The following is a 144,179-nucleotide window of genomic DNA, read 5'->3' on the forward strand; positions in this document are numbered from 1 at the left end:
GCGTGTTTAGAAGCTTAATAGTACTGATTAGAGGAGAAACCTCAAAATGGAGTGAGGTAACCAGTGGTGTACCACAGGGATCAGTATTAGGTCCTCTGCTATTCCTAATCTACATTAATGATTTAGATTCTGGTATAGTAAGCAAACATGTTTAATTTGCAGATGATACAAAAACAGGAGGAGTGGCAAACACTGTTGCAGCAGCAAAGGTCATTCAAAATGATCTAGACAGCATTCAGAACTGGGCAGACACATGGCAAATGACATTTAATAGAGAAAAGTGTAAAGTTCTGCACGCAGACAATAAAAATGTGCATTATAAATATCATATGGGAGATACTGAAATTGAAGAAGGAATCTATGAAAAAGACCTAGGAGTTCATGTTGACTCTGAAATGTCTTCATCTAGACTATGTGGGGAAGCTATAAAAAAGGCCAACAAGATGCTCGGATATATTGTGAGAAGTGCTGAATTTAAATCAAGAGAAGTAATGTTACAACTTTACAATGCATTAGTAAGACCTCACCTAGAATATTGTGTTCAGTTCTGGTCACCTTGTTACAAAAAGGATATTGCTTCTCTAGAAAGAGTGCAAAGAAGAGCAACCAGAATTATCCCGAGTTTAAAAGGCATGTCGTATGAAGACAGGCTAAAAGAATTGAATCTATTCAGTCTCGAACAAAGAAGACTACGCGGTGATCTGATTCAAGTGTTCAAAATCCTAAAAGGTATAGACAATGTCGACCCAGGGGACTTTTTTTACCTGAAAAAAGAAACAAGGACCAGGGGTCACAAATGGAGATTAGATAAAGGGGCATTCAGAACAGAAAATAGGAGGCACTTTTTTACACAGAGAATTGTGAGGGTCTGGAACCAACTCCCCAGTAATGTTGTTGAAGCTGACACCCTGGGATACTTCAAGGATCAATAAGCTACTAACAACCAAACGAGCAAGATGGGCTGAATGGCCTCCTCTCATTTGTAAACTTTCTTATATTCTAATAGTCGGTATTAATAATAATTCATTTATTTGGCCGCCTTATGTTGGGAAAAAAAGCAATGTCAAATATATACTGTATGTAGCATCCCTGAGTGGTTTCAAGGTCTGTTTTGTGATATAAATTATTATACAGTACAAGTTCTCAAAAAGACATAGGAGAATGAATCCGGTTTACAGCTTTTATTTGTGTCCGTCAGTCAGACTATTTTTCAAACCCAACTCAATTAATGAAACTTAGTATTCAGACTCACTAGTCTAAAAAAGTAAGTAATAAAAAAAAAATAATGCAAGTCTTAAATTAATATATATATATATAATGGGTGTGTGTATCTTACTGTACATTGTTGGGTTCAATAAATGCAGGGGGGAAAGTGTGGAATAGTTTCTTCCTCTCATACTCCTCATCTACAGCAACCTCCCATGGCACTGTTAACTCTACCAGGTGAACAAGGCATGCTGATCCAGACCTCAAAACAATATCTGGTCGAAGGTTAGTGGCAATCTCAGGTGGAAAAATAAGCCGTTGACCAACATCTGCCAGCATTTTCCAGTCTCTAGCAGCTTCCAGTTGTCCTGGGTGAGGCTTGGTTTTAACACCTTTTTTCTTGGTGGTTGCTCTCCTGGGCGGAGGAATGTTCTTTTGTGTGTAATGTTTTGATGGAACAGGTGGCAACTTATTGGTCATGTTACGCTTGTCTTCCAATGCTAAGGCCAAACATCGCAGCACCTGATTATGGCGCCAAGTAAACCATCCTTGGCTAAGAGCCACCTTACATCCTGTCAAAATGTGCCTTAATGTTGCAGGTGATGAACACAAAGGACACGAGGGATCCTCTCCTTCCCAGAGGTTTAGGTTCTGTGATGATGGGAGAACATCATATGTTGACCTGTTGAGGAAACTGATCCTGCTCTGTTCCATTGACCATAGGTCTTGCCAGCCAATCTTGCGTTGTTCCACACTCTCCCATCTCATCCATTCTCCCTGCTTGGCCTCTCCTAGTGCTTTTGCACCTCGTTGACTACCAGCTTCCTCCTTTGAGCTGGGGCTGCCTTGTGCCATGTAGGAGGAGCTGAACTGAGACCAAGACCCCCTCTTCCATGCTGAACTTGCCCCATGATATCACCAATTCGAAGGGCAGCCTTTGCATCTTCCACAGCTTTCTTTGCCGCCCACTTTCTTCCAGTTTTCAACACAGGTGCTGCCTCCCTTATGCATTTGTCGCGTGACTCTGCTAATGTCATTTCCAGTCTGACCTTGGCGCACTTAAACTCCTCGGTTAGAGCGGAGACTGGTAGCTGCAGTATTCCTTTACCATAAAGTCCCACTCTGCTGAGGCAGCGTGGAACTCCCAACCATTTCCTGATGTATGAACTGATTAAAGCTTCCAGCTTCTCTACTGTTGTCAAAGAAACCTCGTAAACAGTCAGTGGCCACAGCAACCTCAGCAGTAGACCAAACTGAAAGCACAAGAGTTTTAGTTTGCCTGGTACAGCGCTGCTGTCTATGCTCTTCAACCCTTCCACTGCTTGTTGTCTAACTTCTCCCACACAAACTGTCCTTTAGATCCCCATCGTACCACCTCCCAAGACTCTTCACTGGCTTCTCAGACACTGTTGTATTACCTCTACTACTTTATCTTTAAACTGAATCAAATACAGTAGCACCATTGATTCCTGAGTGTTTGAACAAAGTTGGAGTAATGTTGTAATTAAGTAGAAAGTTGATAGGTATAATGCGAACATTAGAGACAGTACTGCTATTGCACATACAAGCATGTTAAAATGTGGAAATTAGATCATTAGCAAAGAAACATTTTGTTGTGAGGCAGAAATAACATCTACAATGATGAATATGTAACTGCATTCCATCATAAACAAACATGCTTTTAAATATGGGTCCCTTGGCTTCAGCAGCATTTATTGCTTGCAGCTCAATAAGTGAAGTTTTATAGTGACAGCAATCTGTAGTAATCTGCAATATGATTCCAAATGTTTTCACACTGTTACAATAAATTAATACCTTTAAAATGCAATATGTGTTGCATGTATTTACCATAATTGCAGAGTGCAAGTTGATAATTGGATCTTAACCATAGTATCTAGATTAGAATGTGAAGTTATATATTGCACTGGTGATCAAAATGAATGCAATAGTTGTAATACATTTTCACAGGAGGCCATCATTGCAAGCAAGTCCTAAGTCTCACTATGTCGAAAATGGTCTGTGTAGCGTGTGAATAAACAGGTGTTTGGTACCTAAAATACTGCTTAGAGGGGTTTGATACTTTAACACATTAAACTTTAGTTGTACATGTAGTCCTACAATTAAGATACTTGCTTACAGTATATATAGTACATAGACAACTCAAGATAACATATAACTGCAGTCATGACTTAACATGTTTTGAGGGTATAAACTACTGGGCAAATGTATTAACTGTTCTGTACTGTGCACTCTATTAATCACACATGCACATATGCACACCCACACACATTTGTTCTTACCAGCAGCTAAAGTTTGCCCAGAGGCAGGCAGATTTGTAGTGCAGCCAAGTTGAAAGCAGTGTGATGGTAAAGTTGTAGGTTCTATAAGTGTGATTATGCGATTTGGGTGGCGGTTGGCAGGGACAGGGTTAATTCCTGTTGTTGCCAAATACATATGAGAATGCGACTGTTCCCAAATTGGATAATTGGTGCTAACTGGGAACAACCACATTATATAAAAAGAGAACTTGAAGCTCCATTAAGGATAGACTATCAGGGAGCTGGAAACAGAGAGAATGTACAGTGTTTGGATATACTTGTAAAAGTTGATGTGTTTTGGAGACCAGTAAACAGCTTAGCTGTCTGGTTATAGATTAAAACTGAGAAAAGTTTAATTAGCACTCCTGGAAGGAGTTAGGTTTTTGTTTTGTTTATTTTGTTCTGTGTTTAAAAAAAACATATATATATATATACACACACAGTAAATATGGATGACTGGAGAGGAGGGTTATAGTGGAAAATGATTGACCTGAGGGAAGACTATTATTACCGGCAGGGGGCTTATAATGCCCTGAAGCTGCAGGCTGAGGGCATTGCACCCTGGAGGTAACAAAAGTCTTCCTGAGGGGCATTTCATTTTCCACTATGAGCTGAGTCTGCAGTACATATTTAATATAAGAGTCAGTCACAATAACAAGAGAGGCAAGGTTGGATACTAAATATGACTTTATATACTGTAACGCCATAAATATTTACAAGCCTTTTATTATGCGTTTTTCGCGTATGAAAACAACGTAAACCTTTTTGGTACAAATATTTTAGTGCCGTACATATAATGAAGTAATATACTACTACCAGTGCAACAGGTTGCCCACATTTCTGAAGCAAAATAGGTTTTATGGGTGTGATTCGCCAAACATTTTGGTTGCAAATATTTATGGCTTTACAGTACTTTGTTTAAATAGAGCTGATACAGAATAAATAAATAACTAGACAACATAAATAAATAACATAAAATGTTTTTGAAGCACTTTTTATTTTTATTTTTTTTAAACCTCTCATAGTTAGTTTTACATATACATTTTTATTTTAAATTTGTTTTTCTATTTTTTGAACTTGTTTCTTCTCAGGAGAGAAGGCAAAATGAATAGGTCTATTGCATGTGATGCTAAAAGATGGTGTTTGTGTACGTCTGTGTATTAGCTCATTTTTGTTTACTTTTTCTGGTCGATAAATTATTTATCTGTAGTCATTATTATTATTTAGCTATGCATTTATTATAATTTTTTTAACTTAATATTTTTTTATTCGATTTGTAAAAGAATGAGAAATAATTGTTTTTTTTATTATTGGTTTAGTTTTTATTTTTACTTTGTGTATGTAGCTTATGTAAAAACAGAGACATTATTTAGCTGTAGTTATTATTATTATTATTATTATTATTATTATTATTATTATTAATCCATGTATTTTATTATTAGTTTACTGTGTGTGTGTCTGTCTGTGTATGTGTGTAAAGAACAGTCATTATTATTATTATTATTATTAGTTTACTTTTTTATGTGTGAAAAAGGATGGAGAATCTGTATTATTATTATTATTATTATTAGTCAAAGTAGTAGTGTTATTATTATTATTATTATTATTATTAATAATAATAATTGGTATTTATTTTAATGTTTTATGTGGGTGTGTGTAAGCCAGAAAATGGATGGAGACAATCCGTTCTAGCATCTGGTTCAGTCACTGAAGAGGAGGAGGGCCCTGACTGAGGATAAGATTGAGGGCATGGACGCCATGGAGGCTGACCTCCTTGATGAAGAGCTGCTGCAGGAGGATGATGAGGAGGAGAGTGATATATATAATACTGGGAAAGAGGTTGAAATTGGTAGTTTTTAAAAATCTTATCTATTATTTTTTGTATTTCGATAATTTCTTGGGAGGTGTAGCTCATATATATATATATATATATATAAAAAAACATCCCACAACAAAATAAATTACATCACTGGAAAGATCTACTTAATGCCTTTCTGTAGGTGTATTGGGTTTTAATTTCTGATTTAAGGTTTCAAAACTACAAGCGTTTAAACACAAAGTGTTCATATTTATGACCAACTATGGTCATTACCCGTAGGCAGCATAGGGTTAATCAGCATCTAATTAAAAATATGGGGCACTGGACCTCAGCAGCAGTTGAATCATACATTCTTCCCCATCTGAGACACCTTCTGCACATCAGTCTATTGGTAGCATGTCCGGAGTGTGGACGACCCTTCCGCCTGGGCCACCAAAGGTTTTCACCCTAAAAAGAAAGGGTTTTTTTTCTTTTCCACTGAGCAGAGGGTCTTCACATAGTTAGCAGGGAGCCAGTTACTAACCTTCTTTGTTGTGTTAAATGTTTTCTTTCTTTTTTTGTTTTTATATGCATTGGCGGTTCTTTTGTTTGTTTGCACTTGTAGGAATCTTTATCGGGGAGCCGGGGGTCCATCCTTGTGGGGGGTTAGTGAGTCACACTTCCCTGACCTTTGTGCAAACTTCCTTTCAGACTCTCTTGGGGGGGGGGAGCTCTCCGAGAAGTCAGGCGCATCTCTACAGGTAGCCTGGCTCCCCCCCCGTGAAGTACCAAGAAAAGCATCTCTCAATTTGTGCATTCGACTCCAGAAAACCCTACAAAATCTTCACAGCTCTCCTGTGCATTGTTCACGTATTGTAGGTATAAGCTCAGTTTGTGAAACATCCGCTGTTTCATCAACCACAACAAAAAAAAATGCTTCTTTCACAAGAGCAACAATTGCTTGCAAATCATCGTGGGCCATCATGCACAAAATTGAATGTGACAACCATTTGTATTTATTTTCCCTTTGAAGCCACTGCTTCAATGTAATGTTATCCTGACTCCGGAAATTTAGTAGCTGAATTAAATTCCAATTCAAGTCACTATAGCCACGAACCGTTAAACCTTGTCGTGCTAGACAGGCAATGTTTGTAAAAATAGCAAAAAAAGCATCCTGGTCTTATGTCATCTGTTTCGCGTTGTGGTCGCAAATTTGAAAGCTGACATTAACACTGCTTTCCAATTACTTCATTTTTGATGTTGCTTCCCTGTGGCACATGGTTTTTTCGTGATTTCGAAATTGCTCAGTTGCCTTTCTCAAGTTATCTAAACCTATCGAGATGAAGGCTTGTTCTTTCTTCGTTGAAAATATAAACATATTCTGCTTCTCACACAAAGAACAGAATTTACAAATAACTTTATTTTTCCTTTCATTGAAGATGAGCCAGTTGTATTAATACATTTCTCTCCAAAATGTATTTTCCCAATGTAATGGAGTGCATCTGAGGTAGCGGCAGCAGCATTTTCAGTAATCCTCCAACGTTTCAGAAACATAAACGGACCTGGTTCATTTGAGTAATTAGCTTTTTGCCGAGATTCACAAGTTATCCACTAATCCATATCTTCTGGATGACATTTAAATTAAAATAAAACAAAGCTAAATAACTTAATTAAAGAAACTTTAACCTAACTTTTAAAAAAAATGAGATCGCTAAAGCTATGCTGTAGCCTACTCCCCGCGTATTGCTCTTCACAGGATGTTTTTCATTTGAAATAATCACATGATCACGCTACCCACGCTGTTGCATGCCTTTGTACGAGTTTATGGTATTGCAGTGTACAACTATTAGTACAGTAGCATATACTCCATTATTATTATTATTATTATTATTATTATTATTATTATTATTATTATTATTATTTATTTCTTAGCAGACGCCCTTATCCAGGACGACTTACAATTGTTACAAGATATCACATTATTTTTACATACAATTACCCATTTATACATTTGGGTTTTTACTGGAGCAATCTAGGTAAAGTACCTTGCTCAAGGGTACAGCAGCAGTGTTCCCCACTACGGATTGAACCCACGACCCTCCGGTCAAGAGTCCAGAGCCTTAACCACTACTCCCCACATGTCGACCTGTTCCTATCCAATTTTAAATAACTTTAGCATAACAGAGGCAGAAGTGTTAATGGGACTAGAAGCTCTTAAAATAAACAAATCCCCTGGGCCGGATGAGATCCTCCCAATAGTACTCAAAGAAATGAAAGAAGTTATTTACAAACCGCTAACCAAGATCATGCAACAGTTTACAAACGAGAGGAGGCCATTCAGCCCATCTTGCTCGTTTGGTGGTTAGTAGCTTATTGATCCCAGAATCTCATCAAGCAGCTTCTTGAAGGATCCCAGGGTGTCAGCTTCAACAACATTACTGGAGAGTTGGTTCCAGACCCTCACAATTCTCTGTGTAAAAAAGTGCCTCCTATTTTCTGTTCTGAATGCCCCTTTATCTAATCTCCATTTGTGACCTCTGGTCCTTGTTTCTTTTTTCAGGTCAAAAAAGTCCCCTGGGTCGACATTGTCTATACTTTTTAGGAGTTTGAATGCTTCAATCAGATCATCGCATAGTCTTCTTTGTTCAAAACTGAATAGATTCAATTCTTTTAGCCTGTCTGCATACGACATGCTTTTTAAACCCGGGATAATTCTGGTTGCTCTTCTTTGCACTCTTTCTAAAGCAGCAATATCCAAATTAATTATAATCCTGGTCTGGTGACCAAACAATGCCAGGCAATACACAAAAATGTGTAATGCACTGGATGTAAATAAACGGGTTGCAGTCCCAAATAATAAACACATGTATCTTTCCCACAATGTACAAACACGGTCACCAGTCCTGGGTGTGTGCTGTAGTGCTTGTGGTGGGTGATACAAGTTTATTCGTGACAAAAGTGAAGTGCTGTTCCGGGTTTTTGCTGGCCCTTTGCGACAGCTCCAGAATGTGTTAGCCGTCTAATAATAACAAACAAACAATTATAGACAAACAAAATAAAACACTCATCACTGGGTCTCTCACGGGTCCTTTGTTCAATAACAAAACCAAAGCGAAGGAACAGATTGCGTCTCTCCATCCCCTTTTATGCCGTCACACATGACCCCTTGGTAAACGAGTGCAGCCGCCCCTCCAATCTGCAACTGCCACATCATTTCCCTTCCGGGTCAACATGTTAATGCAATGGAGTTCCGCCCCCTTTCTAACTAGCCGACTTCCCTTGAATCCTGGGGAACTCGCTGCTTAGCGCCCTCACCCACCTATATTTACACTTTAAACAGTGCGTTCTAACAGATGATTTTTGAAAAACAAACAAAAAAAACCAACATGTAGCAAACTAATGAACAAAATAAATCTTAGAATCCACCAATACCAAACAGTGTAAAACATTAAACATTCAATTAACATGCATATCCCCAACAAGAATATAACCAATATACATACTGGTGTCAGACAATGAAAATGTGATTATTGTTAACCTATATCCACGGCATGTGCATTACAATCATAAAAGCCCAGATGGGTCAGTAACCTCAGATATGTGGTTTGTGTAACATTAGATACTGCATCTCAGTCTACATAGTGTGAATTACAAACTGTACATATGGGATTCTCAACGACAATGACGTGTTCAAGTGTTTAATATAGGCCACTGGTGGTGCAAACTGGTTAGAGGTCTGTTCCTCATGGATGTTGATACGGTATTCTGTAACCAGTCCTCTTGTGGCATTGTCACTAGGTTTGGCCCAGGTTATACTGAGAGATGATGAATTAATACAGTATATGGTTGGTGGTGGCATGCACACTGGAGCTACAAAAAAAAGAAAAACATCATTACTGATACACATCAGTTTTCAATGGTATTTGTTTAAATGAATTAGGCCACATAACTAGGAGTGCATGTTGACCTTCAACCATGTAAAAGAAGTGTTTCACTTGCTTGGAAACAATACCAATGCAACGGAACAATATTACCAGGGGCTATTAAACATTGGAAGCATAACCAAAATAAGCAATCTACATTACCTGTCACATTCACAACATATGACAATGGTACTGTGTTTTTTGACTGACCAGCTTTCAACTGGAAATTGCATTGTGAAATCTCTACATAAAAAATATGCTAATTATTCATCGTGAACACTAACCTATATATACAGAAAACAATAACACAACTGAAAAGCTAAGCAAAGCTGTAAAAATACACCACACAAATATATCTGTGTCTAAAATACAAACACAGACACACACATTATATATATATATATATATATATATATACACACACACACACACACACACACACACACACACACTTACATACATACATACATACATAAAGACAATGTGGTTGACAGAAACATTTAAACTTGTTTTCAACTGTCTTAGGATTCCCCTATTATTGTTCAATACTGTTTACTCTTGTGCAAAATGAGGCAAATGCCACTCCTGCAGCCTACCAAAAACAGCATGCAAATGTGATGTTTGCATTTCTAAAAAGCTGTCATACAATGTCTATAACATGAGGCGCTTCATTTCATATTGCTTAATAAGCCTGTATCGGAAATCAATTCTCCAGATAGAAGGAATTTTAAGTTCATGACTTTCATATTATATAGGCAAAACTAATACATTTATAAGAGTGAATGTATTGATTTCCCACATGCCATAAACCTCCACTTTACCATATTAAATGTAATTTGAGGTTATAACACACTAGTTTAAACACTGTTCAAATTGTGATTTTGTTTAATAAGGACTAGCATAAATTCTGAATTTAAATAGGGTTATTGTAATTGTTCAGCAGGACATCCAAGCACATCGTTATCTCGTTACAATTCAATTATATAAGAATAAGTTTGATATATACCATGTTTTACATATATATAGAGGGGGCTAATACTGAAGTGTGAACAAGAATGTTCTTTTCTGTTTTTAGGATATTCTTGAAAAATGCAACAAAGCTGAAATGTCAACTCTTTGCTGATATTATTTTACAGATCGTATTATTTTACAGATTGTTATCATGGAATAAACTTAACCTTGTGCATTTGGAAGACAGAATATTCCTTTTTTTCCAAATTGTCATAAGCATGATTACCAAATACAATTCTAAAAAAATGTTTTAAAACTTAAAAATACTTACTGCACAACCCCCTAAATTAAATATTTTTATTTTCTGTTTGTTAACTTTACTGGGAACTTTACGGGCAGCTTTTTTTTAATTGTTTGTTGCTATGTGCCTGTCATGCTGTATATCTCAAGTGGGTTTACAGTTCTGTTTAACCCTTACAAATGTACCATGAACTGTGTTCTGCACTTGTTCTAGTATTCAAGCAACTGTTTGAGAATACCCTTACTGTAAAAACGACACTAAAAAGTTAAATACAAAAAGCAAATGATCTGCTTAAATGTCTGCAAATGTCTGCCCTCCACTCACATTCACTGGAGCGAGGAGGAAACCCAAGCGCTGATAAATATAGTTGGTGAACTGTTTTGAGGCAAAAAAACGGCACAACAAACCAATATATCAACAAGTTGTTGATGCCCTCTCAGAATGGGTAATACATCGCACAGTCCCACAAGCTAGGGACAAATTAAAAAAAACTTAAGCATTCCTACCTGCAGGAACGAGCAAGGGGAGATGCCATTCGAGAGAAGCAGGACAGTCCCGGTTTCGGTTCTGGGAAGAGATGGACTGTTTATTGGGGCAGCGTTCAGTGACAGTTGCAGCTGGCAACTTAATTGACACCTCCCAGCATGCTGCATCTGAAGAGCCATCCTGCTGCCTTGATGAAGGTAACATCTTGTTGCATTTTACATGTACGTTCAAAAAACTTGCATTACTGCTACTTCAAAGTAATTGTGATACTTTTCATTTTATTACTGAACCCTCCACCAGTGCTACCACTTCAGCAGCCACAACCTCCTCAAGTAGAGCTACACAACCGCAAGCTGAACAGGTGAGCGAATGGATTCAGATGGCACAGATGTGGAGCAGCCAGAGGAGGATACCGAGGATGAGGAATCAGTGGATGAGACTGCACATTCACAATCTTTGCATTGCTCATCCATCACAACAACACTCTTCAGCAGCAGAATACAAGCGGTCGAGCCTTCTGGAGATACGACGGATGCGATGCCCGATACAACAGCAACACGTCCTGTTTCAGCAGGCAGAGCGTCACCGTCAGCGTGACTGGCTCGAGGTGCATGACACAGCAGCAGCAACATCAGGAAACCGTGGGGATGTTCTCTAGGTTCCTGCAGAGCATTGCTGAGGCTGCGACATCCAACACATTTACAGTTGACGTTGGCACTGACCCAGTTGTTGCCTCTCCTGGCAGAAGCTAAGATGCTCCCTCCATCAGGGTACAATCTATGCACCGTCCAGGTCACCCTCCAAAGAGAGGCGCCCATACCAGGGGAGGAGGATGTACCCTACGACAGTAACATGTATAAATAAATAATGTCATAATAAAATTGCAAATGAACATATTGTGTTTTTTTTTTGTTTACATCATTAATACTTAACACAACGGTAAATCCAACAAAACTTAAAATAAAGAAAGGAAAACTGATGGATTGAGGTAACCTTCCCTGATTCAGCCACTGATTCCTCAACACCTAATTTTGTTGACGACACAGGTTGTGCAGGATACAGCAGGCAGTGGAAATTTTGGGAATGAACTCATGCTGCACTTAAGTCTGTTTCAGCAGTATCCGCCACTTCCCTTACAAGTGCCCAAATGCCTGTTCAACCACTACCTGTATTTGCCCAAGTGTGGTGTTGAATGCTTCCTCAACAGCTGTCAGCCGTCCAGACGGGTAGGGTTTCATAAGCCAGGGAAGTAGGGGGTACGCAGCATCACCAACTAGATATAAGGGCACACCCTGATCCCCTATATGCTGTAATGCCTGAATGAAAGGGAAATATAGATTACTTTAGTAAAAAGGATGTGAAATGTATGCAGATGTCTAAATCTATTGTATTTTGAGCCATACTGACACCCCCCAAACATTTTAACCCTTTGCGGTCCTATGTCGGACCTGGTCCGACATTGCAATTATTCCTATCAGGTCCAATGTCGGACCCTGTCCGACATCATCAAAAAGACGCAAAAAACGTGTTTCTAGTCATTTTTTCTCCGGAAAAAGTCGACAAAACCATTCAATGGCCGAGTGGGAGTGAATGGTCATACTTGACCCTGGCATCAGATAACGGCGGCGATAAGGAAACAAGCTGGCTGTTGCTGCATCAGCGCTCAGAGAATATCACGGACATTTGCAGAGCTTTTTTCAGATGTTATAGTAATAAAATAATGACTTGGATCGCATTATTGAGGCATTTGGTGATAAAACGAGTGATCAGGAGATGATTGATCGGTATGTACGACTATTATTATTATTATTATTTATTTCTTAGCATATGTGAAAGCTATAGTGAACGAAAGGGTGGGGCGGGGCTGGAGATGCCTAGTGAGTGCTTTGTTGATATGCAGGGCCTTTTAAACCTATTTGACTGTGGAAAAAAATACTTTTAAACAGCGCGTCTAAAATTAACTGCGCGTGTGAAAATAAATTTTACCTGACGCGCCTGACACGCACTTAATAAATGGATTGCAAAAGGGTTAAAGTATGAAATATTGAGCACTTACTTTGAAACTACAGCATTAAAACACAAACACTGTTAAGTTAGGAATATGTGAGGAAAATGTAAAATCTTTATACTTTCAGTCTACACATAACAATAGATGAATCCCTTAGAAATACTAACCTGCGGAAGTGCGTGTTGACCCATGTACAATAGTGAAAACTGGAACGCCGCAGCATCATGCGCAGATCCTGGCATGCCACACAAGATGTCTCTAAGGCTTTGAAATAAAGTAACAAGACATGTCAAAATGATTTAAATAGCTGTGTTTTGACATATTATGGATGTGTGACTTTATAAGGTACTTTACCTGAAAAGTCATAATAATCCTGTATTCCTTACAGATATGTTGTCAAGACCTATGTAAACACAAGATATATACCTGTAATACACAAATAAAGTAATATTCATGAAATTTACCTGCCAGTGTCATCCACTACTGCTTGGAGAATGAAAGATGCCAAGTACTTCCTGTTGAGGTAATCTCACAGACAGTGCCGCGGTGCTTTGATGGGAATGTGGGTAGCATCAATCATCCCCATTACTTGGGGCAACCTGAACTTTTCAGCGACACGCAGAGCAATGCTTTTTGCTTCAGCTACATCTGGCATACATATGTACGTGTTGCAGTGCCTCTGAACAAGGGAGTTGACAAATTTATAAATACAGCGATGAACTGTGGTTTTATGCACCCCAAACACATTGCCAGCTACAGCCTATACAGAGCAATTGGCACTCTTTTTTCTACTGGCAAAGGAGGCTGTATGTCATTCCTTGCTGGCTTCATATCTTCCTTTACCAGTTCCACTATAATGCTGAATGTTGCCCTGGTGACGTGAAAGGACTCTTATCCACTGCAGATCTGTGAAAGAGTGATGCAGCACAACCTCTTCCCACCAGCAAGACGGACGACTATGTGTCCAAACCGTCCTTTCACTAGCCATTGGCATTAGATAACAAGGCGAAAGGACTTGCTGGTAGAGGATGTTTGGAGGTTCAAGCTCCTGAAACAAAGGGAAAACATCCACTGTTCCTAATCCAGACAGCCTTGGGAGCATACGTGGAAGGTGTCTGGCACAGTTTTGTCGGTTTTCAGCCATGGTGCTCTGCAATACCTGTGTTGATTAGTTTCATTTTATACCTCTGAGTTAATTTTTAATTCATGAGTTGTAAAATAAAGCAGTATTCACTACTAGGACTTGCCACCCAACAAATGACATTTGAAAAGCAATTTGGGCAAGACCAGTAAAACATATTATTAAACAATCATGCACAAGGTATTTAGAAATTGCAGCTTTATTACATCAGCCTACATTACCTCAAGTACTAGTTCTCTGTGCACATGGAAACAACATTTACACATGCCCTCTGCAAAAACAGCACAAGAACTTTACACACAGCTAATTTACATATCCCCCCCACCATTCCCCTTCATTTGCATAACGTCGGGTGAAAAGCTGGGTTTTCTAAAGTAAAATAAACTGAGCGAATGGAAACCCGAAAAAGCATTTTGCACGAGTCATTTTACTCGAGCAAATGTCTCGAGCTAAAAAAAAAAAAAACATGCATGCATGGTAATAGCATTTACTGGTGAAAGATGCACAAACACTGTTTTAGGTAAGCAATGGTACTTTATTTGCCTCATACTTGATATAAATGTGTTATTAATGCATTGGGGTACCAGAGAAACCAGTATGGATAATATTTGTGTATATAAATAATGTTTTATTAATATTTGAAACGAACAGAGTTGCAGACTTGCTGGTATATTTATGTGTTGCGGGCAAACCCCGAAACTGGGCAATTCACGGATTGCCCTGGTGACTTGCAATCCGGTTTCAGAAAATAGGCATATATATATATATAAAAAAAAAATGTATTTTTATTGACAACATGACTACATAAAATATTGAATGAGCTATATGACTAATTTATTTTAAACAAATTATTAAAATCTAGATATGTATTACGCACTTAACTTACATTCTGTCACTCTGCTGAGTACTCTCTTAGATCGCTTGTCATAAACACTGTCAAACGTGACTCAGCTAATCATTCATGTTCCACCCAGTAACTGCATCCATCTCTCTGAATGGACAGTTCAATACAACTTATTATTATTGGTTGTTATTACGTTATTAATAATACTGTCCTTTTTATCTGCAAGTGTCAAATGGGTTTCTCATGTTAATTTTTGTTCCGATGTTCCTTGTTCCGAAGGTCTGCCTGTAACTCAGAACAGGAATGAAAGAACAGAAGGAGTGATTCGGACTTTGATTGAGAAGCAGTGATCAGACCGCAGTTTGCTCGGGCAAAGCCTGAAAAGTTATTTTAATTTTGAGCTTTGCCCGTAACATGCATGTATGGCAAGGAGTACAGGGACACACGTGCTGACAGAAATGAAACTGTAAACTGTTGTTTAGTTACATTAAAACTATATCTGGTTTACTGTTTTCAGAATATTGACAAGAAATTGAATTAGTTATCAAGAGATGCAAGATAATACTGTTTTGGTATTACAGTCGGCTCCACCTAATCGGGATACTGATAATTGGGATTGCTGCTTAAATGGGATTCAACTCTGGGAGACGGTTCTTCCCAATGCTATTTATGTTGTTTATTTGGGACGTCATTTCATTTAATTGGGATACAGCATTTTCAAATGATGAACGGAGATCGCTTTTCAGAGCAAGACAGGTCGTGTAGCACAGGGCAGCGAGTACGTGATTACCCTGTGACTTGCATAAATTGCATAAACCACATTGAACTCTTGAAGAAGGAGCTGGAGTCTCTTGTGGTTTCTCAGGCTGCTGTTGCAAAAAAAGTTGGCATGTAAACATCGCAAGTGCGATTAATTTTGTTTAGGAATAATAAAAAAATAGAAAAAATGAATAAAACATTGACTTAAATTATGTATTTACCATTTAATCATAATGTGATGTGATTTTTCTTTTCATTAAGAATCAAAAAAGTATTGCTAAGGTTGTATCAACTGCCTCTCGTTTAATTGGGACAGACGCTTATTCGGGATCATTTTTCTTTTCCCAAGGAATCCTGATAAAGCTGCGCCGACTGTACTTGAAAAAGACGAGCACATACGAAAGTGAAAGTACAATACAGGCATCGACATTGCAATAGCATTCACTGGTGGAAGACGCAGAAACAAGAATGCTGTATTTACTCGTGTTTCTCTATGGTTTTTGAAATAAAAAGAATGTTTCAATACACACAAGTTTAATTATTTTAAGTGTGCAATATATAAATATTGACAATAGTTTATGGATACAGACTGACATCACAATTGACCTGGTCTCGTACTCAGGCTGATAGGCTAACATCTCCTTAACACAATAAATATTACTGAAATTACTGAATCGCAGTAATGGCTCCTTGGTTGAGCTTCTCCTTCCGGTGGGATTTGGGCAGTCACCTGTCATCAGCCTGTCTTCAGCACAGCCACCACTGGTACAAATCTTCAGGGAGAACTTGTATGTGGTAAAGGGTGCCATCAGCCAGTCACTGAGGTCTGATGTAGTGAACACAAGCTTCAGGGTCATCTAAAGTGGGAGGACAGCATATATTTCTCAATTGGTCCTGTTGTATTTCATGAAGATGTCCAGCTGAAGGAAACTATCCGTGATCCAGCATTTCAAGCAGTTCTTTATTAGTGTAAGCATGCAAGTACTGTCGAGTTACTACTATACATATTTTGACAGAAAAAAATGCTCAAGCATTTTGGAAAGTAACCGAAAACACTAATTTCATACAGTACATCAAAAATGAAAGCCCCCCAAAAAAAGATTTACATAAAACTCCAAAATAGTTAAAATCTAAGCACCAAAAAATACAATTAATAAAAACCGAAAAATAGAAGCCCTAAGTATATTTTAGTGGAAAACTTGAGTGGTACACTGCAGCTTTAACAAAGGAGCAAACAATTATATTACAATCAGTTAATCAAAAACAAAAAATAAATCAATTAAAATAAACTGAATGGTATGTAAAATATTCAATACAAATCTAGTATATAGTACTAACATACTAAATGGATACTGATCCTCAATAGCATAAATCTCTGCTGCAGCTTCTCTGTATAACCTATATATTAGTATATTCGTGTAGATGGCGCTAAATATATTTATATAAAAAATAATATTGTTCAAAGCAGTTACAAGTAAATTGTTCTAAAAGGAAACACTGCTACAAGGTTAATACATTCATAAACGTACCAAATGGATTAGTAATAAAGCTTGAAACAAATATGTTTTATGCATAAACATGCTAACTTAATAAAACAGATTTGTGGAGCAATAGCTGGAACCATTAGCGATCTTTTTTAAACCACAGGCATTAAATGCCATAACATTTTAAATGTCAAAATGCCACTGTTATCTTTGACATAGGTCTTATATTAAATGCAGTCTTCGTAAAAGAGGATGTTTGCTGCACATAAGCATATTTTACATGTTATCAGTGGGAAGACACTTAGCATACCAGAGAGCTATTATAATCCCAAAGGAGACTTTTACCTCCTGTGATAAATGCACTGAGACTACCGATGACACTCATGAAGAGAGGCAGGGTGCAGCTCCTGTTCCCTGACCCTCTAATTCCTGAACTAAGCTGAAAGGGGATTCATAGATTTTAGGTTCAAGGATGTAAAGTCCACAGTGGCATTTTAAGTAAAAGATGCACAGATTTATTTTCTTACCTTATGGGCAGTATAAATACATCTACAACAAAATATATACTGTAAGTTACTGGCACATAAAAGTGTGTATATAATAATTAAATTGGTCTGTTTTAGATGCAATAAAAAACAAATGCAATAAATAAAATGTGTGTAAGAATATGGTAAAAATTAAACGCACATGTATTGGTAATTCTCATTGTACCAGTGAACTCCAGTTAATAGATAATAAATAATTTAAAATGTCTGTACTTACTTTTACTGCACCCCAAAATGTTATTAGTAGTAAGGTGACTGGCTTCTGGCACACAACCATTACATTTTAAACCAGTTATGAACAGCCCAGTAGTCGGGTGACAGATACCGTTTAAGCTTCCCGCTGAGTCACAACCACATTCTCCACACCTGGGAAGGAAAAGGCAAACTCCAAGCTCAATGTCCTTGTGGCAGGGCAGCAGCCCTGCCCTTGTAGATAATGTGTGTAAAATACATGTGAGAATGTGGCTTGACCCTGAAGTAGGTAATTGATTAACTGATGATTAATTATGCTCCAGCCACATGGCATATAAGAAAGGAAAAATCCTTTGTCTGGTGGAGGGTTTTTGGGTGAGTTTGCACTGTGGTGCTGGTGATTTGTATGTGTAGAGATAGCAGTATAGTGAATGCCCTGCTGTTTTGTGTTTTGTTTAACCTTTTACTTTGGCCCTTGTGCCTTTTGATTTCTGTTTTTGATTATTGTTTTGTTAATTAAACATTTACATTAGTGTTTAAACCAAGTTTTCCCTGTGTCTGAGTCTTCTTTCCTGCTGGTAACACCTGGGCCCACAGCGCAATCCTGTCACACTTGGTGTCAGAGTGGGATAGTGCCCCCAGGAAGTGCAGGTTTAAAAAAATAAAATAAATAAATAAAAAATGGACAGAAAGAGACATAAAAAGGTGGGGCAACAGCAGTGTGGGGCCGGTCACAAGTCTCGCGATGTCTCTGCCACGCTGGATGTCTGCCTCACCTGCCTGGAAGGAAAAGAGAGGTGCTTCCATTGTGGCAAGGTCGGCACGTCTCATCCAACCAAGTCCCCGTGGCAGGAGGTGGAACTGGCGCCAGAAGCACAGCAGGAGGGCCACCTACTTCCACCTTGTCGAGGCCTCAAGTTGGTGCCCTTCCTTCGGGGAGGGGGGCCATCGTCACCAACTGACCCCACCCCCGGAGAGGAGGAGGAGGCATGACTGGAGGGTAGCTGGGAGGCCTATCTCAGCACTCTCGAGGCCTTCATGGTCAACTGCCCCTTCCTCCAAGATGAGGAAGAGAAAGAGCTCCAGTTCCCAGTGACCAAGGAAGAGCCACATCAGTTCCCAGAAGCTGATAGACAGAGTCCTGCATTGGGTCAGGTTTGGGTTGGAACGTCCACTTGTTTGACGGTTGCGGTGCGGGTGCGGTTCAGAAAATTAAATTTTTCGGGTCAGGCTCGGGTATGAATTTAAATCACCAGAAAATGACAGTGTACAGGACTTAGCCTTTTCTCACATAACGAATGTGCAAATTTGAAAATCCAAAGCAATTGCTGGAGGCAATAGGTCAGCTGAGCTGTGTAACGCCACTTCCATTTCCGTAAAATCAGTTTAGTGCTACACATGGCATGCACGCATGAGGATTAATGCACTACCATGATAAAAATATCTGTGAATGAGGTAAAACTAAACTTAGCGCAAGGTGTATACCATGTGGTAGATAATTAGTTCCAGAGTTAAATCAGAAGTGTGGAAATCTTTTGGAATTATATTGAGTGAAAATGACGAACAGGTGGCTGGATTCGTTGCTTGTAAGACCTGCAATTAAGTTTTTGTGTACGACAGTCACAAAACTGGAACATCATTTCTGCAGAAGCACAGGTACAGTTTCCTTTCGGCTGGTGGCACGAAACAAATTGACTGGTATTTTCAGCCCAAAAATGAGCTGAAGGCGCCCAAAAAGAAGACAAGGAGGCAATAACAAAATTGGCGGTAAAGTACGTTTGTAAAGATGTACGTTCTTTCGAATCTGTTTCTGGAGATGTTTTTTTTTACTTAGAACAAGGTCTGATTGACATGGTGCTCACATGGGCCGTGTTGATGCAACAAAACTGTTGCCCGATCCAACTACTGTATCTCGAAACATCGGCAAACACGCCAAACAAATTCGCAATAGTATTATTCCTGAACTGAAGGAAAACTTGGGTGAATCAGGTCATGGAGGGATCACACTTGATATGTGGACTGATGATTATCAGAACATTTCTTATCTTTGTGTGACTGTGCATTACATCAACTTCGATTGGATCCTGAAAAAAAGAGTGCTGTGTACTGCTGAATGGGACAGTACATTACGATAAACTGCAGAGAACATTAAACCAGCCATCATAGATGCACTAAGAAAGTTCGATTTGGACAGGCTTTTTTCTAAACTTGTCTATGTAACAAATCATGGTGTTAATATCGTATCAGCACTGCAAACTGTTACACGCCTGAACTGCAGTGCACACCTGCTCAATACATATTGCAAAATACTATCAGTCGAATGCAAATGAGGATGTTTTTTCCCCCCCCCAAGAAATAGCAAGCATTGTTGAAGCTGGTGACGTACTTTAAACAATCCAACCTACAGAATTGGCTACAGAAGACACTGAAGGCTTCTGTTGAAACGTGCTGGTCTTTATATTATGCTGGAATCAATATATTCCCAATATGAGGACATCCAAACAATACTGACCGAGAGGGGCGAAGAGCACTGCCTCAACGATTTGGATTCTGAGAATGTTGCAAGCCTAGTTTCATTCCTACAGTGTTTCAAAGAAGCGACAAATACGCTGGAAGCTTCAAAAAGCCCATCATTGCATCTCACTGTTGTCTGGCTCAAACAACTTAACACTAGAAGCCCCACAGCGGTCATTTTGGCGGTTTTTGGTTTTAAAATGTAATTTTCTCCAGTCGTGTAACACATATGGGGCTGACAGTCTATTTTTCAATCAGCCTTTTGAAAGTCTTTACTTCGGAGAAGAGAGACTGTGATGCAAGGATATAAATCAATCCTGGAGAATGATTTATGTCTCGATTGAAAAAATAAGAGTACCCTAGCCAAGGGATTAATCAATCACCAAATGTCAACCACACCTGTATCTAAGATGAGTTTTCTCAGTGCCAAAGAGGCTAAACGGTGCGAGGTCCCTTCTTGTGATGCAGATCTGTCCAAACAATATGTCACTGATGATAATCAAAGAGAAGTCAGACAATTCCAGCAAAAGATTGGTCAGAGAGTTAAAGAAACCTGCTTCAAATATGGTGGGAGCATATACTGATATAAAATCTTTTTTGTTGGCTGCGATAACAGATTTCAAGTATGCGATTCTCCCCATTTCATCTCCCCCTGTACCCATAACAGAATTAATGCGCATTTAGTTTTGTTTTTACCAGTCACCAGTATCCCCATCAACCACCGCCATACCCCCATGTCTCCCCCATCCCCACAAAACCCAAAACCCAGTACTATGGGATAAACATCACAGTCCCCCCCCCCCCCCCCCCATCTAAATTCCATGAGCCGGGCACAAAGAAAATCTAATTTCTTGCAGATCGCAGGATAGAGGAGGGAGGCCTGCACCCCCTGGGAAGGAGCCAGAGCGAGAGGCTAGGCAAATGCACGTCTGCGCGGGGCAGTATAATTACTAAAATCCGGGTAAAACCTGAGTCTTGTCGAAGTGGCAGGGGGGAGGCCTTTCTGGCTGACTGCAATATTAGCTGACGGTCTGAGTAACGCAGTAGGTTCAATATTAGCTTACGAGGCCTGTCATTCGTGCCAGATTTGTCAGGGTAAATACCATGTGCTCTCATGACTTCTATCTTCTTGTTTGCCAAAGATGGGAACCACAACGGAAGGTGCTTGTTTAAGAAAGTGGTGGTACTTTTGGCTTCCGATCCCTCAGGTAGGCCTATGAGACGAAGGTTATTTCGACGGTTCCTGTCCTCCAGATCAGCGACCTTGGCTTCCATGCGGTCTACTCTGGAGTTGCAGAGGTAGACCACTTTCTTGTTATCCTCAGCCGATGTTCGCAGGGTGATATCAGCCTTTATTTCTTTGAGAGTGAGAGAAGATAGTTCCTTATGTATCAAGCTGAGTTTGGAGTCTGACTTCATATACATACCCTCCAGTCGGAAAAATTGATGTTCATAGTGGTTGAAAGAGAGTCAAGGGCCACATTTCCAGCCTTAGACGGTGATGGTGCCTGTGACATCTATTCTGATATAATATTTTAAATCAGATATCCCCTACTAGTGGCAGGACAATACCTGACTTCCGTCACATATGTAACCTCCATGGGCCTTGCATTAGGTAATCTCCCTTCAAATGGCTGATAAAAACTAAAGCTGCATAATTATTTGAAAATGTGTTCTGTCAACTAAGGTTGTGTCAGAAACTGCTGTTACACTTGGAAAAAAATGCCTATGCCTCAAAAGTATAGCTTATGCCTCAAAAGTATAGAAAATGGCTATTATTCCTCACAAACTTTGCTTTTGTGACCAGGACAGTGATATTTTGAAATTTACCTATTTTCCAGAACATTTCAGATAGATTCAATGCTGAGTAAACTTGGATTAACTTCTAGAACTTTCTAGAACTTTCCAGTAATATAAATAGTAGTATAAATACAGGGGCCTTAAGCCCACCAGTTCAGTTTAGTTCCAGCTACCTAAGTGGATACATATCTGCATTTTTCTGAGATGGCATCAAGAGGCTGCAATGGTGGCATTCCTGATGGGTCTCCAAGACGGTTTTACCAAGTTTCCCTGCTATCTTTGCCTTTGGGACAGCAGGGACACCAAGGCGCACTACCACAGGCGGGACTGGCCACAGCGGACCGAGTTCTCTGTGGGGAGGAACAACGTCAAGTGGGAGCCACTGGTGGACCCCCGGAAGGTGCTGATGCCACCACTGCACATCAAACTGGGCCTTATGAAACAATTTGTCAGAGCTCTAGATAAGGAGTCGGCAGCCTTCAAGTACCTTCAAGACTTCTTCCCTAAGCTGTCTGAGGCAAAGGTCAAAGCCGGTGTCTTCGTCGGACCACAGATAAAGAAGATCCTGGAGTGCAATGAATTCCCCAAGAAGCTCACTAGTAAGGAGAAAGCGGCTTGGAACAGCTTTGTCGCAGTGGTTCGGGGCTTCCTGGGCAATCACAAGGCAGAAAACTATGTGGAGCTGGTTGAGACTCTGGTGAAGAACTACGGCACAATGGGCTGTAGGATGTCCCTCAAAGTCCATATTCTTGATGCTCATCTTGATAAATTCAAGGAGAACATGGGAGCGTACTCGGAGGAGCAAGGCGAGCACTTCCACCAGGATATACTGGAATTTGAACGCCGCTACCAAGGACAGTATAACGAGAACATGATGGGAGACTACATTTGGGGGCTGATTCGTGAAAGTGATTTACAGTATAATCGTAAATCTCGAAAAACTACTCGCTTCTAAATCTTTTGTAGTCATTTTTGTATTACTTTAGTATAAATACATGTTAATTTGGATTCATATGTTGTTTTTTTCTGACTTTATGTGAACGAAAAGACACAAATTCGCCCGTTTTCTCATTGGAAATAGGTAAAATTCAAAATATCACTGTCTGGTCACAAAGGCAAAGTTTGTGGGGAATAATAGCCATTTTCTATACTTTTGAGGCATAAGCAATTAGGAAATAACACTTACTACCCAGGAACAAAAATTGTGTTACATAGTGTTATGAGTATTGCATTACATAATCTCCCACCACTAATATATGCGTATACCCAGGCCTGCAATGTCCATCACAATGTGTTCAAAGGAGGTGGAAATAATTGGCAGTGGAACTAAAGGGGTGGGGCGAACTCGACCCAGCGCTACTCACTGGCAGTCTGGGCATGTGGCTACATATATGTGTTCCCTAGTTTTATAGACTCCGAGGTGTCCCGAAAAAGGGATGTCATGACCTCGGACCGATACGACTGGGGAATCATTAATTATGTTACAGGCTGTCCTGTGCCCGTGTCAGGGTTCACCCTATAACAATTGCCCTTTTATAATGAAGTGTGGATATACTAGCCGCCCAGCACCTTCAACATCCTTACCTTCAAGTGTGCACCAGTGTGGAATCGTTTTACTGGTCCCACACTAGGTCCGCGCTTGAGTCCCACATGTCCGGTATATTGAAAGGGGCTGGAGTAGCCTCTGCCCTGGACGTTTGTTACCATCAGAGCATTCTCCCACCAGACCCCAGCCTCGTCTCATTGATGCTCCCTCCCATTTTTTGATCCTTCTCTCTCTTTGTTTTTCTAGAACGAAAAGTGGGGGAAAACATATCTGTTATAAAAGGGAAAATCTCACCAATCAGTTCCCCTTTCTCTTTTTCTGTCACGTTTATGGGTGTGATCGGGGCTGCCATTAATTTCACCAATTCCTTATAGTTTGGCCAGTCCTGGCCCAGAATTACTGGGTGTGGTAGCCTTTCCACCACCCCTACTACCAGGTGACATTTAATCGATCCTACCGACAAATATACTTTTAGTACGGGGTATGTCGGCGTGTCTCCATGGATACAGGAGATAGACACTTTGCCTTGTGGCTGCCACAACACACCACCCAAGAGAGGCGTTCAAATTAAGGTCTGCTCACACCCTGTGTCCTCTAATGCTTGGGTTTTCACTTTCACTATAACTACATCAACAATACAAGGCCCCTCCTGACCATTTCCCCATCGCTTACCTGCTTCTGATGCCAAATAACATGCTGCCACCTCACATTCCATTGCCGATGGGCATGACTTGTTGAGGAGTCCTGGCTGTTGGCACCTGAAACAAATGGGGGAGCAGAGAGAGCCGAGGTTAAGTATCTGTCCCACTAATGATAAGGCAACAGGGCAGGGGCAGCAAATCTACCCCAGCTGAGGGCCAACCTTGGCCTCCATGATGGGGAGGTAAGGTGGCGCATTGGGGTCGTGATCTAGGAGTTCTCGGTCCGGGCCCTGGTAGTGGTGGAGCTGGGAGAGGAAGCGGTACTAGGCTGCTCCGTTGTAGGGTAGAGGCGAGTAGGCCAGTCTTGGCGGAGATCAGGGAGTCCTCAAAGTCTTTGGCCAGTTTCACAGCAGCTTCCAGGGTGTCGGGATTGTGCTGCCGTATCCATTGCCTCGCCTATCTGTAGTCTTCTGAGCAGGGCTGAACCAGTGCATCATGTGGTCACACAATCGCTGCACGACTACACTGGGGCGTGTCTCCGGCTATCTCTGGTACTCCCTGAATCGTATCCTGTGTTTCCCCCGTGATGTTCAGGTGGTGGAGAATGGCTTGTTTTACCAGGTCGTACTGGGCGGTTTCGGCATTCGTCATGGCCTGGTAGGCTGCCTGGGCCTCTCCGATCAGGCAGGGCTCTAGCTGGCTAATCCAGAACTCCCTTGTCCATGACATGGTGGTAGCCAGCCGCTCAAACGCGACCAGTATGCTTCTGGGTCAGCCTCCGCCATCATCTTTTGTGCCGGCGCCTTTAGGGCCGTCATCACGGGTCCTGTTGGTGCGTTGGGCATCATAGAAATACTGACCCTCTCAATTACAGCTGTGTACCTCTCCTCTCTCCTTCTCTCCTCGGCCTCCCATCTGCTATCCAGCACCTCCAACAGCGCTGCCAGTGTAGTGTGATCCATCCCATGTTCTGACACCACGTGTGGCAAAGTGCAGTGTGCAGGTGTAGAGGTGATGCAGTGTTCAAGAGAATGACAAACAACAGTTACTGGTGAAATTATTGTTTTAATTGTAATCCAAAGTCACCTGACAACAGTAAATGATAATGAGAACTGGTAATACACAACGATGTGTATTGCTCAGTTAAATCCATGGGGTTCAGTCCTGAAACAATAAACACAGTTTTAACCCTCTGCGGTCCTATGTCGGACCTGGTCCGACATTGCAATTATTCCTATCCGGTCCAGTGTCGGACCCTGTCCTACATCATCAAAAAGACGCAAAAAACAGGTTTCTAGTCGTTTTTTCTCCGGAAAAAGCCGAGAAAACCATTCAACGGCTGAGTGGGAGCGACAGGAGCCGAGACTAGCCGAAAAAAAAAGTCCGTATCTCATGAATAGTCATACTTGCCCCTGGCATCAGATAGGGGCGGCCATAAGGAAACAAGCTGGCTGTGACTGCATCAGCGCTCAGAGAATATCACGGACATTTGCAGAGCTTTTTTCAGATGTTATAGTAATAAAATAATGACTTGGATCGCATTATTGAGGCGTTTGGTGATAAAACGAGTGATCAGGAGATGATTGTTCGGTATGTACGACTATTATTATTATTTATTTCTTAGCATATGTGAAAGCTATAGCGAACAAAAGGGTGGGGCGGGGCTGGAGATGCCTAGTGAGTGCTTTGATGATATGCAGGGCCTTTCTAACCCGTTTGACTGTGGAAATAAAATACTTTTAAACAGCACTTCTAAAATTAACTGTGCGTGTTATATTTTGTGTTCGTGATTTTGTTTTGTTTAAACCTTTTATTTTCTGTTTGAAATTTTTATTTATTTTTATATTTAAATAAATCGGCGCCGCCTTTAACTGCAGTACTGTTGGTGTCAGTGTTTTCCCTTCCTGCATCTGTCCTGACATCACCGCCCAGCCACCCTATCACAAGGTCGCACTGGCGTAAAAGTCGCTCCCCCCTTTTAGAGACTTCAATTTTTGGAAAACACCTTTTTTTGTGTTTAAAATACTTTTTTTTATAATTTCTTTTCCTACATGCTCCAGAGTTTTATTTTTGAAATAACCCTTGTTTGCAACATTTTATTCCATTAATAATTTGACAGTGTTGTTTTTTGTTTTTAGTTAAACTGCTAGAAACTATTCATTTTTTAAAATTTAAAAAATAATAACTAACAGAGCGTAAAAGCAAAATATACATCGCACATCACATCTGTATTAAATTACCGGTATTTTATTTTAGCTCATCAAGTACCTAAACAAGTTCAAGAACATATCTTTGCTTTACTGAACATTTCTTTCCTAAACCATACTTAGACAATAGTCCATCTGCATTGGCTTTTACAAATTTGTTATATTAAACATCAGTCATCAATTAAAAAGCAAAACATGCAATAAACTAAACAGTGCACCATTTAATAACCAGTAAACAAACCATTTTAGTGTTTTACACAGTTCAGTACAATTGCATTCAATTTCCAGCTGTACAAATACATTAATTTTATTTTGTTAATCAGAACCACAACAATACACATACTTTACAAGTGTACCACTGCGTCACACTGATATGTAGAACAAGTTACAGTATGTATTAAAGTCATTCAAGGTTGTATTAAAGTCATTCAAAGTACTCCATTCAAACCCCAATCACATACTGTTTTTTCAGCATTGCAATTAACATGTATTTTGGCAAATTCAACAACGCGCAATTTCAAACCTGTTGAGTAGCATTTTATTTTTTTTCTTAATGTGCTACTTTAGCCAGTCTCAAAGTCACTTACATTATTATAGCATTGCAGTTACAACGAACAGAAGACTTGAAAAGTTTACTACTCAGCTTTCTAACCAATAGCTGCTTTGTACGGATCCCAGGGGTGGGTTCATTTTGAATGTTGACAAATCAATGGCTCGGGAGGGTGGGAATATGGACATCCATGGAGACTGACAGGTATTGTGTTAACACTAAATGAAGCAGTATAGCTGTGATGTTTTCGAGGTCAGTCAAGAGTCTGAAAGCTTGCATTTAACATTCAAAATGACTAAAGGTATTGAGAGTAAGAAATTAAAACTTTTAATTAGAACAGTGGTTTTATGTTTCTACCTAGCAACATGACCTGAATGCCGTAGATCCTGAACAAATAAATCGGGTTGTTGACAGTTAAGTTTGTGCGAGACCGTGGCTGTAGTAATCCCATTGTGGCACTGGTACAGTAGTTTAATATTGGACACTTATTCAACACTTATTATGGTATGTTTAATACAGTGTTAGTGTTATTGTTGTATATACAGTATATATAATGTATTGTTATTATGATAATTATTAAGCATACGTAAAAATCATAAGCATTGGAATTCCTGTCCTTTTACAGTTATTTTCAAGGTTAATGGGGTTTGAAAATGTGATTTTAACCACAGAACATTTACCGTAATTTATTAACATAATATAGCTTTTATGAGACAAACACAACATAAACTAAACCATTTTTACCTAAAATGTAAAGAAACAAACTAAGATCCATTACAACATTGATTTTGTGAGGATACATTGGTTTATAATATTCAGATAAAGAAATCTTTATTGTGTTGACTCTCTAGACACAGTTAAGGCTTCCCTCATAATCAATTTAACATTTTTTCATTCTTATGGGAAAGCCTTAGTTGGTAAATTGATTTTATAAATAGCAATCTGTCAAGTCTGGTATAGATGAACAATTTGTGATGTTCACCAGTCATGTTGTTGATGTAAACAAGGAGTCATTTAGTAAAGGAACCTTCGTAATGGATAGTAGTCGTACTATACTTCCTAATATATCTATACTACAAGCAGCCCATATCAAGGTGACTGACAGTTATGATGATCTGAGCTGCAGAAAATAATCAATTTAAACTCCACACCTACAACATATTTAGAGTTCATTATAAAAAATAGAATATATATCACAAAATCACAAAAGTAAGTAAATGGGACTGTGACAGGATGGACGTGTGGTGACATCAGGCCAGAGTACAGGAAGGAAAAAACACTGACAGGTACTGCAGGCAAAAAGACACTGCGCGCCGTTTATTTAAATAACAAAAATAAATAAGGTTCAAACAAAAACACTGTGCTCACAGAGCAAAAATAAAGGTTTTAAACAAAACAAATCTTGAACACAAATAATAATATGATCCCAGGTCAGGCTGGGCAGTTGCTGTCACTGTTCCTGGAATCTTTAAATAAATTTCTTGCTCTCGTTCTCGTTCCTCCTCTGAACACCCACCCTGAGTGCAGAGAGCTGCAGGCTTTTATTTACTGTGGCTGAGTGGTTAACTATCAATTCTCTTATTACCCCTCGGCCACAATCTGCACAAGGTTTTTAATTATTCCTGGCAACCTTGCCTCTGCCAGAACACATTTTTAATAAAAACAAAACAATAACAAACGGCGCTTATAACTAACTACAAAAACACGAACAAATACAACAATAATAATAAATACCACAAAACAAATACAAAACCCTGAAGGACAGCACCTCGCTCATCCCATATAATAAATACATAAATCATAAAACAAATACAAAATATCACAAATGATACACAGGAGCAGAGGGGGAGACCGCATTCTAAAAATAAATAAACAAATACTCCTCGCCCTGTTACAGGGACATTAAGGTTGTACGCAACCTTAACTCACCCCTAGTATGCCTATGCATCGCATGAGATATGACGTCATACATGACATCAATAATAACATCAGCAATGACTAATCACATGACAAATGCTCATCCAAGACTGAGTAAGTTATTTCATCTTTTTTTTATTACTGGAATGCCAAATTGCTTACAGTTTTTTTTATGCTATGTTGAAAATGAAGCCAGTACCTTATATTTGTGTTGTATGCATGTTTAATAAATGTTGTATGCATGTTTTTAGTGCGCATGCGGGGCAAAATGGTTACCAGAGCGTACAACTGCACAGGAGCAGCACTCGTTTTTAAAATTACTTTTTTACATTAAAATATACATTTTTAAACCTCCCCACCAACAAAAGGCACTAAAGACTACTTAGATGCAGTAACTTGCCAAATGGGAGTAGTAACTGTCCAGTAGTTTTTTACCTACAGGTGAATAACAAAAAAAATGGTTCTCCCAGCACCAAACTGAAAAACCAAAATGAAAAACCACCCGTTTTTTAAAAGTGCTGTAGCTCAAAAACTACTGGATGGAATAACACAAAACTTGTAGAAAAAAAAAACAGCCTACCAATCAGACCTGAACCTAACTTATACTGTGTATAATATATACTGTGCAATATATACTGTAAAGACTCTAGTATAAATAATGTTTTTTTTTTTCTTCCCATAACCTGAATGACACGCTCTGTTTGATTCACTGATAATCAGAGATTCACAAAACACAGTTAAGAGAAAATGTGCATAACAGGTGAAATAATTTGAACAGGTGAAACTAGCATTTCAAAATGGGGATTAAAGCAATTTAACTTGGCTCGCTTTTTGGTTTCAGTTTGATTTAAAAAAAGAGTTGCCTTAAATAAAAAAAAAAAAAACATTGTTAGCAGTGAAACGGAATGAGAGTTTTAGTCAAGTTACAGCGGGGAAAAAAACAGCCTAGTGCTGCAACCGTGCACGATACACAGAGACAATTGTCTTGCTAAGCCGTTTACAAAAATATTAAACTATATTTTCACAACGTTTAAAAAAAACTTCAAAATTCCTACCCCCGCCAAAAAAATATTATTTAAAATTATGACAACACAAGTCCTTTTTCTTGACACAGTGAAACTAATTTAAGCAAAATATAGGGTGACCATACGTCCCCGTTTTCCGGGGACAGTCCCCAGATAAGGTACTGTGTTTCTGGGCAAATAATGTCCCCGGAACGGTTCCCGGTTCACGAAGCTCGTCCCCAAATAAACTTACTATGAATTTCTCGCATTAGTCTAATGTAATGTAAATGCCTTAGAGATAAATATCAATGTTTCTTTCATTAAATTACATCCAACTGCATTCTTGATTCATCACTGACATTTATAGTAACCAATCAGGTTTTGAGTTTAGTTGATGATCCAACCTCCGTTTTAAAAAAAAAAAAAAAAAAAAAAAAAAAAACTTACTGGGGTTGATTGACAGAAATTCCTACCACTCAGTTTCTTTGTATAATCACTGACATTTTACTGTCTGTAGCCTAATGGTCTAGTTTGTTGAGCTGACCCGCTCGTTTCAACTGCCAGTAAATCCAGCTTCACTACACACTGGAGCGAGTGTGAAGTACTAGACTTAAGACGACATTATTTGGATTACTTTGTTTTTTAATAAATGCATTACCGTAGTTATGTATTTTTGTCTAAAAAAAAAAAAAAAGCTCTGTTTAGATAGTCTAACTGCATCTCATGAAAAGGAAAAAAACAGCTGCATGAGGATTATCCATGAATGGCGAGGGAGTAAGTACAAACCTTTATTATAATATATAGTACAGTATTTAAGTTTAATATCCAGTTTTTGGCTTGTCCCGTTTTTCATAAACACCAGTGTTTTGGGCATTAATAAGTGTTCTTGCTTGGTGCGTATGTAAATGTATTAAACAGTGTTGAAGAAAAAAACCATCAAAATACAAAGATTTTTTTAAAATACTTTTTTTTCCTTCTCTAAATTGACATGACATGAAAACCCATAACAGCATTCTGTACAGTAGGATGTCAGTAAAATTTGATTTTTTATTTTCAGGAATCTCCTGGTTATCCATATCCCAAAGTTCCCAGTATATCCGCGTGTAACCCTGGCTACTTAGCTTTGGCTTGAAGGCAGCAAAAGTTTGGGGAATTTTTTAAATGTCTGCCTTTTTTTAAAATGTAAAGTTTCTTGCAATTATTGTGGAGTGTGTGTTTGTTTCTGTAGGTTATATGTATATTTGTTTTCTATTTGTAATGAATGTGTGCAACTGTTAAAATATAAGCTGCTCGCGATACACTCTGCTACACACATTTCAGTCTTGCCTACTTTGTTGTGCTCCCATAACTGAGTGTCCCCAGATTTGGTTTACAAAATATGGTCACCCTAGCAAAATTCCATTTTACTTTTCCCTATACAGCCCTCTCGAATTGAATGAACTGAAGCACTGATTCTGTACCCTTCTTCCCCACACCGATTGGCTGCCAGTGTTGCAGAGGGAGGCGTGGTTGAAATGAGAGACCAATCCTCAATGATTTCAAACACTTTGTTTGCAAGGAATACTGCCTAATATTGAAAGACACTATTCGGCCATTACTAATATTAGGAAGAAGACCATTATTCGTGCATATCCAAATACAAATTTGTATGCAGGAACACCCCTAATATATTATATTTATATATATATATATATATATATATATATATATATATATATATATATATATATATATATATATATATATATATATATATATGTTGCATTTTTCTACTCTGATGCATTGTGAGCATCAGCAGTGTACTCAAAGCCTCCACAAGTGTTTTCTACTATTATAACAACCTTGACTTGCATAAAGAAGGAAAAACATTGAGTGAGATAGCTTGCATCACTCGATTTTCACGGTTGTCCATCAAATCAACAGTACGAAGGTCACTCTTGAAATCAGGATTTAACCCTTTGCGGTCATATGTCGGACCAGGTCCGGCATTACAATATTTCCTTTCCAGTCCGATGTCTTTTTGACGATGTCTTCAAGACCTTGTCTGACATCATCAAAAAGACGTCATAAACAGGTCCCTAGTCGTTTTTTCTCCAGAAAAAGCTGAGAAAAGCTTTCAATGGCTTTCAAAACGGAAGCGGATCTGAGCAATACACATAGTCCCTTCACCACAGACATAACACGGACATAAACAAAAAAGATAGCTGCTTCTGCATCCAGCGCTCAAAGAATATCGCTGACATTTGCCAAGCTTTTTGAGATGTTATAGTAATAAAATAATAACTTGGATTCATCAGTATGCACGACTATGAAAAGATATGTGATAAATACAGCGAACAAGGAGTGGGGCAGGGCTGTGGATGCAGTACTGAGTGTCCTTTTAAACACTCTTTACTGTGAATAAAATTACTTTTAAATGGTGAATGTTTGAATGCCACAGGATATCTGAACATCATTGCCAATCAGGTGCATCCCTTCATGGCAGCAGTGTATCCATCTGCTAATGGATTTTTTCAGCAGGATAATGCCCCATGCCACAAGGCTAGCATTGTCTTTTAAACATTTTACATTATCTCCACACTTTATTTACAATGTAGTTGGTTTATGTTGTCTTTTCACCCTTTATTACTTTTGTTTGTTTTATTTTAAACATCTCCTCAAAGATTCATACAAGCCTTTATCCAGATGGAGTGTGCATTCTTTACACCCACGGCCCAACAGCTGCCCAAGTTTGATCTGGCATCTACACTCCCTCACAATATATATATATATATTATATATATATATATATATATATATATATATATATATATATATATATATATATATATATATATATATATATATATATATATACACATATACACACACACACACACACACATTGTAGTCAAAAGTTTATATACCCCAATGGAAACTTATAATTTCTAGAAAACAAAGAGTTTTATGGGAAATTTTTTATAGCAAAAGTTTTGCTTTTGTTGATGAGGAAAAAAAAAGTTACAAGAAATAGATGTCTACAATTATTTATTTCAGCAATTTTTTTGCAAATCTCCAAAAATGCTAATTCAAAAGTATTCATATCCTTTAATGCTATGATAGTATTGTCTACAAGGTGCTAGAAATTTCAATATGATAATGCAGAACCTAATTCTAGAAAAGTCTAGAAAATGTTGGATTATAGGTGAACATTCTTAGAGAGTATAAAAGGGTTAGAAGATGCTTTCACCAATAACAAGTAGAAGAATTGTGAGGAAGGTTAATAACAATTCGAGATTGACTGCCAAAGATATTCAAAGTGAATTGGTGGCAAGTGGGACCGGGGTTTCCATTTCAACAATAGGTTGAGTATTGCATGGTGAAGGTCTCAATGGTCGCAGGCCAAGGAAAAATCAAGCTATTTGGTCATGCTGATAGTCGTTACGTTTGGAGAAAGTCTGGTAAAGCGTACAAATAAAAGAATACCATACCTACTGTCAAGCATGGAGGTGGTAATATCCTTATATGGCTGTTTTTTCTCTAATGTCACATGAAATTTACTTCCAATACATGGTAAAATGGATTCCATAGCATACCAAAAGATATTGGCCAATCATCTGAAACCCTCCACTACAAAACTTGGTTCAAAGCACAACTGGATGTTCCAACACAACAACGATCCAAAAATAAATAAAATCAAGGTTCTGGAATGGCTTAGTCAAAGTCCTGATCTAAATCTGATTGAGAATCTTTGGTATGAGTTGAAGAAGGCTGTGCACAAAGAGAAAGAACTGGAACAATTTTGTGTTGAAGAATGGTCAAAAATCACTAAAGAATCATGCCAAAAGCTCATTGACAAATATCCTAATAGTTTAAAAGAGGTTATTATTGCTAAAGTTGCCTCAACTAGCTATTAATTAAATTTTCCTTGTCAGGGTATGAATACTTTTGATTTAGCATTTTTTAGGTTTGCAAAAAATTGCTGAAATACATAATTGTAGACATCTATTTCTTGTAACTTTCTTTCCTCATCCACAAAAGCAAAACTTTTGCTATAAAAGATTTTTCCTAAAATTATTTGTTTTTGAGAAATTTCTAGAAATTGTAAATTTCCATTGGGGTATATAAATATTTGACTACAACTGTATATGGCTTGAATTTTTCACTTTTTTGTTTAGTTCAGGGGTGTTTTTTCATTTATTATTATTATTATTATTATTATTATTATTATTATTATTATTATTATTATTATTATTATTATTATTATTAATTGGCAAAATCAGTTATTTTAAGTTATTAAAAATAAAGTCAAGCGCATCCATTTTCAGTTTCTATAATACATTTCATGTATGTTTCACTAATAGACATACAAAGGTTAACTTACTGTGTTGAAGTGAGGGTGTCCACATTTAGGATTCTGGCAATGTAGAAATCTGGATGGATTCTGAATCTGTGAATTGTAAGAAGTAACAGATTTCATTTTATACCCCATTACCACCTGTGTATCTATCAGTATCACACACTTTTTCAGCCGACCCCAGCGTATGACTATAGTGTACTGTAGTAATTAATTTCAGCCATCATACAACAAGTTATTTACATTTTATCCTAAGATTAAACATTCATCATGGTGCTCTGATTAAGGTTTGATATTTATGCAGCTATACTACTATTACGACGACTACGACTGGTTATTTTCTTAATACGCATCTACAACATGTCTGGAAGAGGCAAGGGTGGTAAAGGACTCGGGGAAAGGAGGCGCCAAACATCATCGTAAAGTGCTGCGAGATAACATCCAGGGCGGCTATCCGCCGTCTGGCTCGCCGTGGAGGAGTGAAGCGAATTTCCAGGCTGATCTATGAAGAGACCTGAGGGGTACTGAAGGTTTTCCTGGAGAATGTGATCCGGGATGCCGTCACTTACACTGAACACGCCAAGAGAAAAACCGTCACTGCTATGAAAGTGTGTGGTTATGCACTGAAGCGCCAGGGTTGCACTCTGTATGGATTCAGAGGTTAAAGATTTGGACAAAAGAAAACACTATTACTACTACTACTACTACAATACTACTAATAATAATAATAATAATTAGGGATGCATATTGGACCACAAAAACCGGTCCGCTATCCGGTTCAGCCCGGTACCGCGGTATGTACCGAACCGCCATTAGTGAGTCAAAGAAATCGGATTGGACTTCAACAACAGCGGTCCATACCGGTTTTTCTCTACTAAAGTGGTCAGTGCGGCTGTAAATCCGATCAGGCTCCCAAAGCTGATTAATGGCTCAGGACTCTGTTTATCAGTCTAAAAAGACGCTTCAGGTGTCTGTGACACTGCCGGTGTTGTAACCAATTCTGTACCCCTTCAGAAACCTGTATCCCCTGGCACATTGTGCATGCGTAAAATGAGATCATCCCACAGGCACGTCTAATTTTACTTTTGCTCATGTCTGAGATAAAATACGAGTGATGTGCACGCGCAGCAGTTTTCGGCTGCATTTTGCAATCATTTACTAACTTTAAAAAGATAATTGCTTGAGGGGAAACACTGTCCCATGTCGCATGGGAAAGAGAATTGAGAATTGAGAAGATCACATGACATGTTCACAGGCTCTGGTTTATTACTTGACAATATATAAAATCCACATGTTGTTTGTGGTGTTGTATATGGTCATAACTTCTCACTAAAGCCTCTGTGGGATTTGGCTTTGTATGTATTGTGTTTTTTGGGGTTTTTTTTTTACTGTAAAGCTTTTTAAAAAGTTAATGCTATACATAATGCTATGTCTTAGGCGTATGCAGTGTTTTGTTGCAGTATGCAGCGTTTCCTTTATTGCACTAGTTCCAATCTTTTTAAAACCGAGAGAAAAAAGCTTGCTGGCCCAATGTTTGTGCGATGGACCGGCCACATACTGGTCCACTCTCTGTACCGGACTTCCTTAAGGTGTACCGGACCTGTACCGGACTTCCATAGATTTGGATCGGACCACCTCACAGAACATGGTCGGGTCGGCATACCTAATAATAATAATAATAATAATAATAATAATAATAATAATAATAATAAAAATAATAATTAGGCAGTCGTTGTACACAAGAACAACTTGAATATGCATTAGTAGAAGCACAACTGTACAGCAGTTTTATATTTACAATAACTTTTTCGGTTCATCACTGAATAAAACCTTAACACCATAAAAACTAACTTGTGGTGCCAGGGTGCCGGTCTGTTTACAACCAGGTTCGTGATTGTTAAGACGCTGCTAAGCAAATTACGCATTGACTTTCCTAGCGTATTACGTAGGTCTATGTTCCCTTATCAATGTTATTCTCTGCTGAGAGGATACCCCAGAGAACAAGAGATCTTGCATCTCAGGTAACCTGCTTTCATTTGTAATAAATTTACTTTGGTATGTACTTGCCTCCTAGTGCCAGGGTTGAACCGAAAGAAAAGCTCCTTGCACTGGTCGCAGCTCCGTCCCGTTACTGAAGCACCCTTACAAATGCACTGGCCAGAGCCACCACTGCAGATCTTGTGAATGGAGCACACAGAATGACAGTCACATGGTAAACAGCCAGTTTCATTTTGTGGCGCTAGATAAAACCCCTGTTGTGAAACAAATAGATGATAATATTATTATAAACCATGAGCAATTGTATAATAATTTCAAGTTTATACCAGACCAATGGCATCACAGCTAAATGGAATTCATAGACATCATGTGTTATTTGTATGCAATCCAAAAATAAAGTTATTAAAGATATCAAGGCAACTATACTTCACCTACAGTATATACTGTGTTTATTTGGCCATTCCTTTAATGGTTTCTTGGATACCCCCACAAACAAGGTACTGATTATTGGCCATTGCTATAAATTACAAACCCCACTTCATATTGACACAATTCAGGATGGATATATCTTTCAGTTGCCTAAATGCAAGAAAAAAGCAGCCTTTCAGTAATTATATTTATCTGATCTCCATTAACACAGACTACAAAGTTGCAGCTGTTGCTTTGGCTCAATATACTAGTTACGCTAGTGTATTATTGACCCAACACATCCGATGCCAGTTCACCCCTGGCTGGGTTAAGATCTGAACTTGACCTTATGGTAAGGTGAGTTCTTGGATTTCAAGCCTGCCAGGCAAGGGGGGTCACTCTCCTCAGTAATCAGGTGAGTGGTTGTCCCCTGGGTTCTTCCAAGCTTGCTTGGCATACTGGCGGACCAATACAGGAGTTGTCAGGCACCTGTCAAAAAACAGCCTGCAGCTGAACCAGCCTATCGTCATCAGTAGGATAAGCTGCCAAGAAATGATTATTTCAGACACTTCATAAGCAATATAAAAATGGAAACAAATGGAACAAAGCTAGAAAGGTAATGATCTGAAAATATTAGCAGTGTAATACAAATACATTAATCAGACTTTTTGTAAAATCAGAACCAGAGTAGGTGGGTATTCAAAGGTTCTATGCTACAGAGATAGTATAATATATTGGGGTTTATTTAATAGATGTAAATGGTGTCAGATCTAAATTCCGCCATTGTTTAAATCATTAAAACGGTAGTCCTATATGTACGGTCCTAATTTAATTTTTGAACACTATGCACACAATTACTTTCTATGTTATTTGGAGCCCAATTCAACAACATTTAATTATGTGCTTTGTTCCTTAGAAACACCAGGTACCAAGTTACCAGATTTACTAAAAACATTGGCCATCATGGAATACTTGGAGGAAATTGTTAGACATAATTATATGCTGGTTGAAGTAATTTTAAAGAACAGACTTATTATTTATTCATTGTATTTTGTTGTTTGTATTATAAGCTATGCTATTGTTATGATGTTATGCATGGTGTACTAATTGTATGCATGCTGTCCCCTGGGACCAACACTAAAACAAAATGTTACATCTCATGAGGCTATCCTGGTGAGGAAAATTTGTGAATAAATAAATAAATTCATGCAAATCAAACAATATGCTGCTTACTACCTTCTGCCACCACACAAAAGTAACTGGATTGACCTTTTTTAAAAAATAAACTAACCCACAAGAAATATCCCTATCTGATAACTCTGCTGACATCAGTGCTGAAATAATATTTTTCCAGTCTAGAATCTAGAAACCCTATCCAGAAGCCTAGACTTTGATATGTAAATATGATTTGTCCCATCTTCAATAATAATTGACTTGCGCAATATCCCTTCCAAAAACTAAATTAAGTAAAAAAAAAATCAGATTCTTTTGCATTTAGCTTTTTTTGGTTGTGTTGATGTAATTTTAGAAATACTGGCAGATCCACATTAACAGTGGTCAAACATTTACTCACAATGAAATCAAATTCACCTAAAACTTAATACAGTTATTTATTTAAAAATGTTATTTTCTCTTAAACATTATTTAATAGTAACTGAGGAAAGTACAGTACTAAATAATGATGATATACAGTACTGTGCAAAAGTTTTAGGCAGGTGTGAAAAAATGCTGTAAAGTAAGAATGTTTTCAAAAATAGACATGTTAATAGTTTATATTTATCAATTAACAAAATGCAAAGTGAGTGAACAGAAGAAAAATCTACATCAAATCCATATTTGGTGTGACCACCCTTTGCCTTCATCAACCTATACCCCACTGTGACAAGCCACCTGGACTTTTTTGAGCATTTTACATAAGAACATAAGAAGAACATAAGAAAGTTTACAAACGAGAGGAGGCCATTCAGCCCATCTTGCTTGTTTGGTTGTTAGTAGCTTATTGATCCCAGAATCTCATCAAGCAGCTTCTTGAAGGATCCCAGGGTGTCAGCTTCAACAACAGGGAGAAATCTCCCTGGATTACATCAACCACATATTCATGGTTATCCCATGATCCCAGGGTAATGGTTGATCAAACCAACCGCTCAGTGCTGAAAGAGTTGAGAGTGTGCAATTGCTTTATTTGTTGGTTCTCTGGTTATGTGCGTGTTCTTCGTGAAACTGTTTAATTGTCTCGGGTTTCATGTCAGAGTAAGATGTGAAACCTCAAGATTAAAGAAGGAATTCATATTGCTCTAAGGAAAGGCAATTCCCAAGCTATATCCCAGATTTCCATGAAGATAGCCCATCTGGGGTTTCATTGAAAGAGAGACACTAGTCTCAGTTTGACTACCCTGGTTAACAAATTTAATAAAGATAAAAAGATGTACAGCTCAAATACAAAAATATTGTATTTATTTATTTTAAAAAAAGAGTAAGAGTTGTCTTAAGAACATTTTATTTATTAAGTCACAAAAGGAATTTGTCAGTATAAAGTTACATTTGGATGATCCATTCATTGATTAAGGCCAGGTTAAGTCATAATTTAAATGCATAAGCATTGTTGACGATTCTTTTTACTAACTAAGAGTAGCACTATTCCCTGTTTCCTTTTTTTTCTTTGTTCTTTATCAAAAAACTATGGTCCACTGTGACAGAAATTGAATGATTCTTGGTTAGACCTTCCCCACGACCTGCAAGGGCGCTGTGTAAAGGGAACAGAATACCCTGGACTAAATGGCACGACAGTTTATTCCCAGGGTTAGGTGGAAGTCGGCCATCTAGAAAGAGGGCAGAGCTACAGTACACGAAACCAATAACCCGGGAGGGAAACATCGTGGCATCCGCAGATTGTAGGAGCGGATGTGCTCGTTGATCAAGGGTCATGGATGACATTATAAAAAGGGGACATAGTGATGTGATCTGTTCCTTTGTAAATGGTTACGTTGAATGACCAGAAGGGGAACCTGTGCTGTGAAATGTGAGTGTTTTGTTTGTCGTTAATAATACTGTTTGTAATTATTTAGATGGCTAACATGACACAGAGCTGTCGCCAAAGGCCTGCACTAAATCTGGATCAACAACACTGCACTTTTGTTGTCACTAAAGAACTGTATTCACCACAAGCACTAGAGCACGCACTGTGGACTGGTGTTTGTGTTTATGTATGTGTTATGCATGGGTGAGCTGAAATGGGACTTATTATTTCGGGGTAAACCCGTGGATTATAAATAAGCAACACACACTGCTGTATTGCTTCCTTAACATTGTTATTGTTTACTGCTCTTAGCCATCAGGCATTGAATTATACAATTAAACCTTCATTGCACCTGGATATCATTGTTTGTCTGATTATTGATCACCTGCACTTGCACATTGTTAACCACTTTGCCACATTGGCTTTTATTCTTATTATTTTATTTAAGGTGTGTTGCAGCTGCACCAGTGCTAGTGAAATTGGTGTATTCTTATTCTCCAAATGCTTACATTGAAAATTCAGTATATTACGGCTTACCTGGTTTGCAAAGATTGCAGTTCCTCCCTTGTCGAGTGGACAAGCAGATACACTGCCCACTAATCTGGTCACACACGTTCCCTGCCATCATGCCTGTGACACACAGCTGGCAGCCTTGATGGTTAGAGAAAGTGAGATTATAGGAATGAGGGGCACACTGGTTGCACTGTGGCTCCCTAGCACTGGTTTTACATGGACACTGACCAGTTGACTTGTGACACACTGTGAAGCCATTCACTGTTCCCACTCTGTCACAGCTACAATACAGACAGCCTAGGGTATCCAACCAAGCATGTATCACAGCGCTGTCCATAACCATTAGGTTTACAGAAACACTGGCCTGTCCAGGCATCGTACACAGTGCCAAGAACGGTCCCAGCAGGGTTGCAATCACATGGTCAGCTGTTGCCACTAGTGTTCAGTCCATAGATGTTTTCCCTGTAGATGTCACACTGAAGTCCACCAACTCTCTCTCAGTATTCACACTGGCCAGTGAAAGGGTGACAGAACTGGTGCAGGGAGCCGTTTCTGTTACATCTGCAAGGTTCACATCCATCCCGGTTGGTGCTGCTCGGGAATTTAAAGCCGAAATGCAACAGTCACAAGTAAGTCCTAAAAGGGAAGGGGGAAGTCAATGGCAGAGGTCATCTGAGTTTGTTTGATTTAAGTCATAGTAATGAGCCAGAAGGGTTCTACCTCTGGCGAACCATATTACTTAGACAATTTGACATAGCACATAAAATAAAAGAGATGTACAGTACCCATTCAACCTATTGCAATAAACTGATCTATTCAGTTAAGAGCCAGTAAATTAGGGATGCAGTTGTGGAGAAGTAAAGCACTGTGCTAACTTACTACAGTACAATGTACCTGGAAAATATTGGGACTAACCAAAACACAACAGATAACATCCCTGTTCATCTCCAATTGTCTTTAACTCTAAGTACAAAGCAACTTTAAAGAATGACCACACTAGAATAAGTTATTTTAAAAAAGTACAAAAAATATACAAATGGAAATAGATATACTCATATAGTATAGTAGATCAGTTTACTGGATTAGTGGATTTATCTTTTCTATAGGTCAATAGAGGTATGCAGTGGACAAGGTCTGCAGTTCTGAAATTGTTAATCTTAACACAGTAGACTGGACCTTACTTTAATATCTAAATCTGAAGAGAACCAAGTATTGACCAGGTCAAACCTTGCTTAGTTTCAGTTTAGGAGATAAGGTGCCAAGGTGACTACAATGTTTAAGATTTCTAATTGCAAATGTACCGTAAATGTTACTTTGCTATCTCACACAAAATATATGAATTAGTGAAGTACAACTTATGTCATGGCCAAATCAAACTCATGCATAATCAATATGGGAAATGACAATGGGGCACACTTTTTATTATTGGTATTGTTATTACTATCGTTGTGTGTAATGTTATTTTTTTAATTATTATTATATGCGTTAGTAGTTGTAGTCATAATAGTAGTTGTAGTTGAAGTAACTTAAACTGAACATTAAATATATCCCCAAATCCAGGGTGTCATAATTTCTGCAATTACTAAAATGTTCCCTTTGGGAGAAAAATCAACAAATACCAAGTCATTGACTTTTTCGATGGCAGCTACGTAGGCTTTATCATTACAAGAAACAATATTGCCTAAATAGACAATAACATTTGACATACACATATGATTGACCAAATCTGCATACACAAATTAAGCAAACAACAGGCCATTCATTAAAACTGTAGAAAATGTATATATATATATATATATATATATATATATATATATATATATATATATATATATATATATATATATATATATATATATATATATATATATATATATATAAAGCATGATTAAAAGACATTTCAATACAAGGCAAGTCATTTAACATTGATTGATGACTCACCTCAGGCATAACATTTAATTTCACTAAAGAAAAATAAATAAATAAAAAGTACAATAAAAGCAGCAAAATGTAAAAATAACTTTATGGTTGAAAAGAATTATGGCTCATTTTGAACTATTAAAACAGGTCTACATGGATTCATATCATATCAAGTTTTAAAAATATGCACAGCTCTTATTTGAATATTCCATACATATTCCTGACAGGTAATCTATTCCTAATGTTACTGAGCAATGCCTACAGGGCACCACATTTAGTGTTAACAAGTACAGGGAAGTTAGTACGTTTGGCATTTACTGCACATTCCACCTCCTTTTTATTGAATTTGAAATGCCTACTTCTATGAATTTATAGGCACTAGCATGTTTTTGGCATCATCGTTTTTAACGTCATTATAAAAACGTGTTAACGGTGTAAGATTAAATAATTTTTCTACAATTTGTCGGCATTTGGATGCATCTTTTTTTTACAGTCAACCTCTATGCATATATAAATATCTAGCTGAGGAAATGTATGTATTTATTTTTTAAATATAAAATTGCAGTGTAGCTTTCCAAACATTGATCATTTCAGTCAAGGACAGGGAAGCTAGTATTAGGAAAAAATGACATGCAGTACTTTATGTTTTTTGTATATTATTTATATAATCTCATATTTCAAGCTATAATGATAATTATTTTGTTTAACATTTTGCATAAAAAGTATAGGTCACAAATACTTTATATACCAGGAGGTACCTTGCTAACTAACTACCCAAATACATACCATTTAACAGAGCAAACGATTATTATTATTATTATAATAATAATAATAATAATAATAATAATAATAATAATTATTATTATTATTATTATTAACAATAATAAAATAAATCCAAGGTTGGTATTAATTAAATCGTGATTTCACCAATTCATGCAATAAGCAAACTTAAATACACCCTTAATTACAAAACACTGACTTATATTTGGGTATTAACCCTTTGCGGTCCATTGTCGGACCTGGTCCGACATTGCAATTATTCCTATCCGGTCCATTGTCGGACCCTGTCCGACATCATCAAAAAAACGCAAAAAACGGGTTTCTAGTCGTTTTTTCTCCGGAAAAAGCCGAGAAAACCATTCAATGGCTGAGTGGGAGCGACAGGAGCAGAGACAAGCCGATAAAAAAAAAAAAAAAAAAAATTCTCATGATTAGTCATACATGCCCCTGGCATTACATAGGGGCGATCATAAGGAAACAAGCTGAATGGTACTTTATCAGCGCACAGAGACTATCACAGACATTTGCAGAGCTTTTTTGAGATGTTATAGTAATAAAATAATGACTTGCATTATTGAGGAGTTTGGTGATAAAACGAGTGATCAGGAGATGATCGATCGGTATGTACGACTATTATTATTATTATTATTTATTTATTAGCATATGTGAAAGCGACAGCAAACGAAAGGGTGGGGCGGGGATGGAGATGCCTAGTGAGTGCTTTGTTGATATGTAGGGCCTTTTAAACCCGTTTGACTGTGAAATAAAAACACTTTTAAACAGCGCGTCTAAAATTAACTGCGCGTGTGAAAATAAATTGGACCTGACGCGCACTTAATTAATGGACTGCAAAGGGTTAAAATCTGTGTAACGTAATCTTTTTGCAATACTATGTACATCTCACAGACAATTAGATACAGCGTTCAGTGTTTACAATCTTCAAAATTCACAGGCCATCAAACTAGTTTCATGCAATCATTACAATCCTGTACTCGGGTAGCTTCCATTTGGTTATCTGGCAACACCATCATGATCAACATTGATTGATGAACATATAAGTTCTGGTTAACCTTTAAAACAGTGAGAACATTTTTACTTTTTACGACACAATTATTTTGTCTCTGAGTTGATTCATTCTAAGGCTGCATTCACACTCGGTCCGTTTCAAACGGGTCTGGTTTGTTTCGTTTTTGCTTGCTGTTCACACTTATCTGCAAGCAAAACGATCGGGTTTGTTTGGATGCAGGCTAAAGTTAGTATTTTGGTCCTTTCTGTTTTTAAATGTCCAATATGGGACTACTCCAGCAGTCAAAAAAATGGCTGGAGATGCTAGCAAGGACAGACATCTAACTGGTTTTAACAAAATCAAAATTGAAATGTTTAGTTGGAAAAACGAACTGAAGGGGATGGTGGAGCCATGAACAGGGTGCACAAAAATAGAGTGTGGGAGAAAAATGCAGCCAGAACTGCAGCAAGAGGTTCTTTAGGAGGAGGAAGAACGGCTGCAGTCTGGCGCAGGGAAAACTAAATATGGTACACCGACTTAGACTGACCGCAAAAAAAGGCAGGCCGCGTCTGAGTCGCTAACATAACGTAGGAGCTCCCCTGACACGTCGGCTCTGTGCAACACTCTCCATCCTAAGTCCCCAGCTCCTTGGAACTAGTGGGGAGTGCAGGACTTCCCACTGGAGACTGGAGGTTGGAAGGGATCCCGCCAAGTGGTGTCCTGGCAGGAGACGAGGGCGAGGAAATGAAGAGTGTGAAGCATCATCGCGTACAGGGATCTACTGGACACAGAGTGGAAAGGGGTTGAGGAGTGAGGCAGCCTTGGCTATGATTTTGTAGTATGTGCACAGTAGCAAGATCAGGCACTAGTTCTTTAAGCAGCACAGATCCCCCTTCTTGGGCAGCAAGGTGATAACTGCCCTTCTCACTGAAAGGGGCATCTATCCTGTCTCGTAGGCTTCCGCCAGGACCTTTGAAAACACAGGCCCCAGCACATCCCAAAACTTCTTATAGAACTCCACAGTCAGCCCATCGATGTCCGTCGATTTGTTGTCATGGCTGACCGTGAGAAGCCCTTCCCATAGAACCCTGCACGTCTTGGAATCAACGGGATCTAAACAGAAGAGAGTGGAGTAAAAGGCCCTGACCCTATGTGATAGAGAGAGAAAGGATCGATGCTGCAAATCTCCCTCCCGATTAGAAAGGGCGCTGTGTAAGGGGGAAGGTATGCTGCCTCCTAGATCTACCACCTCAGTGGTAGGTGGAAACCGGAAGGTGACCATATTAGGAGGGGCGCGTAGCTGCAAGTACTCAGGACGATTCCATTGCAGTCAGCTGCGGGGCAGCCCTCTATTGGAGAAATCATGTCGACGCGTTGGCTGCAGGGAGGAGTTTGCTGGGTACAAAAGGGAAGCAGCTATGTCAAAACCTCCCCTTGCGCTGAGAATGAAACGCAAACGGCCGGAGCCTGTATTGTTTTTATGATTTTGGATTACGTGTGTTTTGTGTTGCAGAGGAGGAGTGAGCCGCGGACCGGCGATTATAAAGAGCACGTCCTTGCACTGCACAGCACAGCACAGCACCACTCACGGCACCACGCTTCTCTGGAGCGAGAGCACTGCGCGCACCGAGAACGCGGGGACGGACAAAGTCCCGTTTTTGTTTATTTTTAAAAGAGCTGCCGTGTACCCCCCAATACCATCGCTGGTAAAGGGGTGGACTTATTTTGTGTTCTTTGTTATTATTTTTATTATTATTAAAGTCCACAGACTGTTTTGGGAGAAAAGGATTGTGTGGACTTGATTTATTTACTGCACCACTGCACCTGATCACACTTGGTGTCAAGAAGAGGGATTATAAATGGACCCAACCGCATTGGCAGCGCTGTTGGAGGCGCAGGAGCGGAGGCATCAGAAATTATTGACGGCCATGATGGAAAGGATGCATGGCTTGTTCCTGGAGGCCAATCGGAGGAGGGAACCGACGGTTCAACCAGCAGTACCCCTTACCAAGGGTAAGGGTAGTGAAGATGTCGCTGGAGGATGACCCTGAGGCTTACTTAGTTGCCTTTGAAAGGCAGGCAACAGCAGCTCAGTGGCCTCGGGAGTGGTGGGCTACCCAGTTGGGCCCCAATTTGATCGGAGAGGCCCAGGCAGCCTACCAAGCCCTGACACATGAGCAAGCCCTGGTGTACGACCAGGTGAAGCAGGCCATTCTCCAGCGGCTGGACATCACAGAGGAGACACACCGCCGCCGGTTCCGGGAGTACCAGCGCCCCCCAGGACTGCGACCCCGCGTGGTGGCCCAGCAACTCGTGGATCATGTGACCCGGTGGCTCTGCCCCGGCACCAACGATGCAGAAAAGATCACCGAGCTGATTGCCATAGAGCAGTTCGTGAAGGTGCTGGGGCCGGACACCCAGAACTGGGTCACCAGGCATCGACCCACCACGCTAGAGGCAGCAGTCAGATTGGCTGAGGGGTATGAGGATGCCTTGGCATCAGCTCCCGTGGTCGTTACCCCCGCTCCTCCCTCCAACCGACCCCGGACAGGACCGACTCCGAGGACAGGACCCCCACAGCACTTCACCCCCTCCCCCCACGGGGCTACTTCTCATCGGCACCCCACGGGCGGCCTTCCTCCACCCCAATGGAGGGCGAGGTCGACCCCCAGCGGGGTGGGAGCAGAGAAACCCTCCCCACTGCCGAACCGGCAGCGGGACATACAAGCTCCGTGGGCGCCCTTTCACCCCACGTGTTACCGGTGCCATGAGGTCGGCCACCTTGCGCGGAATTGTCCAGCGGCGATGGACTGTGGTGCGGCCTCCCATTACTTACCAACAGCACCAGGTAAGTCCAGGGGTAATGATTGGGAGGGGCCTTGCATTGTTGATGTACGGGTTGGTGATGTGAGTACCCACGCGTTAGTGGACTCAGGATGTGGGCAGACTTTAATTGAAGAAGCTCTGTTGATGGGGGTACCTTGGTGGTCACGCGGGGTCGTGGTCATTTCCTGTATTCACGGGGATAACAAGGACTACCCCCTCACTAAATTAGATGTGAAGATTGGATGTCATACCCGCCGCGTAATCGTGGCAGTGGCTGCAAAGTTGCCATATCCAGTTATTTTAGGTCGAGACTGGCCATATTTTGAAACAATGATTAATAAAACGGTAACGCCAGTCTCCGGTAAGACCATGGGAGCAGCGGGGGAAACTATTGGGAAAACATTCCCGCTGCAAGCTGATTTGTTCCATTCCCGATTTCGCCCGAAAAAAACAAAAGGGTCGAAAAATGGGAAGGAATGTCAATAAGACAAGGCTGGGGTTTGGTGGGGGAAACTTCAGAGTCTGTTAAATGTAAGGGAAAGGGGATTGGGACTCAGTGTGACCTGCGGGGGCAGGTTACTGGGGCCCCCAGTGCTGAAGCTACTGTAGCTCCGCTCGATATCCCGAAGTTCTGGGACCGAGATGTGGACCTAGCGTTGGAACAAAAAAATGATCCTTCGCTGGCACACATCTGGGGGCAGGTTCGGTCTATCGAGGGGAAGGATGTAGAGGATAACCGGCCGCTTACATATCCTCACCACATTATTGTCGGGCATTTGCTGTATAGGGTATCCCAAGCCACGAGCACAAGCCAGATTGTAACACAATTACTCGTTCCTCGGTCTTTTCGACGCGAGATCATGCGGTTGGCTCACGATGTCCCATGTTCGGGCCATTTAGGTAGCGATAAGACTCGGGAACGAATATTGGCTCGATTTTATTGGATGGGAGTCTATAGTGAGGTGACGCGATATGTAGCGGAGTGTCCGGAATGCCAGCAAGTAGCGCCGGGGCGGGTTCGCCCGGCCCCGCTGGTCCCACTGCCCCTGATCTCAGTTCCCTTTGAACGAATTGCTATGGACATAGTGGGTCCCTTGAGCCAGTCTGACTCTGGATACACGCACATTTTGGTAGTGGTGGACTACGCGACCAGATATCCAGAGGCAGTACCATTGAGATCCACTAGTGCCGCAGCAGTTGCTCGAGAGTTAGTACAGATTATAACGAGAGTAGGGATTCCAAAAGAAATCCTCACTGATCACGGAACGAACTTCATGTCACAGTGTTTGAAAGAATTGTATAAATTGTTGCAAATTAAGTCCATTCAAACCTCTGTTTATCACCCGCAGACGGACGGTTTGGTGGAACGTTTTAATCAGACTTTAAAACAGATGCTGAAGCGGTTTGTCACCCAAGAGCAGAAACATTGGGCTAAACTCCTCCCCTACCTGATGTTTGCAGTGAGAGATGTGCCTCAGAGTTCGACCGGGTTCTCTCCCTTTGAGCTGCTGTATGGGAGGCAACCACGGGGCATTCTGGATCTTGTGAAAGAAGGATGGGAGGAGCAAACAAAAACTTCCAAAAACATAGTCAAATACGTAATCCTGTTAAGAGACCGCCTGGAATTGGTTGGTTGTTTGGCACAAGAAAACCTAAAACTAGCTCAGCATCGCCAAGAGCAGCAGTACAACAAACAAGCAAGAATTCGGACTTTTCGGCCAGGTGATAAAGTACTGCTGCTACTTCCTTCATCAGAGTCTAAGTTGTATGCTAAATGGCAGGGGCCATATGAGGTGATACGGGGAATTGGTAATGTGAATTATGAAATTAGACAACCCAATCGCCGAAATAAGACAAAAATTTATCACATTAACTTGCTAAAACCCTGGAATGAAAGGGAGGCCCTGTTTATAGCTGGTGACAGTTTAGAAGAGGATTTTGGTCCCACTGTCAATCCATTAGCTACAACTAACATTCCGATGGGAGAACAGTTACTTCCGGATCAGAAACGTGAGCTCTTCCAGTTGGTGGAAAGGTTTAGTGATGTTTTTTCTGATTTGCCCGGCAGAACTAATGTTATTTCTCATGCTATTATTACTCCGCCAGGTTTCAGGGTCCGAGAGAGACCGTACCGGATCCCGGAGAGTCGCAGGGGTCCCGTTCGCAAGGAGGTGGAGGATATGCTCGAGCTTGGAGTCATTGAGCCTTCCCGGAGCGAGTGGTGCAGTCCTATCGTGATGGTGGGCAAAAAGGACGGCTCCACTCGGTTCTGTGTGGATTTCCGGAAGGTCAATGCCATCTCCAAGTTTGATGAGTATCCAATGCCCCGAGTGGACGAGCTCCTCGACCGACTGGGTAAGGCGCGGTTAATTTCGACTTTGGATCTGACGAAGGGGCACTGGCAGATTCCACTCACTCAGAGCTCAAAAGAGAAAACTGCTTTCTCTACCCCAGATGGCTTGTTCCATTTCCGGACCATGCCCTTCGGGTTGCATGGAGCTCCCGCCACCTTTCAGAGACTGATGGACCAGGTCTTAGCTCCTCATCATCAGTACGCAGCCGCATACATCGATGATGTAGTGATTTTTAGCTCCACCTTGAAGGAGCATATTATTAGGCTTTCAGCCGTCCTACAGTCTCTAAGGGGGGCTGGGCTAACAGCCAAGCTGGGCAAGTGTGCATTTGGCAAACAGGAGACCCAGTATCTTGGCTACATTATGGGTAATGGCCGGGTAAAGCCTATCGCCTCCAAAGTCCAGGCGCTGGTGGAGACGGCGATCCCGAGAACCAAGTCACAGGTGAGATCACTACTGGGGTTAGCCGGCTATTATCGCCGTTTTATCCCCGAGTATGCCACCATAGTCAACCCCCTGGTCGATCTCACCCGAAAGGCTGCTCCAAAATTAGTTAAATGGACAGGGCAGTGTCAGGAAGCATTTGATATGATTAAGAAGCGACTCTGTCAAGCCCCCGCTCTGATTTCACCAGATTTCAGCAAAGAGTTCATCCTTCAGACTGATGCCTCCCACATTGGTCTGGGGGCGGTCCTGTCCCAACAAGTTGACAGAGTGGAACACCCTATCATTTATTTGAGCAAAAAAATGGCTCCTAGGGAAATTAACGACTCCGTCATTGAGAAGGAGTGTTTAGCCATCAAATGGGCTACTCATGCTCTTCGCTATTACTTGTTGGGGCGTTCTTTCTCGCTTGTCACTGATCATGCTCCTTTAAGGTGGTTACACACGATGAAGGACAATAACGCTCGGATAACTCGGTGGTATCTAGCGCTGCAACCCTTCCACTATACAGTGAAACATCGTGCGGGTAAGGAACATCAAAATGCAGATTTTTTTTCAAGGGAGGGGGGACCATTGGGGAATGTAGAGTTGGCCGAGTGTTCCTTCGGCATCACTCTGAGGGGTGAGATATGTGATAGAGAGAGAAAGGATCGATGCTGCAAATCTCCCTCCCGATTAGAAAGGGCGCTGTGTAAGGGGGAAGGTATGCTGCCTCCTAGATCTACTACCTCGGTGGTAGGTGGAAACCGGAAGGTGACCATATTAGGAGGGGCGCGTAGCTGCAAGTACTCAGGACGATTCCATTGCAGTCAGCTGCGGGGCAGCCCTCTATTGGAGAAATCATGGCGACGCGTTGGCTGCAGGGAGGAGTTTGCTGGGTACAAAGGGGAAGCAGCTATGTCAAAACCTCCCCTTGCGCTGAGAATGAAACGCAAACGGCCGGAGCCTGTATTGTTTTTATGATTTTGGATTACGTGTGTTTTGTGTTGCAGAGGAGGAGTGAGCCACGGACCGGCGATTATAAAGAGCACGTCCTTGCACTGCACAGCACAGCACAGCACCACGCTTCTCTGGAGCGAGAGCACTGCGCGCACCGAGAACGCGGGGACGGACAAAGTCCCGTTTTTGCCGTGTACCCCCCAATACCATCGCTGGTAAAGGGGTGGACTTATTTTGTGTTCTTTGTTATTATTTTTATTATTATTAAAGTCCACAGACTGTTTTGGGAGAAAAGGATTGTGTGGACTTGATTTATTTACTGCACCACTGCACCTGATCACACCCTCTTATTCACGCTCTCCGGTTTCCATCAGGAGTCATCCTTCTAGTCTCCTTTTTTCTTCTCCAACATGTAGAAGTAGTATGTGCCACGGTCCATCTCCCAAAAGAACTGGACCCGTGAATGCACCTCCCCACAGTAGGCAGCAGCGTGCATAGCTGACGTGAGGGTAACCGTTACAGCCACCCAGTTGTGGTCTGAGAACCGTGATGTCAGAAGATCAAATGAAATGCTCATAGCTCCGCGAGACATACAACTTGTCAATCCGGAACAAAGACACCCGGATTGTATGATAATTTGGAAATCTCTCCATCTCTACCTTCTTCCTGCAGTGAATTGTGGCCTACAACAACTCCATAAGCTCCACTGCAGGAATGTCTGGAGAAGAAGAGGAAAACTTCTCTTCTACACTACAAATGGACTCTGCATCATCCCCCCTCTCCTCCAGCTCTCCATCCCTCATCCCTTGATCGATCAGCACAATGCACTTCAGCTAACGTTCTCTTTCAAGTACAAAATATAAACATTACTGATTGGGTCAGTATACCCAAGCCGTCATAGGGGCAATATTGCTGCACGACCGGAATGCTACAGGGCTAAGCCGAGGCTGCCCTGTGCGCTACCATTCGAGACCCCAGTAACAAGTAGCTAGGGCTAAAAAATTAAGGGAGAAACTCACCTTTATGCCTGTGTAAGGGTTGACTTCGGAAGCCGTCCTTAACACTCTAGTTTCAAAGCCAGGTTTTGAGCATCCACAACATTCAGTCTGTAGAACCTAATAAAGGTATGGGGAGTAGCCCACACCGCTGCATTGCAAATGTCCACCCTGGAATAAGACCCACGAAGTTGCCATGCACCTGGTGGAATGAGCAGTGAGCTTCTCTGGAGGGGGCAAGTTGGCCCCCTCATAGGCAGTACTGACTGTGTCTGCTATCCATTTGTACAGCCTCTGTTTAGACAGGGTTGACCATATGACTTTGTCCCACAGCAGACAATACATAGTTCAGACTGCCTCCAACTTTTCGTCCTGTCAATGTAATATGCTAGTGCTCACACAGGACACAGGGTATGGAGCTGCCGCTCTCTGTCAGACTGGAAAGGTGGATGGAAAGCCACAGACTGATTGACACAGACTGATTGACATGAAATGCCGAGTTTTTGGCAAAAAAGCAGGATTGGTACGGAGCATAACCTTTGCCCTGCCTTCAAAAATTAATCAGGTTTTTGCAATTGAGAATGCCTGCATCTCACTCACCCGCTTTGCGGAGGTGATTGCAAGCAAGAAAGCTGCTTTAAGCGATACACATTTCAGTTCAGCTGAATGCAAGGGCTCAAATGGAGGCTTCATGAGTGCTTCAAGCACCACGATGAGCCTCCAGCGAGGAACAATATCCTTCATAGACCGTCGAGCTACTTTAACAAATTGTCCAGCCAGGAAGTGAGCTCCTGGGGAGACTGTCAATTTCGATATGGCAGCTGAAATAGCTGCCAGATAGACCTTTAATGTAGAGGGGAATTTCCCCTTGTCAAACAGGTCCTGCAAAGATTGCAGTAGAACTGCCATGGGACAGGTTGTGGGGTCAAACTCCCAAGGCAGGCACCATGTCTGAAAGACACCCCACTTGTACCCGTACTGGGAATGCGTGGATGCTGCTCTGGCATTTTCCAGGGTGTCAGTAACCCTATTGGACAGACCCAGATGGCTTAAATGCAGCCATTCAGGAGCCAGACCCAGAGATGCAGGCTCAATGGGTTGGGATGCCATAAGGTACCCCGCACCTGGCTGAGCAGGTCACGGCGCTTGGGCAGTCTCCGTGGCTGGCTGTTCAGGAGCTGAATCAGGGCTGAAAACCAGTCTCCTGGGCCAATAAAGGGCTACTAAGAGCACCATGGCCCGGCCCTGCCTGATTTTCTGCAGACACTGATGTGCCAAGGCATCTATTGCCAGCGAGTCCACGCCTCCTGTTATGGAGAACCAAATGGAGCTGGGAGACCTGAGTCCTCCCTGGTGGTTTATATAGGCCACCACGGTTTTATGGGGATGTGGAAATAGGCGTCTTTGAGGTCCACCGTGGTGAACCAGTTGCCTGTCCTGATTGACTGCAACAGCTGTTGCGTCGTCAACATTTTGTACCTTCTTCGATTCAGATACAGGTTGACCTGTCTGAGGTTGAGGATCGGTCTGAGGCCACCATCCCGCTTGGGCACTAGGAAGTACCTAGAGTAGAACCCTTCCTCCAACTGGAGGGGGTGTACCATACGAACAGCCCACTTTTGCAGCAGAGCTGCTACCTCCTGAGACACCACTGTGGTGGCTTGCGGGTCCATGACTGATGTTGGAGTCACAACCTGAAAGGGATGGGAACCGTGCTTGAACTGCAGAGAGTAGCCGGTTTCAATGGTAGTAAGCACCCAGATGTCCATGGTGCACTGACGCCAATACTCCAGATGGCTCCCTGTGGCAGCAAACCCCTAGGGTCACTGCTCACCTTGTGGCTTGGCCTCTTTTGCCTCTGTGGCGAAAAACTTATTACAGTCTCTGTGGCGAAAAACTGCAGGCCGGTTCTGAATACCACCTCTGGCAGCCGGCTGCGCCAGTCCCTGAGGCTGCTGATGCCAGGGGCGCCATTTTTCTGCTGGTTTGCGCACTGTTGGTGGTAGTTTTTTAGGAAGCAAGCGCACCAGCTCATTCATGGATTCCCGCAAGCGGTGATAGAGCTGCAGCATCCACCATGGGACCAAAGGTATGCCTTGGTGTAATAGGGGCATCCAACAGGGGCGCTTTGTCCCCATCATCCACATGTGCCTAGGTAAACCAAAACTGCCTGCATGCGGCTACCAGCGCAGCCAGGTTTCTACCCACTGCCTACCTATTTAGTTTCGATGGACGGAGCAGGTACTTATTGATCAAGCGCAACTCATTCAGTTGTTGTGGTGATGGCCTGTGGTTGTCAGGAGAGGGACCTCAGAAAATGGGACTGGTAGGCTACCAGAATGCTGTGAAAGCTGCCCAGCCATGCGGCGAACGTACTGGCTGAAAATGCACACTTAAGGATCACCTCTGAGACCCGGCACGGCTTGTTCGGGCAGCAATAGAAAACTCCACTGGTGGAAACTGGGCCAGGCCCAGCTTTTCCGTATTGTGCAGCCTATATAGGGTGTCCCTAGATCGGGACATAGCAGGAGCTGTAGCCGGGTGACCCCAGGATGACTGGATCTCAAAGGGACACAGTAGAGATGCCAGGCTCGTCATTGAAGACCGACTGCCTTGCCTCACCTTCTGTAGACCAGGGCACCTGCAAGACTGCAGTGGTCCTCTTGATCAATGGCAGAAGCTCTGCTGACAGGGAGAGCTTAACCGCAGGTTATGTGCTGTCTGACCATATCCTCAGGTGGGAACGTCAGCTCCTGTTCGTCCAGCTCCTCAGAGGGGGACCCCAAAGGGACAGGCAGGGCAGGTGGTGCCGAACGTTCACGCAACAACTCTGCGAGGACAGTTCCTTTGCTCTAAGTCTGCCAATCGCTTGGTCTGCATTAACAGCCCTCATAATGGTGATGCAAAAGCTGTCACCAAAACGGCATCAAGATGCTCAAAGCAGCCTCTTGGTCCTGCGCAGCGCTGCTGAGTCCAGCAGTTGCTCTCACTACACGTGTGCCACAGCACGCAATGCAGACAAGGATGCACGTAGTCTCTGTGAAAACAGAAACATATAATGAAAAAATAAAAATATTGCTCTCATACAATAATACAGTAATACAATTACTTAAATTACAGAGACCGTAATATTGGTTGAAGCCAAAATGAGAATAAAATAACACCTGCCGGAGCTATTGCAGCCTTGGGGGAAAGCACAGTCAGCCGACTTACGTTGCTTGATCCCTGGTAAGAGACAACTCAAGCCACCGGCTTCACAGGGGTACAAGGCCGCAGCGGGATGTAACAAACAACAGGCTGTAGTGCACAAATGCATGTAATTAGTAAAAGAAATACAGTTATTATTTGTAATATCACATATAATTTGTGTAAAACACAATTAATGTGAACATTTATAACACAAAAAGTAACAAGTACTTATCGGAATAGGCTCTCCTGTCAGGTCAGTTCCTGAAAGGAAATATGTCCATGCAGTCCTTCATACCCTCGGGGGCGGGCATGACTGCGTCACAGAGGCTCGGCTGAGCAGCTTTGTTATATCTTATTCAGGTTTCGGGTCTTAACCCTTTGCGGTCCATTGTCGGACTGGGTCCGACATTGCAATTATTCCTCACAGGTCCTTTGTCGGACTGGGTCCGACATCATTATAGCAACGCAATAAACTGGTGTTTAGTCGTTTTTTCTCCGGAAAAAGCCGAGAAAACCATTCAATTGCCGAGTGGGAGCGACAGGAGCCGAAAAGTCGGGGGAAAAAAAAAAAAAAAAAAAAAAAAAGCGTATTTCATTAATAGTCATACATGGTATCAGGTATCAGATAATGGGCGTCCATAGTAAACAAGCTGGCTAAGTGCGTCAGCGCACTGAGACTATCATGGACATTTGCAGAGCTTTTTTCAGATGTTATAGTAATAAAATAATGACTTGGATCGCATTATTGAGGAGTTTGGTGATAAAACGAGTGATCTGGAGATGATCGATCGGTATGTACGACTATTATTATTATTATTATTATTTATTTCTTACACAGCTGAAAAAAAAAATACTTTTAAACAGCGCGTATAAAATTAACTGCGCGTGTGAAAATTAATTAGACCTGGCGTGCCTGACGCGCGATTAATAAATGGACCGCAAAGGGTTAACACTGATTTGGTAAATAGCCTTGCCTTGTTCACTATTTCTGAGGGAAATGCAATAAGGAGGTTTAAACAGCTTTCCCTTCCAAACAAGGATGAACAATGTTATCCTCTCCTTAGGCCCTGTCCACACTATGCCTCAAACCGTATTAGTGGCCTTAAAACCAGCTTAAAAGTGCTAAATACGGTTAGCGTCTACACTACACAGCGTTTAATACTATACTCGAGAACCGGACTCAAGACCATCTCAGGGGGTAGTCTCGAGTCCAATTCTAAATTAGATTGCATCAGGAAGTGCGGTTTGTCAGAAGTGTGGACGCTGTAATACCAAACTACATTTTTTGTGTATCCTCCAATATCCCAAAATGCTTTCTGATATGTCTTGGCTCGTGGACATTACAAGTACTCAGAACAGGCGCCTGAAGGAGTTGAGAATGACTATCTATACTGCTGTACCGTATACAATTTCTGAAGCTTGTTGTAAAATAATGGATCATGGAGCGACGTGATCAGATGCCTAAATCAAGGCACAATGATATCTGGAGTGATAAAATCGGTCAAGAAGAACTTCAGAGTTAAAAACGAAGCACACACATTATGATAAAATGTACCTTGTGTTTTTAAGAAACGAAGCCATAACGTTCATGCTAAGAAGCGCTTTGTCTTCCGTGGGCATGGGCTCCATATTTGCAAGTCTCTAAACAGACAGTGCATGATGGGATACTATCATATTTAGTCCCACAGTCCATTGTGCTGCTAGAAACAGTAACCAAACTATTTTAATAGTGTTTGTACGCATTAAACCAGACTAAGCATGAAACAGTACTTTAGTGTGGATGCTTTGAGTTGGATTAATTAAAACGTTTTTGAGTATGGTTCTTGAGATCGGTTAATAGTGTGAACAGGGCCTTAGTGATCCTTCTTCCAAAGGTGGATTACACCCACTGGGCTTTACTATCAAGATCACACAAGAGATTACACAAGAGTAATCAATTTAATATCCCCCTCCCCCTTTTTCATACATTCTGAAAGCATTTTCTAACAAAGACAGGTTCATGAAATTAAGCATCATAGGGATTATGATTGCATTGATAAAAATATAGAATAGCTGTTTGATTATTTAAAGCCCCAACAATCTGCATCTTGTTTTTCAAAGCCAGTTAATAGTGTTTAAAGCAAGGGGATATTATCTGTAATCTGGGTCAGCTATGCAAATAGCGGTTACTGTAAAAAATAATGTATCCCATATGTATGGAATGAGACATGGGCATTGCTACAATGCAATCTTCACTTTATCAGTAACACTCCCTCTGTAATATTCCCATACATCAACATTTCAAAGTGCATTATGTACACATTGTATTTCAGCCACTTGATAAATGTTTTTTTATGAAACTGCTGCTACCCTCAAATATGTAATAAATTGCTATAATCAAATCTAATTTCTGGAAAATACCTGTGGGAGCAACAAACAAAAAAGCGAGTCTTATATAACGAAAAAAAAGCGATAAATAACAGAAAGGGGCAGTTTGTTATAATCAACTTGGCATTAAATTACAAAATTAAAATGATGTGGCCCTTATTAACCAGCCCTGGCAATATCCATGACCTTCAGAGTAATGGTTTGTTTGCATTTCTTAAGAGACAGGTCAAAAGAAAAAGAAAGGAAAATGAAACCAATTTATCACAAAGGACCTCTGAAACATGGAAAAGCTCTGAAGAAATCCATTTTGCTGGAGCTAATAAAGAAATGAATATAAAATGCACTGATTGGCTGGGAATGTATTAGGTGGTGAACAGTTTAATCATGTAATTGACTTAATAAAAAAAATACTTGAAAATATAACACTTATTTCAGGTCTTAAATGTATTATTATTATTATTATTATTATTATTATTATTATTATAATAATAATAATAATGTGAAAGTGGGTGTGAAGATGTTTAGATTAATAAAAAAATCATATTTGCTGTTGTTTTTTGTGTTGGTTTGTTTTTTTGCTCTTTTTTTTTTTTTTTTTGAACAGGAAACAAACACAAAAACGCAAACGCTATCTTTTTACCATTTGTCTTGCACTTGCATTGACCTGAATTTTGGTGACAGGTAATATCTCCATTGAGCGTCCCTGAGGTATTACAGTTACAAGGACTGCAGCCATCAGAGTCCAAGTGTCGTAGATTATAGAATCCATGCTGGCACTGATTGTACTGTCTGCCAGACACATGCCTCTTACAGTTTTACTGCCCTCCAATCTAAAAGAGATAGGGAACGCCATGTGATTTGGATTAAATCATTACCCATTTTACTATGAACATTCAGAGCTGATACAATTGTAAAGAAAAGTGTCAGAAAAAAACAAAACAAAACAGAAAACCACTATAGGAATACAAAAAGATATGTTGAGAAAACAGCTAATTAGGTGACAAAGAAAATGTCTTCCCACTAAAACAGAAACAGCCGCTAAGCCTGGTCTTATTATAACAAGGAGCACATACAATGCATGGACCAAAGCAAATGAAGAGAAATGCAATTTGTACACAAAAGATAGCTTCTTAAAAAGGAAAACATGGTACAGCAGAAACAGGATCAGAAATTATTATGTGGTGATAATGTAAAAGGAAGGATAATGATTAAAGAAAATAATGCAGAGAATCTGGATAAGCAAACAATGTTTATCTAATATTTCATCTGACTGGTCATAGAATTGATTTTCAGTTTCCCTTCCTATTTATCCATGGAAATGAATCTGTATTTGTACCATTGATTTCAAAGTAGTCATTGAAAGAACGTGTACACTTGGAAACCAGATTCTTAAAGATAATTTTAGATACTGACAACCCATTTGTTTCTGATAGTAAATTAATTAAATATCATTCTAAATCACCAAGCTGCAATTAATATGTCAGTGGATAGATTTCCTTGTTCTAGAAACATTCATCAATGTCGGAGTGTGTTTACAATATATGATATAAACAATTTGTCAGTAAGAAAACACCATTGTTTTGAATAGCAAGGCTGAAGTAAATCATTGGTAAATGTAATATATGCTATAAGCAGATTGGAAGCATGTTATTTTAAGTTCCTATTAATTTAATGACTTTGCTACTACTAAGTAATTACATTGTACTTCATAAAGATACATTCCACATTATTCATACAGAACTCTACACCTAACACAAATACATCATGAACAGGGACAGTGCTATCATGACACAGAGTAGATGATAGGAATAAGTGCTGAAAGTATAATTAATTAATGGTTACTTCATAGTCAGAAATGTGTTAGGGATCCATGTTACTTTGTAATAACATTGCCAACAATGAATATTAAAATAAAGCATTACCAGCAAATCACATTTCCTTTTTTTCTCTGTGTTTAGTTCTAAAATACATACCAATTAATGTCACCTTCAGGCCTAGCTTTACCAATTTGCTTGCATGCCAGAAAAACTAAACGCACCTATCCCATTGCATAACAGGCTGCCATTAATGACACCAGCTTCATAACAGTTGCACACATCGATTGCAGAAAGAAAAACATCCAGTTGTCGGAAAAAGAAATACCTGCACAATTCAGTTTCTCTCTTCAATTGAAAAAGTACAATGTTAACTGCTTAAAATTCAATCATAATATGAATATATTTCAAAATTAAAAGAGGTATTCCTTAGAGGTCTGGAAGAACTTTGTAATTTTCCATTGTAATGCCTCTTTTCATTTGTACTTGCCACTTTACTGATGCTAAGCATATGAAACAATGTACCTGTTACAGATTTTGTTTTATTTAATTAAACCATGTTTGCAATCATTCTGAATTTGTGGGCTATGTTACTCAAATTGAGTTATTATCATGTTTCTCTAAACATGCCTTTACCAGGCTTTGAGCTGCTTTGAGTTTATCTGATAATCTGAAATTCTGGAACTGAACAGCCTTCCTCATTCCACTCAAAGCCAATACATAATATTATTTTTTGATATTTGTATTATTTTATTATTAGTCATGCAAGTTTCAGTATACACAGGGTGCACATTATATTTTGAAGTCACGGTAAATCCAATTTTTTCAGTGAAGAAGACATTACTTGTAGTATTATGCTGGCAATTGTCACATACTCCACCCCTCTGAAATGTTTGCTGGTAAACGAGTCCAGAGAGCTGTTATAATGGCAACTTGTGGCATGGTTATAGCCCTGATAGGGCTTACAGTTATATGCTTGTAGTTGGTCACCCTGATTGAAAGGTTTGTCACTGAAGAGAGGCATAGAGCGTTCACACTAAAATAAATAAATAATACAAAACCAAATAAATAAAAAACAAGTCAGTTTACTTACTTCCAGTATACTTTATACTGAAATAAATGTGTCAGTAACAAAATCAGTGCAGGTTAAAATGTCACCTTAATTCAGCAATGTGTATATATATATATATATATATATATATATATATATATATATATATATATAGATAGAGAGAGAGAGAGAGAGAGAGAGAGAGAGAGAGAGAGAGAGAAATATATAATTCAGGAATATACTGTATATATAAAAAAAATCATTTAAAAATAATATATACAGTGCCTTGCAAAAGTATTCGGCCCCCTTGAACTTTGCGACCTTTTGCCACATTTCAGGCTTCAAACATAAAGATATGAAACTGTAATTTTTTGTGAAGAATCAACAACAAGTGGGACACAATCATGAAGTGGAACGAAATTTATTGGATATTTCAAACTTTAACAAATAAAAAACTGAAAAATTGGGCGTGCAAAATTATTCAGCCCCCTTAAGTTAATACTTTGTAGCGCCACCTTTTGCTGCGATTACAGCTGTAAGTCGCTTGGGGTATGTCTCTATCAGTTTTGCACATCGAGAGACTGAAATTTTTGCCCATTCCTCCTTGCAAAACAGCTCGAGCTCAGTGAGGTTGGATGGAGAGCATTTGTGAACAGCAGTTTTCAGTTCTTTCCACAGATTCTCGATTGGATTCAGGTCTGGACTTTGACTTGGCCATTCTAACACCTGGATATGTTTATTTGTGAACCATTCCATTGTAGATTTTGCTTTATGTTTTGGATCATTGTCTTGTTGGAAGACAAATCTCCGTCCCAGTCTCAGGTCTTTTGCAGACTCCATCAGGTTTTCTTCCAGAATGGTCCTGTATTTGGCTCCATCCATCTTCCCATCAATTTTAACCATCTTCCCTGTCCCTGCTGAAGAAAAGCAGGCCCAAACCATGATGCTGCCACCACCATGTTTGACAGTGGGGATGGTGTGTTCAGGGTGATGAGCTGTGTTGCTTTTACGCCAAACATAACGTTTTGCATTGTTGCCAAAAAGTTCGATTTTGGTTTCATCTGACCAGAGCACCTTCTTCCACATGTTTGCTGTGTCTCCCAGGTGGCTTGTGGCAAACTGTAAACGACACTTTTTATGGATATCTTTAAGAAATGGCTTTCTTCTTGCCACTCTTCCATAAAGGCCAGATTTGTGCAGTATACGACTGATTGTTGTCCTATGGACAGAGTCTCCCACCTCAGCTGTAGATCTCTGCAGTTCATCCAGAGTGATCATGGGCCTCTTGGCTGCATCTCTGATCAGTCTTCTCCTTGTATGAGCTGAAAGTTTAGAGGGACGGCCAGGTCTTGGTAGATTTGCAGTGGTCTGATACTCCTTCCATTTCAATATTATCGCTTGCACAGTGCTCCTTGGGATGTTTAAAGCTTGGGAAATCTTTTTGTATCCAAATCCGGCTTTAAACTTCTCCACAACAGTATCTCGGACCTGCCTGGTGTGTTCCTTGTTCTTCATGATGCTCTCTGCGCTTTAAACGGACCTCTGAGACTATCACAGTGCAGGTGCATTTATACGGAGACTTGATTACACACAGGTGGATTCTATTTATCATCATTAGTCATTTAGGTCAACATTGGATCATTCAGAGATCCTCACTGAACTTCTGGAGAGAGTTTGCTGCACTGAAAGTAAAGGGGCTGAATAATTGTGCACGCCCAATTTTTCAGTTTTTTACTTGTTAAAAAAGTTTGAAATATCCAATAAATTTCGTTCCACTTCATGATTGTGTCCCACTTGTTGATTCTTCACAAAAAATTACAGTTTCATATCTTTATGTTTGAAGCCTGAAATGTGGCAAAAGGTCGCAAAGTTCAAGGGGGCCGAATACTTTCGCAAGGCACTGTATATATAATTATTATTTTATTTTTTTAGATTCACATTATGGAATACTAGTTTTGGGATTTAAAAAAAAAAAAAAAAAAAAAAACAGCATGAAAAGGATATTCTATACCTCGGTCCTTGCCTACTTAAAGATTGACCTTCACACAGAATGAATTTGCTGTATGGGGTTTAGGGCCGGACCAAATCAAACCCTGATCGCTCTTGTGTTTATGTGATAATATCGCTAGTTTCCATATCGCATTTTCTTTATCACGAAACCAAAACTTGCCATTTCCAATCCGCAAAATGGGAGGAGAGAAGTTTCGCAGGAGTAGGAGGGACCGCTGAAAGCAACATGAAAACAGCTGTTGACCAATCCCCAGCCGGTATTTGTGACATTTTGAAGGGATGGAAACAAGTCGGGAACATGTGAAAAGGCAGGCGAAGACAGCCAGGGCAGAAATAAAATAAAATAAAAGTCTGTGCTGCACTACTGTTTCGTTTGAAAATCAGTGAATGAATGTTATTACATACAACTATGACTAGTAGTAATAATAATAAAAATATGTTTAATAACAATTATCTGCTTTTACTTTTATTGTGTAAAATATTGAAAAATACAGACATGTTTGAAAGAACACACACACACACTTGGCAATTACCTCTTTTCCACGACGTCTGCAGCATCGTGCTGCATTGTTCTGTCACTGTTATGAAAGCGTGCCACATTGTTTTCATGATTTTTGTAAAAATCCATACTGTGCCCTGGCTTGAGTCAGCACCATGCAATGCCAGCATCCTCATACCCGACTGGCACGGTGCTACCCAGAGCCCTGTTGTGCACAAGGCTGTATAGTAACTGCACAAGAACGAAGATTAAAAAAATAAAAATGGTAAACAGAGAAACTCCGTGTGAGTATTATAAAATTAAAATGCTGATTTAAAAAATAAATTAAAAAAAACTTGAATAGAAAATCCAAAAACCAACGTAACACTGTCGCCAGGATCAGTACCGGTACATATTATACAATAAGAAGTCGAATGAAATGCTATCAAGTGCCGTGGAAAAAAAAAAAAGAGTCGGGTAGTTGTATACTATTATTATTATTATTTTTTCTTCTGTCAAAAACCCAAAGCAAATTTAAAAACTTCATCTTGATGCTTCTAAGATTACCTTCATAGGTATTACGCAATTTTGTTATCTACACGGATTTATATGTTTCAAGGGGACCGCTTGGCATGCTGACACGGTATAGCCAAAATGCGCTCCCTTGAACTGGAACAGTGGGCTTGTTCTTACATGCCGCGAATTTGGGCTTCATAATGTTTCTGTGTAGGCCAACATGTTGAAGTACTTTACGAAAGTAACCAAATGTTTAAAACTAAAAGTTAATATCTTTAAAGTTAAAACATTCATATGTTCTTTATTAGTAGTCTAGTTTGTTTACATTTGTTAGCCTTGCGTTTGATCGAAGTTCGATGTAATGGAGCACTGTGCCTTTAAAAAATGAATAATTTGAACAGAGGTAGGTGACGTCATAGATGACGTGTGAATATGTCCGGAGTTGTAGCTTACTACAAAGATAAGAAATAAAAGAAAATATATCTAAAAAGCGATACTTTCTGAAGGGCGAAAAGGGCTTGTTTTGGTTCCTCGATATTTCGCTTGCAATTTTTCTTGTGTTTTGGTACTGCGAATGCTTTCGCTAAGTGCTAACTTTGATTTGGTCAGGCCCTTAGTCTACTGGGGGTATCTAGGATTGTGGAACTATTATGCTGACCAACACCTTCATTTTAGAAGAACAAAAGTTTATTTATGTTTTAATTTAGAATCCCAGTCTACAACCTAAAAGAAAAATCCCATTCTCATCCTTTTTCTGAACCATGCTCCACTTAGAGACCTATATTATACACAGCGTGGTGCTTCGTGCGATCAGCACATGGGTAATATGGTATTCGATCATATACTGGATAGCAGGTTGACATTGATTTGGCAGCCAGAAAAACTGGAAATTGTATTCTGGATAACAACTGATCACAGCAAGTATCCAACATACCAATCAATAGCACAATGAATGTATTTCTTGTTTTCACAATTTGTTGGCAATCAAATAGCAACTTCTGCAGCAATACATAAGAATGGCTTAATGCTAAAATGCAGTGTTTGGTAACAAATAAAACAATCTGAAATGTGTATAATGTCCTATATAGTATATACATCTTCTCTCAGCTAAATATTCATTGGGTTTTTTTATATAATTCTACATAATGCTATGTCAACTATCTATTTTTAAATGTAGAAATATAAAAATGCCTAACAAGACTGTGACAGGGCTGAGGCCTGCCCCTGTTTTGGTTTGATTGTAAATAAAATGAGTAACATTTTGTAAAAAGTGTGTGCCGGATGGCAGGGCTGGAAGGTTAGACCTCCCTGCCTGCCTAATTGAACCCCAATGTGCAGCAGATGGCCACGTGTCAATTGAAGAATTGATAATCAATTAACCCTGGTCATCTGCCTTTAAAAAGAGGCTGAAAAGCCAGTTTCTTTGTTCTTCTTTTGTTTGATGTTTGTTCCTGTTCTTGTGTACCAGCATGAAGAATAATGCCTCCGTGGATTGCCAAGGAGCGTGAACCAGGAGGATCACAGTGTGTTTAGGGTAGGGGTTAATTTAGGAATTTTAATCCCTCCTAAATTTAGTTAGTTTGAATAGGGAGAAGGTTCCTGGAGTATATATATATATATATTGCATTTATATAGTGCTTTTTATAACAAAGTATCGAAAAACACTGTATAGTACATAGCAGAACAAACCACAATACATTTGTATAACATGTTACACATTCAACTGCCATACTCAGACCATTTAAATAAAGCAGCAATTTTAAAGTTACATTAAACCCCACTAAGAAAGCCATTTTATAACAGCTTGTTTTAGTCTTGACTTGAAAACTGTAACGGTCCCAACTTCCCTGACAAATGAAGGCAGAGCATTCCATAATTTAGGAGCTCGACAAGAAAAAGCCCTCCCTCCCGTGTTGCTTTTGTTGACTCTAGGAATAACCAGCAGCCCCGCATCCTGCGATCTCAAAGTGTGGTTTGGAAGATACAGGGTCAGTAACTGCAAATAACTAGGTGCTACTCCATTCAGGGTCTTGTAAGTTAACAGCAAAATCTTAAAATCAATTTTATACTGCACAGGGAGCCAGTGTAAAGAGGCCAAAAGGGGTAATATGTTCACTTTTTGGTTTTATTCAGAATTCTAGTGGCGGTATTCTGAACGAGCTACAAGCAGGATACCACATGTTTTGGGACATCAGAAAATGTGCATTAAAATAATCTATTCTAGATGAAACAAAGGTATGCATTAGTCTCTCGGCATCAGATACAGAAATAATTGGTCTAAGTTTGGCTATATTTCTCAAATGGTAAAAATATACTTTAGTACCTTCCCTAAGTCTCAAATGATAGATCAGGATCAAAGATGACCCCCAAACTCTTAATTTCTAGTTGAGAGACTGCAAGGGTCAAGCTCATGTAATCCCACATTTCCTTTTAGTTGGTTCTGTGAGCCACAAGCATAACCTGTTTTATCTGAATTCAACATTAGAAATCTCTGTGACATCCAATGCTTGATGTCTTTAAGGTAAGTAGAAATTCCTGGCTTTAGGGACAAATATAACTGGGTATCATCAGCATAGTAATGGAAGTTCACTCCGTGTCTGTGGATAATATCACCTAATGGTAGCATATATAATGAAAACAACAAGGGGCCTAGAATGGAGCCCTGTGGAACACCATATACAACTTCCGATAATGCCGATTTTACCTCCCCAATAGAGGCGACCTGAAACCTATCAGCAAGATAAGATTTGAACCAGGATAGGACAAGGACAGACAGTCCCACTGTGCTTTCAAGACGATTCAGTAGGATGGAATTATCTACAGTATCAAAGGCAGCATTTAGATCTAGAAGAATTAAAATGGATGGAATGTCCGAGTCAGAGCTTATCAGCAGATCATTCAGAACTCCGACAAGGGCTGTCTCGGTGCTATGTGCAGCACGAAAACCAGACTGAAACTTCGAATATGAAAGTTAGACGTTTTGTAATTGAATTTCAACAACTCTCGCTAGAACCTTATCTAAGAATTGTAGGTTGGAGATTGGCCTATAGTTATTGAGGACTTTAGGGTCCAAATTGTGTTTCTTAAACAAAGGCTTTACCAAAGCTACCTTAAATGCTGAGGGAACTATACCGGAGGAAAGTGAACCCCTTATACATTTTTAAATGTGGGTATTAATAACACCAAGAACATATTTTAATAGTTTTGTAGGAATCGGATCAAGAGAGCATGTAGTAGCTCTCATATGTTTAACTAGCTCTGTCAGTTCCTGCAAAGTAATCAAAGAAAAAGCCCCCATAGTAGCCTTAACCCTTTGCGGTCCATTTATTAATCGCGCGTCAGGCACGCCAGGAATAATTAATTTTCACACGCGCAGTTAATTTTATACGCGCTGTTTAAAAGTATTTTTTTCACAGTCAAACGGGTTTAAATGGCCCTGCATATCAACAAAGCACACACTAGGCATCTCCAGCCCCTCCCCAGCCTTTTGTTTGCTATAGCGTTCAGCTGTGTAAGAAATAAATAATAATAATAGTCGTACATACCGATCGATCATCTCCAGATCACTCGTTTTATCACCAAACTCCTCAATAATGCGATCAAAGTCATTATTTTATTACTATAACATCTGAAAAAAGCTCTGCAAATGTCCATGATAGTCTCAGTGCGCTGACGCACTTAGCCAGCTTGTTTATTATGGACGCCCATTATCTGATACCTGATACCATGTATGACTATTCATGAAATACGCCTTTTTTTTTTTTTTTTTTTTTTTTCCGACTTGTCTCGGCTCCTGTCGCTACCACTCGGCAATTGAATGGTTTTCTCGGCTTTTTCCGGAGAAAAAACGACTAAACACCCGTTTATTGCGTTGCTATAATGATGTCGGACCCAGTCCGACAAAGGACCTGTGAGGAATAATTGCAATGTCGGACCCAGTCCGACAATGGACCGCAAAGGGTTAACCCTTTGCGGTCCATTTATTCAGTGCGTCTCGGGCGCATCAGGTCCAATTTAGTTTCACACGCGCAGTTTATTTTAGATGCGCTGTTTAAAAGTATTTATTTTCACAGTAAAACTGGTTTAAAAGGCACTGCATATCAACAGGACACCTAGTATGGCATTTCCAGCCCCGCCCCACCTCTTGTTCGCTGTATTTTTCACATACCTCTTCATAGTCGTGCATACCGATTAATCATCTCCTGATCACTCGTTTTATCACAAAACTCCTCAATAATGTGATCCAAGTCATTATTTTATTACTATAACTATAGCGCTGGATGCAGAAGCAGCTATCTTGTTTGTTTATGTCCGTGTTATCTATGTGGTGCCAGGGCTATCTGTATTCATGAGATACACCCTTTTTTTTCGGCTTCTCTTGGCTCCTATCGATCTCACTCGGCCATTGAATGGTTTTCTCAGCTTTTTCTGGAGAAAAAACGACTAGAGACCAGTTTTTTACGTCTTTTTGATGATGTCGGACAGGGTCCGACATTGGACCGGAAAGGGAAAATTGTAATGTCGGACCAGGTCCGACATAGGAGCGCAAAGGGTTAATAGGTGTAGTTGGTAAAATTCCACTGGAGTCCCCCTTAATAGAAGGTGTCTGTGGAATCTCATTTCTGATGTCTAGTATTTTATTTTTAAAGAAATGTAAGAAGTCATTGCAGCTGTGAGAGGAGCCATTGTCAAGGATAGGACTATTAGGGGAAGGATTAATTAATTTATCTAGGATTATTTTTGTTTCAATTAAATGAGAATAATATGATGATCTAGCCAATGGCAGAGCCTTCTTATATTTAACCAGGTAGCCCTTCCATGCAATGTAATGAACATGCAGTTTAGTCCCGCCATCTCCGTTCTAGTTTACGACCCTCGTATTTCATCTTACGAGTTGCATCATTAAACCACGGTGAACTTTTTTTAAAAGTGACTCTCCAAGTTTTGGATGGCGCTACAGTATCTAAGATACCAGTCAAGGTGGTGCTGTAGGTATTAACCAGCTCATCTACTGATAAGGACTCAGAGTGGTAATGCGCTCAATACATCAGAAAGCTTATCAGCAAGTAAGATCTAAGTATGGCCACGATTATGTGTAGGACCTTTGACATGCAGGCTATAATCTAAGGAATCCAGTAGCCTCAAAAAAGCAGTTACAATCAGAATCAATGTCAACATAAAGGTTAAAATCACCCAATAAAAGAATCATATCATATTTGACTGTCAATATAGATAGTCGATCCCCAAATTCAGTCAGAAATAGCGGGTTTGACTTAGGTGGTCGATAAATAATTACAGTATGAACAGGTCAAGGTTAAAACGTCAAATGATAAATAAGCTTCAACAATTTCCTGTTTGATTCTAAGTTCACTACGGAAAACAGTAGCAAGCCCACCTCCCTGCCCAGTAGAGCGAGCTTTATGGAAAAAAGAATAGTTAGGTGGAGAAACCTCAATCAGGGAAACATTGTCATTCGGTCCAAGCCATGTGTTTGAGTATATCAATGTTGTAATCCTAAACAAAATCACTAAATTAACGGAGCATTATTAGACAGAGACCTGACATTAAATAAACCTATGCGTAAATTGGTCCATTCAAGAGCATGTGATTGAGCAGGGGTAATAAGAATTTGACGAAGGTTACTGTAGCACACACCTCTGTGTTTACTCAGCAGGTAGCGGGAATGGCAGGATACTTTAACCTGAATTTTACATGGCTCTTTATATTCCCTCCCCTCCCTAGTTGCTAGTTTAAATACCTTGCTAGGTGATGTTTGATGTTATCAGCTAGCCTGCTTGCCCCTGATCTATTTAGGTGCAGTCCATCTTTCCAATAATATACTGTATATTTATTTTCCAAAAAGCAATCCCAGTTGTTTAGAAATCCCAGCCCTTCTTGCACACACCAACCAGCCAGCCAAGTATTTAAGGCCCTAATTCTACTGAATACTTCATCCCCACCACCAACAGCAGGTAGTAGACCTCAGAGAATAATTCTGCATCCTAACTTTTTCAGGTGTCTTGTTAAGCATTTAAAATCCTCTTTCAGAATCTCAGATTTTCTGTTCCTTATGTCATTTATACTAGCATGTACAATGACCACAGACTCCTTGGCCACCTTTTGTTTTGTAGCTGTTTTTTTCCCCACTGTGTTTTGTTTTGTATTTTGATATTCATGTACATTGTTGTATCTATCCTTCCGCACTAGGGCTACCATTGCTGGTACTCTAGTGGCAGCCATTAATCACTGCAACTGCCTGTGATTTGTAATAAAACTTAGACGTCTGAGTGGCGTTTCAACTTCAAACCCTCTGTTTCTCTGTCGTCTGTGAGCAGATATCTACACAGTAACAGAATACCCCTGTTACAAAGACATATACAAAATTGTTTCCTCACCGTATGACATGAGTTGTAAATATTCTCATAAAACATATTTGAGTCAAAGAAGCCACTCTCTGTGTCAGAGTAAAAAAAACACATAGAATGTATGAAGACAGCAAGCTGAAAATCTGCTCTAACCTACATATCTGTGAAAAAATCTGTAACTATATCCCTACCAGTAATACCTACCTATCATACTTTACCCTGGTGAGCTTGAGCATAGCAACAGCAAAGCAAGGCAGATCATAAACCAATATTTTATTTTACTTAACACAGAATTACCATACCATTTAACAGGACTTAAATCAAGAACACCTTTAGAAAGTGGTAATTGATAATGGTTTGTACACAAACTATACATCTTTTTTTACAAGGTGTAAACTAAAGTACACAATAGTGGTACATAATATATTGTTCTGTTTGTGACCACGCTTGTCTATTTCAGTTTATTGATACCAATAACTTATTAAGCATTTATAACAATTTGAGTTTGACTGAGCAACATTTCACAATGTTTTGTCTGGTAAACAAAGCACTGGGTTGCTCTCAGGAGTGAGTTTATTTAAGAATATGTCAGGATCATCAGACCTTACAATATCTATTCCTTCATCAGAACTCAACAAAGTGAAAGGAGAATTAATCTGATGGCAGAGGATATGATCATTTGACACTGGCAATGTTGTTTTTTAAATTGATTAAATGTGTAAATCAGTATACAATGTTGAAATAAAGTAAAATATTACAAATCATGTTCCACAATACGTACCTGTGACAGGATGGCTTGCAGTGGTGAGGTGTGGTGACGTCACGGACCAGGAAGTAACTGAATCAAAACAATGGATGGGCGGGTGAAGCTGAATGCAACGGCGTTCAGCTGATTTAACAAAACAAAATGAAAGATTTAAACAAACAACAAAACAGAAACAAAAGGGCACGAGGGCCAAACGAATAAACAGACAAACAAGTAAGTGTTGTGCTGGCTAATCCAGCACGTTTTAGCAATTGTTTTTATATTCTATCTCCCGGTACCTCCTCTCTGTACACCCCAACCCTGCAGCACGGACAGCTGCAGGTTCTTATACTACTGCATGCGTTTCGTAAGGATGCATGACTGCCAGCTAGTTAAATAATCAGTATCTGATCAATCATGCATCCTCAAGGGGTTTTTTAAATTATAAATATAAAAAACAATAACAAAAGAAGCTGCGCTTTTATCCGCGCCGCAAACAAAAATACAAATAATAATAAATAGGGGCGGGACACTCTGCCACAGTACCCAACACATTGTATCAAATGCCCAAAAGAAAAAGAAAAAGAACAAACATAGTTTAAGGTAAAAAACACATTTACCAGATAGGAATTTAACTATTGTTTGTTACAGTTACAGCTTGTCTGATTCATGTTTGATATAAGGGTGTTGACACATTTTTATTCTAATATGACGACATTTAGATCACTGCATAATGTATTGGTTTCAATGGAAATAACTGAAGCCACTTCTGAAGGCGTTTGTTTAAAATAATTAAATAAGATAGTGGTGCATTTTGTGTGCATTTAGTGAATTTAGAGCACTGTTCATTGTACGGTGGCCGCTGTAAACCCTAGGCAGCTCCCGGACTCATCTTACAAATTATTTTACTATGTTCACTTAAGTTATTTTTATGTTATAATTTCTCTTTATACTGTTTTGATGACGGCAGTGATAAATGAATAGTGTAAGACAGTAATCACATAAAATGTAACAAAACACTGACGCATGCGCATATTTCAAAATGAGGTAAAAAAAAAAAAATAGGTGCTTCTATTACTACGTCACCAATGCATAGCGGTTTGTGGAGATTTTTTATGTATATTTTGTGGAGCAAGTTACTCAAGGAAGAATGCGTTGTTTTTTTAATTCCGTTAAAAAGACAATCAGAAAATAACAAAGAAACAGAAGCAAATGAAACAAAAGAAAACGATTCATTAAGTGCCAAACAAGAGGGGGCTGGACGTAGCAGTAACCATGAGGCCGCAAGCGATTCTGGAACTGGAAAACGAAGGTACATGAAAACCAAAGATTTCAAGAAGTGGACTGATGAGTTTTTCTTTGTGCTTAATGAAAGTTCTATGAAGCCAGTTTTTTTAATTTGTCAGCAAGCCTGTTCAGCTTTTAAACACAGCAATTTAGAAAGACCTCTTACAACAGTGCATGCAGGATTCAGTCAAAAATACCCACCTGGCAGTAACCTTAGATAAAATAAAATTGAACAACTTGTTGTTTCCTTCAAAAGTCAACAGAAAATAATTAAAAAATCTAGTTCAGTTGCAGAGTGCTTGACAGAGACATCTTTTGAAATTGCATGGATTTTAGCACGCCGTAAAAAAACCTTCTCGATTCTGCAGGAATCCTTTACACCAGTTTCAACAACAAGAATGCGATTTTAAAGCAAATTAAAGGATTACAACTGTCTGACACAACAGTAATGGGAAGGGTGGAGGAAATCGGAAAAGACATCCGGCAACAGTTATTGGCAGATCTTTCAGCAGCACCTTGTTTTAGTCTAGCTTTGGACGAAAGTACAGATATAAGTGACTTCTTGCAATTGGATGGTGGATTTCTTTCCCCAAAGAAGATTATTCTGTGAGGAACTGTTGTTTCTGATACCCATGAAAACCCAGACAAAAGGTTCAGATGTTTTTTCTGCACTTCTTTTACTGAAAATAACCTGGAGTGGAAGAGGCTAATATCTGTGTGTACAGACGGTGCACCAAACATGAGGGGGAAAGAAAATGGATTGCTTGGTCTGATGCGAAAGCGAGATGGCATTCCAAAATTCATTACGTTTCACTGCATAATTCACCAGGAAGCACTCGTGAGCAAATAGAAAAATGGTGAAATGCAAGCAGTCATGCAGCTGGTTGTAAAGGTGGTCAATTTCATTGTTTCAACAGCATTGAAATCACAGGCAATTTGGGGTTTTGGTTTCAGAGTACGAAACAGCGTATGGCGACTTAGTGATGCACAGTGAAGTGAGATGGTTGTCTCGTTGCAGGGTTCTTGAAAGATTTCTGGGTCTTCTCCCTCTGATTCATGAATTTCTTGAAAGCAAGGGGAAAGGGGAGAAAGATTGGAAGATCCAGGCTGGATAATAAAGCTGTCATTTCTGACTGACATCACAAGCCACTTGAATGCACTAAACCCCCAATTACAGGGAAAACAAAAACAAGTGACATGCTGCGTGTTGTTACAGCATTCCAGTGCAAGATCACAATGTTGTTCATTCCTGTTTTGTGCAGTAATTGCTTTGTTCACTTTCCAAAACTGAAGTCAGTCACCTCAGACAATCCAGATCTTTTAAATCATTACCAGCACACATCATTTGTACATATCTTGAAAGAATTACAACAGGAATTTGAGTCTAGATTTAAAGATGACGCTGTGTACAAGGAGCTTTTTAATTTAACTGAGAACCCCTTCAATGCATTTGTAAGACACAATCCTAACAGACCTTGGAGCAGATCAAGCAAAAGCGGAGAGTGAAACAGTGGAAATTCAGATGGATGACATCATGAAGTCTGAGCTCAAAGCCGGTGTTTATCATTTCTGGAACATGGTCCCTGATTTACGATACCCAACTCTGAAACAATATGTGCAAAAAGTGCTGTCATTTTTTATCAGCACATACACCTGCGAGTCCACCTTTTCAACAATGAATGTTGTGAAAAGGAAACAGAAACAAACTGACCAATGAGCAATTGGACTGCCTCACTAGGATTGCAATGACTGATTACAAGTACTGCATTGAGAAAGTCAAGGAGCAATAGGCACACTTCCGCTCTTCCAGTTTTTAAACTATGTTTTGCATTTATTCACTTTTTAAATGGTTGTTTGTATAAGAATAGAGTTTATTGTAAAACTGGTGCGGCCCTCATCTCAATGATTTTTTTGGTGAAGAGGCCCTTGCTTGAAAAATAGTGAAGATCACTGATTTAGAGGCTAACAATTCGATATTCCAGGACGTGGGAAGTCTTTTTAATATGAACCTCTGTTATGTCTAATATAGATTTAATCTTCAACTCTTGAACTATGAGTCAGAGTAACAGAGTACAAACATATACAGTACAATATACAGCACAAACATCACTTTTTACTGCAGAACAATAATAAAAATATATGTTTTACAACATTAATTATGTATTGAGCATTCTTAGAATGGTCTCTTTGTCATTAAACAGCACTTTTTTTTTCGAAAAGATTTAATTGTATCTATTCATATTTTTTTTTAAAGACACCTTTGCAGGTGGACAGATGTAATGGTAGAAGCCCACAAATTCTTTTTTTTTTTACTTGACTTTTTTACCTTCCTTCAGCTTGCCATTGGGAAATTAGTGTAAGTTACCATTACTAAATTTCGGTAAGACCTATTTTTAGATCTTGTTCATTACAGAACTTTTACGTCATTAATAGCATGCAACTAATGAATAATTGACTTTCCCCTTGGGGACTTACATTAACTCCCTCAGTGTGGCTCTCCGCGAGGCAGGAGCATCGATATGGGTTGAGGCTTGTGTCACAATAAGCAGCGTGGCCATGACAGTTACACCTGCAAACACCAGCGACCATTAGAACACAGACTCAACAAACTACTTGTGGAACATCCTCCTATTATTTGTCAGAAGGTAATGTTCTGCCTGATAAGGATAATGGAGTCTCTGAAAGGAACGAGTTTTGAAACATTAGATGGTGGCTCCATTCAACATTTATAAATGCCAAATTAAATATCAAGTTGGAGCTATAATGTAGGGCTCCAAGCTGACAGGCCTGGTTTTTACATAATATAGAATTCCAGGTCACTTTTTAAATATTCATTGAAATGCACATTTTTTTGTGTTGGGAATTACTCATTATTTAAATGTCTACTCTTTGATAGTAGCTAAAAAGTCAGTGAATACAAAGGCTTGTCAGTACAGTTTTGGTTTATTAACATAAACCATAAAACTGACACTAATAGCGTGAGACGGGGCTTGACAACTAGATTGTATATCTCAAAGGCAGACTTTACATGTACACCAGCTGCCTGTATGTATGCTTAAACTGCTAACACAACAGATTTTAAACTGGCATTGTTGCCTTAAAGCTCAGAAATTAAACACCTTGTTTACACTTTTCCCTTTTCAAAAATCTTAACCTGAAGAGTATTTACTGTACCTTAACCTATTTCTCACTTGCACTCTTTCCAATTAAACAATTCCATTTTAGGTACAGTAAATGCGCAATGGCAAATTAACATATACCTGCAACTAATCCAGTTGTTTAATGATTAGATAAAAAAAGGTTAAAAAAAGCTCAAGTCTGTATCAAAGGAGGAAAATTAAAAACACCAAAAAGGGCCCAGGAAACCAAAGAAGCAGAACACATTAGGAGCTTATTTTTGTCTACTTTACATCTGGACAGTTTGTAATGTACATTATCCTACAAGTACATTTGCATATGCTTCTGTAATAAGTTTATATAAGTAATCTTAAATATTAAATTATTCCACTAAAAAGATATACAACAATTTAGCAAAACCAAGAAGAATACAATCTGTTACTGAAGAATGAACAACTGAAATAGAATATACTTAAATACTGTTACAAGTTTCAAACAACGTTTTACCTTCCACTAATGGTAATTTCATCCACTCCATAATATCCGTGTCTGAAGTTCACTGATGCCTGGGTGGTATGATACTGGCCTTTCAGATGTATCCAAACATGTGTAGCTTTGACAAACTCATGCAGAGTCGACATGTTATAAAAATCGCTGTATCCAGGGCACTAAAGTCACATTACCACAGGAGTATGGAACACTGCTAAAACAAGGTAAGAGAAGAATATTTAAACTGAAAACGAACCACTCTACAGTATATTTTTATACAGGCGTTTTGCATAAAATACACAATATAAAAAGAAAAAATGTATAGTATTTTTAAAAACACTTTCTCTCACATACTGTACCTATCTTTAACAATCTTCTTGTGAACATAATACAGTGTTATATAGCTATAAACAGTGACATATATATTAATTATACTCATTAATGCCTAAGTACACATTAGACGGTTTTTAAATAGTCCCATAGAGGGGCAGATTAAAACTTTTCCCATTGGTTAGAGAGCAGGACTTAAAGGTAAATTTTTACGTCAGACGACAAACGTTGTACAACTGAACTGCTGTCTAGGCAGGTATTAAATTGGTACTTAATGCAATAGGAATAGGAAGTCAAGAGTGTAACTGTTACCTAAATTTAAATTGGTATGTTAGAACATTTAAAAACCATAGCTCAAACAGGAAAAATTATGTTCTTTGGTACTATAATAAATAAATATCATATATGTAAAACTGTTATCATACTTTTATTGTTGTATTTAATATTTAAAGTTCTGTACGCACTAAATTTATATTGCATTTTACGCAATGTATAATGGATTGCTTATAGGATAAGCATGAAACATGAAATGAACATAAAAATACCTTGGAAGTTGAAGACAGTTCACAGAGTCTGGCTTTTCCAAAGGTCCATTATTTTCCATTCCAACGATACTGCAATTTTTTGCAAGGTACTGCCAGTCAACCCACTCTGAGCTGCTGCTCTTTTTCCATTGAATTTGTACAGCTTCAGGCTGTGGGCTGAGAAACTATAGAATAGCATAGAAAACCTGCAAATGAACTATGGAAATTAATACAGGAAAATATGCATGAAATACTGCATTGAATGATCTATTATATGCACAGTAACAGTCAATGCACTGCTGACTCCTAAAGCATCTTTATTCTGTAAGGAACTGCTTTACACATTCCTTGCTATCTTATTCTGTGGTTTGCTAACTGGTCAGCACTTATACTACAAATGTCACAAAGTGCTCATAGTTTTTACATGCTAAACAGATACACATTTACTGTACCATGCCAATGCAACTGAAATCACGTACCCGAGTCAACCCTAACTCGACCTGGGTCAGCAGCGACACAACCTCAGGATATGGGTTGACACTCTTTGAGCGATGAAGAAAGATTTGCTCTAATAAACATTTGGGCCAACGATTCAATCCAGAGATGACACAAATGACCAAAGTTTTAATTGTTTTATTCACTGGTGGTTTTATTGTATACTGTTTCAGTTGCACTATTTATTGTGTTTTTTACACTGTGCATTTTATTTATTTTTATACCCAGAGGGAGACCCCAATAAGGAGTTTTATGTGTGTTTTATCCTTTTAATTATTTTATCACGGGCACGGTCACAAGTGATTGGGACCTTAATTGTAGTCAGGTGCAAGTCATCAGCACCCCGGCACAACTAAATGCAGACTCAGAAAAGAAAGTTAAGTACTCTTTGCATTGTTGAGACTATTAGAATACTGTTTCACAACGGACTGCGAGTATAACTTGTGTTATTTATGCAAGCGTCCTGTTTGATGGATGCTAGTGTTCTAGTTATTGTTAACTGTTACACAACTCCAATACATAGGGACTGTGAATGGAATAAGTATATCTTCCAGTCCAACAGTATCTTTATTGTATTAGGAGTGCTGACGCGATGTAGTTTTGTCTCTCTCCCTCCATTCTAGAGGAAGGACTGCAGAGAAGACAGACTGCTGTATGACCTGCAGACACCCCGATAAGCGAGGCTCTCACCTACTAGTTAACTATCAGTGGCTGGATCGGAATATTAATACGCTTATAGGGAGGGGCCGAATGCGGGTGTGTGAATTAGCCCCCTAAGAGAATGAGACAGGGAGGGGAGAGTGAGTATTAAGGACAGATTGTTCTCATTGTTTCTCCAGGATCAACGTCACGGAGGGAGGGAGGAAACACCCTCTGGAGGTGGGCGTGGGATCTGGATGCAAATTATTGGCAAGGAGCCAGTTGGACTTTTGTGGACAAATTAAAGTGCCAGCATATTATGGTGAAGACCACTTTGTTTTTTGTCCTTTGAGGAATGAGACACTCTGCAGCCATTGAAGGTCAGGTGATACTATATCATTGAAGGTCAGGTGATGCTATACTGTGTGGATATTAAATTATAGCATCACTGGGAAAACCATTGTTATTTTAGGGGCTATAACTGTTCTTATTGACAACCGTGTTTTTTTTTTTTATTTTTGTTGTTTGACATAATAAAGAACAACCATTTTATTTATCTGTCTGTGTGGTTCCTGGGGTGGTCCAGTGGTCAGTCTGAGATCCAAACAACCTGGGGGGTACAGAAGAGATGGTTATTATAAAAAATATACTTACCTGTAAAGTCACGCAAACATAAGCATGCCATCTTACAAGAACAGATGAAAGGGTGGTCATGTAAACGTTGCTGCTTCCAGGAGGCTTTGAATAAACCTTATGATCACACTGTGAACAATTTACTGAGCACACAGCACGATGAAGCATTGAGGCACGACAGGGGGTGGGTTGACATGATATAACCACACACTTAAGGCGTTCTAAGACACGACACATTGCATAAAATCACAACAAAAACAAACAGAAAAACATGAAATGTTGTTTTTTTTTTAAAACTTATCCATTTTCCAATAGCCACAGAACACTCACACAAGGGCTTTACTGTCTGGTAAGGCCCTTCACGTTATGTTAAATGCCCTCGCCTTTGGCTTGGGTCATTTAAATGGCACGAGGTTGGATTTACCAGACAGATAAGTAATCCATGGCATCCATGGCAGAACCATGCTAATGGGTAAAAAGTACCACAGTATAAAGAGATCCTAACAGTGCATATAACTTTGAAATTAAACCAGAATGGAAACATGTGGATTGTATGCAATGGAATCTAGTGGAATTTTTTTTTTTTTTTTTTTTTTTTTTTTAAATAATGCCACCTCAAGATGAACAATATATCTTTTATCTGCCTTACTTTTAAAAATGCAGCTTTTTCCACTGACAGCTTCCAATGTAAACCAATTGTTATTCCATACAGTAAATGATTTGTTGAAAATTGTATTTTGACAAGTACTCATATGATACCTACAATACAGGCTGTTTTAAAGAAACCCCTCAATGTTTTGATGCCATAACTTTTGTAGGAAATGTTTATATAAGTTTATATTTGAAAGAGCAGTTAATAACCCTAAAATGTTTCATTCCACGCCATATATGTATTGTAATTTAAAAGGTAAATCACACACAGAATCAATTATATTAATATATAACATATATAGATGAAAATTATGTCACACCAAGATTTGCTATACTGTTAAATTTGCTTTGAATTATTTATTATAAAAAACAGTATACCTGTAAGGTGCTGTCTAAGATACAAACTGAAGTTCACACCACTGCATGTTTAATGTGACTTTGCATTGTGTTATTATAAGTTCTATTTTTTTTATTATTATTATTTTGTAGAATTAAGTTTCCTTTACCTCTTGCATGGGGTTGTGTAATAAAAGCGAAATTCTTGCGTTCTTCCAATAAACTGATCCAAACCTGAAAAATAATGACAACTATTCAATGAATAAACATTTAATTTGCTAACAGAAATTGGCTAGTTAATTTCTAGTTAATGTTAACCAAGGCTTTAAAATCTATTTTCTCTTACCAACCAATCACCGTTGAAGATTTGTGAAAATTCTATCCCATGTATAGATGTCATTCTGTGCATAGAGCATATGCCATGGGTCTATAGTACAATAAACTAGTTTTAATTTGTGTGACTTATAATAAATTAGCAGGTCTCAAAAGAGACAAAAGAGACAAATCAAAAGAGACACCCTACACCCCCCAAATAAACATACAGCATGATCACCGGTCCCCTCACCTTTGTAATGCACTTCTTTTATTATTTACTCTTTTTTTTTTAATTTACCTTAATCAGAGATTTTTTTTTCCCCAGAACTGTTCTATGGGTTTGTAAACCTAGTCTGGACTGCTGGTACACTTTTACTTTCACATTCAAATGGGTTTCCAGAGTGAGACCCTTTGGCCAGATCATGGAAATTATCCTTTTCCACATGAATTTTAATGAGAAAGAAGTAGTGTACACCTTCTTTTGTGGTGCTTGAAAAAAATATGCATAAGCAAGGAACAAAATGATCTTGAGCACAATAAGGGAGTTTTAAAGCCTTGGCTAGTACAATATCTGCCACCAGCAAATCCAGCAGGGTAGATGTTCAAGCTCTGGACTGCACATGTGGTGATCTCAGGGGTAGACATGCTTTTTCAGGGCAGGATAGAGCGTCTTAGTATGCCAAGGATGAAAATTGTTTGTATTTCCGAGTCCAGTAAAGATCTAACAGCTTCAACACATTCAAGTATAAGAGCTGAAATATATATTAACGTCGCTTAAATGGCTCAGCAGAGGCTCTTTATAGATGTGTCACTTTCATTAAGCAATAAATCTCAGGATTTTCACTTATCATATCATAAAGGAGCAACAATGATGGTAATTAATTCACTCTGAGAAGTTGTTCCCATGACTACTGCTAAGCTTTTTTTAACCATCATTTGGGATTGCCTGACATCAAAACAGAGAAATTCAGAGAAGCTGCTATTGGAACGGTCTCTTTTGTACATGTTAATATGATTATGTAGGCTGAAACTTTATTGTAAGAATAAATATGTCTTCTGCCTTTTTCTTATATAAAGCTGGAAAAAGTTGCTATTTTTCATACATTTTATATCTATTCCCAGTAACACATATTCGCCATGGCAACCCTAATTGGGGGGGGGGGGGGGGGGGAGACAAAGACAGACATGAAAGCTTTCCAATTCCAAATGCTTCACATACTCTTGGACTTCATAACTTCTTGAACTTCTATTTTATGTATCAAATTGATCAATTCAGTACAAAAATAGTGAGGGATGGCCCATGAGCTGAACTAGTCTGAGCATTTTTTTTTTTACATACATTGAAATACAATATGGGGGTCTTTCCAATTCAAGTGGTCAAAACTGGTTTGCTCAAATGATGAGGTACAACATTGTGTGTGAACTAATTGAACATGATAAATTCATTAAAAATCACATAAAAGGTACACAGTAGAAAGTAAATTTACAAAATGGGGGTATCTGTACATACTATTGACATGTATGTCATTTGATGCATGTACTGTAGGATTACCAATAAAAACCTCTTTAAAAGTACTCTTATTCCTATTTCCTCCAATAGGTTAACACAAGAAACACCTCACCATTTGAATTTTGCCCAATTAGTTGTTACATCCATGACAGGACCTGCTAGTAACTTGGTGTCAAAAGCAGTGTTGTCTTCCTTTAAACCATTTAGGAAGAAACTTGTGCGATGCACCTGTTAAGGAATGGAAAATTACAGAAATGCATATATCATGTAAAATGATAAAAAAAAGGACAACCAGGTTGTTTATTTATTTATTTATTTATTTTTGGCATTAAACAGGCACTCAAATAAAAAAAAAAAAAATGTGTGTTTGTTGTTGTCTTATTGACACCCGTGTATAATCTGTTGTTGGCCTATATGTTACATTCAAGGTTTGAGGTCTGGCATCCACTTAAGTAGTAATGTGTAGTATTAACAAGTGTGTAAAAGCATACAGAGAATGCTGACAGTGTGCCGTTCTAAATGAAAGAAAACGACTCATTTATATGCATAAACAAAAACAGGTGGGCAGAGTTACATGCCATGGACACTGGGGAATCAAACTAAATTTAATATGTTTAAATATTAAATATTTAAATATTTCAGCAGCAGTGATTTTGCAATTTGGATAGTCTGATATAGTTTTTCATATTTAAATAATGTATTGTCTGCATACAGACACATACACACAAATACAGGTTACACAACTTTGTCTCAGAAAAGCTGTTTGATATTGTTTTCCAATGAAATTGGGACTACTGACCAACTAAAAAATAACTCTTAGTTGAAGTTAGCCCTCACATGTTTAGCTTCCAATTGAGAAAATAGATACATATACTTTCAGTCATTTTTTAAATGAAAATAGGGTTACCATATGACTCCATGTACACAAGGACAGTTCAAGTCACACCCCAATGCATTCTGGTAAGTGTAGATCTGCTGTGAAAGGACCCAAGACATGTAAAACGTACCAGAATGCATTGTGATGCGAGTTGAAAAGACTGAACGGTTCCAAACTGTCACGTGTACATGGAGTCATATGGTAACCCTAAAAAAGTGAAAGTATAGATTCATTTTTAATGTTTAGTAAAATACAATTTTAAAATGTAGCTGTTTTCGTGTGGTTTGATATTATATGCATTTCAGCCTTGAGCTACTGACAGATTTCATAATTCAAATATAATCCTGGTTTGGATTCTGCAATCCCAGAATTAAATATTGAGAAATCAATTATCCTGCATCCAGTCCTGTTTTTATAAGTATGTTGAAATTTGTTCCTGAAATGATCAGGAGCCAGCAATTAAGAGTGTGCTAAATCCGGTTAAGCTAAGTTTCTACCCTTTCATGCTCGGTCAGTAGTTTCCAGCATGAGCAGGTTGACAGTTCATAATAAATTCAGAAAAGATTAAGGAGGAGCCTGATTGGTCATTATTGTTGACACCTGCTTTTTAGTAACCAAAAGTGACATTTCCAATTATTGCATTCTTCATTTGCAGCTTTGTACAGTACTTTTGCTAAGAATGTCAATAGTAGTGTGTCATTTTAAAACACAAACATCAGGAATGTGACATTTTTGTCAAAATAATACATTTGTATTTCAGAATGCTATTCTGATTATAAAAATGATGCACAGATATTTTGTTAATGTAGTGAGATACTGATGTAATTTGAAATCTGAAGGAAAAAGGAAGCTGAAAAAAAAAAAAACAACACACATTTCTATTAGTGGTTGGAAGTAAATGCCAACAGAAAGTTGGACTAGAAGGGCACAAGAAAGGACAAGAAAAAAAGAGAATCCCACAAAATGAGAACAATATACCATAATCAGAATTGTATAACATTTATAATAAGATTTTTATTACATTTTTACCAATCTTCTAGGGCTTTAAAGACTTTGTTATTGCCTATTACTATTATGTACAGTATCTTCTAAACTGTTGCCTTAAGGTGAAAATGGTAAAATGCTAAAGAAATAAATAGTCTGACAATATTTCCTTTCATAATAAGGCAACAGGAGAGTGCCTTGTGCACACTTAAATCTCATACTTTTATGAAGAATTGACAAATCTGAAGATCATTTTGAGCCCACAAAAGATCTAAAGATGAGTCAGGCTGATGTAAATTCATTCTGAAGTGTTGCATCCTATTTAGCCCGGATTCAGTCCTTTGAAATAGGTTCTGCACTCACAAAGTTCAATTGTCAGTTTTTGGAAGTGCTCTGCACCTTGCTACAGTGGCACTGTAAAAGGAAATATTTTCTGAACCCAAGCCTGATTACCTTCTCAAGAACTGCTGCTTTGCACACATACACTCAAGAGAGGGCAGCAAGAGGGCTTGAAGTGCTCTCGACAGTTTCATTAGACACTCCAATCAAACCAAGGGGCCACAAGAACAAAATCGTTGGGTGAAAGGTCAGCTTAAACATAATGCAGGCTGCTATCATTTGAGAATAAATGATAGCAGCCTGCATTAGAATAAACTAGCAGTATTCCCAGTTTTAACTCTGAATATAGTGTCTCTCTCACACACACACATACAGACACACACACATTTTTTGTGTGATTTTGCTAGAAGTTGGACACAAAGATGAAAAGAGAAGTACCTCAGTTACTGTATGTTTGAGACTTTCATTATTCTATACAAAGTCAGTGCATTTTATTTCTCTTTCAATTCCATATTGTTTCCAATGCCATTAGGAGGACACAGACAACATGCCCCACATGTCGACCTGTTCCTATCCAATTTTAAATAACTTTAGCATAACAGAGGCAGAAGTGTTAAAGGGACTAGGAGCTCTTAAAATAAACAAATCCCCCAGGCCAGATGAGATCCTCCCAATAGTACTCAAAGAAATGAAACAAGATATTTACAAACCGCTAACCAAGATCATGCAACAGTCTCTTGGCACAGGGGTTGTACCGACAGACTGGAAAATAGCAAACGTAATACCGATCCACAAAAAGGGAGACAAAACCGAACCTGGTAACTGCAGACCAGTAAGCCTGACTTCTATTATATGTAAACTTATGGAAACTATAATAAGATCCAAAATGGAAAATTACCTATATGGTAACAATATCCTGGGAGACAGCCAGCATGGTTTTAGGAAAGGGAGATCGTGTCTAACTAACTAACTTGACTTTTTTGAGGCTGCAACATTGAGAATGGATAACTGCAAAGTCCCGCATAAAAGATTAATTCTCAAACTGAACGCAGTAGCGATTCAAGGAAATGCATGCACATGGATTAGGGAATGGTTAACAGGTAGAAAACAGAAAGTACTGATTAGAGGAGAAACCTCAAAATGGAGTGAGGTAACCAGTGGAGTACCACAGGGATCAGTATTAGGTCCTCTGCTATTCCTAATCTACATTAATGATTTAGATTCTGGTATAGTAAGCAGATGACACAAAAATAGGAGTGGCAAACACTGTTGAAGCAGCAAAGGTCATTCAAAATGATCTAGACAGCATTCAGAATTGGGCAGACACATGGCAAATGAAATTTAATAGAGAAAAGTGTAAAGTATTGAAGCAGGCAATAAAAATGTGCATTATAAATATCATATGGGAGATAGTGAAATTGAAGAAGGGAACTATGAAAAAGACCTAGGAGTTTATGTTGACTCAGAAATGTCTTCATCTAGACAATGTGGGGAAGCTATAAAAAAGGCTAACAAGATGCTCGGATATATTGTGAGAAGTGTTGAATTTAAATCAAGGGAAGTAATGTTAAAACTCTACAATGCATTAGTAAGACCTCACCTAGAATATTGTGTTCAGTTCTGGTCACCTCGTTACAAAAAGGATATTGCTGCTCTAGAAAGAGTGCAAAGAAGAGCAACCAGAATCATCCCAGGTTTAAAAGGCACATCGTATGCAGACAGGCTAAAAGAATTGAATCTATTCAGTCTTGAACAAAGAAGACTACGCGGCGATCTGATTCAAACATTCAAAATCTTAAAAGGTATAGACAATGTCAACCCGGGGGACTTCTTTGACTTGAAAAAAGAAAAAAGGACCAGGGGTCATAAATGGAGATTAGATAAAGGGGCATTCAGAACAAAAAATAGGAGGCACTTTTTTACACAGAGAATTGTGAGGGTCTGGAACCAACTCCCCAGTAATGTTGTTGAAGCTGACACCCTGGGATCCTTCAAGAAGCTGCTTGATAAGATTCTGGGATCAATAAGCTACTAACAACCAAACGAGCAAGATGGGCTGAATGGCCTCCTCTCGTTTGTAAACTTTCTTATGTTCTTATTTACAAGCATGGATATCACGCAGACTTCTATGGCAACCACACAGTCATGCAGGGAAATAGCCAGGGTTAGATTATGTTTAGTAAAATATAAAATTCTGTATTTCAATGTAACAAGAGTAAAGTATAAAAAACAAAAGATGTAAAAATGTTTTCAGAATTGAAAAATCAACTCCCTTTATTCTCGAAACCCCACTGTGAAGATGAATAGGCCAGTACTTGTGGATAAAACAGTCGTGCTGTGGATATCAATCATCATACTGCTTATATTATATGATATATCCAATCTTATACCTCACAGTAGAATTACAACTTTTCTAAAGTTTTAAAACCAAAAAGACTTCTGAAAACAAATCTTTAAACTTAGGAATAATGTCCCTTTTTAACTGTATGTGAATTCCACCTAGACTACGGCCAATTCTTCCAGCATTGTGAAATGTACTAAGCTGCTATGATCCAATTGCTCTTTTCCCACATTAAGTTTTTGATTTAAATATACTCCAGATGCAGAGGCTATGAAGATCATATATGCAATGGCCCTTACAACAACACACATTAAAAGCACATCAAACAAGCACTTATTACATGGCCTTAGATCTTAAAGACTGAACATGTTTCCCTAGCATAGAGAAGGTGTAAGCAGTCAAATTAACTGATTTTCTGGATAACTGATACAGACACATATCTTCAAAGAAATCATTGCAATCACCTAGCTTTGCACATTTTAAAAAGCACAATGCTTCCAGTTATGAGCCTGCTAATCCCAAATAACATGGAACATGTTACAAAATACAGGTTAATTATGACAATCCGATTACTAAACTTCTGGGTAATCAACTATATTACTTCCAAAACTATTCCATCAATCGCAATTTCAAATCAACATGTAGCATATCAGTAGGAATGACAAGGGCAATTTATAAGTGAAGTTGCAAGATGGGAATGTGATCCGTCTGTTTTATATGCGTCATCCTCCAAATCACATTGGCCTTGTAACCCACGGATGGCTGGCATTCAAACCTGCTGGCAAACATCTTTCATGTTCTTTCCAGTAGCAATGATGACACAGCTGAAGGTAGATCAAACTGCGTGCCTGGCATATTGTATGTGGCACTGATTATTTGAAGTACTCCCTTCTCAAGATCTAGACAATAATTAAGGTTTGCCTACAAATTTTGTATTTGGGGTGAATTATAAAACACAAAATAACCATGTGTGTGGATGGACTAATATTAATTCTTGAGTTTCAAATGTTGTTTAAGTTTTCAACTTGTCTTTATACATATGTGCTTTTTTTCTTTCAATATGAACATGCACTCTGTATATTTTTAATAGCTTTTATTGAGTATCCCTAAGGCCGACTGTTATCATTTAAATAAGGTAAAATGTTTTCAGTTTTTTAATTTGTTACATTGTCACATGTTTTACAACACTTTTAGTGAACAGTGCTGACATATGAAATATAACTGCCTGAAAGTTTGTCTCAAGTATTATTGCACAGCAAAGAATGTGCTTCCGTCTTTACTGTCTCTATCCAGCAAAGGGCTGATGAACAGCCAATTTTCTTTTATCACATTAGCACAGCCATGAAGGAAACACATTTGTTCTACTCAAGCACACTAAAGATACTATTACCAAGCTAACATATACATGTTTTATATCAGCAGGATTTCTCAAGAGTATGAGCTAGCAAACAATATATTAACACTAGCATGACAGTTTATTTAAGAAAAGAAAATTGTCTCTATAGAAGAATGGAAGTTGGAAATGTATGGGTAAAGCTCGGTGTCACTGGTTTAATAAAGGTAATAATTCTAAGCAGACCTTTTTTGTTAAAGCAGGTGACATATCTACAGTTTTTTTTATGATGTCACTGAAATGAAATCAAATGATTTTAGCTAACAAGCTGGGATACACCTTGTATTTAGCCATTTTAAAAACTGTTATAAGTTATGAGATTTTTTTTTATTTTTAACCTACATTAAATGCAAGATCTATGCTAGTTTCAGCAGCTCTTTAATTGAAATATTTTAAGAAAATGTATGAGCGTAAAAAGTCCTAATGGATTTAATTGTCATTAACACCATTAATCAGCTATCCAAATAGGTAATAAGGTTACACAGAGCATGGATATGCACTACTTTTGTACAGTGTTTCGCCACTTAAAATTCTATAGTTTAAATCCCACAAAATGGCTCTATTTTTAAATATTAGTCATGCACAAACAAAATCTGTTCCAAGTTGAGATATTGAGTGTTAATTGTTAGGCAACATGGAGGATCCTAAAACGAGAATCTGAAGTGTACTGCCAGAAATCTCTACCGAAAGAAACATATTAGATTTTAACCTAAAATGGTTCCCCCTTACATGTTATGTCCTAAGCAGTATTTTTTTTTTTGGTAGATTATACTGTTTATTTAATTATTGTTACTTGCATGATCTTTACTGTAATAAGATAAGCCATGTGGAAGAGCATTGATCTTAAACAAAAAATGTATCATAGTCCTCATGCCCTATAAAAGAGATAAAATCAATTCAAAATTGAGAAAATGATGTCGCAAGGTCTGCTGTAATCTCCTTTGGGGTCTTCCATTAGCCTCTCATATTGTAATAACAGTACAGTGAATTCAATGAAAGCAATACGGGAAGGGGCATGACAGTATTGTAACATTGGTATATACTCTATTAGTGTTTTTTTATACCCTGATGAAGGCTTTGCAGCCGAAACATTGGTTTCTTTCTCAATAAATTTTGAGAACGTTTAGGAGGATGATGTTTTTTTCTTTCTATGTATGATTGTTAAACACATTTTTTAAAGGGCTATTATCCTTTTACTGTATCATTTTTTAGCTCCAGACAGTCATGTGATTGCTAATTAATTAATAACCCACATAATGACCCACTAATGTGTGGCTTCCTGCTAGTCATTTAACATATTTTTGCACATACAGTAGCATGGAGTACTAAATCAGCTACATCACTTCCCTGCAACTGCTTTGTGTCCTGGGGGATTGACAGATGTCAGTTTTCCTTTGCAATGTAATGTGTTTGATCTGTCTGATCTGTGCTCATGATTCTTTCTGGGATGACTCGCTCCACGCAAGACTGTAGTGTTAAACCAGAAATTATCCTCTTCATTTTGAATTCTTAAAATCAAATCTATAGCTACTATTTATTCGTTCGCCTATTCTTTGCTTTATATTTTTTACAGATGCTTGCTTCTAGACATTTAGATCTGGTACTTTCCTTTCTGCCACCTCGGTTTCATCCTTAATCATTTTTTTTATTGGTGGGTGGGGGTTGACAAACAGTAACCTGTGACATGTTGCCAGAATCTCAAATTCGGTTATCATTGAGCAATGGAACAACTTAAGTCTATAAAACATAATGTTGATGAACAGTATGTGCTTGATATATAATACTTTATGCATTTACAGGCTACTAATTTTTACTACTTTTTATACATAATATAAAAAATAACTGTAATCAAGAGTTATAAATTTAATTTAAGCGCTAGTGCCCGTCAATGACCGTGTGATAGTTGACCGACCATGATGGGGGTTATGTATCCCGAGCTGTAGGCGAGGGCGCTAACGAAAGTCAAGGTCAACTATCACACGGTAAAGCCATCATCGAGAGGGCACTATCGCTATTAGAAAACTATTTTTACCATTGTTTTCTTTTAAAAAACACCTTAAAACCTAGATTTCCCTTGAACTTGTACTGATTTGTCGGGTACCTTTCCGCTGAGTAAAGACATTCTAAGAGTCAGTGCTTGGAAATTCTGGCCTGTGATTGGCTAAAACCTCATCATTGGTGCAAAAATAGGATTTAATTTATTGTGGGATGAAACTCCAGAGAACTGATACAGCACTTCCCAGTGAAGACAGTAATCCACCTGAAGAGAAGAAAGTAGGTGCTACAGAAAACGGTCAACAGTAGATACATAAGATTAAATGAGGCACAGCTAAATGAAATAGGAGGAAAACAAAAGGTGAAAAAAATACTTAAAAAGACTACAACATGGGCTGTTAATGTATTTAAAAGACTGGTTTAATGAAAAAGTGGACATAAATTAAGAAAATAAGTCCAGAAAACCCCAGCAAAATTCTGAGGGACTTTTCTGCCAGTGCAAGTGTAATGGGGGCAATAAATGCCAGAAACCAATTAAGCTCCCGCTGTAGTCGTGCTACGCCACCGTAGGTTTAACAGGCTCAGTACTGTCTAAAATATTGGCTGGGGAGTGACACCAATGGGATCCATAACATACAAAGGGACAAACATCACGTTTAAAATGCAATAATTTTATTCACACAATATGTGCAACAACAGTGCACTAAAAAGTTGAAAAATTGGAGGGAACAATACATACAGAATTAAAACAGTTCCCTAAAACCATCTGTAGCTGATGGCCTGTGTTGCGGACCACACCTGCCTTGTACAAACAAAAGGAGGCATCTTCCCCCCCCCCCAATTTAAATGAGCCAATTCCACTCCCCTGAAGGTGCCCGCAAGTGGTCTCATCCGCCACAGCTCTTACCTTAGAATATCATCAACAGGCTGGCAAAATAAAGTCCACAATATAAAACAAGGTTCAGGAATGGGAGTTTTAGTTTGTGGCAGCCTCACACCACTAATCATTGAATCAACTCCCCATGTTTCTCCTGGTTTGTAACACATTTCTATTAGGAAATCTACTGACTCGGCTCCCTTTTGTTATCATTACATGCTTCCCTCATTGTGTTCAATTTTACTAGGTTTTAACACAGTTGTTGCATATGTTATAAACCTGCATGCTACGCACTACTGCAAGAGTTGAGCTGCTGTGATCTGGCTCCATCATGCACATCCCCGAAAACCTGCCACATCTGAGTCATACCTCCTACCTTCCTGACTGCTCAGCTCCAGTTTTAGGCAACAGATTGGCAGAGCCTGCAGTCTTTTTATTGCTGTCCTACTGACTTACCACTTATTTTGGAAACCAACCAAAAACTGTGGGCCATATTAAGAACCCGAAACATTAGTATGGTAAATTTGAAGTCTGAAGTATTTATTGTTATGTTTATGTTTAACAAGGATTTACCGTATTTGCATGAGTATAAGTCAAGAAATTTAACCCCAAAACACAATCCTGAAGTTGAACGGGGGTCGACTAACACACAAGTAAAAAAAAAAAAACCTTGTCAGCAAACCTTTAATGTCTGCAAAAGTCATGGCCGGCTGGTGTCTGGTTACTACAATCCCCGTCTGTACCTAGGAGGGTTAAAAGGACCCAGGGAAGCCCTGTGCACTGCCGGTTGTTTGTTATTTTTCTTTATCAATAGTTTGTACTGGCGCGTGAAAGAAAGAAAGTTTGTTCCGTTTCACTGAACATGTTTTTATGATTCACTGCACTGCCGCTGTGTATCTGCATTGCCGTGCCTGTCTTTCCCTTGTGGACTACAAGAAGAATGAAGATTTAATTTGGATGCTAAAACTCAGAAGATCTCATTGCTACACTTATCACAAATGGGTGAGAAACACAGTTTAATAATTTTACCTTGCTGGACGGCTAACTTAGATATTATTTTTTAAATGTACATATTTTTTGCTCCTGAGCTTGTAGCCCACATCTTGTATTTTTTTGTTTTTGTTGTACAGGACTATTGCTTTAAACAAACAGAACATTGCAAACGTATGGTCAATTAATTTGTGGAGGATGACGTTTAAATGTATGCTGTCCAGATAATATTGCTCATTCTGAATGAATTGTTTGTTGTGGTTGTTGAACTGAATGGAGCGTGCTTTCCTGCGCAAGTGTTAAGCAAATTGTGCAAGTTATGTGTTTTTTTTGCTGTCAATCAATCCTTCTGTACTTAAATATTTTAGATATTCTTATATTTGGCACAGTAACTAGTTCTAATTTCTAGGAACATATATAGTTGGCTATAGGCTAAGGGCTGATTGTTACAGCGTGACCCTGTAGCAGAGTGCTTCTGTGGAAACAGCGCACCTCCATTGACATAGTTGTGGGCAAATCCTTGTTGCCCTCATTGCCAGAGCAAATGTTTCTAATTTCTCTCAAATCAAAAATGACTTCCTGTGACAGGAATGACGAGTGGTGACGGCAGGCCAGAGTGCAGGAACTAAAAACACACAGGCACTGCAGTTTTCAAAAGGAATACGGCGGCTACCGTTATTATTAAACAACAAAAATAAATAAAAGGCTTGAACAAAAACACTTCTACAAACAAAAGGGCACGTTGGCCAAACAAATAGACACAAAATCACAGATACGAGTACCTTCAGGGTTCACAGTAAGTAGCAATCGTTCCTTCTATTTTTAGTCAGACTTACGTCTCTCCTCTAACACTCTCTTCCTAATGAACCTGGACAGCGTCTTATAGTCTGTGGCTGGAACCTTAATTACCTAAGTTGATACAATGATTACCTTAAGGCTCCAGCCACATTCCCACGAGGGTATTTAGGGAAGGGGTTTTAACCCGATCCCCACCGACTACACAATACAAAAGACCGGCTTTTTCGCCGGTCTCAAAACAGTACATGAAAACGGACGGCGCTTCGCCGTCCTAAAACACAATAAATACACACAAACAAACAAACACAAAATAACACGGGCGGAGGGGACCCCGTTCTAAAATAAAACAAACAAATACTGTACAGGGCTGCTCGCCCTGTTACACTTCCGTATGGCCAGTCTTCGGGGAGAATTTGTCATGTGCTTAGTGATATCATTGCCAATGTCATTGATTATGTCATATGGGATGTCAAGTGTGACAGAAAACATACATATAAGGGTGCAGAGTTAAGGTTGCGTGGCTCCTTAACTTGCAATTTCCTAACCTTTTGAACATTTGCAAACAAACCTTAACGCTACTTTAACTAAGTTGTTGCCATTGAATTTCCATAGTTTTGCAGAAGGCATCTTGGAAAATCAAACAACCAACAACAAGTATGTAAAGATTTTTTTTTTTTTTTTTTAAACGCCAGGTTTATTGAGGCAAAATCAAATGTTGTTAATCCCTGCCCCTGAGGCTAGAGGAGGAGGAAAAGCAAAGACTGTTCCTGGAGTCCCCAGCAATGGCTGCCCTGGTGGCTGGAGAGGTGGGGACAGCAAGGACTGTACCTGAGGCTGGAGGTGGGGATAGCAAGGACTGTACCTGAGGCTGGAGAGGTGGGGAAAGCAACGGCTCTGTACCTGAGGCTGGAGAGCTGGGGACAGCAACGGCTGTCTTGGAGGCTGGAGAGGTGGGGACAGTAACAGCTGTACCTGAGGCTGCAGATGTGGCAACAGCAGTGGCTGTACCAGAGGCTGGAGAGGTGTGGACAGTAACTGCTGTACCTGAGGCTGCAGATGTGGCAAGGAACGGAGGTTGGGACAGCAACGGCTGGCAGAGAGGCTGCAGATATTGCAGCCTTGAGGTTGGACAGGTAGGGACAGCAATGGCTATCTGAGGCTGGAAAAGTGGGGAAAGCAAGGGCTGTACCTGTGACATTATTTGAACAGTACTGCCGGGGAGCAGTTATTCTTCATGTTGTGTGGCTCTGTCCACTCTCTCTGGAAAGATCATGTAAGAATCCTGCAGGTTTTTTAGGCAGATGGATGTGTTGTGTGCAATTTAAGGTCTTGATGTCATATTGGATTTGCCGTCGCTTCTTCTCTCCTCTATCTGTCAGGTGCATCTTTCAAGGCTTATCAGTTCTTACCTGAATTAGATAGGAGATATTTGGATCAACCACCAAAGGATAAAAAGGTTTCTGAAATGTAATAAATATAATTCTGTATAATGATTTGGATATCTGAAAATGTATATAATAATAATCTGTGATATACTAAGAGTATTTATTAAAAATGAAATAATACCAATAACAGGTTACATGCATTTCTAAATTGAATTGCCCGAAAGTTTATTTCAGGGGTTTCTTAAATCAACACAAATGATTAATAGCTTTTACCCACCTGTCAGTAAATTACTTCGCTTTGTGGACCAGCGCGCACTGTTAATTTAAAAAATCTCAAACTTCCTTTGGCAGCAATATACAGTAAACAAATAGCAGAAAGTGTTTAATGCATGTGCTTAAATATGGAATATATAACACGCATACAAATAATAGTATGCATTTGTATTTTATTCTATTTGGCAAAACATTATCTTCTCATTTTTTTTTTTTTTTAGAATCTGTGGTATACAAGATCATAACCATTTACAGTATTGCATTTACAAGTATTGACAGGCTTCTTTCTTTTTTTGTATCCAGCAGGCAGTATTTATTTTATGTGAATCAATGTGTTCCTCGACGAACAAGAGTTTTGTTTAAGCCGGGCCATGTAAAGCTGTCAGTCAGATCATTAGTTTAACAAATCAAATTACAACTTTGATAGAAACAAATAATCACAAACCCAGTAAAAACGATCTTCAATAAACAAAAGCAACTGGAATTCAAAATAGGAGGTGTCACAACAATTACACTGTATTATTTTTGATCCATTTGGTAGACGCCTTTATCCGAGGCTTACAGTTTATTATAAATGGTGCTTAATTTGTGCCAAGGCTCTCCAGGGCTGAGCCACGGCACCTCTTGGTTTTCCCCTTTATAGTTATGAGTTTTATTTTTTTTCGCTGGTGAGCAACAATACAACCCAGCTAACAGGGTAATACTGTAAAGTGCCACTGCATTCTCTGTTTCACTTGTTCATTTCTCTGACCGGTGATGCTGTGTGTGGGGGGGGGGAACGTATTTCCTAAATGAACACATTATTATTAGTTTCCCCAGTAATGAAGTCACAAACACCAATCACTGGATTACCAGTTTTATCCAGACAAACACAGATCTGACCCGTGTGTGCTGAACTATAGGCTATTCAAATGTCTCCTTTTTCAGTGAAATGGAACGGTCGAAAGCAACGCTACCAAGCACCGACGTCAGACAGAAGTGACATCAGACCGTTATCTTTTTTGGTTCAATTTTGGTAAAACCAGGATCCCCCCGAAAATATAAATACCCCGTTGCACATCTACACTCCTGGGACTATGTGTATGCCAAGTGTGGTTCCTTAATTAGCAGTACTTTTTGAGATACAGGTGTATACAAAAGCGTCAATTTTTCTTTTTTTTTTTTTTTTTTTTTTTTTTTTTAAAAACAGCTGTTTTTAGTCGCCACGCTGTATCTCAAAAAGTATTTCACCAAATGATACCCCATTCACAGGGTTTGTTGAGCCTGTCAATCCGACAAGACACACACCAATCTTCATGTATATCGATGGGGATTTACCCCTTTTGAGCTGGTTGTAAAATCGACTTTAAACATAACCTTCCTTCAAACCTTAACTACCACGCAGACATAATATACTGCGCTGACATATACATATATACATATATATATATATATATATATATATATATATATATATATAATGTACAGTGTTATCCCATTATAACACAACCTCTAGGGCAGAATCGGTTATAACACGCAAGGTCTTGGTTCCCATTTCCCCCATAACGCAATTTGACTCGCAAACTTTGTGTGAATATTCCAGATACAGTACGAAGCATGGCAGACAGCAAAAAACGAAAATCTTTGTCTGTTAAAATGAAACTCAATGCAGCAGACAGAGTAAGAAAAGATGAAACTCAAGCAACAGTTTCAAAAGATATAAATGTTGCAGAATCTACATTACATAGATGGCTAAAAGATGAAAAACTAAGAGGTTTTCTTGAGAAGATTGGCTCAAAAGAGGAATGCTCTAGGAAATAAATGGGCTGCGCTAAAGAGCGACAAGCTTGTGCTACTGTGAGAGTGCAAGACTGTCTGTTGTTTCTGATGTGACCCAGGCTAACAGGGGCCAGGAATAATCATTCAAGTACCTGCAAATTGTGTGTGTCTCCTTGCTTCATTTTCCACCGTACACTACAATATAAATTTTACCTATTGTATTTGTATATTCTCCATGTATGCTCTATGTACTGTATAATGAAGGTTGATTTGTTTGTACTTTCTAGCCATTCAAACCCATCACTGACTGGTTGCATTACTGCAATACACAATACTGCATCAAAGAGATTTCCAGTTTTGGCTGGCAGTTGAAAAAAAAAAACTATAGGATTTTTTGCCTCTTCTGAAGCTTACAATTACAGTAAGAATTACAGTTCCACGTAAGTAAGGAAGAACACATTTATGAATGTGCATTCACAACGACTTTCCTTTTTCCAAAGTATATTACTTCATACTAACTGAACACCTACTGTTCAATTATCATATAGTACCAGTATGGTAACAGAGGCAAATAATGCTGTCCTTATTTTAAAGTCTGATGCAGATGTGTAGATAAAACCAGTCTCTGTGTTATAAAACGAAATGGACAAGCTTCCCTCCTGATAATCTTAAAAGTTTTTAATGTGAGGAAGTCATGTTAAATCAAAAGTATTTCAACCTTTACTTGAAAGAACTGTAAGATTTTAAACATTTATAAAGACATTCTGCCTCGACTAGCAAATGACTCATATTTGACATGTATTGATATGATAATGCTGATTTCAATAGGCACTCTAAGAGTGTCTCTGTCCCTCGAGGGTGATTCAATCATGGTTACCTCTCTGCATTTACATTTTGAACTTTCCTTCCACAGCTCTTTTTTATGGGCTGGTATCTGCCAAAACTTGTCAATTTTACTCTGATATAATGGGAGAAGATAGAGGAATGTGAAAATACAGACACTAAAATGTAACTGTGTCTCCACTTCTATAGTACTCTTGATCTTGGGGATAATACATATGCTGTGAGGGACAATTACCAACAGCATATTACAAACATACTTGTATCTAACCATTTTAATTTGCTACAGCTATGGAGGTCTTAGCACGACTGTAAAACCTTATTATATAAAACCCAGCTTTGTCTTTCTTTTCATAGTTATTATTGTAATGACAATGCACAGTATTTATCCTGGCAGATCAACACAGTTTCAAAAGGTTCTATGCCATGCTTTCAATTCTTTAATTCATATGGTTATGGAGAAGAGGTTTTCTCTTTTTTTTTTTTTTTTTTTTTAATAGTATTTATGCTTTTGCAAAGATTAATGTTATTGGGACACTAAGCTGTGATCACATTGTGTGACTACATACCAGACATCCCACTACTTTGTTGCTTTCTTAAATGTATACCGTTAAATTACAACATAGCAAGTTTTGGAAATTAATATTACTCAAAATATTGACATATCAGTAGTCTTACTTTACATCATACAGGTATTTAATAAATTGTGTCTGCTCTTGAAATACCTGAATAAGGAGTGTCTACAAAGCTTTTCCAGAGAGACAGAGGACAGAAAGTGCGCCTCCACATACCATAGATTCTGATACTAGCAGTATCAGTAACCATTGATAAATAATGTTGAAAACAACACAACTGAATAAGTCATTTTCTAAATTTAGAAATGTAAGTGTGACATACAGACAGAATACTTTAGAGAAATAATGAGAACTTAGTTGCAGCTGAGGGCTGGGAACCAGGGTATCAAGGTATCAATTGCAGAGACAGTTACTTACTGATGAAAGTAGAAGAGAAAATGTCAATTTATGCTTCAGGATGCCCATGATGAGGAGATCTGTATTCAAAATATAGTTAAATTGTAATAGTTACCCAAAGGGTTTTGAAAATGGATTCACCTGAAGAGACCCTATTATAACATGTCGAGTACAATACTACCCTATTGAACAATAAAATTGTTCAGGGACTTTGCTATATGCATCCTGATTTAGTAATGAGAAAACATAGGCAGTGGAAATGATGCAGAAATGAGAGCCACAACCCATATTGCACAACAGTTCACCTTCCTACGAAGACCTTAATGCCTGAGAAGTAGATGCTTCCCTATCTACCTCCTAATTCTCATTGCATTAAATGTATGGATCTTACCTAGATTTAACATGATGGGATATCATTTCAATGTAAACATGTGGTGGGTTTTAGTTACAGGAGTAAAATCAATACTTACTGAGGGCATTGATACAAAGCTGTGACGTCTACAAAATACAGTACTATTCCTTATGTTGATAATAATAATAATAATAATAATAATAATAATATTTCTTAGCAGACACCCTTATCCAGGGAGACTTACAATTGTTACAAGATATCACATTATTTTTACATACAATTACCCATTTATACAGTTGTTTTTTTTTTTTTTAACTGGAGCAATCTAGGTAAAGTACCTTGCTCAAGGGTACAGCAGCATTGTCCCCTACCTGGGATTGAACCCACGACCCTCCGGTCAAGAGTCCAGAGCCCTAACCACTACTCCACACTAGTAGGCGGTCTTTCCAACTATTCACAGGTCTACGATACCTATAGTATTTGACAAAACATCAAAATGAACCATTTAAAAACGCCTCATCCTAGTATAATGTACACAGCCCAGATTTCCAGTAATGTTTTAACCACATTATGAATTTCACATTTGAATATTGAATACATTTGAAAGTGGTTGGGCCAAAAAAAAAAAGTGAATCATTGTCAGTAGGGTGTAGGGCAAGATTGGCTGCCAAGGTGGCACTGATTGGACATGACACGTCTACGAAGTAACTACTCCTCTATGACATGGGGCCATTCCTCAGCGATTTCCACCTCCAATTCTATTAAAGTCTTCTCTACAGAATGTTGTAATGAGTAATCACATTGGGACTGTTTGTGAAACATCACTAATGGGCCTCAGACATGTATGTGGAAGAACTTGCCAAACCAGCACCTGCTTTTAGAACTCATTCAAGCCCACCAAAGGTAAAAATAATTTGAAACAGGTATATGCAGCTTTTAGACATGTTTTACATGTCAGGAATATCATTTGCATAAGAAGCCAACATGTTAGGGATACCATAGGGATAGCATAATAAACCAATCAGTCATTTGAAAGCCCAGTTACACAGAAGTATGTTCTACATATTGCAGGAGCTAGACATTGTCTTGTTGCGAAGGCTATCAGTTTGGCATGACAGTTTAGGTCGGTTTTGTTGTTAAAAAGGCATGTAAACTGTATTGCACTGTATTAAGCTACAAACACACAAAAAATATTTAACAAGGATATGTACCTGCAATGCCAAATGAGTCCATTGATAAGAAGGAATCCTTCCCAGTGTCTTTACTTTCAAAGGAGGTTGCAGGCCACTCACTGAGTTATAGTGGAGCTTGAAAGATCACCTGCCTGCTGACATTTTTTTCAATAACAGTCCTTAAAAGCAAATCAGAATAAGGTATTGTATTATTCATAGTAATTAGCAACAGATAGTTTAGGGGTGGAGTCTGTTTGAAAAGTATAATACAGTGCCCATAAGTATTACTACCCTCCTATCTTTTCAATTTAAATGCTCCAATGAACTTTAATATTATTACTAGTATATGATGCCTATATGAAAACATTTCCAACCCTTGTAGTTTCAATTTCACTATTCTGTAAAACATTGGAATTATGACAAATGTGAAAAAGTAAAAAAATATATATTTGGTCTTGGGACAGTTGGCTTCCAGAATCCAAAGTGTTTTCTTGTTCTGAGTAGCCCAAGTACCCTTATTTCTACTATTTAAACTGCTATGATTACATTTTAGTAGTTGGCATTTCTACATTACAAATACAAAGGACACTAGGAAAAACTATCTACCCAAGTAAGGAGATGGATTCCTTCTCTGCTTTTTAATATAATTCTCCCTCAACTCTGTACACTTGCTCTACTTTGAATTTGAATACAGTAAATGATTTGCTATATAAAATGTGTTTTTTAAACACACACACATAAATATATATATATATATATATATATATATATATATATATATATATATATATAGTGCCTTGAAAAAGTCTTCACACCCTTGAACATTTTTCACAATTTAAACTGCATTAAAGTAGGAGTTTGTTTCACTGATCTACACAACATCATCTACACTTTCAATGTGAAAGAACAATTATAGAAATTCAAAAAGTAATTAAATAAAAAAACAAAAAGTCTTGATTGCACAAGTCTTCACACCACTCGAGTCAATACTTGGTGCAAGCCCCTTTTGCAGCAACAGCTGGATAAGGGTCTACCAACATAGCACAGCGGGAAGATGCAGTTCTTGCCCATTCTTCTTGGCAGAATAGCTCAAGCTCTTTCAAGTTGGCTGGGGATCGTCTGTGGACTGCAGTCTTCAAGTCTTGCCACAGATTTTCTATAGGATTCAGGTCTGGGCTTTGACTAGGCCACTCAAGGACATTCACTTTCTTCTTGCTGAGCCACTCCATTGTTGCTTTTGCTTTGTGCTTAGGATCATTGTCCTGCTGAAAGGAGAATCTTCTCCCCAGTCCCAGGTCTCTGGCAGACTGGAACAGGTTTTCCTCCAGGATCTGCTTGTACTTTGCACCATCCATTTTTCCCCCTCGATCTTCACAAGCCTCCCTGTCCCCGCTGCTGCAAAGCATCCCAAAAACATAAAGCTGCCACCACCATGCTTTACTGTAGGGATGGTGTTAGCAGGGTGATGTGCCGTGTTTGGTTTATACCACACATCGCTTATCATTGAGACCAAAAAGTTCCACTTTGGTCTCATCAGACCACAAAACCTTCTCCCACATGCGTGCAGTGTCCCCTAAGTGTTTCTTTGCAAAAGCTATGCGTCATATAGTATGGCTTTTTATTCAGCAGTGGCTTCCTTCTTGCCACCCTCCCATATAGGCCATGTTTGTGGAGTTCTCTTGAAATTGTTGAACAGTCAACATTTTCCCCACTCAGCCAGAGACCTCTGTAGTTTTTTTTAAAGCAATCTTAGGCCTCACAGTGACCTCCCTCAGCAGTTTCCTTAAGCCACGGCTACTGACTTTGGAGGGACGGCCAGATCGAGGCAGTGTCTTGGTGGTTCCAAACTGTTTCCACTTTACAATGATGGACCTGACAGTGCCCCAAGGGATATTCAAAGACATTGAAAGTTTCTTATAGCCTTCCCCCAATCTGTACCTTTCAGTAACTTTTTCCCGGAGTTCTTTTGGCAGCTCCTTGTTCGGCATGTTTTGCCATTTGCTTCAAATTCACTTCATACAACAGAAACAGCTTGATTCTTCATCCAGGAGTATTCGAATCAGTTGAACTACTGTGGTTGGACACAGGTGGGCTCTATTTAACTTATTATGTGCCTTGTTAAGGCAGTTTGTTGTACCTGAGCTAATTTGGGTTTGCTATGACAAAGGGTGTGAAGACTTATGCAATCAAGCCTTTTTGGCTTTTTATTTTTAATTACTTTTTGAATATTTTTATAATTATTCTTTCACGTTGAAACTCCTACTTTAATGCATTTTTTTGGCAGCATATATAGGGCTTGAATTTCATTTTTGTGTGCTGGGGGGATTTCCCCCCTATGCTGTAGCCAATACGGGGATTCCAAATTTTTGGGGAAATGGCAAAAAAAAAAAAAAAATGGCACTTTTGCATATTAAAAACGATATATATTTTACTTCACCATCATTCACACTGGTGTTGCTTTAAAATAAGCTGCTTTCAGGAGACTTACAGCTGTTCATCACTGTGAGACAGAGCACACTCCATTGCTTTTGCCATTGCCTGACGTGAAGTTTTTGCATCCAGCAGAAGAAAAAGGTGCTTTTCTTTAACCAGCGCTCCATTTCTTCTTTTTTTTTTTAACTCTTTACACTCAGCCCTATTTCCACCTGTCACTGTTTTCATTTATGTATGTTTAACTACTGCATAGTTTGTGCTGCATGCATGTAACTTATCAAATGAAAGGCCACAAAAGTTCCTTTCATATTATGTAAGTTGCAACAGGATCAGGCATATTATATGTGGTAGAGAAAAATCATGTTTGGTTCTGCTTTATATACTGTAATCATAGATGGCTAAAAAAAACAAAAAAAACAATGCACCATTGAATGAAATGAACATGGGGGTGGTGGCTGAGCTTCTAAGCTTTCCAACGATACCACCCCATTCAGTCTAGCTGCTATAATGACAGAGCAATAGACTCAAAACCGAGGACTATATAAAGGAAGGATAGGACAGTTAATCTTGTGATGCAGTTCGGTAGTCAATTACAGGCACCATTTGTGGAGCCCACTCAGTACTGAATACATTGCTGCAATGCTGTGTTGCAGCTCCAGGATATACCGGTATTTTTTTAATAACAATACAAAATATCGTTAATATAAAGTGACTGACTTATTTATGCAAATGAATGCTTGATTATGTCAAACATTTTGCCAGGGCAAGTGCAAATACGTTAAAAGCACTGCGGGCTCCAGGATATAGCTACTCTAGAAAGAGTGCAAAGAAGAGCGACCAGAATTAGGGATTAAAAGGCATGTTGTATGCAGACAGGCTCAAATAATTGAATCTGTTCAGTCTGAGTCAGTTCAAAAGGAATGGAAAGACTAACAAACGTTACAAGATTTGATAAGCAGCTTCGTAAGCAACTGGTGATTCCCCTCCCATTTGTCTTACTTCTGTTTAATGATAGGAGTTTCCACTCCATCATTGCACACTCCCTCTGTGGGGGAAAGGGGGGAGGAGGGGTTGTGCTCTGTCCATGACGCGTTACATGCCACGTTGTACATAGCAGGACGCGTCCATCTTGTTTGTCAGTTACCGTCCCCCCCCATCTCCTACCTTTTGGCGTTTAGCTCAGACACCCATCTGTGACAGTCAGAATAGCCTATGCAAAACTGCACGTAGCTGGTTTTGCAGATGGGAAACGAGAGAACTCGAAACTTGCACAATACTGTATAGAAACTTCATGTAAAAGCATATTAAAGCAACTGAATTATTAAAACACATTGAAACACAATCTAAACAATGAAAAACATATAAAATAAATAAATCTGTTCCATGATTAATACCTTATGCAGAAAGCCATTACTACAGACACACAGCACGTAAACACAAATACACAGCAGGCATTACAGTACACGGATTGCTACAGTACTCACTTTTTAAGCTGCTACACCAAGTTTTCCATTAGAGGCCACTAGTTTTGTGTAACTGGACAGTTAAATCCAATGCGACATTACTTCATTTCATTTTTTATTCATTGCTCCTCCATGCTAAAGTTTTGACAAACTTGAATATGTATGGTCTTGTTCATGGAAAAGTTGGTTGCTTCCTTAATAGTAAACAAAAAATAACTCTTCTTTAAAGTGTTACATAATTCTGTTTTAAGCCTTTGCCAACCCGTATGTACGTTCCACACTTCCTTGACATGTGAAGTTTACTGAGCTCCTCTTTATCCTCTATAACTCCCTTGCGGAAATCAATTAGATCTGGAATAATGGCAAACGGCGAACAGTGTTCACGAACTTGAAATTAATATCTTCACGCTCTAAATGCGATTATTATTATTATTATTATTATTTTAATAAAGACTTTAAATAACTCTCGCTTGTATCCAGCATTGGACAGTTTCTGTATTAGGGTACTACAGATTAGGGCTGGGACAATAGTTTTCTTACTATCGATGCATCGTTTTTATAAAGACCCGATGCATCGATTAATCGTTTTTCATAACGCAAAAGAAATGTGTAAATAATAAGTACATATATTTTCATCAAATCTAATAACGAAATGTAAACGTTTCTCCAGTTGAACTTAAAACAACACATTTCTAATTATTTATGTCTAGTCACGCTGTCGGCGAGGTTCCCCACAAAGTTAATAAAACGTTAAAAATATTACTGTCTTACCTGAAGATGTCTTACCAGCAACCGGATTAGAGAAAAAAAAAAAAAATACACAAAAATATTTTCAAGTCCTACGTAACAAAGTCTGCGCTCTCTCCAGAGCTTATTTTCTGTTTTTATTCTCCAGTTCCAAAAAAGAATGGAGTTTGTTCACAAGCATCCCTGCTTTGCTGAACACTCGCTCGCTCGGGACTGATGTTGCAGGGATACTTAACATGCTCTTTGCCAAGGCTGCTAGGTTGGGAACGCGAGTCTTGTTATTTTTCCACCACATCAGGGGGACTTCGCTGATGTTTAATGAGTTTCAGAAACATAAATCGTCATCTATTTTTGGATTAAGGTTTCCATGGAAGTAGTGTGTGTTTGTTGCCGACCACGAAGTAGCAATTCCACTGCTTGTTCGGTCTTCGTTTTCTTTTTAACAGGTAAGTCCTCTGTGCTGCACTCACTTGTACAGGCACGATTTCCATCATTTTTGAGGTTGCCCTTCACCAGCCTCACTAGTTTGGAAGACAGTGCTTCAGACACGCGGGCTTTGGCCTGTTCGAATAGGAAATCCAGGATAGCGAAATCGTGGGGTCAAAAAATGACACAAAAAGCAGTGACATAACCTCATTACTTGGGTCATTCAGCTGATGTAAACAAAGTCGCTGATACAAATTACGCACTAGCTTATCTCTCAACCTCTGTGTAACTGCACTAAGCAAATCAGTTGAATCTGAAGAAGTGTCTCCCCTTCATAGGGTTGCCAAATGTCCCCCTAATTCCGGGAGACTAAAACATATTCGGCTTTTCAACTCACCTCTCTAACCGCAAATTAATTGATTTTATTGAACATATAAAGTGTGAATGTAATTGTTTTGCTAACTAGTTACTAAAAATACACACCTGTCGGCGGGCGGGGATTATCTCCTGTGAGGATAGTTTCCATCAATCAGACGTGGGACTGTGTGAAGCAGGAAGAAATATTAATAAACGAGAAAGAGTGCCTGTGAGTGCAAAATTCTCTGCTGCACTATTTTGATAGCTATTGTTTACCATACAAAATTTCAAGCAATACGATTTTAATACATGATGCTCTCCAGTGATAGAATCGCCACTACAATTAAACATATTTATTGAAGCCGCACACGCAATTCACACTCACTTTACTTGTTGATTTAAAATAGATTAATTTGTGGTTTAGAGGTGAGTCCCGGAATTATGGGGCCAGTTGGCAACCCAACCCCTTCATCAGGAACTTCAGTCTGTGTTTTATCCCTGTTGCAAGTGGGTACAATAGCCGTAATGTTTTTCTCTGCACTCAAAAGTACTGTAGCCAGTTCGAATTGCTGTAGTAGAGGTATTATCTCAGCCATTACATTAGCTTCCTCTGCTCAGTCGTGAGATCTAAAGTAGCTGCGTCAGACTTTTTGGTCAAATCTGGGTTTGACACAACAGCAATAACTGGCCATTTTAATTCAAGGCATTCAAACATATAGTAAACCGTGTTCCACTTTGTTTGTACGTCCTGTATTAACTTGAGTGGTGCTTTTTCTGTGTTCAGCATTTCTATTTGTTTCCTATTTAAAGCGCTTGTTGCCATACCGCCCTTTTTAAAATGTGCAACCAGTCTCCTTGCTGCTTCCACTAGACTATGGACTTGTCGTACATCCTCCAAGCTTTTCTGAATGCAGAGATTTATATTGTGCCCTGCACAACTCACACTTGCCACGCTACCAAAAAGTAACACAGCATGCTTGCTTGCAGAAAGCAAAGACATTGCTCTGCACACGTTGGCCGCGTTGTCATGAACACAAGCTATTCATTTTGTAGCCACTTCAAACTCTTGTGTAATTTTTGTGTCGCTAATACTTTTGACTCGAGTTCCCAGTTTTGCTTAATGTAATTTCAGGTGACTGTTAAAAACGCTTCTTGTGCCATGCTTGCCAATCCATCGGTAGTGATGGTCATTGAATTACACTCCTGGCTTAAATCCTGTCAAAGCTTTCCCTTTGCACGTTCGTGATCCAGAGTAATGAATTTGGAGACTGTCTTTTGACAGGGCATTTCCTAGCCCGGAGCAAGATTCGCAATCAGATTTTTAAACGCGCTCCCTCAACTATACTACAGGTCTGATATCTTGTGTGTCAACATTCACTATCAGGCCTGTCATTTCTTTTGCTCTGATGCTTTCTGGATCAACTCTCTTTCCAAAATAAGCTGTCACTGAAGGTGTGGCTTCCTTTTGTTTTTGTTTTTAACTTTTGTTCCCGCTGTCGTATTTTGTCTGGTGCTGAAATGATCCCGCAGGTTGTTGGTATTGCCACAGAAGCTCATTAACTCCACAAACAGCGCATTTTATTATTATTTTTACCTTTCCGTCTTGTTATTTTGTAAAAAACTTACGGCATTATTTAAAATTAAATTAAATCGACAACTTAACTAGTAAAATCTGATCCTGAAATGCAGCCTACCTCTAGTCTCTTCTCTACGTTTTTTTCCCCGCTTACTCTGAAAACGTAGGTGCTGCGTAGTGGGCGGGAAGGTTTTTTTTATTATTATTATTATTTAAAGGAACCAAAGGAAAGGCACGGAATAAGAGTGTATATTTAAATTTTGCCGGTCCTAATAAAAAAACGGTCCTATTAATGAACTGATAGATGTGGGTTTTTTTTTTTTTTTTTTTTTTTTTTTTTCAACCATCGATGAGCCGTATGAGACTCCATCACTGAAAATCCCATTTGTGATGTAAACATCGCACAACTACTATAAGTAAAGCCCATACCAAGCAAACCTTTATTATCTGAGATGTGCTGGAAGTAACCCTGGCGAGGTTCTTTGACCAAATAGGAAAAAACAAGCATACAGTACGAGGGGTAGAGCTTTTCATTGATTTTATGTGATACATTTATTCAACGTTTGAAATTATTGCCATTTGACTCATAAAATGATAGTGTGTTATAGTTTGGTTGTTTTGTAAAAGCAAGCAAGGTTATAAAAAAATACTGAAGCTACTACAAATAAAAAATGCATCCCTTTGCAAAGCACAGAAAGATTTTTTTTCATCCTTTACACTTGTTATCTTCGTGATTGGTCATCAGATAGCTGATTGCTTAAAGCCTTTTCTGTCCCTTTAGCAATAAGATGAAATTCATTGTACACTAGCCAAGAAGAATCTATCATGGTGAGACAGAGTGGTGAGTGAACACAGTTGAGTGCGGAATAAACAGACAGGCAACAATATCCAGGTGCAAGTGTGTTTATAGGTGATTACAATGTCCAGAGCCTTATGGCGAACACCTGTAAATAATAAATGGAGTGATACAGCAGCATGTATCACTCGTCATTTCTAAATCCCCAGGTCTGACCCGCAACCAAAAGTCCAGTCTTTTAACACACCCACACTAAACACAAAACACAAACACAGTTTTTAGTAAGTGAAATTAGTGCTAGTAGTGCAAGACAGTCCTCCGTGAACGAAGGGTGAAAGTGCTGATTTCTGGGTTCGTGCTGGCTTTCACTACAGCTCCGGAGCGTGTTAGTTGTAGTCTACAACAACAGACAAACAAATTACTAACACGGACAAATGCAAACAAAACACTTACGGTTTCTGGAATCACAGGGGTCTCCTTTTAGGTCTATCTAACCATTTACAAAGGAACAGATTACTTACACTACGACCCCTTTATACCCTCCCCCATGACCCCTAGGCTAACAAGCGCATCCTCTCCTCCAATCCGCAGATGTCACGCCGTTTCCCATCGGGGTCATTGAGTTTGGGTACTATAGCTCCGCCCCTTTTCTAGATGGCCAACTTCCACCTAACCCAAGGAATAAATTGTCATGCCATTTAGTCCGGGGTACTCTGTTCCCTTTACACAGCACCCTCACAGGTCGGGAGGGAGATCTAACACCAAGAATCATTCGATCTCTGTCATACATGGGTACATACCAAAGAGAAAAAAAAGCCATGTTTGTACCAAAATATGTATTACATTAGCATAGCTCTATTATTGCTGTCTGGCTGGCTTAGTTGGTAAAGCATTGGACTTTGATTTGCAGGGAAGTTGGTTCAAGTCCCACATGAGGTGGTCCAGTGGCTAAAGAAAGGGGCTTGTTACCAGGAGGCTCCCAGTTCAATCACGGCTCAGCCATTGACTCACTGTGTGTGAACCTGAGCAAGTCACTTAACCTCTTTGTGCTTTTATTAAAGGTCATGGTGGCCTACTTAGCTCTATTTTCATCTGTTTTTAGAATAAAGGAATCTGCTCTTAGTTGTCCTTTTTCTCGGCATCCAAAATGGATGTCAAACCAAACTTTACTAACAAGACCATTATGATGTTGTTTCCATCATAAAATGAAACTGGTGGAATGGGTTCAATTTATATAAAAGGTGGAGGAATAATTATTCAGTACTTACATGACAAACCTATGTTAATGATGCAAATTACAGTTTTTACATAATTTCAGGCTTTCAATCAATGGAAAGGTAAAGGCAGAGAAAAACAAAACAAAACAGGAGCGTGTTTCAGGAGATACGGAGAAAGAAGGAGATACATTTTATAGAATATAATAATAAAGTAAGTACATCAGGACAAAGAGAAAGTCGTAGAGCTCATTTTAATGTAATTTTGTAAATGTATGTTCTAACAATAATGTATTAATTCACTTATAGTTTAATGAACATGGTTGCACTTTTTGAAAATGAATAACATGAGTGTATAATAGGATATCATATAAACAACTGATGGCAAAGAATGACAAGGCTGTGACTGATACTGGCAATGCATAACCTAAATCCTCTTTAAGTTCATCACATAAATACAACATTGTAGCCTTATCCATTCAATATCTTCATAGCACTTGGTCTTCTGTAGGGTCCAAACTGTGGTGGACCTTTGACAATACACCAGTGGGGTATACCTTCGGCGTCATCTGCGATTCCACACTGGAACGTAAAATACTCAATCCAACCACATCAACTCATTTGATTTTTGCACGGGGGTATGTTAATTAGGTAACCACTTCATTTGCATAGCATCCCTCATAGTGTCGGAATTAGGGTTTTGCCACTGTTCTCATCCTTCTTGGCCATTTTAGATTTTTGCTCGGAACACGAAAAACAGTCGGAAAGTTAAAACATTGCAATAAAAGCCCTCCCCGATGGTCGGAAAAGCTTTGATATTCAGGGCCACTGTGTCAGGGTTTAGGGCATAATGTCTAATTATTTGAATTGTTTCCATTATTGAGAGGTGATGTTGTGTTTTATCCCAGCCTTCTTGTCTCAGATTTGTACCGACAAACGCATTGTTTGAGTTGTGAATTGTGTCACTCATTAAACTTTGAATAAACTTAGCAGGGGTGGACGGATCGGAATAACTGCTTATTCCATATTGACTGTACCAGAGAAATCGCTAAGGATATTATTTGACTGTTCTTCTGTAATTCATTGAAAGCCAAATTAAATTATATTAAAGGTTTTTACTGAACAATTTGTTTGTTTAGTGGCACTAATTTAATCTTCAGCTTTTTCTAGCATGTCAGTGTTAAATTTCTGTACCTCAGCATGATGGGTTAACATTTTATTTTATTGTCACTGCTTGAAATGCTGATTGACCAACCAGTGTTCAGCATTTTAACACTACATTTTATAAAACACTTTGCTATGTTTTATGATGATATTCCAGAGTTAGCAAGGTGCATTTTTAAAAATGCCTTTGAAACATAAATTAACTATCCTGTATTTTTTGTTACTAACTATATAACAAAAAAGACGATCACCTTACACAGTGCTTGTAATAGCAATAATGGTTGACAGAGTGATATACATGCAGGGTTCCCTTATGCCCTGAAGCTAAAACTAACTTTGAAGAATGTAAACAAACAATACAAAATAACATTATTTCTGTGCAAAACATGTTTAAGGGATTAAGAGACACTGCAGCTTTAAGATGAAAGACAATGAACATCCCTAAACAACTCTACAGTACATAATTAAGAAATTATGGTTAAAATGATACAACATTAAAAAGTCATTACAAGTCATGGGATTTCAGTATTCATGACAATACACTCACATTTTAGAGTATCGTGGATTTTTAAGGGCATATGAAATAAACACCTGTTGCAGTACTTACATTAAACCACGTTGCTCTGGTTTCAGCCACACTGCTAAAGTAAATGAATTTCCAAGCCCTACATTAGGAGGTAAAGGGGCTACAAAACAATCGCTCTGATTTCAAAAAATAAAACTTGTAGAGCTGTTTAAGGAGCCTGGGTACCAGTTCCTGCAGAGGAAAGATCAGCAGAACGATAAGCACATTCCTGGATGCAAAATTGCTGGGTGCAGGTTTGCAGGCATTCCATTGCAACAGTGCTTTGACAAAAGGCATTCCTTTCAGGTGATCCACAGGTAGATTGAGTTGGCACAGTGGTAACATTTTTATAAGCTCCTATGTTTTCAAGCTGTGGAAAATGACCCTAGGGGTTGACTTGGTTTGCAGAGATGTAACAGGCAATCGTATAAAATAATAGCACTGCTCCTTTTTGAAGTAAGGGACAATTCATTCTTGATAGAAAGGGTTCCTCTTGATGTAGTAATCTTAAATAAATAATGATGGCCATGCTAGAGGTGACATCTTCACAGTCCAGCACATTAAAAGAGGCTGCAATACCTAATTACACAATGTCCAAAAGGAAACCTGTGGCCTAAGATGACATCCACGCTTTTCCGCGGGTATGAGAGACTGTCATCTGAAAGCCAAATAAAAGAATAGAAAGAAAAGATCAAACATCAAACACACAATTTTTCTTCTTTACTGCAATACACCCTTGAAATGTACAGGTCTGCTGTAATAATTACCTCTTTTGGATACATGGATTTGGATTGTTTGTTTGTTGTTTCTGATAAATAAATAAATAAATAAATAAATAAATAAATAAATAAATAAAAAATGGCCTTACTGTTAGGAAGCATGACCTGCAACTTTACGCATAACAACACTACATTTTCTAAATGATAACATGTTTTTATAAAAATAATGACAGGTACATTATTATTAAAGTATACTATAGAAAGTATAAAACAACACACAATGCTGACCCTGTATGACTTTTCTAAACAGAAGCCTAATCATTAACATAGGTTCAGATAAAAACAGTTAAATCCTATGTGCTGTTATATGTTTATTATTATTTAACCAGAAAGTCCATTTTTAAATGACAAACAAAAGTGAGGTGACCTGTAACAGGACGAGCAGCCCTGTACATTGATTTGTTTGTTTTATTTTAGAATGGGGTCCCCCTCTGCCCCTGTGTTATTTTGTATTGTTTATTTTATTGTATTTATATGACGGCGAGCTCCGTATGTTTTGTTATTGTTTTGTTTAAATGACGGCATAGCCGAATGTTTGTTTATTTTGGTTAGTAGTGTGGATGGGAAACCCCATCCACAGTAATTGATAAACTCGTGCAGAAGGTGGCCATCTCCCGAATTAGTTAAGTGATTAATTTTGTTGCTAATCGGGAGATGGTCACCTGAATATAAAAAGCCTGCAGCTCTCCATGTTCCGGGTGGGTGTTAGGAGCGGAGAGAGCGAGAGTGGAGAGATAAAAAGATAACAGGATCAAAAGAGATAAAAAAGATAACAGGATCAGTGAAGGCTATAGCTCAGCCTGACCTGTGTTTTATTTTGTGTTCGTGATTTGTTTCGTTTACCTGTTTTATTTTGCTCTACGAGCAAGTGTGTTTTTGTTTAAATATTTTATTTATTTTTGTTTTTGTAAATAAAAACGGCGCGAGCGCCTTTACCTGCAGTACGTCCCTGGTGTCAGTTTTTGTTCCTGCTTCTGCCGTGACGTCAGACCATCAGTCACCCTGCCACACATGGTGTCAGAGTGGGATTTGAACCCACGCCTCCGCTCGGAGACCAGAAGAGGGTACTGCAGTTTTTTTCAGTTTTTTCGTTTTTCTAATTGTGTGTGGAGAAAAGAGGGTGAGGAAGGAAGATGGGAGGAAGAAGAGGAAGGATGGGAGGAAAGAGGAAGCAGCAACCACAACAGCAGCAGCTGTGCAAGAGGTGGTGGTCCCGGGTCCCCAGTCAGTTTGGACCCCCGGACTGGGCGGCTGAGCAGGAACAATGGAGGGCTGAAGGGGCCCCCATGTGCGGTGCCTGTGGTGAGTTTGGGCATGACAGGGGGGACTGCCCCTATGGAGACCCTCAATATGAGGAGGCCTGGAACCAGGGCCTGGTGGGGGATGCGGCAGAGTGGTTCTGGATGAGAGACCACACCCAGCCAGCACCCAAGAGGGAGGAGCCCGAACATCCGCAGCCCAAGCCGGCACCCGCAGGGGAAAAGTGTCTGCTGGCCCCACCACCATCACCAGAGGAGATCAACTGGGAGGCCATCCTCCGCTCTGTAGAGGCGTCCTGCTGGTGCCCCATCTGCGGAGAGCGGGGGCATACCCCACTCAACTGCCCCCTCCTACCAGAGGGGTGCTTGCTGCGCCCAGTCCCACCAGTAGAGGGAGAGTGCCTGCTGGTCCTGCCTCCACCACCTCCAACGGCCGGAGCAGAGCAGCAGGAGCTGTCTTTGTCTCCACCGCAGCCACCAGCAGAGGGAGAGTGCCTGCTGGTCCCACCTCCGCCAGCTGAGGGAGAGTTCCTGCTGGTTCTACCTCCATGGGAGGACTGTGTGTCGCTCCCACCACCACCAGCAGAGGGAGCATGCCTGATGGTTCCGCCTCCATCGCCGCCACCAGCAGAGGGAGCATGCCTGCTGGTTCCGCCTCCATCGCCGCCACCAGCAGAGGGAGCATGCCTGCTGGTTTCACGGCTGCAGCCAGAAGTGGAGGAGCCCCTGCCGCCTTCGCAGCCAGAAGGGGAGGAGGCCCTGCCGCCTTCGCAGCCAGAAGGGGAGGAGGCCCTGCCGCCTTCGCAGCCAGAAGGGGAGGAGGCCCTGCCGCCTTCGCAGCCAGAAGGGGAGGAGGCCCTGCCGCCTTCGCCAGGAGCAGAGCAGCAGGAGCTGCCTCTGCCTCCACCATCACCACCTGAGGGAGAGGAGCAGGAGCTGCCTCTGCCTCCACCATCACCACCTGAGGGAGAGGAGCAGGAGCTGCCTCTGCCTCCACCATCACCACCTGAGGGAGAGGAGCAGGAGCGGCCTCTGCCTCCACCATCACCACCTGAGGGAGAGGAGCAGGAGCTGCCTCTGCCTCCACCATCACCACCTGAGGGAGAGGAGCAGGAGCGGCCTCTGCCTCTACCATCACCACCTGAGGGAGAGGAGCAGGAGCTGCCTCTGCCTCCACCACCACCACTTGAGGGAGAGGAGCAGGAGCTGCCTCTCCCTTCACAACAGGACGGACCGGGACAGAAGGCTGGCGGTCCGCAGCTGCCCTTGCACAGGCTGCTAAAAAGGGCAAGGGGGAAAATGGCCGGGTCACCGCGGCTGAGAAGAGGGCCAAACCTAGCCCCACCGCTGGTCCTGGCTCCCTTACTGCAATCGCCTCCCAAGGGTCCGCTGCCGCCGTCGCCTCCTGAGGGACCGCTGCCGTCCTGTCGTGCATCGCCCGGGGATGCCAGTTCGCCATCGCCCGGGGGTGCCTGCTTCGCACCGCCCGGGGATGCCAGCCTCGCACCGCCCGGGGATGCCAGCCTCGCTCCGCCCAAGGATGCCAGCCTCGCATCGCCCAAGGATGCCAGCCTCGCACCGCCCAAGGAGGCCAGCCTCGCACCACTCAGGGATGCCACGCCTGGATCGCCTGGGGCTGCCTGTGGCTCCGCATCGCCTGGGGCTGCCTGTTGCTCCGCATCACCTGGGGCTGCCTGTTGCTCTGCATCACCTGGGGCTGCCTTTTGCTCCATACAGGGTACAGGGTACGAGGGAGAAGTGGAGCTCCCGCTGCCGCCTCCATGGCCAGGGGCTCCCTTCCCGAGTTCGCCTCCCGAGGGTCTGCTGCTGCTGCCGTCGCCTCCCGAGGGTCCGCTGCTGCTGCCGTCGCCTCCCAAGGGTCTGCTGCTGCTGCCGTCGCCTCCCGAGGGTCTGCTGCTGCTGCCGTCGCCTCCATAGGGTCCGTTGCTGCTGCAGTCGCCTGGGGTCGCCAGGGATCCTGCTTCGCCTGGGGTCGCCAGGGATCCTGCTTCGCCTGGGGTTGTCGAGGGTCCTGCTTCGCCTGGTGTCGCTACACTGTGGCCGGAGCCCCACGAAGGGGAGCTGCTGGCCATGAAGAAAGGGGAGGAGGTCAGGAGACCAGCTCCCCCAGCCGCACTTTCGTGGCAGGAAACACTGTGGCCAGAGCCCCACGGAGGGGAGCTGCCGGCCACGAAGAAGGGGGGGAGGTCAGGAGACCAGCTCCCCCCGCAGCAGTTTCGCTGCTGGAAATTGGGTGGCCGGAGCCCCACGGAGGGCAACTGCCGGCCATAAAGAGGGGGGGGGGAGGTCAGGAGACCAGCTCCCCCAGCCGCACTTTCGTGGCAGGATAGTGTGTGGCGGGAGCCCCGGAAGAGGGAGCTGCCGGCCACGAAGAATTGGGGGGTGGAGGACATCCCACCATGGCCACCCCCATGGACACTGTGCTTCCCCCTCTTCCGGGACTCTGAGACTGAGAGGGGAGGTGGCCGTTGGGGCCAAGTGTGCGTTGCACAAGGGGGGGGGGGGGGATATGTAACAGGGCGAGCAGCCCTGTACATTGATTTGTTTGTTTTATTTTAGAATGGGGTCCCCCTCTGCCCCTGTGTTATTTTGTATTGTTTATTTTATTGTATTTATATGACGGCGAGCGCCATATGTTTTGTTATTGTTTTGTTTAAATGACGGCGTAGCCGAATGTTTGTTTATTTTGGTTAGTAACGTGGATGGGAAACCCCATCCACAGTAATTGATAAACTTGTGCAGAATGTGGCCATCTCCCGAAATAGTTAAGTGATTAATTTTGTTGCTAATCGGGAGATGGTCGCCTGAATATAAAAAGGTGGGTGTTAGGAGCGGAGAGAGCGAGAGTGGAGAGAACGGGGAGTTTAAAAAGATAACAGGATCAGTGAAGGCTATATCAGCCTGACCTGTGTTTTATTTTGTGTTCGTGATTTGTTTCGTTTACCTGTTTTATTTTGCTCTACAAGCAAGTGTGTTTTTGTTTAAATATTTTATTTATTTTTGTTTTTGTAAATAAAAACGGTGTGAGAGCCTTTACCTGCAGTACGTCCCTGGTGTCAGTTTTTGTTCCTGCTTCTGCCGTGACGTCAGACCATCAGTCACCCTGCCACATGACCATATTGAAGTGTACTTTTCACAGCAAGAAGTTTATTTAAATTTGCATTATTAACATGGGTTCACATAACTGTTACACAGGTACGCATGCCAACCAATAAAGAAAAATGCGGACTTGCATATTGTTCTTTAAGCAAAGGTGTACCGTCAGTACATTTTTAACAGGAAAGCAGTTTTGATATAAAGGCAGCGAGGGTGCTTACGTTTGCCATACCTGCCTAACCTCTGGATTTTTCCCAGAGACTCCGGGGTCTCCGGGCTGTGTTAGCAATCTCCGGGAGGGTTACAATATAACTACAGTCCCTCCTTCTTAGTGCTATCATTGCTATTTTATTGAAATATGAAGAGTGATAGGTGGAACAACTCCAGTTCATAAGATCAATAATTTTCTTTTAATGCGCACTTGAACAACCAATGATAGTAGGGGTCCCTATTAAGCCATCAAGGTGTCGATGTTCGAAAGATGTTATATTTAAATGTTAGTTTAAAAAATTACATTTACTTAACCATTTTACAAATAATATGTTTTTTTGTCCTCAGTTATATCCTTATATAAATACTATTGTGCCGTCAAGCTAACATTAGGGTGGGCGAACAGAGCATGATGGGGTTCATCCCCTATGAGAAAGACTGTGTGTACGTATAGTCAATGCAGCAGTTTTGAAAATTATCCCAGTAATCATCAATTGGAAAACATATACGTATATTAATAGACAATTTTGTCTGTTACACATCTGTCTTAAAATATTTAAGTATGTTTGTGTGGTTTTATGTTTAACAGAGCTCTAAAATCGCTACAAACCATAAAATACAACAAAACCCATTATATTAATAGTATTATAATTTCTCAAAATACAGTATCAATCTCACAAAATACACATTTTTCTAAGTGGTTTTCATTGGGATTTACCTGCGGCGCCATATCTGTTGCACCGCCATTTTCAGTTGTGGTCTCCCTATTTTGACCTGGCCTCATGGCCCACTTCATATTACACATACAAAATGCTTTTAAATCAACATAATACTGTTATGCCCGTCTGCAGACCTGATTGACAGTAACTCTGACATGGGAAACATAAAAAAAAGTCATTTCAATATTTTGAGACGGTATTTCAAAGCCATAACCACCTACCAATCGACAAAAAAATACATTATTGGTTAGTGCTATGTGTCAGGAAGACATACCTCTTTGAATTATGTTCCTATTCTGAGAGGTTAAATGAGATATATGGGTTGGATTAAGTGACGTGCACTGGAGGTTTGACCGGCGTCAAGTTCAGCCCAGTCTCTGCTCTGAGACAATGCTACAGCACAAGTATGTTTATTAGCGTTAAGAAGGCGCCAAATTCGCTAGAGTGCAAGATGCGCTCTATAGCCTGGACGTCGCGAGTTCGAATCCAGGCTATTCCACAGCCGACCGTGGACGGGAGCTCCCAGGGGGCTGCGCTCAATTGGCAGAGCGTCGCCCGGGGGGAGGGAGGGTTAGGTCAGCCAGGGTGTCCTCGGCTCACCGCGCACCAGCGACCCCTGTAGTCTGGCCGGGCGCCTGCGGGCTTGCCTGTAAGCTGCCCAGAGCTGCTTTTTCCTCCAATGCTGTAGCTCTGAGGCAGCTGCACGGTGAGTCTGCAGAGTGTAAAGAAGCGGGCGGCTGACGGCACACGCTTCGGAGGACAGCATGTGTTCATCTTCGCCCCTCCCGAGTCAGCACAGGGGTGGTAGCGGTTAGCTGAGCCTAAAAATAATTGGGCATTTCAAATTGGGGAGAAAATAATAATAAAAAAAACTAATTGGCAACGACTAAATTTATAAAAAAAAAAAAATTAAAAAAAAGGCGGCGCCAAACAGCAGAGATGGAGTCTCAAGACCCGGTCTCGGTCTCGAGGCTGATCTCAAGGCCACATTTTAAGGTCTTGGTCTCGGTCTCGGTCTCAGGCTGTCTGGTTTTGGTCTGGGTCTCGGTCTCAGCACGTCGCTCTTGGTCTGGGCCTCGGTCTCAGCACGTCGGGTCTTGGTCTTGGTCTTGATAGCAGGCAGCACGCAGATTGGTCGCATTCATAAACATTCTCAAGATTATTTTATTTCCTCGATTATCATATATCCGTTTTTATCCTTCAAAATTCACTCACTTTTATACATCGACAGCTATTAAATACAAAATAATGTAGCCATTATACTCTAGATCAGCATTCAAATTACTAAATGTAGACTTTGTGCAGCTACAGCATCTCTCAGCCTCTCCCATGAAGCAAACTTTCCTCCTGTCACCAAATACATTTCCTGTAATATATTAGTTACCTTAACAAAATTGTGTAAGTAACACAAATGCCTACAAATATGATTATCTGTACATACCTGTCAAGTCTTCCGTTTTGATCAGAACCCAGCGTGTGGAAGCGACAGCGTGGGAGAAGTACAGTCGTGGACAAGTACAGCGCAGTTAGAAACAGAAAGGAGGAATTACATCTTTAAATTACATCTTGAAATGCTTTAATCAGAAAACATTGCAGCTCAATGTCTAACAGCTGCGTATCTTTTTCTGATAACAAGCTGAAACTTGGAGCAGCTGATTCAAATTCCGCGCCGTTCTGAGACACAGGGGAGGGGCGGAGCCCGCAGCACAATGCAGAAACAAACAAAAGGCAGCCAGTGTTCTCTGCGACAGCGAGTGAGGCGCAGTTAGAAGCAGTTTGAAAGCAGGTTGACAGCTGCAGAAGCTAAACTGAACTTCCAAAAAAAATTAATAATAAATAAATAAATAAATAAAAATAATAAAACATGGTCTTCAAACCAGTAATCTGTGACAACTGCATGATGTGGGAAATCCGAGAAAACCCAACAGAGCTCAACCAAGTGTGTGTAAAGTGCCGCACGATCCAGGACTTGCTTCAACGAGTAAGTCTGTTAGAAATGGAGCTGGAGGAAATGAGACAGCAACAGGAGCTTGAGGAGCTGACACACCCACAATTCATGGGAGTTTGCACCCCGAGCAGACTGAAAGCCACCAGGAAGATGGAAGAGTCGAAACAGCTGGGTTCAGATAGGCAGAAGCAGGGAAAAAAAGAAACTTCGTCAAACACAACCACCAGAAATCCAAACATCCAACAAATTTGAGCCACTTCAACATTTAGATGACCAAAACCAACATCAAGAGAATGAAAGGAACAACATCCAGGACCCTATAAACAGTGCTGGCCAGGCAGCAAAAAGTTTATGATTGTTGGGGACTCTATATTGAGAAATACAGCAAGTTCAGTTCACAGTTTGGACCCCCTTACTACAACAGTGTGCTGCCTTCCAGGAGCCTCTGTCACGCACATCACTGAGAACGTGGACAGGCTCCTAGAACGAACAGGAGACGACCCGGTAGTAGTCGTCCACATCGGTACAAACAACATTGGAAGAGACAGGCCAAGATCCCTGCAAAACAAATTCAGAGAGCTAGGAAGGAAATTAAAAGACAAGACCAAAAGACCAAAGGACCATATGGATAGCTGGAAATACAAAATCAAAATGCATGGCTGAAATCGTGTTGCACACAGGAAGGCTTCACCTTTCTTGAAAATTGGAGCACATTCTACAACAAGGACTATCTATATAGGTGGGATGGACTGCACTTAACCAGAAAGGGAACCAATCTACTCGGAGAAAGGATCCTTGAGGAGGTCCAGAAGCACTTAAACTAGAAAGGAAGGGGGGAGAAACAAAAAAACCAGAAGGGAGACCACATCAAAACAAGGGCAACAACTCAGGTAAGACAACTATTAAATGTATTTATCTTAATGCTAGATGTCTCGGAAACAAAATGTTCGAACTTGAAGCTACTGCACTAACAAGTAACTATGATGTGATAGGTGTTACAGAAACTTGGTTGTCTAAGAGTGATGGAGACTAATATAATATTAGTGGATACACACTGTATAGGAAAGACAGGCAGGACAGAAGAGGCGGAGGGGTAGTGCTATACATAAGAAATAGTCTTGAAGCCCAGGTGTTAAATCTGGACAAAGAAAACAATGCAGAATCAATATGGGTCAGAATAATGGACAAAAATTCAAAGGGGATAATAATAGGAGCATGCTATAGACCGCCAAATTCAGACGCTGAGCAAAATAATCTGTTATACAATGACATTTGAAATGCGTGTAGAAAAGGAGAAGCCATACTAATGGGGGATTTCAACTTCCCCCGTATAAAATGGGAGAACTCGTTGGGGAGCATGACGGACGAAATTGAAATGGTAGAAAAGACAAATGACTGCTTCCTAACGCAATTTGTCAAGGCACCGACTAGAGGTGAGGCATGCCATGATTTAATCTTTTCAAATAATGAAGACAATAACTAAAACAGAGGTCAGAGAGCCATTGGCAAACTCAGACCACAACATGGTCTCATTTGAAGTATTTTTTAAACCCCCCAAATTAATGACTAAAGCTAAGGTTTACACTTTTAGAAAAGCAAACTATGAAGGTATGAAACAGAGACTAACAGAAGTAGATTGGAGTAAAATAGAGAAAACATCCACAGAAAAAGGATGGCTGTTTTTCTTTAAATGTAGTACTAGAGGCGCAAAACAATTACATCCCAAAAGTAGACAAATCTAAATCTAAAACAAAATGGCCAAAATGGTTTAACAGATCAATTTAAAAAAATATTCAGCGAAAAAAGGCACTTTACAGAGCTTTTAAAAGGAACCAAAAACCAAGTACACAGAAAGAGTACTTGGAACTGCAAACAGAAGTCAAAAAGGAAGTTAGAAAGGCCAAGAGAGAGATAGAAATCAATATTGCTAAGGGGGCTAAAACCAATTCCAAAATGTTTTTCCAATATTTATTACAGCAAGAGAACATTCAAAGAGGAGGTAAATGTCTAAGAGACACAAATGGCAAAATCAAAGATGAAGAAAAAAAAAATAGCAAGTATATTAAATGATTACTTTTCACAGGTTTTTACAAAGGAGGACATGGACAACATGCCCACATGTCGACCTGTTCCTATCCAATTTTAAATAACTTTAGCATAACAGAGGCAGAAGTGTTAAAGGGACTAGAAGCTCTTCAAATAAACAAATCCCCTGGGCCGGATGAGATCCTCCCAATAGTACTCAAAGAAATTAAAGAAGTTATTTACAAACCGCTAACCAAGATCATGCAACAGTTTACAAACGAGAGGAGGCCATTCAGCCCATCTTGCTCGTTTGGTGGTTAGTAGCTTATTGATCCCAGAATCTCATCAAGCAGCTTCTTGAAGGATCCCAGGGTGTCAGCTTCAACAACATTACTGGGGAGTTGGTTCCAGACCCTCACAATTCTCTGTGTAAAAAAGTGTCTCCTATTTTCTGTTCTGAATTCCCCTTTATCTAATCTCCATTTGTGACCCCTGGTCCTTGTTTCTTTTTTCAGGTCAAAGAAGTCCCCTGGGTTGACATTGTCTATACCTTTTAGGAATTTGAATGTTTGAATCAGATCGCCGCGTAGTCTTCTTTGTTCAAGACTGAATAGATTCAATTCTTTTAGCCTGTCTGCATACGACATGCCTTTTAAACCCGGGATAATTCTGGTTGCTCTTCTTTGCACTCTTTCTAGAGCAGCAATATCCTTTTTGTAACGAGGTGACCAGAACTGAACACAATATCCTAGGTGAGGTCTTACTAATGCATTGTAAAGTTGTAACATTTCTTCCCTTGATTTAAATTCAACACTTCTCACAATATATCCGAGCATCTTGTTGGCCTTTTTTATAGCTTCCCCACATTGTCTAGATGAAGACATTTCTGAGTCAACATAAACTCCTAGGTCTTTTTCATAGTTCCCTTCTTCAATTTCAGTATCTCCCATATGATATTTAGAATGCACTTTTTTTTTTGCCTGCATGCAATACTTTACACTTTTCTCTATTAAATGTCATTTGCCATGTGTCTGCTCAATTCTGAATGCTGTCTAGATCATTTTGAATTACCTTTGCTGCTGCAACAGTGTTTGCCACTCCTCCTATGTTTGTGTCGTCTGCAAATTTAACAAGTTTGCTTACTATATCAGAATCTAAATCATTAATGTAGATTAGGAATAGCAGGGGACCTAATACTGATCACTGTGGTACACCACTGGTTACCGCGCTCCATTTTGAGGTTTCTCCTCTAATCAGTACTTTCTGTTTTCTACATGTTAACCACTCCCTAATCCATGTGCATGCATTTCCTTGAATCGCTACTGCGTTCAGTTTGAGAATTAATCTTTTATGCAGGACTTTGTCAAAAGCTTTCTGGAAATCTAAATAAACCATGTCGTATGCTTTGCTATTATCCATTGTCAATGTTGCATCCTCAAAAAAGTCAAGCAGGTTAGTTAGACACGATCTCCCTTTCCTAAAACCATGCTGACTGTCTCCCAGGATATTGTTACCATCTAGGTAATTTTCCATTTTAGATCTTATTATAGTTTCCATAAGTTTACATATAATTGAAGTCAAGCTTATTGGTCTGTAGTTACCTGGCTTGATTTTGTCTCCCTTTTTGTGGATCGGTTTTACGTTTGCAATTTTCCAGTCTGTCGGTACAACCCCTGTGTCAAGATATATAGCTGTTATATATATATATATATATATATATATATATATATATATATATATATATATATATACACACACATACATACAGTATATATATATATATATATATATATATATATATATATATATATATATATATATATATATATATATAATTGCAAATATATGTGTGTGTGTGTGTGTGTGTGTCTGTAATAGTAAAACAATGTTTCGTTTGTTCGCTTACAAAATATAACCGAATTGTGCAGTTTCCATTGTCGTGATTTTTTTCCCCCATACGCATACGTTTTAGCTCTTTCTTTTTTTGGATGGAAATAGCTACTGACAGTTTCTTAACAAATTCAGACCTTGCAAGTTTCTCTTCTCTATGAGCTGAAATGGCATCGAAGCAGCCGTCGTCATTCAGTTTGCCTACATCATTTCTGAAATTGATGAACATTATAATAAATGGCCGGCAAAGTGCAAGCATTTTAACACAAATGAAGTGCAGGAAACTTCTTCTTTTTCAAGGTAAGCCAATTGTTTTACATGTGTACAGCTGTTATATCTAGCGAACCCTTTTACAGTTAGTGACAGGCTCGGTGGTTTTAGGAATAGTTATTATTCAGTTATTATTACAACCAAGGTCTGTGTGTTATGTTATATAAATAAAAAAGCAAGATACACAAGGTGTAAAAAACGTGTAAAAATGTTGTACTATTACAAAAGGAGCTACCATCACACTTTATATATGGAGCCCTGGAGATTTGTCCAACTTTTTTTTTTCCTTTCAACCACATCTCTGGGCCTCCATAAATTTACATCTCAATGGCAGCTTATACTTAATTCTATATCATGCTTATTGCTTATAATAATAATAATAATCAGAAGAAGATTTGCTGAGTTAATTTTATTTATTTCTAAAAGTCTGATGTGAAAGATGGATTTTAGAAGCACATAGGCATATATGTGCAATACAAAATGAGAAGAATTGTGAGGCCTATGAGTCATTGAATATTACTTAAGTTCCTATGTAGATTGCAAGTAGATGAAAACCAACCATGTAGATTCTATTTGTTATATATATATATATATATATATATATATATATATATATATATATATATATATATATATATATATGTAGCATGTTTGGAACATCATTTTAAGTTTTGAGCCAAAAAAATTAATTGTGTAAAATGTTAATTGTGAAGGTCATTAATGTTAATGCCCCAAATGGTTTTACTGACATAAGAATGATCATTAAATACAGGACCACATTTGTTAAGATAATTCCATATTTATTTTTTGTTTTCTAGGCATCTAAAGCGAAAACATCCTTCTATTCATGCTGAGTATGGGACTTTCCCGAAGTGCAGCTTCCGCTTCTAGCTCACAGCCATCTGTTGCAGATGTTTTTGCATCATCAACCGCAAAGTATGGGAGAAGCCATCCAGAGCAGAGGAAGTTTTCAAGCTCATTTGTGGAGAATCTAGTTATCAACTGCAGCCTTCCAGTCTCTATTGCTAAAAATGAGTCCTTTGAAATGTTTGTGTTTGATCTTAACACAAAGGTGACACTTCCCTCTCAAAGCCAAACTGTTTCAACAATAATTCCTGATCTACATGAAAATAAGTCCAAAGATGCTTCAAACCGCACACCATGTCGCATGCACTCTTGATCTATGGACAGATCGAACGTGACATTCTTTCCTCAACATAACTGCTCACACCTTCGTCGATTTTCAGCCAAACTGGTGTACACATTGCAGAATGCATTGAAAATGCTCTTCAGCAGAATGATCTGCATTCCAAGGTTACATACTTTGTGACGGGTAATGCAAGCAATATGAAGAAGGCTTTTACAGTGTTCAATGAATTGAATACCCAGGAAGAGGAACAACCAGACATTGAACAACTTGTCTCAGTAGTAGACGATGATGATTTGTGGGATGACATTGCACAGAGTGAAGCTGCTGAGATAACTTATCTCACACACGTCTTGGATAACTTTCACGCTTCGCACACACTCTACAGCTTGTTGAGAAAGATGGATTGGAGAAGCTGGGCAGTTTTAGAACCATCACTGCCAAATGTACAAAGCTTTCAATCTTGTTACACCAGAGCACACAGTTTAAAGAGGCTTTTGAAGGCAAATTTGGTGAAAATTTTTCCATTTCAAGCACCAGTGTTACAAGATGGAGTAGTGTTCACCGACAGCTAGCTGCAATTAATAAGCTTGATCCAACAAAGCTTTCTCAGTTGTTACGTCAACGTGACTTGCCACATCTGATGTTTTCTACAAAAGATCAGAGCTTGTAGATATATTGGAGCCATTTGCTGAAGCAACAGAAGTGTGCCAGGGAGACAAGTACACCACAATTGGTGTTGTGGTGCCATCAGTTGTTGCACTGCACAAGCACGCGCTTACAGCTAAGACAACTACGTCAATGACAGCACGTGTGAAATGAGTTGTCAGTGCTCTTCATGATTCTTTGTGCCGCAGATTTGAAGGTATGTTGCAGATCTTGCAAATCACTCAACACACTGATCCTGTCTTTTGGCAACATGATCTATCCAATGGCTAGTGTCCAGGATCCAAACTACAGTTTTATTTGGTTGGAAGATGATCATCCAGGATCAGAGGAAGTGAAAGCCACCCTAAAGAACAGTATCATTGATGTTATCCTTCAAGAAGCTGATAGTCTTCCTGAGGCAAAACCAACTGAAATGGCAGGCAGCAGCAGCAGCACAATTTCGGCAACTCAGAATGAAGAAATGGAAACCCAACCTCAACAAAACAGCCCACATGCTGATTGTAATTGTTCAGTTCTGTTTGCCTCATCTGCAAAGCGGCGGCAAAAATCAGCACACGCCAGTCCTCAGCCGGCAACAATCTGCACTCTTGTTTTGTCAGCTTTGGATACATTTCCAGCACTTATTGGACTAAAAGATCCTTGGAGAAATTTGAAAGAAAATGCCCTCTTTTCAAAAGTCAGTCCATTATATGAGAAGGTATTCTGCATCCCTTCAACATCAGCAGAAGTTGAAAGAGTCTTCAGCCAGGTGGGCCTGATCATGACACCACATCGAGCGTAACTGTCTCCGCAGCTTCTCTCATCTCTGGTGTTTCTGAGATGCAACAAACACTTGGTGATTGTATCACAAGTGTCAAGCTCAGTTCGGAAGGATCCTAGCATCTCTTGGCTTCCACATCTCCCAGCAATATACTTAATCTCTTCCGAGTCAGTACAGGGGTTGCAGCAGTGAGCTAGGTTGAATAACTGGCAATTTCCAAATTGGGGTATAAAAGGGGGTAAAATAATTGCAGATTCTAACTAACAAAATAAATCATTCAAGTTTCAAGTTCAAAATTCTCTTAAGATGTTTCCAATTATATGTAAATATTTCATGTAAATGTTTTTATACACCTTTTCAGGGTGTGTATTCCTATGTGAATTGCTCGTAACTGGAAAAAGTCAATAGAACAAATTTTTCAGTTGTTACATTTTTTGTGTTAATTTTGTTTATCAAAAGAAAAATAGCTTTCAAAAAAAGTTTTTATTATTGTTGTTGTTGTTGTTCTTCTAGCAAAAATTTATTTAGTTTATAAGGTTGGTCACAACAAAAATATATTGGTCTCAGTCTTGGTCTCGATACATTTGGTCTCGGTCTCGGTCTTGGTCTCGGCCTCGGTATGTTTGGTCTTGGTCTCGGTACATTTGGTCTCGGTCTTGGTCTTGGTCTCGGTATGTTTGGTCTCGGTCTTGGTCTTGGTCTCGGTACGTTTGATCTCGGTACGTTTGGTCTCGGTCTTGGTCTTGGTCTCGGTACGTTTGGTCTCAGTCTTGGTCTCGGCACGTTTGGTCTCGGTCTTGGTCTCGGTACGTTTTGGTCTTGGTCTCGGTACGTTTGGTCTCGGTCTTGGTCTTGGTCTCGGTACATTTTGGTCTTGGTCTCGGTCTCAGCACGTTTGGTCTTGGTCTTGGTCTCGGTCTCGGTACGTTTGGTCTCGGTACGTTTGGTCTCGGTCTCGGTACGTTTGGTCTCGGTCTTGGTATGTTTGGTCTCGGTCTCGGTACGTTTGGTCTCGGTACGTTTGGTCTCGGTCTTGGTCTCGATAAGTTTGGTCTCGGTCTTGGTACGTTTGGTCTCAGTACGTTTGGTCTCGGTCTTGGTATGTTTGGTCTTGGTCTCGGTACGTTTGGTCTTGGTCTTGGTCTCGGTACGTTTGGTCTCGGTCTTGGTCTCAGTCTTGGTACGTTTGGTCTTGGTCTTGGTACGTTTGGTCTCGGTCTTGGTCTCGGTACGTTTGGTCTCGGTCTTGGTCTCGGTCTCGGTACGTTTTGTCTCGGTCTTGGTCTTGGTCTCAGTCTCGGTACGTTTGGTCTCGGTCTTGGTCTCGGTACGTTTGGTCTTGGTCTTGGTCTCGGTACGTTTGGTCTCTGACTTGGTCTCGGTCTTGGTCTCGGTCTTGGCACGTTTGGTCTTGGTCTTGGTCTCGGTACGCTTGGTCTCGGTCTTGGTCTCGGTCTTGGCACGTTTGGTCTTGGTCTTGGTACGTTTGGTCTCGGTCTTGGTCTCGGTCTCGGTACGTTTGGTCTCGGTCTTGGTCTCGGTACGTTTTCTCTCGTTCTTGGTCTTGGTCTCAGTCGCGGTACGTTTGGTCTCGGTCTTGGTCTCGGTACGTTTGGTCTTGGTCTTGGTCTTGGTCTCGGTACATTTGGTCTTGGTCTCAGTACGTTTGGTCTCGGTCTTGGTATGTTTGGTCTTGGTCTTGGTCTCGGTACGTTTGGTCTCTGACTTGGTCTCGGTCTTGGTCTCGGTCTTGGCACGTTTGGTCTTGGTCTTGGTCTCGGTACGTTTGGTCTCGGTCTTGGTCTCAGTCTTGGTACGTTTGGTCTTGGTCTTGGTACGTTTGGTCTCGGTCTTGGTCTCGGTACGTTTGGTCTCGGTCTTGGTCTCGGTCTCGGTACGTTTTGTCTTGGTCTTGGTCTTGGTCTCAGTCTCGGTACGTTTGGTCTCGGTCTTGGTCTCGGTACGTTTGGTCTTGGTCTTGGTCTTGGTACGTTTGGTCTCTGACTTGGTCTCGGTCTTGGTCTCGGTCTTGGCACGTTTGGTCTTGGTCTTGGTCTCGGTACGCTTGGTCTCGGTCTTGGTCTCGGTCTTGGCACGTTTGGTCTTGGTCTTGGTACGTTTGGTCTCGGTCTTGGTCTCGGTCTCGGTACGTTTGGTCTCGGTCTTGGTCTCGGTCTCGGTACGTTTTGTCTCGGTCTTGGTCTTGGTCTCAGTCTTGGTACGTTTGGTCTCGGTCTTGGTCTCGGTACGTTTGGTCTTGGTCTTGGTCTCGGTACATTTGGTCTCGGTCTCAGTATGTTTGGTATTGGTCTTGGTATCTTGTATTTGTATTTATTAAGTATCCTAAAACAGTAAAATATATAAGGCCATACATCAAAGCCTTCATTCTTTAATTAATGTTTATGTTACAAAATGAGAAACCAACAGTTTGAGAGTGCTTAAGAGATTGAATTACACGATTGCTTGATTCTGATTTTGTAAAATTAACATGTGTTTTACCTATTTCAAAAAAATAGGAGTTAATTTCAGATTGGAGTCAACACTTTGAAAACAGGGCCCATTATGTCCTCTTATATTTCTTTCTTCCTAAGCGTTGTTGTTTCATTCAATTTTGAAAAAAAAGATATTCCACATAATTTCAACATTTAATTATTAGTAGCATTAAATATTTACCAGGCATGGATTGTGCGACAGGTAAAATGAAGAGTTGGACCATACAGTATGAATAGCAGATGGCATGGTTTAATGCTGCTAGTTTTAAAAAAAATAAAATAATTAATTAACATTAATGATTTAATTAATGTTTGAAATTGTAAATGTTTATTATACTGATTTATTATTAAACCATAGAACATGAATAAAGGTTAGCGTATGTGTGGCAATGTGCCCCGCCCCTGTGTGCAAATTATGTGTTGTATGTTGCGTGTGGTGTGTTAAATGTTGGTGTATAGTCATTGGTACACGGGATATAAACGGGTCTGTGTAACACGAGTGTTTAAAATGTATATTTGTATTTAGGCACGAGGATGGCACAGCACTTCACGTGCAAGTAAAATGTAATATGTGAGCACGGGGAATTGCACTTTATTGATTCACGTGCAGTTGTACCGCGACTCCAATTGAATGATTGATTAGCAGTCGAGTCTCGGTACAACTGCATAAATAGATGCACGTTTCATTCAGTCGGGGTTGGGTGTTCGAGAGTGGAGAACGGGAGAGAGAGGAAGGAAAATAACAATTGCTACAGCGTGCTGGAAGTGCCAGCACGGTACTTGTTAAACGTTCGTCCGCTTGTTTTGTGTGTTAGTTCGTTTTGTTTACCTGTTTATTTTGGCTCCAGTGCCGTGTCCTGTTTTGTGTTTAAAACCCTTTTATTTTCTGTTTGTTCTGTTTATTACACCAAACTCCACCTCTCTCGTTTTGTTTATTTATTTCCTGGCTCTGGTCTGACGCCACCCACTCCGGCCGTCTTTGTGACAGTATGATACAGTTAAATGCATTTTGGCTACATTCATAATTCGCTTAATTGCATAAAGTTGCAAGGTCCCAAAGTCAATGATACATTGCATTTTAATTCAGATAATTGCATAATGCAAACAACTTTCAAGTGTTTAAAAAAGAAAGAAGAAAAAAATGTTTGAGTGTTTCAAAAACAGCAGTAACGTAGAGCGCATAGCAACGGCATGACAACGGGAAAAGCCGGCAAGAAAGACAGAAAATGGCAAAGTGAATCTGTAAAACTCTCGAGCCTAGCACACTACGAGCCTCCATGGAGGCAAATGGTTGTCAGTCTTATGACAGTTTTTTTTTTTAAAGTTGTTTATCAGCTCAATCAAATACTGTGCATACGTCCATCAATTATTTTTTTTGCTCTGTTGTACTCACAAGAGCTTTAGTAAGGTACTGTACACACCTGTTCTTTCACTTTTATGTTTAACTGTACTGTACTGTATTACAATAACTTAGTTATGTTGGCTGTTATATACTGTACATTATTGTACTTTTCATAGTGTGCGTTGCCAGAGAATAGTGTTGTTTTATTTTTCTGAATGTGTGCAGTATTTTGGGTTACTTGTAATAAGTTACGTGTAATAAAATATAGTTTATGCCAGCTGTTATATACGTTGCCAGAGAGTAGAGGGCTTCACGGGTCCAAAATAATCAACCTGACACGACTACAAACCGACAATTATTTACCCGCCCCGACCCAACCCAATGTAAAATTCTTGTTATTAGACCCAGATCCGACTCAGATCCGAGCAAACAAACTGAAGCCTGGAGGCCGACAAGGAAGACGGTCCGGGCAGCAAGAGTTGCTTGCAGCCTGGGTGAATAACTGGCGTCCAAAATAAATGGCTGACCAGCTCACTATGGCTCTGGAAGGGAAAGCACTTCAAGCTCTACGAGACATTTCCCCCGACTAATGCCGAAGTTATGACGCCCTGATGGCCGCGCTGGAACACAGTTTTGTGTCGGAGGAACCCCGAGAACGGAACCGTTAGAACCTGCTGGAAAGGAAAAGGCAACCTGGAGAGCAACTGGGAGCTTTAGCAGTAGACGTGCTCTTCCTGGCCAAAGAAGGGTTCCCTGACTTCCCGACGGCGGCGCAAGAAGAACTGGCACTGCAGTCCTTTCTGAGAGCCCTGACTCCGGATAACCTACAGCAACATGTGCAGTTGACCACCCCGGTTTCCCTGGAGCAGGCCCTGGCCAAAGCCAAACAGGTCAAGGCTGTACTCCACCGGGGCAGTCACAGCCACCTTCCAACCCGGACCTGCAGGGCAGGAGCCCCAACCGAGGAAGACAGTGAGGAAGAGACAGCCCGCCAGACCCAAACTACCGGCTCCAGACGCAACACCCGCTGCTGGCGCTGCGGGAGGCTAGGGCACCTGGAGCACAACTGCTGTGCCCCACTGGCTGCCCCCCGACCCAACCAACCGCTGGGAAACTCTGAAGGGACAGTGTAGAATGGGGATTGCTGTCCCGCCCACCTGCTCTCCCCTTTTCCGACAAAGCCACTGATACCAATAACCTTGGCTGTCAGGTGATGTTGAATGATACTGTCAAAGTGCTTCGGTTCGAAAGCCAGTACCTCTTGCTGGAGGAACGCTTTCCGCTGTTACTAGGCAACCCTGGCCAGGATAGGGTTATACATTGAGGTGCTCAAGTAGAAAAGGCTCATTTATTTCCCACTATTAATCTAATTTAAGTTGCAGCTGTTTGGTTAAATAAATGACCTAAATTAATGCATTCCTTAATAATCATAAATAAATAATTTAATGATAGCATTTTTTGTCGACTATCTTTCATCCCCTTTTGAAGATATGCTACTGTATAAATCGATATGTTTTACATATTGTAACTGTAAATTTCAGGGGTAAAAAATGATATAAATTTAGACAGTACAAGACAGTAATCAATCAAGTAACAGTATATACAAACATTTTAATAAATCCATACTGTAACAAGATCAACCAATTTGATTAATAACTTTAGTTAATATTGAAACATGTTAATTGTAAACTTGTGTGTTATTTGGGGGGGTATGAACGAGGGCTCCTCCCCCTACTTCCCTCCTACCAATAACATCTGCTAATCCCCCATTTAAACTCCAAGCCTTGAGTTTGCTCTCTGTCTTGCATTTTTTTTTGGAGGGGGGGTTTCCACCATCCACCCTTCCTCCACTACGCTTCCTCTTCTATTCGGCTCTCCACCTCTGCAACAGTCTCCCTCTTGGGCGGTAAGTGAAGCTTACTTCTCAGCCTTAGAAGCCCAGCTTCAAGGGGGACCCCCGGCCAAATTTAACTATCACTGTCGTCTTTCCATTCTCTCCTCTAGATCCCCCTTGGGGGAAGTATTAGTTGCTTCCCAGCCTTGGAGACTGAACGGTTCGGTCTCATCTCAGCAAGGGCGGCTCTCTGCATGCCAAGGGGAATCTCTGTACTCTTCTCTAAGTTATAAGCACATGTCTTCTATAATCTGTTCCTGAGGTCTCTTCCTCTATGCAGCCCTCGATCATGTCCAATGAATAGGTTCAAATTAGTTACAAAATGTATTCGTCATCTCAATCAATCAATCTTTATTTTATATAGCGCCTTTCATAGTGGACCACCATCACAAAGCACTTTACAAGATGCAGTAACAACAAGAAAATCCATAATACTTTAAATACAGAGAAATGCATAAAACATGATACAGTAAATAACAATGAAAAATGTGAAAAAAATGCATAATTCATGATATAGTAGCATAAAACATGAAATAGTAGCAACAACATAGCAGCTAATAGCAGATATCAAGCTTAAAGAGCATGGAAAGCAAGAGAGAACAACCATGAAGCTAAATCAGCATTCTCCAAGTGTGGTGCACTTTTACTTGGGGATAACAAGCAGGCCAGAGTTGGAGGACCTCCGCTTGTGGGCAGGGACATAGCGGGTCAGCAGGTTGAGGAGGTACTCGGGACCTGTGTAATGAAGGGCATTGTAGGTGATCAGGAGAATTTTGAAAGTAATCAGGTAGCCAGTGCAGCTGGGCAAGATGGGAGGTAATGTGTTCACGTTTTTTACATCTGGTAAGGATCCTGGGAGCAGCAATCTGAACTAGCTGCAGTCGGTTTATGGTGCGTGCCGGGAGACCACCATAAAGAGAGTTACAGTAGTCGAGTCGAGAAGAAACAAATGCATAAGTATCTCCGCATCAGTGTGGGAAAGGTAGGGACAGACTTTGGAGATGTTTAGAAGATGGTAGAAGGAAGATTTGAAAAATTGGAGATGTGGGCATCAAAGGAGAGGTTGCTGTCAAGAAGTAAACCAAGGCTTCGTACTGTGGGAGAAGGCAGCACCAAACAGTTTCTATTGAGATTCTTAAGTTGAGTTTTAGATCCTACTAGAAGGAGTTCAGATTTGATAGTGTTCAGCTGAAGGAAATTGGCAGACATCCAGGCCTCGGTGTCTTGAATGCAGCTGAGAGCCGGACCATGGCAGAGGGGCTTTCAGGGTCGAGTTTTAAGTTGAGCTGGGTGTTGTCAGCATAGGAGTGAAACATGAGACTGTGTTGGCGGATGAGGTGACCCAAGGGAAGCATGTAGATGTTGAAGAGAAGGGGCCCAAGAACAGATCCTTGAGGGACACCACAAGTAACTGTTTGCGACACCACTGCATCCAGCATAGAAAACAGACTGCATGCTTCCAGATAGGTAATAGGACATCCAGGAGAGACAGGTTCCAGAGATCCCAGCATACTTCAGTAGACGGTCAAGAAGAATGCCATGATCTATGGTGTCAAAAGCGATGTTTGGTCAAGGAGGACAAGCACAGAGGGAGCAACAGCATCAGCATTAAGCAGGAGCAATCTGGAGCAGAGCAGTTTCAGTACTGTGATGTTGCCGGAAGCCAGACTGCATTGATTCAAGCAGATTGTTATCCATGAGATGTTTCAGCCCTTTCGAGAGTTTTGGAGATAAAAGGGAGATTGGAGATGGGATAAGTGAGCCGGGTCAAGGGAGGGTTTTTTGAGTACCGGCGTAACTAGGGCAAGCTTAAGGACAGAAAGAACCGAGCCTGAGTCCAAGGACAGGTTGAGAGTGTGCCTAATGGAGGGAGCAAGATCAGAAGCACAGAGACGGACAAGGTTAGTCGGCCAGGAGTCCACGGGGCATGTGGCAGTAGTTAATTTCAACACTAAGCTGGAGACATCAGCAATGGAGAGAGGAGAGATAGAGGATTGGGCAGGAGGGGCAACCGGAGGAGAGTCAAGGTGGTCAAGTAGTAGACTGGGTTTGTGGCGGGAGAGTGTAGAATAGATGTTGTCAATTTTGTTCCGAAAGAAAGAGGAGAAATCATGACAGGTAAGAGAGGAGGATGAACGGGAGATGGATCTGTCGGTGGCTGGATGTAGGATTTGGTCAATGGTCTTAAAGAGAACATTGGGTTTACCGTGTCCCATAGTTATGATTTCAGAGAAGTACTTCACCCTGGCCGCGGCGAGTGCACACCTGTAGCTCGAGAGGTGGTTGGTCCAGATCTCTCTGTGAACTGTTAGTCCAGATGACCTCCACTTGCGCTCAAGCTTGCGGCAGGCAGACAGACTTAACCATGTACCATGGGCAGTTTCTATTTTTCTTGATGGTTCTGTTTATCTATTAAAATACAGTGAATATACTGTATTTTATACTTTAACTGCAAGACAGTGCTCATGAAGGCATTGCCCAGCCGAGGCCGTCTGAAGAGGCAGGAGTTGCGGTGAGGATGCCGCGACTCCAGGGGGCCAGAAGTAGGTTAGTTTAGGGGAGGTTGATCCCAAACAGTGTATAAGCAGGGTTTTCGTAGTGTAGTAGGTTCCTGGAGCAGGACGTCTCTTTTAGTGAGGCTAGCGCTCGCCATGTGTGGCAAACTTTTATTTTTAGCTTTGTTTTCTTTATTAAATGTGACACTAGGGCTACCATTGTTGTTACCCTAGTGTCAGCACTTGTTAATTAAATCTGTGCGGCGTGTCAACAGCTCTGTGTCTGCCTCAGTATTTTTCAGTGACGACCCACACACGTAACAAACCCCTGTTACACTGTCTATGAGGATTCTATTGCTATTAGAACATGGATATGTTAAAAAAATAACAATTACAGTTTTTTCTGTTTGTTTTTTTTTTCATGATTTTAAGCAGCACTTGTTTTTGTTGCTTATGAATACAATTTTCTTTATGAAAGTATGCACCAGACCCATCAAGTGCACAGCAGTGTATACACAGAAAAACAAAGAAAACTAGATCCAAAGTAGCAGATCATTAGATAGCAATGGCTTTTTACTTCTATAAAGACACTTTGGATAATCTAGCCTATGTTACATACAGTATATCAGTGGCAGGTATTTGGAACTAAGAGCAGCTCCTGAACTCAAGTGAAAGTACTTCAACACAGTTAAAAAACACAAACACACACACACGCACACACAATTCGAGTCATTGCAGTAAGAACCACTCAGAATGACAGCTAATATAATAAAAGTGGTAGAAAAAAGAAAACTACATTTATAGCCACTTATTGTTAAAGATAGAAATACAAATGAAGTATAGTAGATAACATTGGGAACAGGGATTAGTGTGGTTTACATGGTGTTAGTGTGCCTTATTCAAGCTGCAGTGTTTCGCAAACAAGATTTTTTGGAGGGTTCAGTCTTTTATAGTTTAGGCATTTGTATACTCTACACACTCAAAGTTTGTTTACAAGGACTAAATGTAGTTTTAGTTATACAGACTCCTCCCCATCCCCCCTTGAAACCTACTTGCCTCACATAAAATAAGAAAGGGAGGGAAACGAGCTGTTCAATATGTGTTTACAGTAACTGATCCGCAAACCTGTAGTAAACAAATTAAGAATGCCCATAATATCTCCTGACATGTTTGTAATCTTCAAATCTCTTTCTAACAGCTGCAATTGCTTTGGTGAGGAAACAAGTAGGGAATCCAATCCCGGACACTGTTTTCAATTCCGGGATTTCGATAGATTTTCTTCTTAATCCCAGGAGCCCGGTTTTTAATGTTATAATAATAATAATAAAAGCAAGAATAATAACAATGAAAACATGTTTGCTTCCAAATTGACAATTATTCACCTTGTCAACATGCAGAAATGGAATCTAGACATATTAAGGAACAAAATGATACCAAAAATCATTAGTCTGAAGGGGGGTGCAGACAATTAAAAAAACATCACAACCAGAAGAAATAAACAGATTTCTTCAGAACAAAATCAAACACATTGGCATGTGCACAGTCTTAATTTTTTTCCCCCACAATATTGAAATCAAAATACAAAATCAAAGAATGGATGGTGTATACACTTTTAGGCTAGCAAAATCCTACTTGGAATTTTAATCAATTGCAATTAGTAAAACTTTTTAATAGTTATTCTGTACTATCTCAGTTTGCTTAAATCCAGTTTAAATTAATCTAGAATAAACCCATTATATACCCAGTCAAAAGTAACCAAAACAACAAGCAACATTGTTATTCCAAAAGCCATTCAAAACAGCACAGAGCACACAAATCAGTCAATGTAACAACAAATAACAAACACACACACACGCACGCAGTTCAGCGGAACACAAGAGAAAAAAAATGTCTTTACTAGTTCTGCAGGCAGTTCTTAATACGCTTCCCCAGGGAACAGGCAACAGCAAAATCTATCAGGAGTCTAAATGTCAGGCTCGCTAGCATTTTCTTTTTCCACAGCCATAAGAAAATAAATTCAAACCAGTTTCCCATTCCTGGATTTGTCTCCGACTAGTAACCAAGTTTTTTCTCCTCCTTCAGACGTCTGGATGCTGCTCTGCCTGGTTCCTGCTTCCTTTATTGTTTGCAATCTGTCAGTCTCTTTTTCACTTAGTGTGCATATTTTTAATTCCCGGCACGAACACTGATCTCACATCAATTTATTTTTAAAGGGACAGCAGCCTTAGGGGATGAACATGTAACCACACCAGCACGTTCCTGAGAATTGTACTGAACATCATGGTGATGCTTGTCATAATTCTTCTGTTGTCGTTGACAAGCTTTTTTCAAGTTTTCTTGTATTTGAGCATGGAAAGACTCCAATCTGTGAACCACATCATATGCAGACAAGTAAGGAAGAATCTCCCAACCTTCCAAAACTTTATCCAGAGGTCCTTGCAGGGGTCTCCCTAAGCTCAGTTCAGCAGGGGAAAACCCAGTGGACTCCTGTGTAGCAGAATTAATTGCAAAACGAAATTCCTATAGAAGCTGGTCTGCCTGGGGATGATAGGTCGAAGTCACCTCTTGCTTGACTTGCCATTGTTCACAGATCTCATTGAACACTGAAAATTTTGGAAAATGTTGAACTGCTTTGATGATAGTGGGTACTGGGAACTGATGGACCACTTCAGTCTTCTTAGGATCAACTTGAATTCCTTTAGAAGTAACACTATGACCTAAAAACTTGATTTTATTTGTGCAAAATTGACATTTTTTCAAATTTAAGGTCAGTCCAGCCTCCTGCAACTTGGATAATATTGCTTAAAGGTCTCAAAAATGTTGGGAAACAGAAGAGGAATAGATGATAATGCCATCCAAATAGACAAAGCAATTTTTTCCTCTCAAGTTCCCTAAAGCATACTCCATAAGATGCTGGAATGTTGCAAGACCGTTTTTTAATCCAAAAGGCATAACTATAAATTGATAAAGGCCAAACGAAGAAGCAAAGGCAGTTTTAAATTTACTATCCAAGTCCATGGCCACTTGCCAATAACCACTATTCAAGTCAAGAGTAGTAAAAATAGCAGATACAGCCAAAAAATCCAGAATGTCAGCAATGGTAGGCAGAGGGTAAGCATCATCCTTAGTAATGGCGTTAAGCTTCTGGAAATCTACACAAAACTGTAAACTTCCATCTTTCTTAGAAGTCAAAACAATTGGGCAAGCCCATCCGGAGAAAGAGGGTTCAATAACTCCAATAGCCAGCATCTCATCCAGATGCTCTTTTACAATGGCCTGTTTAACTGGAGATAGGCGATAAGGTCATTGTTTAATAGGGGCATCATGGTTTGTGTAGATCTTATGATGAAAAAAAAGTAGTACATCCTGGTTTCAGTGAGCACACTTGATAATTTTGTTCCAAGATTTTGTTAAGCTGGCATCTATAAAAATCCTGAATATCAGACTGTTCCACAGCCTGTTCAAGAAAAGTAGATATCTCCACCGCAACCTTTAAGGGGTGTATAGGAACAGGAGCAACCAAAGTGAACAAAGATACAGCAGCAGTTGATTCATCTACAACTGTTAAATAACGAAGACTCCATCCAGCCATGTGGACATCTCCTGGTTGGAAAGGAAACACCACAGTACATTTAGATTTAAAACTATACACTTGATCTGTCACATTAATCTGTAATCCACTGAAGTACATAAAATCCAATCCCAACACTACAGCAAAAGCAAGAGCCTTCGTAGGTAAAACAGCAGTGGGTAAAGTCTATGTCTGACCATCCTAACCCATGGGGGGTCTCCATTCGCTAAATATAAAGGACCCGCCTCCCATCTCTGCAATACTTCATGTGGATTTTTAATTTTCTCCCACAAATTTTCATGTAGAAGGGTACAAGTAGCCCCCGTATCAAGTATGACTTTTCCAGTCCACTGACACAGGGATAAGGGCACCACCAACTGACGAGGAATGGAAACGAGGGAAACCGATTTACATTGACCTACCTACTGAGTTCTTTAAGGGGGTGGCCCTACAGCAGAGAAAGAATTTGAGTCATTAGTCACAGCAGTGACTGTACAGGTTCCAGAAATATTTCCTTTGTTAGATTTAATTTGGGGTTCCAAAGCTTTCTTCTCTGACCCCAGATGTCCTTGGCTATTACTCTTGTCTTTAAAAAATGGACAGGAGCCAGGGACATGTTGTCCCTTACATCTCCAGTACAATACTTCAGCTTTTTCAGTGATCTTGTGATAGCTTCCCGAATCTCTGTGAAGAACTGGGTTTGGGGCTGACATTCCTGTTAGTCAAAATAGCCTTATTTTGTTTGTATTGCTGTTGATGTTGTTGATCCTTTTCCAGTTGTTGGCCCAGACGCACAAGTTCCTCTACAGTGGACACACAACCACACAGTTGACTAGGAGATAAGGATTAATGTTCTTTAGGATTTTACTATTTCTAATTCAATAATTGTAGGTTTCCATCTCTTACACAATGCTCTATAAGAAAAAAGCAAAGTCTTATAGTTTCATTTTCCCCTTGTATCCTTGTTTGGATTCTCTTTGCTAGCTCATCGTAGTCCTCTGATAAAAAAAGCAGTCAAACTGTTGTTCAAATTCTTCCCAACTGTTCAAATACGCACAGGTGATCTCCCACCAATCCCGCTCAGTGCCATGCAATACACATCGAATGGTGGCAAGGACTTCAACATCAGTCATAGGTCGTACAAGAAAATCATGGTGCTTAGAAACACTAAAGGATCAGAATCATCTTCTGGTATACCATAAGTGGGGAAAGTCAACTTAATTGGACACTTGCTTTCCCGGAGTTTAGAAACAACTCCAGAAGGTAACAGATTTCCAAGACTCCATAGTTGACTCCAGTCCATAGTTGAGCTGATGATACAATCTGGGAATGTGGAATGCGGGCCCCAAACCCAGTTATTCAGGTGATTCGGGAAGCTATCACAAGACCACTGAAAAACCTGAAGTATTGTGCTGGAGATGTAAGGGACAAGATGTCCCTGGCTTCTGTCCATTTTTTAAAGGCATGATCTGAGTATCTGATGTTAAGTGAAGGTACACAAAAAGTTAAAATGGCAAACGTTCATGCAGTGTTACCTAACACATTATTCTCACTGAAGGAAATTAAGTTCAATTGTGTAAGTAGGCTTTTGCTAGTACTCAACCTATGGGAGTCACTACAGTTTCACAAGCTAAACAGAAGGGCACTGATGTTTGAACTGGAGAGAAAATCAGGAACTTCATCACAACTTAGGAATCCATTGCATTAACACATAACAGGGGTTCTGTTTTGTTTGGAATGAAGCAGAAGCTGGAAGGGGATCAGAAGAGATTTTCAGCTGCCTTTTCTGGTACTTCACTGCTAATGACATCAAGGCCTAAAAGCTGATTGCTGTATCTGACAACTGTGGTGTCAAAACAAGAACTGGAATATGGTGTGCTTCTGGATGTAGTAAGTTTTTGTTTGACAAAGATGAGCCACTGAATATGAAAGTTTCCTGCACCTTTGGATCAGACAGCTGGATTAAAGTTCACCTGTCCAAGAAAGGAAGGCAGAGATGTATGCCTGATCCTGAACTCTTGACCCAAAAATACCACAAAGCCAAGAAAATACCTTCAGCAAGATATTAAATCTTCGTACAATAATGTCACAAGTGACACATTTCTGTAGTGGGGTTTTACTTTATTGATTGAACTTATTATTAGTTAATTGAAATGTTGCACTTTAAAATGAATGATTATTTTGTATTGTCACATTACTTGCTGTGTATTTGTTTTATTTTTGTCATTATTTAATTCTGCATGTATATATTTATTTTGCACTTGATTTATTATTCTGTTTTATATATATAAACCAAACACTGCATTCCACAATAAGAACCTCATACCAACGGTCAAGCATGGTGGTGGTAGTGTCATGGTTTGGGGATGCTTTGCTGCATCAGGACCTGGACGCCTTGCCATCACTGACGGAACCATGAATTCTGCTCTGTATCAGAGAATTCTACAGGAGAATGTCAGGCCATCCGTCCGTGAGCTGAAGCTGAAGCGCAGCTGGGTCATGCAGCAAGACAATGATCCGAAACACACAAGCAAGTCTACATCAGAATGGTTGAAGAACAAGAAATTTAAAGTTTTGGAATGGCCTAGTCAAAGTCTAGACCTAAACCCCATTGAGATGTTGTGGCAGGACCTGAAACGAGCAGTTCATGCTCGAAAACCCACAAATCTCACTGAGTTGAAGCAGTTCTGCATGGAGGAATGGGCCAAAATTCCTCCACGGCGCTGTGAGAGACTAATCAATAACTACAGGAAGTGTTTGGTTGCAGTTATTGCTGCTAAAGGTGGCGTAACCAGTTATTGAGTCTAAGGGGGCGATTACTTTTTCTCACGGGGGCATTGGGTGTTGCATAACTTTAATAAATAAATGAAATATGTATCACATTATTGTGTTATTTGTTCACTCAGGGTCCCTTTTATCTAATATTAGGTTTTGGTTGAAGATCTGATAACATTCAGTGTCAAAAATATGCAAAAATGCAGAAAATCAGACAGGGGGCAAATACTTTTTCACAGCACTGTAGCTTGCTGCTATTAGAGTATGTATCCTGGTATGGTTGCTGCTATTAATCCTCCATGTAAATCACTGCTATTAGAGTGTATACTCTGTTATTGTTGCTGCTATTACGCCCCCAAGTAAATTGCTGTTACTAGGGTGTCTTTTTTTATACTATTGCTATAATTGTGCTATGCACGTAAGTAATTTTATTATAGAGGATGAAGTGAGGCTATGTGTCACAGACTAAGTTGGACAGTGGAATAGCAAACAATAGAGCCGTAGAGGATAGAGCTCTTAGGGGAGGTTTATATTGTTATGCAATGAGGTTATATTTGGATGGTATCATTTATGTCTTGTATGTGTAATAAAATCTTTCAAATACCTACTTACTGTTCTTGTGGTTCCGTTACCTCTGTTGTGGTCTGGGGTGGTCCAACGGAATCTAAAAATGACCTGTGCAAAGAAAGAAAATAAGGTTAATATTATATTATCATATACTTTCCTGGGTTTCTCTGTATATGACAATTACATTCCAAGGGTCCACATTGAAGGCTTCTACAAGCAAGTGCTCTGCTGTGTTGGTGATGAAAGTCTTGGAGCAAGTGAAGATGGGGAAGATTTGGAGGACACTGCTAATAACTAAAGATGCACTAAATAAAGAAAAGTGTCTTAGTAGGTTTTCTTTTGAGAAGGCAATAAGAAATATTTCTGTTATTTTTCACTTTTAAGGAAATTTGCAATGTTAAATAAAGATGGAACAAAGGAAAACTTTGAGACCTTAAAAACTCAGCTACAGAAGCAGGAAGAAAATGCATACATTACGAGAATATCTCCAAGTTAACAAAAGGTCTAAACTCTCCGTCTCCATCTCTATAGTTTTGGAGTGTCTAAAATGTATTCTTTACTAGGGAGTTTTCGTGTATTGCGCTCATGTGCACTCAACATAGCAGCTTGTAAAGAAAGGGATAAGGGTTCATACTTCTGTCGCAAATTAATGCGATACGTCAGGCACAGACAGCTGTAAAAGCTGTGCAGCTTCACTCCAACCATGCAACAAATTTAAGAAGTTTTTCAACATTATCTGACCCTATGGGATTTCAGGTCGCAGACGCATGACAAACGGCTGTACGACTTTCCAAAAAAGATGCATGTAGCAAGAGTATGGAGACTCTTGACTCTGACCAGATAGTAGGTCGGAGTCTGAAGTATGAACCAACCTTAACACACAGGCCGTGCATTATGTTGCAATTAACACACGGCTCTAGTTGGACTGGATGTTAATGCAACAAAATGCACAAGCCCTGGAGTGTGTTATCCTGCTTATATATATATATATATATATATATATATATATATATATATATATATATATATATATATATACTTTCAAACCCATTTACAACGTACCTGGGATATAACGTACACAGTGATATAAAGAACCAATATCATGGAACCGAATAAAATCGTATTAAATCCTGTTTAAATTATCCTTTTATTACGTACTCTGATAGTGCATACTTCCTGTTATTACACACGCACCGTGATGGCACGCAGTGATGTGTGCTGCGCATATTGCATACTCGTAGGCCTCCTCCTTGCTGTTTGAACTTGACCTTACTCTTTATGCAGTATTATCATGGTCAGTGCTAAACAATTGTCAATTTCACTTAAGGACAAATTGTATATCATAGGAGAAATCTTAAAGGGACGAAAGCAGTCAGAATTATGTTGTCAAAGTTTAAAAAGCAGCGGTCGCTGAGGCAGTCGTCTAAGGCCCTGTCCACATTAGAACAAAAAAATCGACAACCGAGTTCAAAACCAATTTACCTGAACGCTAGCCCAACAGTATAGAGTGTCCAGAGATTGCCGTAATGAAACCGGGTTAGTTTAACCCAGCTGTTGTTGAAAAAGACACTTTGCTGGATGACTGTATCCCAGAAACCAAAACATTCTTCTTTCTTTTTTTCCCCCTCGTAAATGTTGTTGTTTATTTTCATTGAACACGGGAGCAGAACAGAGGAGCTATGAGAAAGTGCCTAAGTAATCACAAGGGGAATAATTCGTATTGATGAAAAAATGCCCATGCCATAACAAATAAATTAGATGGGCATTTGCACAAAGGGAAAATCTGGGGCGGATAAGACATTCTTTAATTTAATTAAAAGTCTAAATAAAGACCTTTAACTTGCTAATATGTGATGTGATCTAAGATAATTTAAAAAGTGTTTTGGACACATTTTAAGTGTTGTGTACTAAAGTACATTAGCATATCTGACTTTACCAATGGAACATGACAAGAAGAAATCCTCCTGTATTTTAATTTGTGTTTGTCTTTTCTTTATTATCATCTCATGTAACCATGGGGATTATGGCAACATAATATCGCAAAGCACTAGGGGATATCGGAGGATACTGTGTAACCAGACTCGAACACGGTTCACGTACCGATTACAGTTAAACCAGTTTATCTAACCCAGTTATGCCGACAACGGAGTTGGAGACTACCTTCCGAGAGGGTTTCAAACTCGGTTGTTGAACTCAGTTACGAACCGTGTTTAGTGTGGATGCAAATCGATTTAAGCACTTTTAAACAGGTTTTGAACCCTTAACTCGGTTCTAAAACGCTAATGTGGCCAGGGCCTAAAAGACTTCTTAAAATAGCATACAGGCAATGATTACTGTACTGTACTTGAACTGACAGTTTGTATGGTAATGTTTATTGATGAATTTTTATTAATTAGTTTATTTTACTAATTACAGTATTATTCAGTACATTAGGTTTTTGTGCCGATTTGGCAGGTATGTGCATGTATCTGGTTATTACATACCTCGGTTATAACATACTGTTTTTACAGTCCCAGGGCAGTACGTTGTATCAGAGTTTCACTGTATATATATATATATATATATATATATATATATATATATATATATATATATATATATATAATTTCAAAATTATATATTGTATTATATATCCTTCCACTTTGGAGAAAAAAGTCTCTCAAATGAAGGTTGTTTTCAACGTTTACTTTTACTGTAATGAAGCCTCTGTGCTAGTCTTGATAATGAAAAGATACAGAAAAGGAGGCAAAGACAAAGTTCACTATCCATGCATTACTACCGCTGACCTGGAGAGGCTAATACAAAAATACATAGTGTCATTAACAAGCTATCATTGCAGCGATTGAGACCAACATGGAGGCTAACATAACAAAGCAGAAATGGAGTACTCGTGACCAGCCGAATTATACACTGAAGCATAATAATTCTCTTAACAGACCATTTACATTTTCAAGACAAACTGTTTTCAAGTCAATTACCATTTCTTTGTTTCATCCAATCAATAAAAGCACCAGCTGCCCAAGCATTTTTGTCTGTTTTTATTTAATTAGGTTTTTGAATTTGAATTGTAATTTTAGCCACTTGTCTACTGTGATGCCTCCGAAAAGTTCAAATGTGATGAAAGGAATGTCACTCAAAGAATGTGTATATTTATTGTGAGTTTAATATGTCATGATGATTTATTAATCGAACTGTGCTTTGGCAAAAAATAACTATTTAACTGTTTAGTAGCGTGGATGGGTAGCCCCATCCACAGTAATTAAAAAAAAACTTGTGCAGATTGTGGCCGAGGGGTAATAGAATAATTGCTAGCTAGTTAAACCCCTCGGCCACGGTATAAAAAGCCTGCAGCTCTCCAGCTCGGGGTGGGTGTATGAGAGGAGCGTAGAGAGCGAGGAGAGAGAAAAACAAAACTTAAAAAGAAAACATACAGAAACAGTGAAGGCTATTGCCCAGCTTGACCTGTGTGAATTTGGGTTCGTGACTTGTTTTTGTTTAACTGTTTTATTTCGCTCTGTGAGCAAATTTATTTTTGTTAAAACCTTTTATTTATTTTTGTATAAAAATAAAACGGCAAACGCCGCCTTGAACTGCTGTACTTGGTGTGTGTTTACCTTCCTGCTTCTGTCTGACGTCACTGCCCAGCCATTCCTGTCACACCATGTTTTGTTTTTTAAAGAACAAACCATGTCATAGTCATTTTAAGATTGCCTTTTATAGTTCTGTGGGCATGTTTACATTTTTGTAAAGAAATCAAAATGTTTGAAATGTTATGTTTCTAATTTTAAACAGGACAGTACAGCATTTTTGTAAACCATGATATGATGGTTACATTTAATATATATATTTTAAGAACAACATTTACAGTTCTGTTGATACATTTTCTTAAAAACAAAACTAAAAAGAAAACATGTGTTAAATGTTATTGTAACAGGGTAAAGGAAGCTGGAAGGTGGAAAAGCTGGCCTCCCAACAGACGGAGGCGCTACATGGACCGAAGGACATGACCTCAACAAGATGGCACATGCAGTAGCCATCTTGTGAGAGGTCAGCTGCACATGTGTACTGAGTTCCTGAATATCGTGATTACAGCCACAGCCAGTCGATTAGCAAGGTGCTGTGGCGGATTAGACCCGCCGGATTTTCAAACTACTTAGAACTGCCACGTGGGTCACTGTGACCCATACATTTTTAAACTGCTTTGTTATGAAAAGTTTTATTCATGAACATCATATCTAACATTTGCATCGCAGAAACACCGTATTTAAACGGAAAATTAAACATAAAGGCTTTATTTTTAAAATGAGCACATATACAGCACACTACAAACAGTGTAAAAATGTTATTAAAATATACATTACAAAATCATTGTTTCTAATACTGCATAAAAAGAAAATATAACACTACTTCTGCTATGACGGCTGTATTCTAATCAAAACGGCTACTTTCAAGATTAAATATTTCCTTCTGATATATTCCCAGTTGTATTTGTGGAACAAAATGAAGGATTGTTGTCTCCAGATACATTGAAAAATAAGCAGCGTGTACTAGAAGGGGGCGTGTCTTGTTGGCTGCATTTACAAAAAAAAATTAATATCTTATGTTTATATTAAAAAAAAATACATGTTTTGTAATGCATGGGTTACATTGACCCACATCGCGGTTCTTGGTAGAACTGTTTATAGCTTTATAATTTTTGCGATTCTGGCTATCAAACGCCGTCTGGATATATAATTCATATATTTAGGAAAAGTCAAAAAAGGACATACACATACGATTTACAATGGAAGAGTAATTAACATTTTAAATCCAAAATGGGCCAAATTGACCTGCATGGCGGTTGTAGTGTTAATGGGGAGGGGACTAGTATATAAGGGAACTGTGTAGTAGAGTGGTTGGGTCCGGTTGGGGAGAGTTTGGTGAGTGAGTGAGTGAGTGAGTGAGTGAGTGAGTGAGTGAGTGAGTGAGTGAGTGAGTGAGTGAGTGAAAAAACAAAGTAAACAAACCATGCAGGGTGCTGAAGTCTCTAACCTGCTTTTCTCAGGAAGACTGAAGAGCTGCCGCGGGAACCCAATCCGAAGGAGTTTCGATATACGGACGTGGAGCTCCATTCTCCATTCTCCATTCAGGCAAGTGGGAACCAGACGACGGGCTGCGGGGCAGTCACTGTGAAAGCTTGTCTACACTACTCCCATCTCACCCTGTAATCGCTGTAATGTAAATATGTGCACTAAAATAATACCCAGATAAAGTTCTGAGTTTCACAAAAAGTTCTGGACTGTTGTGTCTTTTGTTGTACACTCCTCCACAAAATTGTTCTAATTTTAAGAAGCAAAACATAGTATTGTTGTAGACTATGTTGGTTCAATGAAAAATGAATACAATTGTCATAAACAACATTTTAAAGCCTCTTTTTTCAAAAGTGGTTTGTCAATCAATAATTTACAGTTTATTTGAATATAAAAACATGTTAACCTACTAATTGGTTAATTCATTGAGGGTTTGAGTTTGAGGTTCCTGAACTATATTTTAAAAACACCATAAACACCAAATTTCACAGTAATGTCTTTTAAGCGGTATTTGCAAATGATATTTGTAACAAAACCCTAATTTTTGGAAAATGTACTTTCAGT

General features: G+C 39.7%; 2 pseudogenes; one reads left to right on the top strand and one right to left on the bottom strand.

Annotated features, from left to right (window-relative positions):
- Positions 1 to 34,828: 34,828 nt before the first annotated feature.
- LOC131737138 (histone H4-like) lies at positions 34,829 to 35,136 on the top strand (annotated as a pseudogene).
- Positions 35,137 to 35,434: 298 nt separating this feature from the next.
- On the bottom strand, positions 35,435 to 107,457 carry LOC117403151 (usherin-like; annotated as a pseudogene).
- Between the last annotated feature and the right edge of the window lie 36,722 nt (positions 107,458 to 144,179).

This window comes from Acipenser ruthenus, chromosome 5 (genome assembly GCF_902713425.1).
Source record: "Acipenser ruthenus chromosome 5, fAciRut3.2 maternal haplotype, whole genome shotgun sequence".
Classification (NCBI taxonomy): Eukaryota; Metazoa; Chordata; class Actinopteri; order Acipenseriformes; family Acipenseridae; genus Acipenser; species Acipenser ruthenus.